The sequence below is a fragment of the Leuresthes tenuis genome, unplaced genomic scaffold (genome assembly GCF_036924035.1).
Source record: "Leuresthes tenuis unplaced genomic scaffold, fLeuTen1.0.hap1 SCAF_24, whole genome shotgun sequence".
Lineage (NCBI taxonomy): Eukaryota > Metazoa > Chordata > Actinopteri > Atheriniformes > Atherinopsidae > Leuresthes > Leuresthes tenuis.
The window spans coordinates 24041054-24185232 of record NW_027325378.1 but is presented as its reverse complement, the minus strand read 5'-3'; the positions used below and the strand labels follow the sequence as shown (position 1 = coordinate 24185232).

Below are 144179 nucleotides of genomic sequence, written 5' to 3'. Positions count from 1 at the left end.
CCTAGACTTGTGATAAGGAGAAAGGAAGAGAGAGCTGAACAGATAGTACTACTGAAGAGCGATTATCTTTGTAATAAAGAACTCAGGCAAAAAAAAAAAAACCTCCCTTTCCTCTACACTCTTCTCTTGTCATCCTCCTCTTCTCAGTCCACAATTTCTGTTTCCCTATCAGGTTCAAGGACACCGCGTGCAATAAAGACCGTCCTACAAGTGTTAGTCTGTCTAAAACTAAACATGGAAAGATGTGAAAACCAGCCAAAATATCAGTGTTTTTGTCTTAAACCACCCCATTCTGATGGTGTTTTCTACAATCAGCTTATCTGAAAACATTTGCAGAGGAGAATTAACATTTATTATCAACAAACTTACTCATTTTAAGTAGCACAATGAAACAATGAAAACTGAAAAGCCTTCCTAAGTATATTATAAGATCTTCTTAGAGTCATTTGGGGGCAGTTTGAGCTCATTTAATAGTGGCTATAGTTATTTTACTAACCTTAACCCCAGTGCAAATAATACTGATGCAGTCAGTGCAACGTGGTGGGGACTGTATGTGGAACGGTGGAAAGATTCCACTTGCTGCAGATCCTGGCACCTCCATCCATAGACTAGTGTTGAAATGCAAAAATAAAACTGTGAGTCTGAGGTATGCACTGTCATTCCAGCTATCCACAGCCATTCATCACGTATCCCACTCTCAGACTCACCCACACACACACAGACACACTCGTTGTTATTGTTTCAGCTTTATTAATGCAGGTTTCCTGCTGCTCTCCACAGACCGATCCATCACAGTTGGCCTGGGTTCTGAATATTTGGCTCCCAGGCTGCTGGGTTTGCAATTTAAAATTGAACTTTGTAAGGTTTTGTTTATGAAGCAGAAACTTTGATTAAAGCCAAGATCCAGATACACCTGTGCCTATTGCTGTGGTGAGGAAATGTCAACACACCATAATGAGGCTCTCTGGTTTGCATTAAATATGTTTTAGCAACTGGAGATTGCTTCTGTTTCTCTGGCTGAGTACAGAAGGTAGAGAGTGAAAGTGGGGCTTAAACTCAAGCTTTGGTCATGAACAGAGTTTCACATAGTTTCTGTTTGCTTGATGGTCCTGTGTGGGCTAAACGTGACTTTGAAAAAGTACTACCTGATCTGTTAAAGATGCTCTTTAAGTTAAAGTGGTGCCGAAAGGTAATAAAGATTGTTCATCCAATCTGAAGAAGCCTGAATGGATCTGCCAGAGAGAATGATAAACCGGCCCAAACCAGATGAGAAAAACAGTGAGATGAGACCATGATACGAATGACCTAATTGATAACTACTAAAGGGCTAATATAATAGACGTTTTAATACGAGAAGAATATTCAGACGAGGAAATACAATTTTTTGCATCTGTTCTGGGGAAATACTGTTAGCTCCTGAGGTCCTTCCTCACAGATTTTTTTATAAAAAGATGTTTAGGTCAGAGGTCTGTGAGGACCACAGTGAAACCTCCATTGTGTTCCTCCTTACAGACATTTGAGATATCTGCCTTTAGAGACAGATACCACAGCAGATGGCATAATTATTGATGAGTGACATTCCTTCGTGTTCGGTGAGGTAGAGTTACAGTTTTCTGTCTGGTCACTTTAAAGAGGTTGATACCAACCAAAGTAATTAGGCTCCAAAGCTCATGAATGTCCTTTAAACAATGAGCCTACTTCATACAACAGAAACTGACAAGAGAGTTTATGCTTTCAGTTCCTTATTCTTCAGTTTCTCCTTTTCCAAACTGTTGATCTCAGCAAATATAATCCTGAAAAAAAATCCATAACCTTCAGTCAAAATCACCATCCACGACAGTTAAACCAACCGCTGTGCTGTGCTTGCAACTACATCCACATGTAAATGATGAGTCAGAGAAAGTTAGAAGAAACAGAATGTGTCGCCGACCCCCGTGACGTCTGATTGGTGTGTGTTTGCTTCCTGACTGCATACACTCTGCGGTGTGTCTTTCTGTTGCAGATGCCGCTCCTATGAGGACTGCTGTGGAACTCGCTGCTGTGTTAGAGCCCTGTCCATCCAGAGACTATGGTACTTCTGGTGAGTTACTGTTTGGACTGAAGAATTACAGCAACGGTGGACTGACATGAAAACATTACGTATTCGTTACTTTGAAATGCTCTGAAGAAAGTATAAATGTGGTCAGTGATTAAAAGCTTTTGAACTAAAATTAACAAAGTTAACTTTGATTAGCAGAGTAATGACCTAACCAGCACTCACCCTGTGTTTCCTGTGTAGTCCTCCTGGTATTTTGTCCATTGATACATTTGAAGAGGTGTCATTATGAAAAGAATTGGGACTGGTGATCCATTATCATACAATAATCCTTTCATTTTGTGATGATCAAATGTGACTCATTTATCTATTTATGAATGTATTTATGCATTTGGTGGGCTGCATGGTGGTGTGGTAGTTAGCACCGTCACCTCACAGCAAGAGGGTTTGCTGTTTGAATCTCAGCTGGGGCTTTTCTGTGTAGAGATTGTTCATTCTCCTCGTGCATGAGTGGGTCCTTCCTAAGTGCTCTAGGTTTCCTCCCATCACCCAACAACATGCATGTTAAGTTAAGATTAAGACTTTATTGTCATGTAGATGCACAAAATTACTCCTTTGCACCTGTTGAATACACACATGTACATGGACACACTCATGGAGACAGATGCCATAAATGGGTGGTGGGAAGCCATTCACAGAGCCCGAGGAGCATGGGGGTACGGTGCCTTGCTATGGCAAGGAGGTGGACCATCCTTCCAGCTGTCAGATCACCAATCTTTGAGTGAGAGTGGGAATCGAACATCTGTATTAAAACAATCTACTCCACCCCCCCTCCCTTTTAAGTCAGTGTCAGTGGCTCAGGATGCATCAATCCATACTGTGACGTACAGTACTGCTATTGAACAGAAAAGCCCTTGAACAAGTTCCCATAATAACCTTCAACATATCTACCACATACAGCCCCGTGCTGTTTGTAGCTATCAGTTCTGAGTTGTTAGTGTTTTCCAGAGCAGTGCCCTTAATCTCTGTCCTGTCTATGTTTGGGGCAGGCAGCTGGCACAGTGTTGCCAGTGTGTTGAACAGTGGGAGCCAGAGTGTGCCTGATATCGCTGAAACAAGTACGATGTGTGAGTGAAAGCCACAGGCACAGGGAGAACATGCAAACAGCTCACAGAAAGGCTCCGGATTTCGATTGGAGCTGAGAACCTTCCTGCTGTGACGTTGCACCGCACCACCCTGCTGCAGGACATGATCATTGGTATTAATACAGGATAGAAATACACTGGATGGCACTGTAATGTGCCCAGGTCCTGCGGCTTGAGTTGGGCTGTATGTTTTTGTTGTGATTATGTTAATAATACTGAACTGAATTTAATTAGTTTTATTAGTAACACAGTTACTATCAGCACTGAGATATCGTCCTCAACTAAAATGTCTAATTATTCATTCAAAATACAACTCTTGTGGTTTAAAACCTTTTCTCCTGACAGGAGACTGGCAGCAGCTCGATCAGCACTTCACATGCAACAGCACGCACATGGTTTACGTCGTTCACAAACAACAGTATTTATATACATTGTGTTCACACTGTATTGATAAACTAAAGAGACAGCAACAAAATATACATGGAAACTAAAAAATATCATCTGTCATTGTCAGTGTCAGTGTCAGTGTCAGTGTCGCCTGAGATTATTTTCCCCTACAAAGGAGTAACTTAGTTTTGTCACTGTTGCTGTCCTCTGGCCACAACAACCCTAAACTGCAGTTTTACATATGAAGGTAAAATGTCTGAGGAGCAGCTGAACCCTGCACTGAAACTGCATGTGCTGACATTAGCTGTACACACCGATACGATGAGCTGCCTCACAGCTCTAACATCAGCATTGTAACACAGACATGAGCATGCGGAGAACAAAGAGCTGGCTTTCATTTTTGGAGGGATTACCACGTGATGGACTTCCACCAGGTGCATTCTCTCAAATACAGCCACGAGATTGGTCATGATGGTAATCAACTTTATCTGTGCAGTAAATGTGTTTATGTACAAAGTCACCCAGGTAATAGTGGTGTATTGGACCTCTTCCTTTGGTACATAAACCAAGTTAGTAGAATTCAGAAAAATAGTTCTAAAGTGTTTTACTTTAGAGGAAGAGTCAGAATACATGTCAGAATAGGAAAGCTGTGTCTGATGTTGTTCCTGGGAGCTGTCACTCTGCTCCTGTTACCACTGCTGCCTTCAGTTCCCACATCTTTTAAACTTCCTCCCTCAGTCTTTGTTTTTTTTTTCCCTCTTCTTGATGTTGCTGTCACTTGGAATTGCTACATCCATCACTACTTCTGTAGTTTGTCAACGACCACATTATCACCAAAGACTGCTTATCAGTCTGGATCTGGAAGTCTGGAAGGTATAGATGTTCCTGTGTTGTATTCCTGCCACCTGGTTATGGCATTCCATCTATACCGTACCTGCCTGCATCTCACACCCCGCTACTATGTGCTGGACTGCTTCAGAGGCCTCTTTGCACAGCCTACACCTGGGGTCCTGTCTGATGTGGTAGAACCTGGTCTCCTTTGCCCTATTACACGGGTCTGTTTTTGAGCTGCTATTATTAGTGCCTTAATCTTTCAGACCAGCCTTTTCCAGCTATTTGATAGGACTCCTCAATATCAGCCATATTCGGCCATATTCCTGATGTATTCCTGGATCTTTGTTGTTTCATCTCTCTCTATATATGTATTGATAACAGAATTATTATCAGTAGCAAAAACGTAAGTGATAGGTGCCGCCAAAAGCCTGCTCCTCAACTAAGTAACTAGTATAAACAGTAGTGTGCATATGAAAAAAGGGAAAATATGGTGTCGCTGTTTCTTAGCTCTCCAGCAGTGTGTTCTCAAATTAGTTTGTAGCTTAATGTGAAAACCCAGCTTGACTCTGCACCACCATCTGCTAAACTTGTGATGCTGCAACATCTGCTGCTGACATTGCTGTGACTTCAAAATGACTCCAAAATCTCTTCTATAATCCGCAAAAACACTCTGAAACTAAAGTGATGCAGTTCTACCTTTACTTAAGTAAAGGGAAATATCAGTTTCCAGAACTGGTGCTGAGTAATATTTCTGGTGACTAAATTACCCAGAGTAGTACACCCTTTGACTGGATTTCACACTATACTGTAATAACTGCAAGCCAAAAACATCTCTTGGGTTTACTCACTAACATTTTCAGTACAGCTCTTGATGGCTGGAGGAAACTTAGCCTGGTTGATTAGTGGTTATGTGGCATTTTGTCTTTATCAACATAGGTTATTGATTACTTCACTATGATGGAAAATTAAAAGTGAAAGCAGGCACATCTACAGTCATGTGAAATCTTTGGAATTTCAAGGTTTTACATATCCAGAAATAAAAAAAAGCCGCGATTCATTTACCAAAAATCTTTAAGACCCCCTTCATCAACAATAACTCTAAGTATTCATTTTATGGATGACGTTATCACTCTCTCACACGGGAGTGGAGCAATTCTTCTTTCCAATGTTGCTTCAGTTCATTGAGGTGTGCAGCATTTTCTAATTGAACTATAAAGTTCCCCCCCGATTGAAAAAAAATCTATTTTTAACAGAAGAAAGAGGATTTCTAATTGCAGGAGTTTAAACATTGAACATGCTAACTGAGGCCTGTAGAGTCTGAGATGTAGCTCCTGGGTTTCTGACCTTGGACTGAACTCACTGGGACGTCCACTCCTGGGAAGATTGACAGCTGTCTGGGAAATGTTCCACTTTTGAAAAATGTTTTCAGTTAAAAAAATTTCTACTTTCTCTCCGTAAAATGACGGACTCCTTCCCAGATTGATGGGCAGCAACAATTGCTTCTCTAAGCTGATGTCTTTCTTCCTTGGCATTGTGCTATGAATGAATCAACTGCATTTAATCAGCAGCACCTGGCTGCTTAGTTGCTATGGAAGCAGTAAGGATGGACGTCGCTCGTGCGAATTTAATGTGGGGTCATCAGATGTTAGATTAAGACCTGATAAGATTTAGACGAGAACAGAGAACTCTTACAACTGAAAGAGGGTTTTATTTTTTCTACAGCTGAACAGCGAGCGTGGCTCACAGCAATGGTGCAGCTATACTGTCCACAAAACCTTTGTTCCTCACCTTCTGAGGAAACTATGAATATGAAATATAGATTATTCTTTAGGCCCTTTTGCCCTTCTGTGTATCAATATTTAGATTTTAAGCATCCAAATGTCGTTTCGGAGGCAGTTCACACATAATAATGTCAAACTGGTAACAACAGTAAGATATCTGCATATCTACATATCTGCGTCACCCGCCTTGCTGTCTGAGTGCTTGCCGTCTGCCATCTGAGAACCCCTTTATGCCACTGATGGACTGCAGATACTCAGATCATGTGATGACAGAGAAAACTTTATCTAACTGTGTCATGTGGCGGAGAGTATCGGTGAAGTCATTTTAACCATTATAAAAGCTTGTTTTCTGGAATTATCCATCCATTGCACGATTGATTTAAAAACATCTATTTCAACATTACTTGGACCTGGATAAGCAGCAGATATATACATTAATGAGTTAACTTGTGTAACACCTTGACTTCAGATTATGATATTATGACTCTCAGTTGTTGTATGCAAGTAGAGTAAAGTTAGATTTTTAAGGCAGGAAAAATCGACTGAGGGCCAGCAAATCCTCTCAGGGAACACAGTTATTGTCGAGCTGCGTGTTCCAGATTCACAGATGAGGAGAACATCTTTCATCCCAGACAACTATCATTCTGTTATGCTGCTATATGCACTAAGCTGGTACTTTGTTTTGATTGGTCGCTCTGAGTCTGCTTCTTGTGTTTGTTAGTAATACAAATGAGATGCAGACTCAGGTCTGAGCTTTTCCTCCCTCCACCCTCCAGCTTCTGCTCCACAGCCACTGATGATTGGGAGACATATGAGCTGTGCTCTGTTTTTTCTCCTAGGGTGCTGCTAATGATGGGCGTGTTGTTCTGCTGCGGCGCTGGCTTCTTCATTCGCAGAAGGATGTATCCATCCCCTCTCAGAGACGAGCCAGCCTTCAACGTCTCCTTCACCAGGCACCCTGTCAACTCACCAGGTAAAGCAGGACTCAGACAGATATGCTGCAGAGCTGCAGCTCCAACCACCTGCACTTAGCTTACATTCAGATTTGAGAGTCTAGTTGGTGATAAGATACATCACCCGTGCTCTCTACTGACGTTCCTTCGACTTAATCCTGGTCAAATATGATTTGGTGTGACAAGATAAGCAACTTTACCTTTATTTTAGTTTTTATACCAGATATGTGTCTGTTTATGAGATGTTTTTAGTCTGATGTTTCTAAGTTAGCGTGGTTGAAATTTACCAATGCTAAGTGCATTAGTAGCATATCATTGGTAAATTATACCAATCCAGCCTAAGGACTACCGTCATACCGTTACACCCATTTTTTAATTGATTGATGCACATGATGTGAAAGATGCAGAATCTTTCATTACTCCAGTTTAACTCTCACATCCTCACCGTAGCCGCTTTCAGCCATAGATAGGGGGTCATCCAGGATGCTCTGACTGCTACACAGTAAGATGCAGTTCACTGTGGGTCCTGATACCTCTGATCATAGCCGACAAGATATTTTAACTGTCTCTAAGTTTGCAGTGGAATCTGACCACAAAGATTAAACTTTCCCCCCTATAATCATCAATGAGCCGTGAGTCATCTTCATCCAGTCACTGGTTCACCATTTAGTCTTGGACCATTCATAGCAGGTTTTCATCACTACATATCCAGAACAGACCCCATCGAAAGGTCGCCCCAGAGACTTGTCAGATATATCAGATCCTCACACAAGCCCTGTTCTTGAGAGACCTTAGAATTATAGATGAGGTTATTCATATTCCCCTGTTCATGTCTGTTAATTCATCGCAATCTTTTGCCACTCAAAAGGCTCTAAGGCCCTGGCTGACTGTGTAATCTTTAACAATGAGCGACCAGTAAAATAGTTTCAATTATATCTTGATAACACGAGGAGTCAACTGTACAGTTGGGAATGTTGACACAAAGTTTGTTAATGTTGCTGTCTGTTGAATTACATGTCCATACATAGTTATTAAAGCAGCTTGTGCAGTGATACAGCAGTGGGTTGTTTTGTACCTGCAGTCATTAGAGCAGGTTCTGGGAAAACTAATCTGACAGGAACAGCCTCTGCTGAAGAACTGAACATATTCAGATGAGACAGACTTACACAAAGATGATTTTCCTTTTATGAATGGCACAAAGAGAGCATACAGAGCACTGTCTGAGAGCAAGGCAGTCTGATGAAAAGAGCTAATCAAAACTTACTGAAACATGAAATTTGCATCTCCTCTTGAAAGTACTTTAGCAGCATCTTCCTGACCTCCAGTGTTACTTTGGTTATTTTCTACTTACTTTAAATTCTAATTTTCAAACTGGATTTTAGACAAACTGGTCTAACTCTGCTCTCTGTGACCAACACTGTGAAACTCAACGATGCTTCATTTTAAACTTGACATATCTGGGGGAAAATGGGTCAGCAGATAAAACTGTGTCATAATTACATGAAAGATTTTCTTGCTTTGTCATTCAGCCAAGCAGAAAATGGAATAGAGAGCTCCAAGAATAACCAGAGTACAAAAGACTTTTCTGCAGGCTGAGTAGATAGTGGGAAGGTGACCCAGAGGAGGGCGTTATTACGAGTTGTCCCCCTCTGATGAACTCTACAGCAAAGTCATCATAACAGGCTGCTGTTTTAATCACTTTCTGACAATCCAAAAGGACTGCTTAAGAATTGGTTTGGACTTTTTAGATCGGAACAGAATAAACAATTATATTTAAATTATTCTATAAAGTAGTTTGGTTAAAAAAAAAGGGCCAGAAAGGCCAAATCTAATCTTTTGTTCAACCCTGGTATTTTCAGACCGCAACTTCAATTTAGTTAGGCAGTTCTTAACTAATAAACATTCATCGTACGGACACTCGGAACAATGGACCTAATTAAGACATCCACTATACTGTTTTTCAGTGTGCACACTTTGGTTTGTTCAGTGGGATGCAGATCTGGTTCTGTCACTGCATGAAAGGGCTGGGCGACCAGTTCAATGACTTCTCACGTGTATTTCCCTTTACGTTAGTCTGATTTCAGAACAAAAGACAGAATATTGGGTGTAGGTTAAAAAAAATCAATAGATCAAAGTTGAAGGCAGTCTCAATGGATGAAATAGTAAACAGAAATATTTACACAGGAACTGCATCTGAGAGCACAAACACCCACAACATTCACTGCATTGAGAGTGCACGATGATAACAGCGTGCATCTTCACCTCTGAGCTTCATGTCACTTTCCACTCGTTTGACTATTGAACTCATAATTATTGTAAGCTTCATGTCCAGCCTCCTGTCCACACCTGCACACATCCTCCAGGCCATAACCGGAGTGCCTGTGTGAAGACAGTTTGTGTGAGTTGCTGAGTAATAGTGTCATTTTGTCTCAGAGCTCCAACTGCTGTTTTTTTTGGATGTATCCAACTAAAAGCTCAGTCAACAGACAACAATTTGCCAGCTGTTTTGATCATTTGATCATTTCTAAGCACAAATATATACTTTTCTCCTATTCTGCCCTCACCAGTATGAAACTGTGCTCAGTTTTAACTCACTGTAAATTCATCATACAGTGAAGGAAACTGAAACTGCATCAGAAAAGACGTTGTTTCAATTGTAGATTAAAAACTGTAACAAATTGCAAATTGCTTACATCTCTATTTAATTAAAAATGGAACAACCAGCTGACGGGCAATAGACCAGTGAAAAATCCCTTTGTAATTTCTCTGTCTCATGTTGAATCACACGATCCCGCTTTGGGTGCGTTGTTAGTGAGGTTATGGACCACTGAACCCTTTCACACTCACTTACATCCACTGCCAAAGAGCAAAGACTAAACTTAGAAAACATTGTTGAATAGTAGAATTGTTCTGCGTTTTGTCATGTCATGTTTGTTCAGCACAGTGCTTCCACTGTGGACAGAATCCACTCAGGACCGGCTGTTCTTCATGGCAGCATGTGTGACACGACAACAAAGAGATCATTACCCTTTGTTTGTTTTTATCACATTACAGGGGTTTAACCGAAGCGACTGGTCATTGGGGAGTTCTCTTAGTGACTTTGTCCTACAGAACTCAACTCCAGTCAACAGGGAAACAGTTTGTATTGAGTTTGTATCAGTTAAAAAGATGAAAATAAAAGCTAACCATGTCATGGAAAAGTATCATCCTGTGACCTGACGATATGGTTTGGTAATGCAACAGACAATCACCCCAAAACAGAAGAAGAAGAAAAATCATGTTTGGGAATCACCGTGTTGCCCAAATGCTGAAGCATGACATGAAGAAGGCTGTTCATCCGAATGCAGATGAACCAGGACAGTTTTCCAGAGAGAAATTGTCCAGATTTTCCCATTGTCGTTTCCCATCTAATGGAGATTGCTGCTGAAGTTTTTATCAGTGTTGACTCACATTTGTAATTGATAACTAACCACCTGTAACTTATGTACACATGCTGTGACCATGCGCAACCACAAGTATCACGAAATCAAACAGGACTGATTCTTTAAGCCAACAACAAAGTCATTTTGGCCTCCTCCTCTACTGGCCCATTATAGAACATTATAGCTCATATTGTAAAAGCAAGTCATTTGACAGTAAATGGTAATTGCTTCTCTCCCTTTTGTATTTGCAGTCTCCCAGCAGCCAGGGAGCATGCAGGGCTTTGGGGTCAATGGGATGACGGTAGGCGAGCCAGGGGTTACCATGACACACCCTGCTTACCCTGCACAGCCTGGCTCCACCCATATGATGATGAGTTCCTACCCCCCGCCTCCATCCTACTGCAACCACCCACCGCCATCCTACGAACAAATATTTCAAAGTAGCGACAAGAAGTAGCGTCCTCAAGGAACCGAGGAGATTGGAACTTGATTTAAAAAAGGAGGAAGGGAGTGGATTGCCATGAAGTGCAGATGGAGCTGAGGAAGAGGAGCATCTGTCAGTTATTTGCAACATAATGATGACTGTCTGTGGATGTAAGAATTATAAGACAGAGTACTGTCCTAAATGGAAGAGAGGCAGAGTTACCAGAGACTCACTCATTTACACACTCTCCATCTCACCCATTCATGCAGGGCCTCGTGTGGAACCCGACACTTTCTTTTGCTCCATGTGGATCTATGTACAATGACCCTGCCACCATCATTCAGATGAGGGCAAGTCAAGATGGACCTGGACAGGTCCAAGTTCTGAGTTCAGTCACCGTCACGTCTCTCCTCCACCTTACGAGTGCAGCTGCAGTTAAACCTGTGCAGGCCAACACTGGGAATGCCATACAAACTTACTGAGCATCGAAGTGCTGGATGCACTGCTAATGGCTGCTAATCATAAAATAATTGAGTATTAGGAAATAGTTTAAATTGAATATCTGAAAGTATTTCTAGGAAAAAGACAATTAGCCATTAATACATTTTTAAGAATGACATTGGCTTTCCAGTATTTTAATGCGACACTGGCTCTTCTCTTGATGAGTCACTGATGCTTTTTTTAAACCACACAATGTATAGTTCAGTTATGTAATGACACAATGACAAAGGACAAATGACAGCCTCACTGTTTTTCTAGCATCACACACCAGCTCTTTAAGAGACGTATGCTGCTGTTGTTTAACCTGTGGGACAGAATTATTCCAAGTTTTCTGGCAAATTTAGATGACGGGTTCCTGCCAAAGACCTCTAACTGCGATATGACAACAACTGTCATCCGGTGGCACTGACAGAGTTCAGATGAGATGATAAGGGAGTTGAAATCAAACAACTACGGTAGGTTTGTTGACAGTGCAATACTGTTCACATTTAACATCCACAAGGCAAACGGTAACTTAAATGTTTTGGTTTCTGAAGCACATTAAATTGGGTTTTTATTCATTTCAGCATTCTAACATAATGTGTCCACTTAGAATACCTTTGACATAAAGTGGACTACCACAGGTAAGGTATTTTCATATGATGGTAAATACCAATTCTAAATTTTAAAGCTCTGCAACCTAAACATGGGGCTGAAGGGTAAAATTATCGTATATGGTTGGTGAAAAGGGTAATATCTCAGTAACGAGCTTACTTGAATAAGGTGCTGTAGATTTGGACCTGTGTTCACTGGTCAATGGAGAGGAAGGGTTAGAATCTGTTAACAAACTTTCTTCTGATTTGCTTTTAGCTTGGCACACTGAGAGGTCTGTCCTCAAGCACAAATATTGCTCCGTTTCAGATGTCTTGTTCCATACGTTGTGGAGATAAAGTCGAGTCACATCGAGTTAACTGCAGTGGAATGAGATGTGATTTTGGTTAGTTGAGCCCCATTTTTTAAACTTTATGTAGACGTTTGTCCCTGGGGCTCCGGGAACTTGTTGGGTTAATATGAACCTTTTAATCTCAGGCTTTACTAGATTCAGACTGCCGTTTACATGGCGGAACCTCTGACCTTACATTGTGGTATTTGAAGTGGACTGTGAAGTACATAATTAATGAAAGTGCATCGAAACACATCATTTTGTACTTTTGAATTATTGCAACAGAGAAATAAGATGGAATAATCATTCACACCTTACCTGTATCTACGGACGTGTGCACATATTTCTACGAAAAATATTTAGATAAAATCCCATCATTTTTCACACATATTGTATTTGGCCGTTAGACTTTGGTATGAACATACATGGGTCACTAAAGACTTATTTTAATAAGAGATGTTGATTTTACTCTTCAGTCCCCTGCCAGTCCCACTGCTACCTTTTTGACTGTCGCATGCTCTGTTTATTTAAGCTGTCCAGCCGGCTCACTTTACAGTCAGAGCCGGTGAATGCAGGTGCAGATCAGCACATGAGAGGGAGTGTTAACAAGCCTCTGGTTCTTGGCTCGTGTTCTTGCAATGTGGCATATAAAACCAGAGCCAGAGTGTAGACTTACAAACACCATGTGGCGCCGCACATTAGAACTACTGAGGTCAATGTTAAATACAGTGAGTGAGTGCATGGTTGAAGGAACGTGTTGCTGTAACTATGTCATATTTATCCATTTACCGGGAGTTTAGAGGAAGGGCACAGTGCTCTGTGACTGTGCTCTGTAGGAGCTGGAGGTGAGTGTGTCGGTTCAGATCAGCCATGTTCTCTACTGAATCTACACCCCACTGGATGGAACCATTACTTTACCCTTATGATTTTATTTTATTTTCATTTTCAGTTGTATTTAAAAAGAAAATGATTGCCTTGTTTGATATCACAAATGTACCAAGAAATTAAATTAAATGAAAATTAAATAAATTGTAAATTAGCTTAAATAACTTAAGATTTACTTACTACGTCGTTATTTTAAACACATTTAGAGTTTGTCGTGCACCTCTTTGCGTATGTTAAAATAATGCATTAAAATCATTTGTTCTTGTACTAAGTGGGTGTTCCTGTGAACATACGTCCACTGCTGCGTGATGGTGGATTACAGAATGATGATCAAAGCCAGGTGAATTATACACACATGCACCTTTGATGAGTCAGAGGAAAATCTGTCTCAGATTGTCTGCAGCCCATCGTACCTGCAGCAGGGATCACAGCAAAGGCATTTAGCCACCGGACAGAAACCCAAACTCCTGCAAATGCCTGTGTGCAGATATTCTGTTTTAAAGGATGTTTAGTTTAGCTTTTAAATCAAGAAAGATTTTCCTCTAAAAACAAACGGAGACAAAGTATGATCCAAATAAAAGCACCAGAGGGTCGACATATGAGGACTTTTACATCAAAGCAGAACAGAATGACTGCTCCAGTGGAAGAAGTTGTGCTTTTGTTTTTTTTCTTTTGGTCTCTTGCGCTCTGGTAATAACTATATCAATGGAGACCATAGACTGTGTGTATAAGAGATGGAAAGAGCCTACATTTCAGCATTTGGCTGTTGGCATTTTAGTGTTGAGTGATACTGGAGACCTGATTAGACAAAAGTACATTTGTTTGAGGCCTGATATTTATTTTCAAATTGAATCATATTGAAGCAACCACCAGCACACTGACAGGAGGAGTAAATGTAATTAATGACACCATATTGTGGGCAGAATTTATTGAAGCTGACATTCTGAAGGGGACTTTATTGGAGCTGGAGCATCTGTGGCCATCAGTGGTATTGCACTTTTACAGGGCCAATCCTTAATGTGGGCTGAGGACTACACACTAGATTGATTCTACTGTCTTTTGGAGTGTTAAAAAGCGCCACAGCTGTCTGAAAAGACCATGGGCACAGACAAACAAAGCGAGGGAATAACCTGAAGAAATGCAGAAACACTGCATGTTCCAGTTGAGCAGCATCCCATCACATCATCACTTAGATTACTGAGCAGGTCCAGTTGATTCGGATTTGTATCTGGATTTAAGTCATTTTGAAAGAAGAGTCATTGTTGATTTACGAATGGCCTCAAGAGCAACAACGAGGTCTGGGAGTACCTTATCTTCCTGTAGGGGTAATTTGTCAAACAGAGTCATGCAGTAAAGTTGTAGTGTGGAGAACCCTCTTTACAAAGATGAATGAATGTTGGAGGAAAGAGAACGGGCACCGGCCTACAGAGATGTGGGAAAAAAAGAGCAATGAGTGGATGAGTCATAGTTTATATTCTTGTCACAGGGATGAGAGCGTGAGTGGCATTCACAGTAGGCCTGACCCCTACCGTGGCTCTCTAATGCAGGATGTTGGTGCATTCTTCCTTTTAGGAGTAAGGATCACAGCAAATCAAAACACTTTTGTTCTGATTGACCACTTTTATCTGACAATGAAACAGTCCATCCATTTTCTATACCCGCTTAATCCATCGGTCGGGTCGCGGGGGGCTGGAACCCAGCGGTGATTGGCCGAGAGGCGATGTACACCCTGCACATGTTGCCAGTCCATCACAGTGCCACACAGAGACAAACGAGACAAACAACCACACACACGCTCACACTCACTCCTAAGACACCAATTAACCTAACCTGCATGTTTTTGAACGGTGGGAGGAAGCCGGAGCACCCGGAGAGAACCCACGCATACACAGGAAGAACATGCAAACTCCACACAGAAAGGCCCCAGGGAGTATGAACCCAGATGATGCTAACCACCGTGCAGCCCCCAGTTCGATTCAATTTATTCATATAGTCCCAAATCACTGTCATCTCAAGGCACTTCAGTGATACAGCCCAGTTCAAGCTAATTAGAGTCCAATTTAAGCCAAATCCAATCAAATCCAGTTCCGTCCTGATGGGTGCGGTCTGTCCCAGAATTGCATCAAAAGAGCATCACTTGATATTATATTCACAGTCAGCAGATCTCAGTGCAACTGAGCTCCTGAAGGAGACTTTGGGCCTGTGTTAGTTAGAGGTCTCCCCTACAATCACTGAGAGACCAAATGAAGAAGAGTCAATCACTGCACTGGAGCTGTTCTGGTGGCATGTGATGGCCCAATGCCTTTCAAGGCAACTTTGTATTTCATTTTTTTTTTAAATAGTCATCCACCTGAAATTGTCATAAATTCAAAAATCTCTTTTTTTTATTATGATCCAAGTATGTTTCCAACATTTTTGGCATAGTTTGAAGCTCAGTTCCTTCTCATTATAATTAGTGTTTTATATGTTTTAAGTCTACTTCATAATGAACTTATTGAGTATTTTAAGATTTTGGCATAGAAGATGGTGTTTTTTTTAAATCTAGAAGTCATTTTGTTGAAAAGGATTTGGGAATTTCCTCTTCCTAAACCACAAAAGATGGGAGCAGACAAGTAAACACAAGGAAAGTGACATCCAGTATTTCCTTTAAGAATTTCCCTGCTTTTGTGAGCTTCTCTTTTCCTGCCCTCTTCATTCAGTGAACTGCCAGATTACTTTGTGATGAACAGTGAACATCTGCAGCGCACACAACTGCAGAGTTAAGAGATGGCCACATGAGAGACTGATCCAATTGCTGGGTTCCTAAGAGGAACCAGTCTTTGGTATTAGAATGAGACCGGGTTTGTTTTGCTCTCAGGCGTTTGGATCGGGGGTTCACGGCACAATATAAAAGGTGCTGTTTATTGTTATCAAAACTATGCAAAAAGTAATTGATGAACCATCTTCACCCTGTGTTCCTTGTGTTGTTTTTATCCTCTCCAGTAAATCTCTTCTTTTTTTCTTGTTTTTTCCATCTGCTTTGACGCTTTAAACATAAATAATGATTATACGTTGTGAAATATGTAAATAAACTTCACTTCTGACAACACTGGATACTGACTAATGATTTTTTTTAAGCTTTCAGGATCTCCATTGTGACTACTGTCGAGAAGCATTTTCCTTTTAAACACCATCTCTGGCATACATTAAAATCTATTAAATTCAGGTTCAGAGGAACTCAACTCTGTTTAGTAAGTACAAGAATGAACTGACCAAGATCAGCTGATTTATACTGATTATTTATTGAAGATCTTAATTTAAATGTATTGAATTGAATTATACTTTATTAAACCCAAAATGGGAGATATTCACTTTTCCAGCATTAATCAAATCAAAACCATTTGTAGTCATTGTGCAGAGTTATTGTTGAGGCAGGAATGGCCACCTGTAACAATCATTTATTCAGCAGGGCTGTGGAAGCCTCTGACTGAACACACTTCATTGCTATGTAGAGGGTGGGCAGTGTTGTTCATTATGTTCATTGATCTGTGCAGCATTCCTCTTTGCATAATCAGCTCCAGGGACCCTCGAGCAGTCCCCAGCACAGAGCCAGCCTTCTTTATCAATTTGTTCTGGGTTTTTTTTTGTTTGTTTTGAGTCATTGGCTCAGATGCTATGGCCCAAGCTGATGGCTTCAAAGCAGATTGCACTTTCCACCACAGACTTGGAGAAGACAGGCACCATCCTGCTCTAAATATAAAGGACTGAAACTTATTCAAGTCATCTTTGTCCGTTACTATAGACAGCCTCTGGCTTTCATTTCCAGTTGATCTGGTGAACACCTTGGTATCTGTAGTCCTCCACCACCCCCACCTCTTCTCCCTACATAAAGATTCTGTTTGGCTTATGTCCGATCCGCTTAAAATCATCTCCTTTGTCTCGTTCACATTAAAGATGAGCTCATCGTTCCCACACAGAGTCATCTAGTTCTGGAACAGTTAAAGGGGAACTCTGGTATTTTTAAACCTAGACCTTATTTCTGGCATGAAATACGTTCATCTACTCACCGAGAACAGTTTGGTGAAAGTCTGCGTCCTTCAGAAGCTATTTAGATAACTTGCGATCCATATAACGGAGTGAACGGGGCAAAGACGATGCCGCCTCTAAATAAGGCATTATCTGTCTTTATTTCACCAAAACTTTAAGACGAATGAATGAACGAACATGTACTATTGCTCCGTTAGCTCATAGGGGCTGTTATATGGTTACATCCTCCTGGATTTTCTGCAGTGAAGGCTGAACTGTATTAAAAACATCGGAGAAAGCAAAGAACATAATCCTGACCCTGCTGCCTACTTTGTCCAGATGAGAGTAATGAAAATAGATGGCATCTTCAACACCAACACCAGGACAATAAGCAAACTGCAGTGGTCCCTCAATTTCTCATGGTTTTTCCTGATGTGGGTGTCTCCCACATTACTGGAACTTCCTCCTGGCTCAGGCTAAAGTTGAAGAGGTTCTGTACAATCCCACATAGCTGTTCAGTGCAGGCCTTCAGGTGTACTTACCTTAGAGCTGGATGGACTTAAAAATCTGTTGCAGTCTCCACAGCGTGTTAACCCCCAGTGACCAAAATTAAGATGACCAGAAACAACAGAATCAGTCAAGCTGGTAGTTCTTCTGAGCAACTGAGAGTTATAAAAAACAAAACGGAAGTTCACACTCCATAGCAAGAAGAGACCATCACGATTGAGTTCTTCAATCAGAAATAATATCCATGTCATGACGAGTTATGGTTTCTCATTACGGATGTAAAAATCTGCTGCAGGCATCTGTAACTGAATTACAAGTTGTCATATTTCCAGTTCAAGATTCATTCCCAACAGTTGAAGAGATCTACAATGACCTCATAAGAGATATTTTAAGATCTATGCAGAACGACATTATGACATGTCAAAAATTATGTTGCGGACAACTTTAACTGTCATTCTCCCAAGTCAAACATCTGATCTGAGTTTAAAATATAAGCAAGTATATGTAGTTACATCAGGATCAACAGCAAGTAGGAAGCATGGCCAGTTGCTTGCATGATCTAGACTATTCTTAATATTTAGTTGTTCTTACTGTGTGCAACAGCATGCACATCTGAAAGTGCTGACGTGGGCTGTTTTGATTAGTTGTTTTTATCTACAGTAGATAAATGGTACGGGTTGTGGCTGTCTGAAATTCCCTGCCTGGATAAAAAGATATTTGAGAGCTTATGTGAATAATGGACACTGCGCTCAAGTTCAGAGCAGTCATGTGACAACACATCCAAATAAACATGGGACAAAAGAAACTATTTCATGAGTTGGCTTTTATTTTGTTCAGCTTTATTTTGATCAAGATCAGACTTTGCATGAATTCAGTCCCTTTGAAAGCACCGACTTAAAGCAGGTTTCAGAACACTGAAGACATCTTACTCATCTGTGCTTTGTCGTCGAACCTCAGGATGTCACAAGGGAAAAACAAACACACACACACACAATATCAGCCTGAAGGCAAATCAAACACACAGACATGAACAATGGACAAACACATCACATGTTACCTGTAATGTCCACGATCAGCAGGACACAAACCACCACCAAACACTGTGGTACAAAGCAGGCCTGGCAACACACTGACAGACGAGCACAAACATTTTTCGATAAGACGATTTCCTCATGCAATGATATTCATCGCAAAAAATCTCTACTGGAGAGTTAGGCATTAAATACGCATTCAGGTGCTGTCTGCATAAGTGGAGGGAGCGTACAGGCAGGCCTTTAACGCCATGTTTGCACAACACTGACTGAGAACTGAACCACATCAATGTTTTGGCTTTTTTTAAAAATTTAATTTAAAATATTTTTTAAAAAATCTGTGAAATTAACAGAAAATAAAAGAATAAAGAAATTACGGTTAATCGTGTGCGCTGGTAATCTTTAGCTCAAATTCATGATCTTACAGCTGGGAGATCAGCCATAACATTAACAGGCATGTAAAACAGATGCTCTGCTGGGAAAACCTGCATCCTGGCATTTACTTTCACTCTTGCCTTCTACTTGACGACCCACTCAATGTTTGGCAGGTCGTCATTGGAGGAGGTTTACTGTGGAGTTTACAAATTTCCACTTTTGTGGAATGGCACAGCATGTTAGCCAACTTGTTGTAATTCAGTCTCACCAAAATCCACTGTGAAGACTTCTTAGCATCATCGATGCAAGTACCACACCAATGGAAGGAGTTTCAGACGGACGGTTCTCGGTTCCTCATACACACAGAGCTGTGTGAGAAAGTGGAAGGGCACCACCAACGGCTTTTTTCCCCCCATAGCGTTGTCTGAAGTACTGCTACTTGTGCCTGTAGTGGACAGCGGTCAGAGTGCTCTCAGTTTGGAGGATCGGAATTGAATCCCAATAGGTGCGCAAAGCTAAAAGCTACTCAGAAAAGGACCATGAGAAGAGCACATTTTTGGCTTCTAGTAAAGTGACTCATTTATTCTTACACCACATCTGCATTTATTCAGTACATTTTCTCAACAGTAGAACGTCTGCGTAGCTACACACGAGCAAAAATAGGTTGTTCTCATGGCCAACATCTGAGTAGCTTTAAACTAGGTTTTTCTTATAAATGTGACTCTAAATGAGCATCATTTATGATTTCAGCACTTCCTGCCCCACTGATCCGACATAAATCAACATTTAATGGATCTACTGCTGACGAGCCACTGCTGGGAGTTATTTCTGTGGACGCATTAACAAGGAAGGTGTTGGTGCCAGATATGAAACCTTTTGTTAAAGACAGCTAAGGAGTGGGCTACATGAAAGGATAAGTAACTGTGGTCAGCAGCACAACGTGGAGCCTCCTGTTCACACTGCAGTGGGAAACAACTTTACAGCATGCATTTCACAGGGGGAATGATTCACATTCACTTGACGGCGGATATATTCAGCATGACAAAAGTAGCTGGATTATTAAATCAAAGACGACAGAGACATTTCTTCACTCTGTGACAAACATCTGGAGAACCAACACCTCAATACAGGAAGTTATTACACTGATGGGAAAAGAGGCACCAAGAGTCAATAACAGAGAGCATGCAGAAGCATAGAAATAAAGAAATAACTCTTCTTATGCTCTGTTTCACACGCGCGTTCACACACACACACCCTTTTTTTTGGCCTAAGTGTAGCGCTTTTAAAGGCTGAGGACTAAGGGTGTGGTTCCTCCTTGCCCTTGCCAGCAAGCACATCAGTGGGTGAGGAGGGCACATAAGTTCCATTCTTTCACCCCAACACACTGGAGGATGTCAGGAGCACAAAGATGCACAATTTGCGATGGTGTTTCCATCACAGAGACCCACGGAATAAATGTCCGCCTTCGTCAACAGAATCCTCCATCCAGATCATTCCCTGCAGCCTACCTGCTGCTTTTCATTTTCACTGGATTAACAACATTCACTCTGTTGTTTTGTCCATCACTTATTCAAACAGTTTGTTTTTAATCTCAAGAACCAGAGCAGATGTTCACTCCATTTCCAGTCTGATCATCCCCAAAGTCACTGAGACTGATTGTTATATGAAAATACATCCAGCCCAGAGTACAAGTAAAGATTTGCATTGACTCCCAGATAGAGTTTGTCTCCGTCATCCTCCTTCATTATCCTCAGTCCTAACAACTGGCAGGTCAAAATTCAAAGGCAGGGAAGCAGGAAGCCTCAGGCTTTGCCATCTCGGACAGGTAGTGGATGGCCCCTGCCATACCTGGAAAGAGAAACATCTGTTACAGCCAGCTCCATATTTTAGCGTCACTTTGTGGTTTGTCCTCCTCAAGGTACCAGACTATGTGTGAGAAAAAGCACTGCTGACACATTTTTATACAGTCTCATGCACTGAACATACAGGAAACTCAACAGGATTAAGGACATATTGGTGTGAACACACACTTCTCTTATGTTTCCAGCATACAATACCATATCATAGAAAGAGAATAGCTGGAAAGAGAAACTGACAGTTTCTTCTTAAAAGCAGGTGAGCAGAACAGACTGAATAACCAGAAGCTGCTTGTATGGTGCGAATTGTAGCGTTAATTAAGACACCGTTAGAATCACACAGGTTGGCTTTGTAGAGTGAACAATTCTACAACCTGACTACACAACAATCAGAGGAAAACCTTGGAAACCTGGCCTGAGTCGCCGAATAAGTCTGTGTTCAGCAAACATGACATGCATGTGCACGGGAAACCCCTGCGCGTAAATGAGAGCATGAAACATTACGTTTGTTAGGTGTAACTACACCTCAGGCCGGCTCCGTCAAATCCCACGTGCATACAGATGTTAAACAAAGAATCTTGAAGGATATTTGCATCTAATTCCAACTTGTTATCAAGCATTACTCACATCTGTGTGGACAAGTAAAGAATCACTGAAGACAGATCAAGTTAAAAAGTAACTGGGTGTAATAAACATGATGCTACGGCTGAGCTGGCAGCCGACGAAGGAGCCTCCGACAATGAAGCATGAACTAAGAAGCTGACACTAATGAAAATTAATTTGTCTACTAATGTGCCTCATTAGTAGACAAATGAGTGGCAGTGCCTCAGTGTTCAGCAGGACGAAAACCAACTGTCTGTCAGAGTTTTAATGGCAGTGGTTCGCCTCTTTGGTGGAGTCAGGGTCATCGCTTCTGCTGCCCCATCAGGCCCACATGTGGTCGTCACAGCTAAGAAAAAGGCCACTTATCACAGCGACAGAGTTACTGAGGCTGCTGTATAATTTACCAGGAGGCAGGAGCAGGCCGACTGTTCACTTATACAAATTAAACACACGTGGTTCTGCCAGAGAGAAACGACACCAAAGCAGCATTTCAGTCCATGTGGCGAAGAGTTCTAAATACATAAATACGCTACCTTCAAAAAGAGAGTAGGGTCTGTCTGGGATGCGACAGCCGTGAGTCCCGTAGTCCAAACACCACTCAGCAAACTGGAGGAAAGCAATAACAATGTTACGTTATGTACAAGCTTCTATGCTCCCATTAGCAACGTATAATCAGCATATTCAGAGCGTATGGAAAGATCTTTATCTTTTTTCCAAAAATAATCACTCGTTTCTTTATTGTGCCTCTTTACTCTGCAGCCTTCTGCCGCCTCAGTGTAACACTGATATATTAATCCCATCTGTTGGGAGGAGTGCTGACCCAAACTAGTCTCAAAGCAAAGGGAGCCAATTATTTAGTCATAAAAAGAGGAAGCCCCTCTTAGAGCAGAAACATTTCTTTTATCATTTTTGCTAACCAATGGTCTTACCTTGTGGGCGCGATACAAGTATTTCTTCTCCTGGGTGAGCTTGTAAAGGGACAAGAAGGCATAACCATTTCCAGCGGTGCCGTGGCAGATACCGTAACCCTTCCTGAGCAGGCCCCGCTGCCAGATCACCTCAGCACATTCTGCAGCCTCCTTCAAATATTTATCCTCTTTAAACACCTGAAACACAGATGAAGCCACGTGGACAGTGAGACAAAGGAGCTTCCAAAAGCCACTTTTACATGAAATGATCCAATCAGCATAAAACATGACCTAAGAACTAAACAACGTGCAGGAATTCCTTGTGTCATTCAAGCTGAGGAATACCCAAACAAACATCTTCCTAACAGGCTGAGTTCCACCTCTCTCTGGAGAACAGATAAGAATGTTCCCACATACTCAGCATTCATTAGTCAAACAAATCTAATTCAATAACTGAGCTGACGGATGACCTATCACACACAGTGAGGGCACAGTGGAAACCTGACAGTTGGTCTGATTAGATGCGATTTTATTAGCCATCTGCCTACAGCTGTGTGAGACGCCCACGGTTTCAAACAGGAAACCCGTACGGAGCCTGTATTCATGCTCCTCCAGAGCATGAAAGCAAAGAGACAGGCGATCCTCTTCTCTCCATCATCTCCCTCTTGGATGACGGCATTAAAACAGTAAAATGCAGTGATAGCAGTAAAACGAGTTGCTGCTGCTCCTCTGCTTCGATCCGTGTTGTCTTCATGGTCGCCCGCAACTGTTTTAGGCAGTGACTGAAAACTAAAGTTTCTATGAAAAGGCTGTTACATTTCCTGAGATTTCCACAGATTATGTTACCCTGCACTGGTGAGTCCAACTGAGCAGTGACAGCAGAATGCATCAGAACTGCACCGACCTTTGAATTTAGAACATTTATCATACATATAATCACTAGTGATACCACCACAGATCACCCCATTGTGCTCACCGAGTAAAACGATCTCATCAAATTACTGAACTCTACCATTAAAAAAACAAACAAAAAAAAAACCAGTTTGAACTCAACAGAAGTTTTTAAATCTTCCACCGACAAAACATGAAGCTGTTTTCGCTCCACCTGCAACAACAAACTGCAGTTCTGTTGTGTGCTCTGGTAACAGTAAGACGGTGATAAGCAACCTCCCATTGTGCTTTGTTCTCTGTGCCGTGACTCTCTGCATTAGTGAGAGGAATGAAAACACCAGAATGGTAGCACACGAGCTGCCAAGTGTCTCCCTAATGGAATGAGAAAAGAAGAAACGAGCTGCTACAGCGGGCTGCTGCAGTGAGTGTGTGTATGTGTGCACCCACAGGCAGACTGATGAAACCAGTATGCAGGTTTGACATAAATCAGTGGAATGTGTTCAGTAAATTACATTGAATCTACCACATAGTGAGGTGCCGGGCAGCCAGAGACAGAACCAGTGCAGAGACCTGAGCTCCTCAATGCAGTCAACTCAAGTTTGAGTCCTTGCTGGAACCCTTGCTACAGGTCTCCGTCTGCCCCCATTCCAGGTCAGGCAACTTTTGAATAAAACTGGAGAGGGGGGCGCATAAATATACCACAACAGTGCTCATAAAAATAGCAAAACATCCCACTCAGCCATGCAGTGCAGAGCCCTGCCACCAGGGGTCAGTGTTGTGTTCAAGATGAGCAGGGTGTGTGTGTGCTGTAATGTCGGCTCACTTCACACACACATGCTGACATTCACTGCACAGAGAACAGATCAGTCTCACCTTATGTGCCATGATGAGCATGTGGATGACGCCAGGCGCTCCGTGGCACCAGTGCAACAGACGGTCGCTCTCATTGCTGAGTGACGACGGGAAGTTCCCCGATCGAAACCTCTTGTGGCGGACGTAGTCGATACTGGGACGCAACAGCTCTGACAGCATGTCTGGGTGGACCTTTGCTCCAGGCTGAAGAGACACATAGAAAGCTTCATTTCACCTCTACACTTAATACAGGGAGGGGATCTGAGGAGCTATTGCCCACTCTGACCACCGGGACCACTAGATTAGTTTCACTGGCTCTTATTATGCTCCATTTATCATATCCACTTTGTTGAGCTGCTGTATCACTCTGATTGGCTAAATATTGCAGAGTTTTGAGACCAGTGACGTAAGATCGATTGATCACCAGACCAACTGATTAGCATTCCGTTTCAACTCCAGTGTGCACAGCTGACATGGTGCTTTTCTCCGTTGGTTTGTTCTACTTTTTTTTTTTTTTCCCAGATAACAGATCAGCATCTGTCTCTTTTTAATCACTAAAAAAAAATCCCTTGATTGTCCAGTAACATGTATTCTGTGTTTCTCACATCATCCCAACACCCAGACAGGCTGTCCAAGTATATTAATGGTTGCCAAACTCGCACATTTTAATTTTTTGTGAGCTGCACTTGGATTCAGCCTCCCGTCAACGAGGTTAAGCAACTTTTAGACCTCTTCTCTGCACCAGATAGATCAACCTATTAAACAAACCTTAATCACTTTCTGTGCACGACCATCTGTCCCTCCCTGCTTCAGGCACAGAGAGGGAATGAAAGGCATTACTAGAACTGGGCATCTGGGGCCCCAAATGTTTATTGAATAGCCACGGATCACAGAACAAAATGGGAGGAAAAAAAGAAAGAAAAAAAAAGATGTGCATCAGCGCACATAAGCCGGAACCATTTGTCTCTGTTACTACCTCCCTTTGTCAGTGGCAGACCAGCTTTGACCTCCTCTTCCACTTCTGTACTTTCATATATGTATCTAAAAATAAATAAATAAAAAACGCAATAAGACAAGATAGCTCACATTAAATAAAGAAGAAGCTTAAAAGGATAACAGTTGGAAGTGCACAGTGTGCTGAAAACATCCTGAATGAAATTTATTTGAAGGCACTTCTGTGGTTGCCTTTAAAAAGTTGGAAAAGTCTGAGTACATATGTAATAAATTACTTTAAAAATGTGTTTTCACGATCTGGCTTATGGGCCGAGGATGGATTTCACCATTAGATTAGATGTTATAGCATTCTGAGGCCACTTGGGAGCAGTCTCATGAATATGTGGAACAGTGAGGTATGGGCTGCTCATAGTTGTGTTAGTGCTGTTGTTGGTCCTTTAGCTTTGCTCTGCTGTAAAAGACAGAAGTGGTCAAAAAACTGCTTTTTAGAAGTGAAACTACTACTGCTTGCAGTAGTGTTTGGCCCGACTCTTTGTTCAGTTTACTGGACATGTTGCATCTGTCATTCCAAGTTTCAGTTCCAAAGGAGTCATCCAGTTTTCTTCTGTTGATTAGTGGAAAAACACATTCCAAAAGCACATTAGAAACATATTCTTTTGGAAACCAATTGGTTTTCGTTATTGTATAAGATCTCCATTGTAAGAAATCTTGGAGAAAATTTCACGTCCTTCAATTAAATACGGCTGAGATCCATCCAATCACACCTCTGTGGCAGATGCTAAAATGTTTGTTTGTGCATTCGTCTCAACAAAACTGGAATCTCTACTGTAACAACATGCCCATTACCCATTACCCAAATCCCGTTTTCAAAATGCCTCAACCAAGAAAGAGGAGAGAGTTTGATCACATCCCCCTCGTAATATGTCTGAGGGTCAACAAGAAGACCGAGATCCGCTTCAAAGTCATTCGTAGGTCACAGTTTATTATAGCATCTCACAGAAGAACGGCTATAAGGAGCCAGTCACATTTGTGTGATGTGTGGTTGTAGGAGTTTGAAGCTCCTCCACCACCTCTCAGCCCAACACAGTAAGATGCTCCAAACATCAGACATGCCAAGATTCAAATGCTTAGAATTCTTAATGCACTGTACCCAGTTATTCAAAAGAGGGCTCTCTGACCAAATACTGAAGCTAAATCATTGGGAAGTTTTAGGTTGACCGTTTGCCCAAAAATGAGACAAAATTAAACCCATGTTGACAAATTATAAAGGAGTCTTTTGCCAAAAGATTTTCTCAAGGTGTACTTTAACATATTCATTTATGTCTGCCAAGTTGAAACAGCAGTAATATGAAGAAATAAAACTCTGACTTATCAGTGGGAAATTAATGCTGCATTACCTTCAGTCAGAGCAGTTTGCAGGCTCAGACTGTCAAACAAGTCATAGCTTCATTCCCTGCTCACCATTTTAGTGTTGAAATGGAGTTCTTAGAATGAGGCAGGCAAACACTAGAAGAAAAGACTATCATGGACGATAACACAGATAATGTACGGCTGCTACATTGGCCTGTAATTGCATCAAATACCCAATTATATCCTGAAATGTAGACCCATACCTCCACAAACCCAACCAATTGAGTGTTTTGAACCCCCCTACCTGCATCAGCATGTAATAGATGCCAGCCAGACCGTGGGCAGCTCCGATGTACTGCTTTTTGTGCCATTCATAAAGGAGAGGGCAGCGATCGGTCTTCTTCTGCTCTGCTGACAAGTTCTTCCCAGATTCCACGATGGCCGTCACCACCTGTGGTTTAGAGAGTTGGGAAAAGGTAAACAGGAGGTCAGGTCTTAGTCCACTTCTGAGAGGCTCAACATTGTACATTTTTTATTGAAAAAACATGCTTAGTCAAAGTCGGTTCTGGTTGGACAGATACAATCATTTGTTTTTTTCTAGTGTCCCGTAAACATGCTTTTACCTGTTTTATGCTTTAAAACCGAGGATGAGACCATGGCCAACAATTGTGCTGCTAGTCATTCCTCTGCTCCATTAAGCTCATTAAATATTAGCAATATTCTGTTTTGTACAAAGTCAGTGGTAAAAGTTGGGGTCACACAAGAGATGTGAGCTCTAAAAGCTTTTACAAAGGTCTCTGGGTTTTATTTGGACTATAGCTACTCTGATTCCATAATAATAAGCAGCCACGAGCTACATTAAACAGCTGGAAATTGCCCAGAAAACAGGAAAAAGGGCTCATAATAAGATGAAAGCTTTCCATGGAGCAGTGCCTTCAGTTTATTAAGTTTATGGTGACATATGACTACACAAGTGATGAGTCAACTTTAATGAAGCTTAGCAAAAGTTCAATAAGGAAGACGTGTCACCTAAATGTAGCTAAGTTTGGTTATATTTCACCAAAAAGGACAATACTAGGGCCAGTTGCAACAGGTGCAGAGCTTTGATCACATCAAAGGGGGGAAATACCTCCAACATGCTAAAACATTTGACCACACAGCATTCAATTACTTTGCATGAATGTAAAGTCTTTGACACGCTGCTTGGCGATGGCGGCGACTCATGCGGGGGAGCTTGTGGCACAGCGTCTTCCGCTTTTCGGTCTTTTGTCACACACTCCCGCCACACATTGTATTAAAAAAATTCCGCCCCCTCAGCAAACCTCCAAGAATCAGAGGACAGTTTAGGCAGATCCTCTCATTCTGAAGCAGAGGCTTCACCCAAAAGAAAGCTCTCTCTCATTCTAAAAACTATTGGGATTTATGAAGTGTGCAAAGCTCATAGAGGAACCCAAGATTAAGAATTAAATTGTTGGAAAAGATTACGTCCACTTTAAACTCCTCCATGAGGCAAAGACTTAACCCTGACCAAGAAAGAGCACCCTTTTCAAGTTGAGAATTATGACCTCTGATTTGGAGAAGGAGAATGTCACATCAGCGCGTTTAGACGCGGTTGGAAACCGTTTCGGTGAGCTCTGATGGTCATGGCTTGAAGAGCGAGACCAAGTAACAAGCAGAAGTTTGTAGTAAGTCCTGCTTTCACCAAGCAGTCTCCAAAGCATCTCTGAATTCCTTCCAAGTCCAAAATGTAACTTGCACAGCCTCCATCTGTGCAACAGTTTTCGGGGGGGGGGGGGGGGGGGGGGGGGGGGGGGGGGGGTGTTCAGATCCTCTCATTGTTGTAACCAGAAATTAGCCACTGGACTTTATTTAATCTGTGATGTTCAATTACATACACACACACACAATATACATACATATATCTAATCTTATGTGGTCTCTGAGGAAAACCACATTATCTGAAAATGACTTCTATCTGATATGGCCCCCTAAATAACAGTCAGCTCATTCATTCATTCATTCATTCATTCATTCATTCAGCACAGTGTGGGTAGGACTTGGACTAATCTAATCTTGCAGGATTTTCTATTAATTTTAGAAACAAAAGCAAAACATTCCAAACAGAGCTGATCACAGCAGAAGAGTTGACAGCTGGGTCAGCATTTGCTGTGAAACACACACACACACTCTTTGTTTGTTCTCGTGCTTTTCGGAGCTGTCACAGTTGACATTCTGCTGGTAGAAAAACAAACTTCAGAAACTCAACCTTTCGGCTGGAAGGTCTCAGCACAGAGCTTCTATACAACAAACTGTCAGAGAAAAGGGATGCGAAGAACTTGTGAACAATGTGAATATGACAATGAAAACAGAGGAAATCCAGTCAACAAGTCTAACAACGCTTCCACTTAAGAGTTTAAAGACATCCTGACAAAAAAAAAAAAAACTAGCATCCTTTTGGCTTCTGCTTGGTGAAGCGTGCAGATTGCTGCTGGGCTGTGTTCTGGTGACAGAAATGCTACAGCTTTAAAGTCTCCAATTTCTATTCTGCCATAAGTCATAGTACTACTTATATTTAGCAGCCATATAAGCCCACAAATGGCTGTATCAGAGACACCGTATGTGCTATTTTTCCAAGGAAGACAGCTGGTCCTGCAGCTTCTGCACTGGGTGTTTGCATGCTTCAATAAACACAAAATAAAGTGTGTGGAGTGATTATCTGTGATTGGTGCTTTGTCCTCCGTGCCCTGGTGAGGATCTACCAGTGCTCTTGCTCTGCATGTAACAGATGGCAACTGAAGCGGCACTGGGTTGGGCTTACGGATGATACCATCATCCGTCCTTCTTTAAGGCTTTCAGCATCTGATTCTCAGTTCAGTTCTGGCAATCTGACAGTCAGTACTTAGTAGCAGCCTTTTAGCGAGGATAAACTTTTGTAACTGCTCGAGAGACTCTCCATTTGCCTTAAAAGTATTTTATTTTTTTTTTTAGATTATGGAGCCTTAAAGCATACACTGCTATCCACACACTATGAGGATTGCTTCAGGGGATTATGAGGGCTGTCAAAATGTTGACAGCCTGTTACTGATATCAAATTACTTGTATTTACAATGAGAACAGTCAGATGGCTTCAGTCATGAGCTCTGTCAGACTGAAAGAAATGCTGCTGAAACATGCTGAGACAGCTCTTTATAGTGTCAACTCAATAAAGGAAAGATGAGATTCAAAACGCTTTGTCAGTGAAATAGTTTTAATCAAAGTCAAAATAAGACCCCCAGGCTCCTGAACGCAGCTGGGCCAGGTTCCAGTCCTGGCATTAGGCTGTTTGCTGCATGTCTTCCCTCACTTTCTTGGCCCCATTTCCTGCCATCTACTTTCATATGAAGGCCATTAGTGCCCCCAAAAATGTAAAAGATTAGATTTTTTAACACTAGGATAAATGGTTAATGGTGTTTGATCATGGGCCAACTGTAAAAACAGGAGTAACGGGTCAGATGTAACGGCCTATGGAATTAGAGAGTGTGGCTCACCTTTGTAATCGTGCACTCGTCCACAGTATCGGCTCCAATCTCTTTGTTAATGTAGAGCAGAGCGTAAAGGTAGCCGGCCCGGCCATACAGCAGCTCATCTGGCATCTCGGTGTCTGGACTCAGAACTGAGCGCTGCAGCTGGAGAAGCCTGACAGAGACACACGGGCTGGTTAAAAAAAGGACTGTGTTTCCCACAGACAGGACTGCCCTGGGATATTCTGCATTTAACTCATCAACAAACGAAAAATCTCACAAAAAGATGCAAACAAAAATGATAACATTGAAGCCTCGTAAATCCCCCCCCCCCCCCATTGTTGACCTAAAAAGTATTTATAGAATGAGATTTAAGCAATCCAACAAGTCTACTGCAGGCAACACTGTGCAACATGGATCTTGCAAACTTGGGTAGAATATCATGTGCATTCAGTACAATAACACCTTGAAAAAAATCATGGCTGCTATTTTTTTCATGCTCCTTGGCAGAGTCATGATCATTTCTTAAGGACAAATGATCAAAACAACTGAGGTTTCCTATGTTTTTCTTTGTTTGCCTTTGGTTTTCAGTGTTGTATTGCTCAGCATGTTGTCTGGATGTGGGCTGTAGTTACAGTCACATTGCAAGATGTCCACCCCGACTCTCTAACAACATCAGAATCTTCACAAGGCTATATTTGTTCTCAGCATCATTACAGTGGTCGTCTTGAACCTCCCTCACAGTGCAGCACAGGACCCCCCCCCCCAACAGAGATGTCAGCCATTAGTCTCCTGAAACAACCCACAAAGTCACAGTGTATATTCAGCTTAAAAGTATCAAAAACACGTCGGTGATGAGTAACACGTTCCTTCATTACTATGAGGATGAAAATGTACAAAAGAAGATATGCACCTATGTCACCGTTCCATCTAGATGACTGAAAGTGCTGTAAGTGATGACGCCTGACTCGCAGGATAGGATCACTCAAACTAAAGACAGCTGACTGGGATCTTTGCGACCTTCCAAAGAATTTCTGAGCCACAAACATGAACATATGTACAGAAATCTGGTTTTTGTTTCTCATTTCTACACCAGGAAACTTCCCAAAGCAAAGCCCGAGAGCGTATTAAAGCCTGTGTGCCGAGCCGTACTTCAAAGAGGGCAGCGTCACCATAAATAAGGCGGCTTCGGCCCAAACTGACTGTATGTGGGTGGGTTCGTACAAACAGCTTTGACTTTTTCAAAATTTTAAACTGTAATCTCTAAATTTGAATGTTTTGTGGGTGCTCGTTTGGCTGCTTTAGCGTAGTCTTTGGTTAGTTTTTCCCGTTACCTCTCTGATTGGGAAAACATTTGATGTGTGACCCAGAGATCAAGATTCCAAAGCAGGTCACCGGTGAGATTTAACAAGTCATCAAAATGTCATCACTAAACTTGATTTGAACATATTTGGAGCCAACTTTAATAATTCTACATGCAGACTAAACTTGGTGTTGTTCCTCTGAGGTTGGTTTACCTCAGACACCCGACACCTACCCCTCATCCAAAATGCTGTGTTGTTATACAAGTATAACGCAAAATACTTTGATACAGATTCACCGGCCACAAATGGAAGATGCTAAATAGCTTATCTCTATCATTTGTCAAAATACAGGAAAATAAAATAAAAATGTTTGCTCAGAAATATAACACAGGTGTTCCATTCCATTCATCTCTGAATGGAGACTTCTTCCTGATTCTGCTGATAAAGTCGATTACACAACTTTTTTTTTACCGTTTCAGATGTGTTTTCTGCGTTTCCCAGACTCTCAAACACTTCATGACCATTAAGCCAGCTGACTTTTTGCCACTGAGTTACAAAAAAGTGGGCGTAAACCAAGTACAATCACGTCAGACGACTTCACAAGAAGTACATCAAACATAGACAATTATAATAATACAATTGATAAATTTGCACATCCTTTTTGGGGGTTGCAGAGCACACAGCTATCATTAAATATACAAGTGGCCTGAAAAAGTCTGCAAATCATTAAGACAGTAAAAATAAATAAATAAATGAAGACGGTAGGGACGGGCAATGATTTGCAACTTCATTAAGTCATTAAAGTCATTAAACAGTAAGAAATCGAGCATTTTATACAGATATCGTTCTAATATGGAGCTAGTTTGTTTTAACCAGCAGCTCGTAGCAATGCATTACTCCCACCACAAGGTGGCAATATTGCACAGAAACTTTTCTACAATGCTACACATCTGGCAGCGTGAGCTTCGATGGCAGTCCGCAGCCATCCGACGCTTCTGTGTGGAATTCAAACACAAACGAGAGCGTCGTCCAGTACAAACTCTTCCAGGTAAAGCTAACATGTCAAAAGTTTACCCCAATTATTTCATGTCATTAAACAGCAAAGCTCCCAGAAACAGCTTGTGCCATGTCTGCCAATGTTAGCTACATTCATTTCCTGACTAAAGAATGTGACGGCAAAATTAGCAAAGTGTAGCAGGGGAGGGGCTATTATTAGTTGGAAAATGGCGAGTACTGCCCCTGTGATTGTGAACAGTTTTTTCATTTGAAATGCACATCCTTGTTAGACACACAGCAGCATTCCCAGTTCCTCACCTGGACAGACATTCTTTGCTGTCAGCAGTGTTGTTCAGTTTGTGGTGGACAACTGCTCCGACAGCCAGCGGCCCCGCGTCGCCGCACAGAAAAGTAACTTTGCGGCCGTTCAGGATCCTCATGGCCCTCTTCACATAGTCCAGCGCCCTCTGCAGGTGGGAGGCCTCCTGGGACACCCGGTGCAGCTGCAGGTACAGCAAGGCGATGCCTGTAATGAGCGGAGCACATATGCAGAAATGCAACAATTAGAACAGCTACGTTGATTACATTCAAGGTGACAATTAATGCTGACAAACATAAATATAGTTAACAGTTTAATTTAGTTTAATGGTATTAGTGCTTCTGAGCCCTGCTTTTTTTTTGGCTCAATCCCCAATTATACCCACAGTGATGGAGTGGCTTTTGGATAAACCAAACCCATGAAGCCAATAGATGCTCACTGACAAGCAGACATTAAGTGACAAGCGATAAAAAGTCTGTATCTTTAAACCGCATCTTAAATCAAAAAGCAGATGCAAACGGTGAAAAACAGTCAGGATACAATAAGGGAAAAGACCTTTCCGTCTGCCAACAGGTAAATGTCGCAACTATTGCTTCTGTGCGATGGTTGCGGTCGGCTCAGATAAGTTAGTTGTCAATTCTTGACAGTTTTACAGTGACTGGGACAGACCTGTCCACCCGGTGTAGGTGGAGAAGTCATGGGGGTCGGCTGTCTTCAGGCCCTCCTCCATCTGCTGGAGGAGATCTTTAATCTTACTCTGGACCTTCCTCTGGAATGCTGCACTAACCTGAGGACAAATGAGAAAACATTCAACAACTGTGAGCACGAAGGATTCAGTGATTGTCAAGTAGTATCGTTTCAACTTTTTCTATCATAGAATGTTTGGGGAAAAACATGGTTTTGAGTATTTGTAATTACCAAAAAACATTAGAAAATAAAGTTAAGATGACACTGAAAGAAAAGGAAAGAAACCTGTGAAGAAGAAGCCTGCATTCAGTTTTTTCCCTCGACAAACAGGCTTATTGGTCGTATACAGGAGAAAATGGATGAGATTTTAATGGTACTCCTTCTCTTAAATATACTGCCAAGTAATATACATAAATATATATATATATATATATATACTTTCTGCTGGAGACGGGCTGCTGGCTCTGTGTACCAGGAGTTGCTTTTCCATTTAAGCAGATAAAACAATACTTAAAGGTCACATGGTATGCTGCTCTGAAGCTGCCTGGCTGATCTGCAGTATTATAATGATGCATCATCATCTTAAACACCATCACCATCGTTACTCAGAACTTTAAATAAAAGATTAAAAAGATGTGATACGTATGCTTTAGTGTTTTCATGCAGAGGGAACTTGTTTTATTCAGCGTGCTCAAACTCAAACTTTCCACTCACACCTAACAAAGAGTGAAAAGGGTTTTTCTTCTGGTGAAACTCTTCATGCAAAGCGCGCTAGAGCATGGAACACATTTCCACCCTTTTACTGCTGGCACCATGCTACGACGAATGTTGCAATCTGATGAGTGAAAGAAAATGTTGTAATCTAATTAGACTGAGGGAAACAAAGAGCTGCAGGTCTACATAAGCTTTGCCATTTTCAGAGCTCATAAAGCCCCTCAAAGTGTATCCTGTTAATCTGCCTTCTGTGGTTGTTCTAACTGCTCAGACATCACCCAAAACATTACGACAAGGTCCTCATCAGGATTGAGCTCAGCAAACATGGTGCATTTGATCATTTTCCAGTTTCCCTTTGCAAATTCAACGTCACTGGTCAGACCGAGCCTTTAATGCTGGTTTAATGGTTGAGATAAGAGCTCATTCATTCTCTGTAGACTCCATCCACACGCAGCCTACAGTATGAAGCATATGAAAGGAAGAGCTCGGGCAGCTTCCTTAAAGCCACAGCACACATTTTAACGAGTGTCTTTTACCGGAACCGATGGGAGTTCTCAAGAAATGCAGGAGCCATTATTACCTTCACCTCACCATCAAAATGAACCGGACTCTGGTGGAGGAAAGACTTCTGGCCAATCACTGCTGCCACTGCAAGTCAGTTATCGTCAGTCTGCTATTGGAGGTGCGTTTGCATTTTTTAAAATAAAAAACAATAAATCAACAAAACAACATATAGACCTGAGGTTCTAATGGTGTGTTCAGACCAAACATGCTGTGAACTGTCTGGACAGCGTGATTACACAAAGTTCATGGATCCTAAGAGTTTGAATAACTGGACTTCTTCTTCACCTCTCATCCGAAAGGCAGAATTCAGGAGATTTCTTCATGAATGAATGACAGCGATCTACTATATGATGGAGGACAAACTTAACGGAACTGTCAGAGGGATCCTGGAGACCTACGATTATTAGAGCTTGTCAAAGAGCAGCATGGAGAAAAGTGAGAGGTCATTTATAAAGATGTGTATCTGCCACTAGATTCCAGTTGCATGTGTCAATATGCGACTATCCTCTGGTCTCTACGTCCGAGTTTTTGCTGTTTGGTTAATTTTTACAGAAATATCAGTTTTAACAACAGATAATTGTGTCACTGTATGGTCCAACAGCTGCCTGACAAATAACCCATTGTTGCTCTGCTCCTCACACAGCATCAGAGTGGTGGCTGGATACCGTCATGTCCCGAGCCTCTCACTGTCCGTATGTTCTGGTTTTTAGGCACTGGTTGGCAGCTCAACCAGTAAACACACAGTACATGCTTGAACAGTGTAGTTTGCATGGTTTACATTAGGATGGCAATTGATATTAAGACAGTAAATCTCTATTTTTGTTTGGTATAAACCAACAGCTCTGAAGCCCTTTGTCCTCAGACATTGTTTGGTCTAACAAAACATTTTACTTTTCTTCAAGGCCCGGTGTTCTTAAACATGGAAAAGGTGAGGTAACATGGTCTTAAAAAGATAACAGTCGTGTTTATTACAACGGGACATTATGCAGAATACAACTAAAAGAGTTACAGGGACACGCAGCCCTGACTGCATCTCCTCACACGTGTCTGAGCTGCTGCTCACAATCTGAAAATGAAAGAAGCTGAAAAGCTTTCAGAAGGAAACCACCATCTGAAAGCAGTTTATAGAAACATCTTTAAAACTGTTCATACATTTGCAAATAATCCTCCAGACTATAACCCCTGTGAGACTACTCTGGTGGAAAGAAACCAGTGTCTTAAAGGAATCCCAACTACCGAGACTTATGGACCTTTGGGCCGAACTGTACAACACGCTTCAGCTTTTAAACTCATCCATCGCTGTTGACAGAGTTTCACTGTGATGCTAAAACACTGTTTTTTTTAAAGCAACTTTCTCTTTGTTGGGAGGCTCACAGCGATCAGTTTTTGCAAATAAAAACGTTTGCTTTGCAAACTGATCGGGAAATACGGAGCGAGTACTGCAAAGTCAATCAAATAAAAACAGCGGGTCATGGTCGCCGACTTCATTTCGACCCGAGAATACACAGGGACCAGGATACGTGCCTGAGGTGGGAAATCGGTAACAATACAGATCTGTAAGTGACCAACTGTAATTTCAAATCCATTCATAGTTTTCTGTGTTACTGTTCTACATGTTTAATGTCATCAGTATTGGAACTTTCTGCTGCTGTTCCCTCGACCTGTGCAGCTCACTCTTTTTAACATTTTGTATTATTATATTAATGCTGTGAAGAGGAAAAGAAAATTAAACCGGTTTAGAGAACATCAGGAGCATTACATTAAGTGCATCTAACTGACTAACCTCTCGTTCTGTATCTTTTCTCCTCCATCAGATCTTTTGATATTCTTCTTATTAGTTACTGCATGTAGGTTTGTTGTGAAAGCCAAAGTCAGCTGGAACATCTGGAATGTGGTCGAGGGTTGAGTTCTTTCAACTGCTTTTTCTGCAATTTAGTTTGGTTTCTGTATGAAGGTTCATCCAATCTTCTACTAACTTTTATCTGTGAACTGGTTTGTTTGCTGAATAATGTGTTATCGGTATGCAGTCCTCCATAATTCCCTTAAACATATTACGGGCGTCACGAAACTACAATTTCAAACTTGAAGCCAATACCAAGGAAAACACTTTCTGACACCACAGAGGGGGAAAAAGGCAAAGGATTCAAATGGACTTTTTCGAGCTGTTTCTTGGTGTGCAGGAGCACCACAACAAGGAGTACCGTGAAATGATTTGGTCACGTAATGCAAAAAAAAAAAAAAGCCTAATTTCTTTTTTATTTTAAAGAGGAAAAGTAAAGTATTGCTTTACAGAAAAAAAACATTAAATTAAAAGTTTTTGGTTTATTTTTTTGTTCTACTAAAGGCCTGATAAATAACTAATCCCCATAACATGACTTCCTTGCTTTAAGTTGGTGTTTCTCTAGGCTAAACTGACTGCCCATCACCAAAACATTTATCATTAACATATCAACATAAAAATACACACCAAGGGGATGAGTTTCATGTTTGAGTTATCAGGTTGACACATTAGTTTAATGCACACGTTCTCCACAAAGGAAAATTATTCACGTGTGGTGGAGGTCAGTCCTTGTTTTGAAACATGGTTGGATGAGCTACATTTCGTCACCCCTGCAACTGATTCCTGCCTTTAAAACGCTGCAGACACACTTGCTGCACTTCAGTGCGTCTCTTTCTGCAGAGTTCACATAAGTCTGTGGGCGAGTCAGCAAACTAGTTATATTCTCAAATGTAGGACCTGAGTGATAGCAGGACACGGAGCCCTCAATGCTCCCTTCTTTGCAGGAACTGGACCCTATAAACTGACCATTTAATGCCAGCAGATATAGAGCCTCGTCTGCAGATTCAAAATCTTACCCCTCCATCGGTAACTCGGAGCCGACATGTCACAGGTCTGAAAACTGGTTCGTTTTAAAGTACACTGCTCAAAAAAAAACTAATGAAACCCCTAAACAACACATAGTAACTCCAAGTCAGTCACACTTCTGTGAAGTCAACCTGTCCGGTTAGGAAGCAACACTGATTGTGAATCAATTCAACCTGCTACTGTGCAAAATGGAACAGACAACAGGTGGAAATGAGAGGCAAGACAACCCCTAAAAAGGAGTGCAGGTGGTGGCCACAGAACATTTCTCTGTTTTCATCCTTTTTGGCTGATGTTTTCGGTCACTTTTGCATTTTGTCAGTGCTCTCACCCCTCGAGGTAGCATGAGACGGTGTCTACAACCCACAGAAGTTGCATCCAGGATGTCACATCAATGCGAGGTGTGTCCAGAGCATGGAGGAGATACCAGGAGACAGCAGCAGATGTGGAGGGGGCCGGAAAAAGGGCAACAACCCAGCAGCAGGACCGCTACCTCCTCTGCTAAAATTACCTCCAGCAAGCCACTAATATGCATGTTTCTGCTCAAACTATCAGAAACAGACTCCATGAGGGTGGTATGAGGGCCTGACGTCCACAAGTGGGGCTTGTGTTTACAGACCAACACCATGCAGGGCAACTGGCATTTGCCAGAGAACACCAAAATTGGCAGATTCGCCATTGGCGCCTTGTGTTCTTCACGGATGAGAGCAGGTTCATACTGAGCAAAATGTGACAGACGTGACAGAGTCTGGAGATGCCGTGGAGAACGTACGCTGGCTGCAAATTCCTCCAGCATGACCGCTTTGGTGTGGGGAGGCATTCTTTAGAGGGCCCTCCATGTGCTAGCCAGAGTTACCCTGACTGCCATTTGGTAACGGGATGAGATTGAAAGCATTGATGCTATGGACCTGAATCCAATCGAGCACATAGAGGACATCATGACTTGTTTCATCCACCAACACGTTGCACCACAGACTGTCCAGGAGTTGACTGATGCTTTAATCCAGGTCTGGGAGGAGAACATTCCTCGCCTCATCAGGAGCATGCCCAGGCATTGTAGGGAGGTCACACACACTTACTGAGCCTCATTTTAACTTGAGGAATTTCCATTGAAGTTGGATCAGCCTGTAATGTGATTTTTTATTTTGATTCCAAATCCAGTCTTCTATGGGATAATAATTTTGATTTACATTGATCATTTTTATGTTATTTTGTTCTCAATGCATTCTACTATGTAATGAATAATGATTTTCAACTGTAATATTTCATTCATTGAGATCTAGGAAGTGTTATTTTAGTGTTCCCTTTATTTTTTTAAGCAGTGTATAATTAATGGTCCAGACAGGTAGATGACGCTAGTTTATGACCAAGAGGCAGGCTCTCACTCAGAGAAGGCAAAGTTCAACAAACACACACAAATAACACCCCCACCTATCGTTTCCATGTCTTTAAAAAAAAAAAAAGACTGCACATGTGTCAAAGTCAAGCTGGTGCACCTTGTCGTCATACTGTCTCCAAAACTGGTTGAAGTCTGGAGCTCTTAAAATAAGTTACATCATAATCTGCAACAGCTCAGTGTTGAGCTTCTGGACTTTCAGTATCGATACCCCTGCAAATGTCATCAGAAATCCATGAGTGTCGGCACGTTTTAAAACCTTACATACGTGTGATTTTATTTACCCAAAGTCAAACTGAGCTATGACTTAGACCTGACGGGAGGTTGCAAACGGAATTATTAACAATAATTATGGGTGCCAATGCCAAAGGCAGGGCACACATATTACTATTGTTATTATTGTGAGATTGCTTTAAGGCATTCTCACTATTGTTTTCCTGTTTCTCTTTATTGTGAGAATGCTTTAAGGCATTCTCACTATTGTTTTCCTGTTTCTCTTTATTGTGAGAATGCTTTAAGGCATTCTCACTATTGTTTTCCTGTTTCTCTTTATTGTGAGAATGCTTTAAGGCATTCTCACTATTGTTTTCCTGTTTCTCTTTATTGTGAGAATGCTTTAAGGCATTCTCACTATTGTTTTCCTGTTTCTCTTTATTGTGAGAATGCATTAAGGATAAATTATATATCAAAACGTAGGTATTTTAGTTCTCTTTCACCCAATATGACTGTCATTGAGCTGGGCCTCACAGATTTCTCACAAATCCCCTCTGAGCGCAGAGAGGGAACATTCCATCCCATTATAAAACGGCCGAGCCCTGAAATCAGTCAGAAAACTCATTTTAAAACTGCCATAATAAAGGAGCCACGGGGGGTAGAAGAATAAAAATTACACCGCTGGCTTCCCCCGTCCCTTCTGGCGCTCACGGTGAAAGAATTATTCGGATCCGACTTCTACTTTTCGAACAGCGACCGTTTGTTCCAGACTTGTGCCTCAATATGAAAACCCCATGATTTTAAGGGGACAAAGTGAGGTGCAGATTTGACAGTTGACAGTTGGCAGTCACAGCTGTTGCCCATAGCAACTAATGCTGACCACACCCAAGATGGCTGCCCTGTTCTATCACAGCTGATGAAGCCAGAGCCAAGATGGCAGATGAGGGCAGAGCCAAGATGGCTGATGAGGGCAGAGCCAAGATGGCTGATGAGGGCAGAGCCAAGATGGCTGATGAGGGCAGAGCCAAGATGGCTGATGAGGGCAGAGTAAACATAGCAGCAGAAGGGCAGCAGCAGGGCAGCAGAAGGGCAGGAACAGGGCAGGAGCAGGGCAGCAGAAGGGCAGCAGACGGGCAGGAGCAGGGCAGGAGCAGGGCAGAAGAAGGGCAGCAGCAGGGCAGGAGCAGGGCAGCAGAGGGGCAGGAGCAGGGCAGCAGAGGGGCAGCAGCAGGGCAGCCAACATGGTTAAACAGCTTCATGCCAGCTGCTCATGAGACAAATGCGCGCGATAGCGCGCATTAAGTCATATGTTCCCATTATTCTGAAGAGATCAACTGGGCCTTATGTGTCTAAAGCAGGCAGATTTCACCAGAACAAGCCAGAATCTCATATTTCAGACTGGATTATGATCATATAATGGTTGACCTTCAACTTGACCTTCAACTCTCAGCACATTAACTGTCTCTGTGTGGACGGGCAGCAGCTTGGCACCCATCAAAATTAGTTAGAATTATTATTTTGAGATTCTGAACAGAGCAAACTGGATATTAGTTTATGATACGGCAGTCAGTTTGGAATCAATACATAGAAATCTTATACAACACATGTAGGCAATCTTTTGTAATAAAAAGTTGATACGGTATAAGGAAGTTTCCCAGTAGTTTTAATTATGAAAACTAATTAATTAATCAATTTTCTACCACAACAAGGTTTGTTGTTGTTGTTTAATCATGATGGAGATAATGTGATGCGTCATGCTGTTGTTGGACTGTATGTCTAAGCTTCAGGGTTCTGGTTTTTAGGCTGTAACCATTTGTTAAATACTTTCATTTCCGTACAACGCAGCAGTCTAGTTGGTTCGTCTGCTGTCGTCTCAGCACGATTAAGAGGAAAGAGAAGGTTTGCAAAGAAGTTCGAGAACACCTCAGCTGTCGACACATTTTCATGTATTCAATACAATTCGATAGGATCACATGTCAAACAGGACGTATTCTGTCAATGGAGAGCAATCAATAACACATAAAAACACATCGGCCCACCGCTTAATATATTCCAGTCACCGCCTATATTGCTTTCCCCTTCACAACAAATTCAGGAACAAGTGTAAAACTTGAAGCTTTCCTAAATTATCTTGTAATGTAATATAGAAGCAGCCATTACGACCAACTGTTTACAGCCTGGTTTTCCTGTGGGCTCATTCAGAATGAAAGGTCCTGCTGTTCGTTTTCGCAAAAACTCAAACTGGACCGCTGAGCTATGGGTCGCGCGAGCGACAAAGTAAGATTAGCACGCCAGGTCCGGCTGTTTCCCCTCGATACGTCCGGTTAAACGTGTTGTTTTTTTCTGTATGTAGCCAGCAGTAAATACAAAACTGGAGTTAGACTGGAGCTAGGCTGGATACCTCCTAACTTTGACAAAAATTGAATTCGAAGCCAAGCTATTCCTAGTTTTCATTAGCATGTCAACACGTAGTTTCACAAAGATGCAGTCGGAGCTAAAACACTCACCTCTCCTTCTGCATCGAATGGCTCACTGACATCCACGTCTGCGTTGGAGGCGAGAACTCCTTGGTCCCAGTCGGGATATGGGTTTGGAAAAGAGCGCTCCTCCATCTCTGCCTCTGTAGCTGAAATCAACTTCAGTCGCTTTGACACGTTATCTCCCATCGCTACGGCGACTCGGCAGGGATAAAAAAATCCTTGGGCACACTGTAGGGCCAATATAGGGAGAAAACGCGTTACAGAAATGTTTAATCTCTGGGCTTTATTTGAAGCAAAGCAAAGTGACAATGACTTTATGACACTAAAATAAAATCCATTGTTGGGACTGCATTTGTTGGAATGCAGAAAGGGTCTAACTATTTATGGGTTGACTCACTTTACACAGAAGAAGTGTGAAAAAAACACTTGAACAAGGATCATGTTTTCATGTGTGGAGTTAGTAATAATAACTTGTGTAGCCTAATGATCAATTGTTTCACCTTACATTAACCACTTTTTCTATGTTGGTTGTTGCCTAAACTTCTGTGGAAACCTTTAAATAAATAACCGACAAATGTAAAACAATGTGACGATTATTGAGGCACTAACTCTAAAAAAAAAATAAAATTCAAAACTTAAGTCACTGAATGTCACCTTGAATAAAGATATACTTCCAATGGGCCTCCACTTGTATTAAATAAGAATAAATGAAAAAAAGAGAACACTTTTAGGCTTTAACATGATAGCCTACTGAATTTCCATCCCCTATTTTGTTTAGGTGTGGTACAAAATGTGGGTAAAGTCAGAACATTATAGAAGTTCAATATTCTTCAGAAGATGACTAGAACAAATGTCGCTGCACAGTGGTCGCTGCTATAGAGGCTACAATAGATAACTGGCAGCCTCAGCATCAGTTCCAACATGCCGCAGGTATGACAGGTGGAGACGGGATCTGCTTACCAATACGCAGTATGATCAGCAGGCTCTCCGCTCAGCAGTCTGTGGTCCTCAGAGCTCGTCTGTTAGGGGTTGCTCCTGGTCGGTGGTTGCAGCAAACAGCACCCGAGCAGCCTCTCTCAGCATCCCATAGTCCAGCCTCCCTGTTTTCCCAGTGAATGGAAAGTGGGAGCCGCAGTCAGCGCGTGCAGGCGGTAAAGGCAGCCATGTGTCGCCGCATCACAGTGTCTCTCCCTCCTCCGCATCCTTCCCACTCCGCTTTGTGCGCACTGAAGCGATGCTGCTTAGTAAACTGAATACACCTACCTCCATCTCACCCCAGGTTTGAAAGAAGGACGCTGTTGTAGGTTCACAGGCTGCAGGAGGTGTCCCGACCACCTAACCAATCCAGCGTGACAAACTAGTGCCCGCCCCTTATAGCCAGTACCCATCAGTACCCGGCAGTCTTGTCACTGCAGCTGACTCCATATGTGAAAGGTGACAGATGGCGTTGGTATGTGATGCTGTGCCGACTGGATTAGGCAATATAACAAACAAATCTCTCCCAGATTTCCCACACCACCATCCTGTGTTTATCCATTCTCCTGTCCCTTTCTCTGCCTGATTCGTGTGTGTGTATGTTTAACTTGACTTAATTATATCACATCTACACTTACCTTGTTTTTAAGTACATGCAGCAGAACCACTAAAACTCATGCTGCCTTCCAGTGAAGCTTTCGTTCTCTTAAAGTTTCTGCTGCCACTCTCAGTTGTGAAAATGGATGAGGCATCAGGGACTATGACGGATAACAGGGATTTATCTGCATAATAATGCTTTCAAGCCAATGATTGTTTCTGACCTTTCTGCTAGTTATACTTGATTTGATCTGTATTTCTTTTGACAATAACATTCTTGAATCAGGGCAGTTTTTCTATCATCAAATGCAGAAGAAAAAGACTACATGACAATTTACAGCATTGTTCAGTCACAGTGCAACTAAGCTCTAGACGCAGCCACTAGAGGCTGCAACTGTGATAGATGACAGTTGTGGTTGATTTTGAAAATTCAAAGAAGTCCCTGGGTTGCATTGAAGAAATGTATAAAGGGCTTCACCTTCTGTTACTTATGAGTCAGACTTATGGGCCAGATACAATGTTTACTGGAGATTCTTTATAAATTCATGAATCATAATAATTGTGTTCTCACCCCTTGGTGAGGGCACCAAAGTCATGTAAATGCCCTTGTAATACCGTGTGTCCATGAGAGTCCCATCAGCTGCAGGAGTCTTCAGTCAGAACTCCACATGGAAGCTGTCTTTCTCCATTGCATCACACTATAAGTAGCTACACGTTGCCGCAAGAGACAGATGAAGGGGTGAAGTGAAATGGGGAAAACTGAAAAAAGCTGCGGAAACTACACCATGTGAAAGCAGCTGGGTGCTCAAGTTCCCAGATGGATGATGGATGGGAGTGAGGTTGTACTGACTGGTCAGTTCATCATCAGCAGAGTCAGCGCAGGGCAGGAACAGCCTGAAGGTTGACAGGAGCAACCTATTCATCATTTTCATGCACGCAAAATGTCCCCCACTGCTGCCTCTTATTTTTTTAATACTTAAAGTTCTAACTCCATAGAGGCCAACAAATAAAAAAGGATTTAATAAGAAGTCTTTTTGTAATGCCATAAAAAGGCAGCTGAATTTGACTGTCACTCCTGATTAGACTGTACATAATCCCCCAGTGCCCTATGACGGACTGTTGACCCAAAAAAATGAAGCCAATGCAAAATATTGTAAGCCTGTGGATGACTCCTGTGCCACAAGTAGAAAATAAATGCTCCTTTCATCAACTGAACAGCAATAAATTAAATCAGATTTAATTATTCAAAACTTTATTAATCCCGATGAGGAAAACTCAGCTGACTCTGTTAAAAAGGCCTCTGAGGGAACACACTTTGTTATTTTAATTAGAATGTTATGTAGATGGTGCACAGTGATGTCCAATATGTTTAGCAATTAGTGCAGCATTCGTCTTTGCACAAATAGATTCAGAGCAGTCTCCAGCACAGAGCCAGCCTTCTTTATCAGTTTGTTCAGTTTCTTCGAGTCACTAGCGCTGCTACTGCTGCACCAACTGATGGCTGAAAGGCAGATTGCACCCTTCGTCACAGACTTGTGGGATATATTCAATATCTTGTTGCTAACACTGAAAGCCCTAAGCTTCCCACAGAAGCAGAGCTTGCTCTGACCACCATTTTCTTTTTTTACACATAAACCTAACCATGTATATTAATTCTAACCATGCACTGTTTACTCTTAAATGTAACCATTAGACAGTAGGATCAAAGTAGAAATGTAGATAATCATGGAAGTAGAAAAGCAAACAGATTACGGAAAAGGTTGGGATTTATATCAGCATCTTGCTTGAAAGGGTTCCCCCTCTAATTAACAAGTGCAGTTGTCAACATCATCATATCGGGAACATCAACATGTGAAAAAGTCATCAGAAGCACGACAAGAGCTGCATTGTAGTAGAGAAAAGCAGAAATAAAATGTACGTATTGTTGAATTTCTTAGCTATTATTGTGAAATTCCTAATATTGTTTTCCATGGACTAACAAACATAGTTTAAGATGTGTCATAAAATTGCAATGAAACATTGTTTTGCTTAATCCCAGTCTCCCTAAAATCCATAATTATCTCTTTTCTCTTGTTTATATCAAGATGAGGTGATTGTCCCCACACCATGCCACAAAGTGATCGACCAGTTCCTATGTTTAACTTCATGTCCATCACTGATACACCAAACTGCAGAGTCATCACTGAGCACTTCTGCAAATGACAGGACTGAGTTCTACTGGAAGTCTGAGGTGTACAAAGTTAAGAGAAACAGTGAGAGTATAGTCCTTTGTGGTGCTCCTGTACAACTGACCACCTTCTCAGACACGCAAAACTTCAGTTTCGCAAACTGTGGTCTACATGTAAGGTCGTCAATAATCCAGGCAGTTGTGAAGGCATTCACCTGTATTTTCTGAGGCCTCTCGCATAGCAATGCAGGCTGAATTGTAATAAAAGCACCGGAGAAATCAAAGAACATGATCCTCACAGTCCTACCTGCTTTGTCCAAATGAAAGTGGGCTCGTTGAAGCAGGTGGATGGTGTTTTTTTCATCCAATAAGCAAACTGCGTTCTGAAAGGTGCTTCACTTGCTTACTGAGGTAAGCCAACAATAGTCTCTCTGGAACTTTCAGGATTTGGGATGTGAGGGTAGTTTATTTGTAATCATTAAAGGCAGTTCAATTCAATTCAATTCAATTCAATTTTATTTATATAGCGCCAGATTACAACAATTGTCATCTCAAGGCACTTAAGTAATATAGTCCAATTCAAGCCAATTGGAATTCAATTCATTGTAATCATAATCCAATTAATTCATATAGAGCCAATTCAAAAAATTAATATCCTAGCTAAGGAAACCAACAGATTGCACCGAAACGTGTCTTCAGTCCAATCTCCCGTCCTGAGCGTGCCTGTGGCGACTGTGGAAAGGAACGACTCCCTTTTAACAGGAAGAAACCTCTGGCAGAACCAGACTCAGGAAGGGTGGCCATCCGCCTCGACCAGCTGGGGTTTGAGAAGACAGAAAAGAGGGAAAAGAGGGGGGAAAAACACCATAACGCCATTCAAAGGATATCTGTTGGAACAGGGAAACATAGGTTAATAATCACAATAATGTCACATGTACATAAAATCAATTTTGAAATTAAACAGGGGGAAAAAGAGAGCAAAGTGAGGAAAGGTGTGACAGATGAGGTCCCCCAGCAGTCTAAGCCTATAGCAGCTTAACTATGGGATGTTTCAGGATTACCTGAGCCATCCCTAACTATAAGCTTTATCGAAAAGAAAAGTTTTAAGCCTAATCTTAAAAGTGGAAAGGGTGTCTGCTTCCCGGACATTTACTGGCAGCTTATTCCACAAGAGAGGGGCCTGATAACTGAAGGCTCTACCTCCCATTCTACCTTTAGAAACTCTGGGAACAACAAGTAAACCTGCAGTTTGGGAGCGAAGTGCTCTGTTAGGAAAATATCTTACAATGAAATCTTTAAGATATGATGGAGCTCGGTCATTAAGAACTTTATATGTGAGAAGAAGAATCTTAAATTCTATTCTGAATTTAACAGGGAGCCAATGAAGAGAAGCTAAAACTGGAGAAACATGATCTCTCCTGTTAGTTCTCATCAGAACTCTGGCTGCAGCATTTTGGATCAGCTGGAGGCTTTTCAGAGAATATGTGGGACAGCCCAATAATAAGGAATTACAGTAGTCCAATCTTGAAGTAACAAATGCATGGACTAGTTTCTCTGCATCACCCTGAGACAGGATGTTCCTGATTTTAGCAATATTACGAAGGTGAAAGAAGGCAGTCCTAGAAACCAGTTTTATATGTGCGTCAAATGATAAATTCTGGTCAAAAATAACTCCAAGGTTCCTCACTGTAGAACTAGAAGCCAAGGAAATACCATCTAGAGTAACTATATAACTAGACAATTTCTCCCTGAAGCGCTCAGGTCCAAAGAGAACAACTTCAGTTTTGTCTGAATTTAAAAGCAGACAGTTCTGAGTCATCCAGGTCTTTATGTCTTTAAGACAGGCTTGTAGTCTGACCAACCTGTAGGTTTCATCTGGTTTCATAGATAAGTACAGCTGAGTATCATCAGCATAACAATGGAAATTTATGCCATGCTGTCTGATAATGTTACCTAATGGAAGCATGTATAAAGTAAAAAGAATCGGTCCAAGCACAGAACCCTGAGGAACTCCATGACTTACTCCAACGTGTGAGGAAGATTCTTCATTTACAAGAACAAACTGGAATCTATCAGATAAATATGACTTAAACCAGCCTAATGCAGTTCCTTTAATCCCAATAACATGTTCAAGTCTCTGTAACAGAATGCTGTGATCGATCGTATCAAATGCAGCACTGAGATCCAACAGGACAAGCACAGAAACAAGTCCGCTATCAGAAGCTAACAGGAGATCATTGGTAACTTTCACCAGTGCTGTTTCTGTGCTATGATGCACTCTGAATCCTGACTGAAACTCTTCAAACAGATTATTTCTATGTAAATGATCACAAAGTTGAACTGCAACTATTTTTTCAAGAACTTTGGACAAAAAAGGGAGATTGGATATAGGTCGATAATTAGCCAACACTTCTGAATCAAGAGTAGGTTTTTTAAGTAAAGGTTTAATTACAGCAACCTTAAAAGTCTGAGGTACATATCCTATCAACAAAGACCGATTGATCAAATCCAATATGGAAGTGTCAATTAAGGGGAAAACCTCCTTGAACAGTCTGGTTGGGATTGGGTCTAACATACAAGTTGATGGTTTAGAAGAGACTATTGCTGTTGTTAGCTCAGAAAGATCAACTGGACAGAAGCTGTCTAAATACAATTCAGGTTCGAAAGATACTTCTAAAGCTGCTCTACTTGATGATACATCAGTGATAATAATGGGAAGGATTCCATTAATCTTCTCTCTGATAGAAACAATTTTATTGATGAAGAATCTCATGAAATCATCACTGCTGAGAGTTAAAGGAATACATGGCTCAACAGAGCTCGGACTCTTTGTCAGCCTGGCAACAGTGCTGAAAAGAAACCTGGGATTATTCTTATTCTCTTCTATCAATAATGAATAATAAGCAGTTCTAGCTTTACGAAGTGCTTTCTTATACGTTATTAAACTATCTTTCCAGACTAATTGAGACTCTTCTAAATTAGAGGAACGCCACTGTCTCTCCAGCTTTCTTGCAGTCTGCTTTAACGCACGCAGCTGTGAATTATACCAAGGAGCCAACCTCTTCTGACTGATTACCTTCCTTTTCAGAGGGGCAACATTGTCCAGTGTTGTACGCATTGAAGCTGTAGTGCTGTCAACAAGAGAGTCAAGTTCTACTGGAGTAAAATTTAGGTAGCCGTCCTCTGTCATATTTGCACATGGCAGTGAAGAAAAGGATGATGAAATCAACTCTTTAAATCTGGTTACAGCATTCTCTGACAGATACCTTCTATATGTAGAATTCTTCTCAGAAACCGTGTAGTCAAGTAATGTAAATTCAAAAGTTATTAAAAAATGGTCAGACAAGACAGGGTTATGAGGGAACACTGTTAACTGTTCGCTCTCAATGCCATAAGTCAGCACAAGGTCAAGGGTATGATTAAGGCAGTGAGTAGGTCTGTGAACACTTTGAGAAAATCCAATAGAGTCTAATATAGAATTAAAGTTAATATTTAGGCTGTCATTTTCAACATCTACATGAATATTAAAGTCACCCACTACAATGACTTTATCTGTACTCAGCACTAACTGGGATAAAAACTCTGAGAATTCAGATAGAAACTCAGAATAAGGGCCAGGTGGACGATACACAACAACAAACACAAGAGGTTTTTGTGATTTCCACTTTGGGTGGGAAAAACTTAGAATCAGAGATTCAAAAGAGCTAAAACTAATCTTGGGTCTAGGACTGATTAGTAACCCTGATCTGAAGATAGCTGCCACTCCTCCTCCTCTGCCTGTGGTTCTAGGAACATGAACATTTAAATAGTCAGAGGGAGTTGATTCATTAATGCTAACATGATCCTCCTGCTGCAGCCAGGTTTCTGTAAAACAAAACATATCAATATGATGATCACAAATCAAATCATTCACTAACAGAGACTTCAAAGGGAGAGATCTAATATTCAGCAAACCACATTTAATAGTTTGATGTTTTTGTTCAGTTAAAGTTTTTGTTTTAAATTTTTTTTGCACAAGAGGATTTGCTCCTTTTGTGTTTTTTGATTGAGGGGGGGGCAGCATCAGGTGGGAAGCCGCAGAGAAGTGTGTAAGACTACAACTCTGCATCCTGGTCTCAACCCTGGGATGTCATGTTTTTGGATGACTAATAAATTCGTCCATATTTCTAGAAAGAGCTCCTTCCAAAGTGGGATGGATGCCGTCTCTCCTCATCAGACCAGGTTTTCTCCAGAAAGATTGCCAATTATCTATGTAGCCCACGTTGTTTGCTGGACACCATCTAGACAACCAGCGATTGAATGAGGACATGCGGCTAAACATGTCATCACTGGTCAGATTTGGCAGGGGTGAGCTTTTCTAGATACAGGAGCAAGACAGGATGCCTACCACAGCACTGGAACTCCTGATTCTCCTGATTCAAGCTCAGGCTGAAGAGGTGCTGTAGAAAACTGCATAGCTGTTTCCTCACAGGCCTTCAGGACTGTGAGCTGACACCTTCTGGACCTGCAGCTTTGCTTCAGTTCAGTCTCTTCAGCTGTCTCTTCATCCTCTGCTGTTCCTACAAAGAACTAAGTTTGAGTCTTCCAAGTAGCTTCTCTTTGCCTCCTCTTTCACGTTAAATGTCACTGTTTCACTCTGTATTAAGACCTGTCAGTGGAACACTGACAGCCCCCCCCTGTGGGGGATAACCTGGCTTATGTAAGTGGAAGGTATCCTCAAGGCATCCCAGCGGATGGGGCACAGATGTTCCACTGAGTTGATGAAGTTAATTTGGCGTAATGCTGCAGACCTGAGAATGAAAAGTTTATAGGATAACCATGATCATTCTCTTTTAGAGTTTGAAATATCTCCTTTGGATTTCATCACAGTATCCCACTGTCAGACTTGTAACACATCACACCAACACTGTGTACAAGAAGGGGATGAGCAGACTGTATTTCCTGCGTAAGCTCAGATCCTTCAATGTGTGCAGCAAGATGCTGGAGATGCTACCAGTCTGTGATGGCACGTGCCATCTACTTTGCTGTAGTCTGCTGGGGGAGCAGTATCAGTGCCAGGGATGGCAGCAGGATCAACAAACTGAAAGGAAAGGCTGGCACAGTTATTGGACTGAAAATGGAGACGTTTGAGTCATTGATGAGCAAGAGATCTCTGAACAAACTGCTCTCCATCGTGGACAATCCTTCCCACCCTCTCCATAAAACACTGCAGAAACAGAGGAGCTCATTCTCCAACAGACTGATTCAGCTCCGCTGTCACGAAGAACGGTTCAAGAAGTCTTTCTTACCGTTCACCACCATTCACGCTTTAACAGTTCTCCTTTGGGCAACAGATGAAACAGTTTGCACATTCATTACTCTGTTTGCATCTATCCATTTTGGTTCATCATTGATTTGCACACAAAATAAAACAGCTTCATAACTACTTTATTCTGTGAATAGATATTTATTCTTATACTATGTATATATCTCTTTGGCTTATCCTCTATTTTGTTGTCTATAATATATCTTATTATGTGTACAGTTTGCTCCTGCATCAAGAGAATTACCCCTTGTGGGATTAATAAAGTACTATGGTACTAAGGTAACATGCTGTGAGACCTCCCATTTTCTGCATTGGTTTCTTCCAGTTTCTTCGAACAGCTTACAAATGCTTCAGCAAAGTGTAAAATCAAAATGCATCAGCAGATCCATGGTACATAAAAATTTAAAATGGCACTAACTACAATGTGATTACTGATCAGAAGATGCCTAAAGCAAACCAAACAGCAGATGATTGATACTTTTTTTTGTTATTTATTTTTAAACTTAAAATCTTAGAATCTCAAGTCTATACCGCATGTAAGCAGACAAACTGGCACCAACTGGAGAACAGACCCAGGCAGACCCAATCATACCATCACAGGTGAGTTGCATCAATAAATCAGCCACTCCAGGAGTCACGCCTGTGGAAACCAGTAGCAGGAGGAAAGCCAACAGATCTTCACAAAAAAATAATTCAAGATAAGGGGGGGTTGCTGTAACCTATCCCAGGTACCATCATGAGAGAGGCAGGGTAGACCCTGGACAAGCGAGTCAAACAGCCTCCCCTGCTGTCAGTTCAGAATCACCAGTTTACTCAATGTGTGTATGTTTTTGGATGTTGGGAAGAAAACAGAGAGAAGATGCAAACTCCACACAGAAAGGCACCTGCTGAGAATCAAACAGGGAACTTTCTTGCTGTAAGGCAATAGTGCTCAATAGAATAAAATATACTAAATAAATAAAATAAAAAAAATGTATGATAACCCTGTAAGCCTCCACAGGTAGCTTTCTTTTCTGAGTGTTCCAGTTTGAACCATTACTGCAACTGGAAACAGTTCTAGTTGATCACTAATGTCTTCAAATTCTGCTTCAAGCGACTCTTAAAGTAAAGCATTTCAGTAGGACGTCTTGATCATGTGTTCAACATATTGTGTTAAGCCAAGGAGGAAGAAACTCAGCATACAACTATCATAAGTGTCATAAGTTTCCCCACCCCCTTCACTCACACCTCTCAGTAAACTCAATGTTTTAACATTTTTCTAAAGCAGGAGTTAGGCTCAGGACTGGGGTTGAAGTTATAATTTGATCTTTTTGCTCTTAGGATAGAGCTGGTACACCACTGCACCAAAAGCGATGTCATAGTGGGTTTACCAAGACCGTTCGGTACAGTTTAGCTCTGAGCTAACCGTTTCCACCTTTACTAACTTTAACATATGGGCTAAAAGCACCTTTGGCTGACACTAGAAGCAGAGATCTTATCTGTCAAATTTATGGTGATGTTTGAGTTGTTATTCAGTCACCTCCACATTTCTATTTTAGCACTAAAGACAGGAGATCCATTCTCACCCGTTCTCCTCTGTCATTAATAAACACTTGTTTTTTCATATCCATGACAATAATAACTTTAGCACTGTAAAGGGCCAGAAGCTCACAGCTCAGCCATTTTTCTGTAGAAACCGAGACAATCTGTTTTCCTAATAACCACAGAGATTTCCGGCCTGTCTCAGCTCAGTATTAATGAGCATTAACTCATTTTGCTATGTGTTCTCTGATCCAGCAAAATGTGGATTTGGAGCTCAGACATATGCAGTAATTTGAAAAACTAAAGCTAATGTAGAAATATGGCAGACCTTCAAATTGCTTATTACCTTGCTCTACTGAAGGCTGATTCGTCAGGCTGTCTCACCAAGCGTAGCACACCCAGTCATACATGCCAGGCCAACGTTTACACACAGTAAACAGCACACAGGTTTGTGCGCCATTGCTCTTTTGGATGTATGTGTTTAACAGGACGCTGTTCAGAATGAGCCAAAACTTTTTATTTTCCCTTCTCACAGGGGAGAGGCAGTCTTAGTCTTCAGTCTTAGTCCTTAGTCTTTGATAACATGGCTGCAATGCTCCTTGTTTGTCAGTGTTGGGGGAAAAAAACAGCTTCAGAAAAATTAATAAGTATTTTTTTAGGCAACTAAGCCACAGAGGGCAATAAGAAAGGTGAAACAAGTTAATACATAAAAACACGAGTGCAGTTATCTAGCCTGCTGGGTCAAATGTATTTTGAAGTTTTGTTGAGATATCACCTTTAAGTTTTGCAATATTTTAAGAGATGCGTTAAATTAACCAAAGTCTTTGCCAGAACTGCAGGGTCGGTGTCTAAATGAAAGATTATATTGTAAAATACAGTCTTCTCTTAACACATTTAGCAGATGTGGAGCAACCTTTTGGTTTTGAGCCTGTGCATGCGTCTTGTTTTGTTTTCTAGCAACTCCCCACCAAAAGTCTGGCTCTATACTTGATAAATGCCTCGCCACTTTCACAAGCAAATGAATAAATTAGTTGTTTGGTACTGGGTTAGCATTTATAGTGCATGTAGGCATTAATCCAAGGAATAGTCAATAAAGGACAACAACTGCTCCTATGTGACAACAAAACAAGAATTTTGATAAATACTTGTTGAATTCATTGTGCTTGCTGGATGTATAAGACCTTAATTCCCCAGGTAGTGAATCTGTATGCTGTCTGCAAAATTAGAATTAATTACAGTGTTTTCTATTGGCTAGTCAGACCATGTAAAACCAGAGTGAGTGACAGAGAGCTCCATCTGTCATCGTCACTCTAATGTATAATACAAATTACACATACAGTAACTCCTGTGCTGCAAATAGAACTCAACATAAATCCACAGCACAGTGCTAACATGTATCTTCCCTGGTGTTACACCCTCTACGTCCAGTTGAATGTATTTACTAACCATGAGGACGAGGTCAGTCATTTTCCTTGAGGACTTAGACAATGTCTTAATTCACAGGGTCCATTATTTGTTCAAACCTATGACATAAAGAGAGAAAGAGCACTTTATGTTCTTCAGCCCATCACAGAAGATGACAGGATCTTGATTTATCATCATAATCTCAGAGGATGTGGATTGATCAACTCTCAGATCTTCTCTCACCCCAGACTGACACCTCAGCCTCCATGCAGAGCTCAGGGAGTCTGACGGCTGTCTGAAGGATTTAACCTTTCTGTTTGATTTGTTGCCTCAGAAGCTTTCCACAATAAATATAAAGTATATAAAGAAGCTGTCTTCTCTCAGTTTATTATAATGACCTTTGACAATGTTGAGTTGTGGGTGTTAGACAATTAAAATACGGGCAGCTGATATTAACTGCTCTGGTGGAGGCAGCAATGTAGAGGCTTAATGACTCATTACTGAGAAGAATATAACATAGAAGGAAGGACTAAGTGACTCACAATAAAAAATAAACATTATTCATCCTCTTTCAGAATTGGTAGAAAGTTTAACACTAGGCGTGTCATGCACTGGGTCACTGTGACAGAATTCATATGGGTGCAGTATTGTAACGTGTATCATTACAGTTTCCAAAGCTAATCTGATCCAGGCAAACAGAATATGACACATACAGTGAAGGATAGCACCTCACATCCAAGGTTGTATTTTTGTTAATGTTTAACAATGAAGAGCTTTTTAAGCACTGTCTATAAATACAATATCATGTGATGCATTAAATACCAACCGCTGTATCACTCATGACCTTATAAAGCATCTCACAGTAATGGATAATCTGAACTCAGTTTGTTTAGTTTCCAGCAATGAGCCAGTCCTGCCCCGCCACCTTCTCATCATTGTGATGATGTAAACCGCAAGTACAGGAGATGAAGAAGATTATCACCATGGCAACAGCTCTGGCACCATGATGACATGAGAAGTGATTTTTTTTGCAGTGATGTGTAGCAGCCCTATAAGAAGATAACCCGTCTATTGCTGCTTTTATGCACGCACAGACACACACGCACACACACACACACGGGGGAATTAATCAGAGGAAATATAGATTGCCTGCAAAGCTAAAAGTAAGATAAAGACCTCTGGCCAGCAGTCACTCTCCAGGCCAGGACATTTAAAAACAGGCCTATTGAGGCCTTTCATGACAGCAGCTCAGTCTGTGGTCTCAGGCTCTCCAGTGGTTCTGCAGGGCCACAAAGATGAGATACTTTCAACAAATTCCACGACGAGTTCAAGACTGACAATGTTTGTACGGTACGCTGAGCTCCAACCACACTGAGGATGTTGAGCATCAGAACATAAGATACAGAACTTTACATATACAAGGTACAAAGACGAGATATCTTAGTGTAACTGCCTCCAAAAACAGCTGCTCATAATTGTTTGATCAAATTGAAAAACAAGAGGAAATAATCAAATGTTGATTGAATTTTTGTCACGGGCAAAATCTTTGGCACACGACCTCAAGGGGTTTAGCTGCCCAAAGTCCTGCATGTCATGCGCCCACAATCAGTGGCCAGTTTCTGGTTTCTGTGTCGATTGAACCTGGATGACACATGGCTCCATTCATGTGACAGTTAAGTATTCTTTGGTCTGTTACAAAGACAACTCACATTGCCCCACTCATGCAGAGCTGTAGTGCAAGCTATAGAGAGTATAGCCACTAATTATTTAGTCAGTATTGACATACCAACTTCTAAATTCCCTCATCATATAAATAAACATAAATGTGTGTAATATAGATCTTTGTAGATTTAGAGATATAGAGTCTTTGTAGATATAAAATTTTCTCATAGCAACATCCCTTTATAGTTGATATTAGCGTGCCAAGCATCCAGCATGCACTGGTTGTGTGAAACACAACACAGTCTTCAGAGTGATTCTGAGAAAACATCCCCTTTTCCACCACGTAACATCTGTCAAGATACCGCTAAGTAATCTTATACTCAGAGAATCGATTTAAGTGAACTCATAACATGTCATAACAAGTTATTATGGGGAAAATTTGACTCTACCCCTATATTATACCATACTTCATGAACTATCCAATCTTAAGCAAATCACAAATATCCCACCCACACTGTGGGTCTTTCCATCACTTTCACAGATGTGTCTGAATAAAGAATGAGAAAAGTGAACAGCGTGTGAATGACTGAATGCCATCACTTTAACAGAGTGATGCAGCCATCTATGTGGGATAAAGGCTAAAGAGAAACTACTATGGCAGCAGAAACATGATATTACCAATGTGTAGCCAGTGGTCAGACTTTGTCGTGGACTCTCAGGGAGATGGCCATCATAGTCTATCAGTAACCATCTCAAAGGTAATGAAAACTAAACTACTCTCTGCATTATGAAAACAGAGTTATATTAACTCTTTGGAGCCTACATGCAACACTGCTAGCACAAGCCCACTCAAGATAAACACATGGATACGGAAGATGATTTCCGCCACAGCTTAGCCACAAATCATGGAGGTTAAAAGTAATTACAGCTTTTATTGGGTCTATTATTGCTGAAGATTTACAAGCTCATGTATCTGTTGAGAGAAGCTGTCTTCTTGACATGATACTAAGAAAAAAATACTGGGATTTCCTGGTCTTTTTATAGATATCTCCAGTTTAATTGGTATTTACCACAATGATAGAAAATTAGTTACAACAGAAAAATATTATCTTTGAAAGTGAAGAACTGTATCAGACTGTTTAATAATGAATCATCCCTGAATCACATCTCACCATAAGTACCTGAACATATATTGAAAGATCTTATAAGGGAGAGATTCAAACACCAAAGTGATACGTTTTGTGCACTCTGAGGCACTCTTATTTGGTTCAAGCCTGGAATAGAGCAGGTAAAACATGTGGTCACATAGTGTGTAGCATCCTCCTGTAATCAGTCCACAGTATGACCTATGTTGGTGGGAAATGCAACAGCATTGATAGAGCCTATTGTTTCCTTTCCTTGCCTTTTTTCACTTTGCCCTCCACTGCGCAAAATAAGGGGAAGGAGAGCTGGATGAAAATTCCATAACTCCATAAGATGATGAGCTATTGCTACAAAAAGATCATAAATTGAATTTTAAAAGCCATAAATCATGGCACTTTACAACGTGTAATCACTGAGGCCCTCAAACTGATGAATGATCCCATATAAAACTGTACATTATCAGAGGTAAGGTCTTAAACTCATCACAGGGTCCTTTGAGGCATAACTGAACAGTCGACATCTTCAACCAACACATGCTATTTGCCTGCTTTTTGTATCATATACAAGGCTGCAGGCATATTTCGAGAACAATGTGTTAATTTCATCCATCAGTGATTATAAATCAGTCTAATGCAAAATGTGGTAACAATTTCAAGGCAGAGCTCCACAGGAGAGAGGAGCTTCAATTCAAGTTAATTCAATTCAATTCAATTCAATTCACAATAAAAGCCACCTCAAAGTGCTTTAAAGATACAGTCTAATTCAATCCAATTATAAAAAGGATTAATTGTAATTCAACTATAATCCAATTCAATCAAAATGAGTCAAGTTTATAAAATGCCACTTAAAAAAATTGTCTTGCTGAGAAAACCAACATACCATGAAGAATCTTCTTTTAGCACAAGTTAATTACAACAAAAAATACCCCAGCAGTCTAGGCCTATAGCAGCTTAACTAGTGGATGGTTTCAGGATAATCTGAGCCATCCCTAATTATAAGCTTTGTCAAAAAATAAAGTTTCAAACCTAATCTTAAAGGTAGAGAGGATATCTGCTTCCTGAACCCAAACTGGCAGCTGGTTCCACAAGAGAGGGGCCTGCCTCTCATTCTACTTTTAGAAACTCTAGGAACCAGAATCAGACCTGCAGTCTGAGAGTGAAGTGCTCTGTTGGGAAAATATCCAACTATGAGATATTTAAGATATGATGGAGCATGGTCATTAAGAGCTTTATATGAGGAGAAAAAAATATATATATTTGAATTATTTTCCGAATTTAACAAGGAGCCAATGAAGAGAAGCTAAAACTGGAGAAATCTCTTCTGCTAATTATCAGAAGTGGCTGCAGCATTTTGGATCAGCTGGAGAGTTTTCAGAGCAGCCAAATAAGAATTACAGTAATACAGTCTTGAAGTAACAAACGCATTGACCAGTTTTTCTGCATCACTCTAAGACAGGATGTTCCTAATTTTAGCAATATTACGAATGTGAAAGAAGGCAGTCCTAGAAACCTGTTTTATATGGGAGTCAAATGATAACTTGAACTCCAAGGTTCCTCACTGTAGTACTAGAAGCCAAGGAAATGCCATCAGGAGCAACTACATAGACAGTTTCACCCTGAGGTGCTCAGGTTAGACAACAGTTAGACAGTCTTGAATAAAGGTAAGGCCCATACTAAACAGTTTCAGGTGTTAAATGCCTGTTGTCCTGGCAGGTGAACCTCTGGTACTAAAAAAAGAAGAAGTTAAAGAAGAAAAAGTCAGAGGGACAAAAAGAGAAAATGCAATTCTGACCTCATATCAGAAAAAGGTTATTTCACTGAGCCAAATTTAAGCAGACCCTAAGGCAGATCCCCATCAAGACTGAGTTTTCTGACCATTGCAGGTATTTGACAGGATTGTGAGGAGAGTCACTGGTTGTACTTAGAGAGTGCTGGAGCTGTGGGAGTGTGAGCAGACAGGTTTGTAGTAGAGGTAAAGATTCCACAGGAAACTGTTCGCAGAAACAGACAGAGGAACTGGTAAGTACATGAAGCAACATCACTCAGGAGCTGAAAAGGACTGACCTGATTGCCACGCTAAAAATGTTGACCATCTGGCAGAGGCTGGTTGCTCCTGCAGGTCCTGAAGAGCAGCTCCTTGATGAGGGCTCGCTGACATGCAGGTGTATCAGCGGAGAGTGGAAGGCAGACTCCACCCAGGGGGAAAGATCTCCACCCTGCTCAGGAAAAAACACCCAAAACCACAACCAGTGCATAACCATGACCCCATGTAGCTCTTAAAAAATGACATTTGTTGATACAAAGTAAGATTGGAAAATTCACAAGGTTTAATAGGTTAATTGTTGAAGCTCACATAAAATATAAAAGCTCTGCTCTGATGCTTTGTTCCGGTGATATCAAAGGTCATAAATTTACCAGCAATATGAATACTCTAAATACTGTTCTCAAGGCTGTTCTCATTCCTTTGCTGTGTGCCCATTTGTCTCCTCTGTCCTTCATCTTCCTGCCAGAGTTCAATGTCAGTAAAATATCTTGAAGGATGTTTATATTCCTGAAATGCACCTGGGGGAGAGCAGAGGCTGCTGTCGGAGGGATGAGTGAGGGTGCACACATGTGTCCTCACTTACAGCTAATACAGATAATTTATTGCATCATTTAAGTCAGAACATTTCCAACTTCAACACACCAAATGTCATTTCTCTTCCTCTTGCAGTGTTTTTTTAAAGGTGGATGTCAGAAATTGTGGAGTTGAGCAGGATTCAGCATAAACATGGCCAAGCTAATGCTCCAATTAAAAAGTTTACCTAAAAACGTTGTTTAGAAGCGAGCCATACGTTTCTCGGTTCCACCTTTTCTACTTTTCTTATCTTTGTACTGTTTTTAAAGAGAGTCACCGTCACTGAACATTATCACCTTTCCATTTGCATGATTATTTATCGCAGCGTCCCCCGAAACTTTCCAGAATCAATAAACATAACCAGAAAGAGATTAAGAGCGCAAAATGACTCCGGAGTTCATTCGCCTCGGTTGCTGAACTGATTACAATCCCAAATGCCATATGAAAAGAGATTGGTGAGCCATTTGAGCTGAGAGGATGTTTGAGACGGAACACTGCAATTATGGAAACATTTCCAGTAAGCACGTCTCGGGTCTCAGCAGACAGAATTGGTCTCTCAAATAATAACCAATGACATTTTTGCTTATGCGTCATCACATTCATTCTCATATTGTGCTGATACAGAGCAGCACACACACACAAACACACACACGCAGCCCACATTATATGTATTTAAACAGAGGACAAGTGATAACACAAAATACTAAGAATACCATCAGAAATACTATTAAAATACATATCATGTACTTCCAGACCTTCCCTCAACAGTACCCAGTAATTATTCACCTGTTACCCTCTTACGTGTTATTTATCAAAGCAGTATCTGCAAAGCAATATTTTTATTTTACTGGTACGTGATCGATGAGCGTGAACAGAATGATAGTGGGTTGTTTTGCACACACAGCTTTTTAAAAAATATATGACATGGGGGAATAGAATAAAATAGAAATAGAAAAACACTTATAAATCAATCTAATGCAAAGTGTGGTAACAATTTTGAGGCAGAGCTCCACAGGAGACAGGAGCTTCAATTCAAGTTAATTCAATTCACTTCAATTCACAATAACAGCCACCTCAAAGCGCTTTAAAGATACAGTCTATATTCGATCCAATTATAAAAGGATTAATTGTAATTCAACTATAATGCAATTCAATCAAATAGAAATAGAAAAACACTTTATTCATCCCCCAGAGGGGAAAATACAAATTCGTCGAGTAGCTCAAAAAAATATAAATATTTACAATGATTGCATACTAGACAACAACAACAACAACAACAACAATAATAATAATTATAATAAATGACGAAATAAATAAATTTGAGAAGAACATGTCAGCAGTCACTATTAAAAAGCCTTAAAAAGGACTTAAAAAGGCTGTAGGGACAAAGGACCTCCTGAACCTCTCTGTCCTGCAGGGCAGTGAGATGAGCCTCTCACTGCAGCTGTTCCTCTGACCTGCCAGGATGCTGTGGAGAGGATGTTTATTATTATCCAAAACAGAATATAATTTCCTCCTCATCTGTTGCTCCACCACAGCAGTGAGAGGGTCTAGTCTTCTGCCTACAACAGAACTGGCCTTTTTTACTAGTTTGTCCAGGCGCCTACAGCTTTTGTCTGTGAAGGAGAGAGAAAGGTAGAGGGAGAGGGTAACTCAGTTTCCTTCTCAGGGATCAATGCAGAGCAATCAATTCTAATGTGGTCCTGACCAATCAAATCAAATACCGAGGGGAAGGGAAAGAGGTGAGTGCAAGTGGGGGTTGACAGATGTAGACAAGCAGAGAGGAGCAGAAAAGAAGACCTTCAATACAGATGTAATTACTAACATCAATAACGGTGGTTTGTATGTTCTCCTCGTGCATGTGCGGGTTTTTTCCAATCACTTCGCCTTCCTCCAACCAGCAAAAACATGCATGTTAGCCCTAGAAGTGAATATGATTACGTTTAGTTGTTTGTATCTGCATTGGCCCTGTGATAGACAACCTGTCCAAAGTAAAGCCTGCCTGAGGACACTTGGGATAGGCTGCAGCGCCCCCAAGACTCTGAACTAAATACAGTGGGTATACTGTAAAAACAACATTTTAAATAGTATATTTTCCAGCAACTGAGGTGTCAGAAAAATAGAATAAAATAGCTTAAAAAAAGAAGTAAAAGCTGTACAATTCATTTTTCATAATAAAAAGCTTGTGCTTATTTTAGAAATTAAATATATAATGAAGGGTATTAATACCTGTAAGACAATCAAATTACCTATGAATATCGTCAAAAACAGCTGGAACACAGAAAAAGCTTTGATCATAGATTTGACTTTTTCAGTAACAGGTGACTTTTATATTCAGAGGTAAAACATGGCAGGGAAAGCTGGTGAGCTGAAATATCATTGTATCATCTCAGAAGGGATGGACTCAGATTCCTCTGCAAAAGTATTTTTCTCAGCTGCCAAACCATTAAAAGATAAAAGAAAGAATGCCAGCTGCTGCAGCTGCTGTTCAGTTTCCAAGTGTTCTCTTAGCTGGAAGCAGCTCTTTTACACAAGCACTGAGTTAAATGATGTTGCATGTTTAAAAACCTCCACGCCAGCTGTTAATTAGCCTTAGTAGCCTTACACCCATCTTTCCTGTGCTATAGTGCTCTGCCATTTTCCCCTGTGAAACGAGCCTGCTCTTTCCTTGAAATCCAAAGATTAGAAGTGGAACAGCAGTAGGGAGTTCCTGCAGCACTGCACTACAGCAGTGTGCTCACACTTCATTAACCCAAGTGCTCGTCTTATTTCTCAAATAATTCAACCCACGTCTGGTGGTTGGGAGCTTAAGCAGGAGTAATGTATGCTTCCTTTTTTTGTTGTGATTTAGTTTTTGGGCTCCAGTATAAACTGGTAGTGCTAATGTGATGGGCACCAGTGCCCCCCAGTGGATACTTCCTATAACTGCAGTTAACCGATGAACACGTGCAGACACTGGAAACCCAAAGCTGAACAGTGATGTGGCTTTATGTGCGATGAATTTCAAATTTAACATGCATTATCGAACCTTTACTGGCAGTGAAGCAGGCTTAGTGAGCTCCTCAACGTTGTACTAATGACAGTCTACAGCTACATGGAATAAGAGCACCAATTTTATTCTTGTTTCTGGTTCTTTGGTGGAAAGACAAAAAGGAAAAAAAGGACAGACTGGTGAGAAAGATATCTGCATTCCTTCTAAAAGCAATAGGTGCAGTTAATAGCTTGGTGTTGTTCTATTTTCTGTCTCTGAAAATAACAGCTTAAAAACCTTGTTTACAAAAAACTTTGGAAAATGTTTATAAGAAAGACAGAATGCTGTAAATCGGTTGTACAAAGACAGCATCTTAAATGTCAGATATCATCTGGAATTTGATGGCAGCACCGTGTTTGAAAAATTTGGCGCAGGCTATTAATGACATGAACTGAGGAACTTTGATGCTGAAGTTTGGAAAGTGAAATGTTTCACCTCAGCTGCTCTGGGGCTGACAGCTCTGCACTGCAGGCAGGTCAGTTCAGCACCTGCACTCCTATGGAGCCATGCTGGCCTGCTGCTCTGATCGGGATGTTTGATCATCGATCACCAATCACGTGGTCTTTTTTTATGCATTTGATATAGAATGTAACATGGTTTAGTAATGTAACTATTTCTGACCAAATTCTATCAGAAGTATTAAAGTAAGAGAAGAGAGGACTTAATAATTTCAATGTATTACTCGTCAACATGTGCATCATATCACTCTTAAACCTCAGCAGCCTGTTCTTGGTCATCGGAAACAGTTAAAAACAAATACAGCTCATAACTTTTTTTGCTCTTGTGGCAATTTGTGAAACAGATAAGAAAAGAAGCTACACGAGAACAATGCACCGACATAATAAATTATACTGAGCAGAAATAATGAAAGCAATTTTCTCTGAAGAGTTTTGTCTATGGATGAAGCACATCTCTGATATAATCAGTGACAAACAAACCTCGGCAGCCTCTGTGTTTATTAGACGAAGCTCAGAACGTAACCTTTCAAAGTCTGACTTCAACTCATTGAACTTTTTATCTTTTATACATTCTTAACTTTTGTCATTAGCCGTTTTAGTTTTATTGCTGATTTTCTAAACATTTGACTGTGAGTCACTTCTCTAAGCATGGTCGTCCTTTTACATTTTTTAGATTTTCTTTGCTCGTGTCCCTTTAATTGCTTTATGAAGCAGAGTTTATTTTGTTTGTAACAAACACTTTCCTCTCGTAAGGAACCCCTCGACCTCTTGAAAGTCTTCCTGCCTTCTGCTACCAGTTTTTCATTTTAGAAGCTCTTTTAGGGGGTAAGATGCTACATCAATAACTTTTATATATATACCATTTATTACCATTTATTACTAGGAAAACCTAGACTCCGTCAACCTGTGGTGGGGGGGTGGATTATATTTTATCGAAACATTTTGTAGCCTTATGTGGTTGTTTGCTTCGGGCTCCTAGAAGCAAAGATAATCAGTTTATAGACATGAAATAACTAAACGAGTGATCCATATTATATGATTTGGATCCATATTGTTGAATTTAAGGGGTGCTTTCTCAACATTCATAAGGTCATCTGTGCCATCTAATATATAAACCGAAGTACCTACAGTCTGACAGGGTGACAGGACCTACAACAACTACTACATTTCACAGGTTTCTTTCCACATTTGAGAAGGACAGGATATTAATAGTAAGCCACGCTGTATGAGACCAGAAGAAAATGCGAGGTTGTCACAGTCGGCTATAGAAGTTTATGTTATGTCAGTTTGTTTAATCATGGTTTCAGTTATGTTCTAGTCCTGTTTTTCCCCTGCCACCTCAGTTCACTCAAGTCACCTGGTTAATTGTTCACAGCTGCACCTCATTCACTGATCACTCCCTCCACAGTATTTAGTCTTCTGGTTTCCTTTCAGTCACTGTAGAATCCTTACCTCACTATCCCTTCATGCTTCCACGTCATGCCGAGTCACAGAAAGATAAGTCTGGTTTTGCTTCGTAGTCCTGTTCCTTTGTTTTTTCACAGTCATAGTCTTGTTTCATAGTTAAGTATTTTTGATCCGGCTCTGCCGCGCTTTATGTTTTTGCCTTGTCTTGTTTTTTGGAATAAACCTTGTTTTGGAAGTTAAAGAACTGCATCTGGGTCCCTTCTCGCACCACGCACTGTGACAGAGGTAATGAATGAGGCTGACCTTTTATTTTCCCTAAATTTGGATAGAGATGGATGTTTGTTCGTTCTCCTGCAGAACAATTACCCTTCTTCCTCCATGAAAAAGTAACCTTTTTAGATGGGACCAGTTTTAAAAAAGGGATGAACTGATGCAGAGTAGCCTGACTCCGTTATGAGATCATGTGATAGCGCCTTAACTTAACTGAACGTTCTGTCAGAGTTCCATCACCTGCATCTCCCCGCTGCCGTCCTTGCTGCTCTGCTTAAAGTACGCCTCATGAAAGCAACAGCAGGGAAGTGCGAAAACATTAAAACGTTGTGCTTCTGACTCGTTCCTGGGCTGCTCAGGAACACCAGGAGGCTGAGATAACGGCGGTCGCTGCTGTGGTTTCCAACACAGCACAAGAGTATCACTTCACACACTTTCTTTATAATGAAAAAGGAGGAAAAAAACACTGTTGCAGATGCAGCTATGACTCAAACAAAGATGTCAGAGGAAGAGGGGATAAAGAGATCAAATGTCCGAGTAAGAGACAGAACAAGATTAAACATCAGATTGGATTTCGTTTCTGGAATGGGAGGAGAGAAAAAAAACAGGATGACTGACAGATGCAGTTTGTTGTTGCCGTCTGTAGGAATAACTGCTCTGGTTGTGTTTACTTTGCTTGGCTCCGTTGGTAAAGTTGCAGAGGTGCGAGTCTATAATCATGAAACGATATTTCTGTGTGACGTTACCATGGGGACCATACTTTCAGTCGGTGATGCATAATGTGATATAAAAATTTTGTTGTTTGTTATATCTTGTTCTGATTTGCCAAAAAAGTCAGTTACATGAACACTGACTAGAAAAATTAATCATACATATTGAATACAATCAACAATTCTCGGATGGTATTCAGAAAATAATAAATCAACAACTAATTACTTCAGGTTATTATAAGGCAGTAACCCCTAACTCCATTGGACAACATTAAATGTACTTACTATCAAGTTAAAAGTTTGTGAACCTATTAACCTGCACAACTAACAATTTTCTGGCAGCATTCCTCTCTTTTCTTAACTGCAGCTGCATTTTTAACGATCTTTCTATTTTTCACCCCCTCCATTCATACAACCTACTGGTCTTGGGAATGAAGTGTCAGGTGATCAGCGTATTTTATATTTCAAATACTGAGAAAAAGAACGGCACATGAGCCCACAGAGAGGCTGAAGAGGAACACAAAAGTTAACAAGGAGATATCACTGTTGTAGTGCCCTTTAGCCCTGAGAGAAGATTTAGCTTTTATCATGCAGCCCACACAAAGGAAGTCTGGCTGCGCTGCGCTTGCTTCAAAAATAACTGCTCTGAAATGCAGAAGTGGATTGATATTGACAAATGAATCCGACCAGACAAAACATGACATATCTTGGGTTGATAGTGACATTGAAGTGAAAGTAAATGTAAGAATAACTGCCTTTTAATCTGTTCGCTTTGGGTTTTTTTACATTCCATTTGGTTTTTAGAGTGGTGCCAACTTTTTAAATGAATCTGCTCTTAAACTGAATTTCTAATGCAACCTGTGCTACTGTGTTGGAATATATATGAGCAAGTCTTCTAATGGATTCAGTGCAGAAAGTGGAGAAGATGCAGCATCATTGTAATATTTCTGACTGCCAGCAGCTTTACTCCAGCACACAACTCCATCAAAACAAGAAATGATCATTTTAAATTATTATCAATGTATTAACTGTTGTAACATCAGCAAAACACCTTATCTATTTTGAATGAGTTTTACAGTGAGGCATCTGGCCTCGGCTCCTCAGCTTGCTGACACATGCTGCACACTGTGTGTACAGCGGGAACAGCAGCAGGCCAAAATCCATACATCACTGTCAATCTGCAGAGAGCCTGTTGAGCTATTCTTAGCATCCACATAAACACAAAACGAAGACAAACGTGGACCACTCCCTTCTGCTCAGGCAAATGAGCAAAAATACCAACCCTCCCTGAGGCATTTTAGTGTTGCAGTGCCATGAGAGTGAAAGATCACTGTGGCCAAAAGCTGTCGAGCTCCTGGAGGAGAGTCAGATCTGTACTCAGAACAGCCAGCAGTAGATTATCGCTGGTGCCATTACGGTGCTGTATGAGGCAGTGGGAACAGTCACATGGACTGCACTCATACATATAACACAGGTATGCAGATACATCTGAGTACGAGGTACACTGCGCTGTAGCAGTTTCCAGTCTCTCCTGGGAAATAACTCCAGCATCAGCAACACAACACACGTGCTGTACAGACAACGCTTTATTTATAGCCCCCCTTGGGCTCTTCTGCAGTTTGTACTCTTAATGTGTACTTTGAGAAGTGTTGCTGCTCATTGGGTCCAGCGCAGAGTTTGCACTGCAGCACGGCTGTGCATTGTGTGGGTGTGCAGACAGTAGCTGACTGATTCATTGCATCGATTTCTTCATTTTGCAATTGATCTTCCATTCCCACTGCTTTCTTAAAGCTTCCACTGTTACTCTCAGAAAATAAAGTGAAGAAAGAAAATGGCACAGGATTCAGCGTAAAGTGGGTTAATAGCTTCTGGGATGTTTCCTGTAATAAACGAGTCAACGCCTTTTTAATGAGGATGTTCGTTTGTGTACATTGAGCCTATGGAAACGGTCTAAATGACAATTACAACTGGGAAGTCCTCACATGCTTATGCACTAAATTTAAATGCTCTCTGTCCTTAACCCTAATTCTCAATTAAGATTAGCTGTACCAAACTAGTTTCAGGGTAAACAGCCATCCATGGAGATTACACCTTTAACTGAAATATTCTTAAGTGCGTGAATAAATGCGAATAGTTCTCCAACATATAACAAACTTAAGATGGCTGTATTTCTTAATACAAAGTGAATGCTACAGTAACAGGACCCACTGTAGTTTGCTCATCATCCTGGGGTTGGTGGTGAAGACACCATCATCTACCTGCTTCAGTGAGCCCACGGTCATCTGAACAAAGCAGGCAGCACAGTGAGGATCATGTTTTTTTATTTCACCAGTGCTTTTAATACAATTCAAACTGTAGTGTTATGTGAGAAGCTGCAGAAAGTAATAGTGGATTCCTACCTCCACAACCACCTTGATTATTAATCACCTCACAAGAAGACCAGTTTGCTGAGAATGTGATCAGCAGCACCACGAGCGACTGTACGCTCACTGTTTCTCTTCACTCTGAACACCTCACACTTCCACAACAACTCAAGAGTCCTGTCATCTGCCGAAATACTCAGATTGCATACGTTTTATCAGTCTGTGGTGGAGGGTGCAGTCTGCTTTGCAGCCATCTGTCGGGGCAGCAGCATCAGAGCCAGTGACTCAAAGAAACTGAAGAAAGGCTGGCTCTGTGCTGGGGACTGCTCTGGAGCCCTTGGAGCTGATTGTTAAAAGAAGAATGCTGCACAAGTTGATTAACATAATGGACAATACTGCCCACCCTTTACATAACAGTTTTGAAACGATGATGTGATCAGTAAGAGGCTTCTTCAGCTCTGCTGCATCACAGAATGGTACAGGAAGTAATTTGCTAGCAGTAATAACATATTACACAATGACAGCTTACAATGATTGATGAGAAAAAAAAAAGCATAATTTTTGCTTGGGATGAATACATTTTTATCTAATTTTTCTTTTAATTTCGAAAAAGCTAGGAGCCGTTTGACTTAATTTTCTTTCCTCGGAATTGTTTCGTGCTCTCTCCACCTGATTCAACAGAAAAAGACTGAATTCCAGAGACTGTAACTTTTTTTTGAGAGAAAGCCCCAAAGTCCTTGAACGCACGATTACTCACGAATACGAGTTCTTCTCTTTGCTTCTTTACTTGATCAAACTGAACCAAACCCACTAAATAAAACATTCTGCTGATAAAACATTCAGAGAACATGAAACAGTTCATCACTGTGCTGAATTCCACATGCCATTCATCAAGATTTTCAATCACTGCAAACAAGACAGATCTATTCACTGGAGAATGCATTATTGACTGTACACATAGTATTCACAGCCTGCTTTTTGAAGCCAAAACCAACAACACATTATTGAATATTTTCATTCTCTGACTCGCAGCTCCAAGCGGATTGTCTCCCACCGAAGTCAGACATCTATAAAAGCAGTCAGCAATCCATTTCTTTATTCGTTTTGCTTTTGCTGTATTTTTAGTGAATGCCCAAAAACCCAAAACTTACATTTCTATTACATTGTTCCTTTGTTTGTACCTTGATGTAACAGGCAATTTGTTTCTCTCTGGTTCCTCCTGCGAGCCAAAAACACACATATTGGGTTAACTGGGGACTGTTAGTTGACTTTAGGAGTGAGCATGAGTGTGCGGGGTCACTTAGTCACTTCGTCTCATTAGTCTGTGTTGGACCTGTTTACAGCCCCCCCACCCAAACCCTGAATGGAAATGATTGGATATGGAAAACTGATGGATAAATAATACAACACACTCACAAAAAAGTTTGGAGAGAGGCAGAAAAGGAGAGGACAAGGCTGTGGCTCACTGGTCTGTGCCAAACTGCATCAGAAAATCATTGATTAGCTCAAATTAAACTTCCTCAATGCAGAATTGAAAGCATTTGTGATGTTCCTAAAAGTACTGCGGGAGCCACTCCTTCATTGGTGTCATTTTCATACTCCGTGGTCCCAGTTCCCATCAGTTGATTTAAAATGGCTGCCTGATGTATCCCAGTTTTTAAACCTGAATTGTGAAACTACTACAATGTTGGACACATATTTTGACTGGGCTGTTTAACACGGTTCCATCGATATGAAATTGACAATTAAAAAAAAGTGTATTAGAGACATTTTTCAAACCTATGATGCAAATATCAGTTGTGCTCAGGGTGAAGAGAGTGATTGGAAAAAAAGAGTTCCAAAAACAGAACAGCAGATGTACTGAAATAGCAACAGAAAGGTAAAATTAGAACAGGAGGGGAGCAACACGATTGATCCTCTTCTTTGATGAGGAATGTACGTGGGTGTGGTGGTGGTCCGTCGACCAAAATGCATTAGTGCGCCCTCTTCCAGTTTGTTACTGCTGTCCGCTCGGTGCTGGAATCCGATAAGCTGATGGCTCAGACTGCAGCGCAGGCTCTGTCAGCAACAGGACAACCTACAGTCGATTCCACTTACAAATGAACTATTGGGTTTAAACAATCAATGTTTGAAATAAGTTCCACTTTAATGCTTCTCGCTCTCTGATGAGGCAAAACTTTGGGTCCTGCCACTGCTTCTCCGCCCCGAGAGCTCACTGCACTAAAGAAAACGCATCGAGACAATCGAATGTGGAAAGAGCTTTCAACACACACAAAAAAAACATTTCCATTTGTAAAGAGTTGTTTTCTCAGATTTCAGTATCCATTTAAAATGCAGCATGTGGTCAAAACAGTAAAGACGTTTTCTTATATTTCTGTGGTGCAGATTTACCTGGGATGACCATCCCCCAGCCATCACTGATTTCTGCACCGAGCAGGTGCCTCGAGGCTCAGATTGTGCTCTTCCCCTTTCTGTCAAAGTCTTTCAGCTGTTTTGCATGTAAAACACTTCCTGAACCATCTAAAACACCTCATTTCAAGTCCTGGCTTCTTCAGACACCACCATCCTACAGGGCAACTCTGTGTCTGCCTTACTTATTCATACATTTAGCATTTCTTAAAGTTAAGAGCAGCCGTCTCAGGCTCGGCGTGATGAACCATATCGTCTAATCTGCAGACAGCTGCCATAATCATTCTGATGAGACCTTTATAATCACCAAAGGGTCTTCGTAAGGGCCCTTTTTCACTCTCACCCCTCAGCAATCGCCTGCAGGTCTGATTTCCAGCATCCTCCATGAGAGACCTGTAGTGATCACAGAGCCTGCCCCCACTGGTTGTTCCGACTGCCTTGAAAACAAAAATACTCTGCATTAAGCTGTTCTCCGCAGACATGAGGTACCTTTGTCTGTTCATTTGTTAATTGAGGCTTCCGGAAACTCTAAAACCCAGATTTGAACCCCACTGAACTGTTGAGAAGTGGCTCGAAACCCATTGTGGACGTCTGATATTCGTGAAGGACTTAATCAAAGGTGGATACATTTTTTAAAGGGTGATGTCGGAGACCAGCAGATTGTTATGTGAAACACTTTGAACATGCAGGAAAGAAATGAAGCAGCCAAACAGCACGTCTAGTGAAACTTTCTTTATTCACACCATTTTCTACTCCAGCTATGTTAGAAGTTAACATAAGTGTCAATCCTCTAGTTCCTATGTTGATCTCAATCATCTGTACACACTATAAAAAAAAAAAAGTCAAGATAATATGTTTAGAAATCCAAGAGGGTTGTGGGGTGAGGAGGGCTGGCAGTTGTTGAGGGGTTTCTGCTTCACAGTCCCTTCCCCTCACTCCCAGCCTCCCCACTCTTTTTTTTTTCTTTTTCTCTTCATTAAACAAAAGAACATACGGAACGAGGCATTTGTACCCGGAGCTCAGAACAGGGGATGGGGGGGTGGGGTTGGACATTTGTAAAGCGCGTCGACTGTACAGCTCACGTAGAACACGACTAACAGGTCATATACAGAGCATGTCAAAGGAGGAATAGTATACTGCCCGGGCACAACACAAACACGATACAATGCCATCTGACAAAAGGTAACACTGAAAAGAAACGTTTGAAGCATTTCATAGAAACAAAAGAGAAAGAAATTGCAAACTTGGAGTAAACAAATCAAGAATATATACAGTGAGGTAAAACACATTGGTCTTCAATAGGAGGTATTTTCTTTTTGATTAAGTGACCTTTTTTAATATGTTAATTACCGTTTTCTTTTTAAGATACTTCTCAGCTTTTGGATGACATCTATAAAGCAGATAATGCAGACACATAATCACATGCAGTCTTGTCATTCGACGTGAAAAAGGAAAAGAAGTCTCGTCAAACTTAGGCACCAAATAAAACATGATAAAGCTTTCGGCTGCGCTTGTTGCTACGAAGGCCTCACTGCAGCCCAGCGCCGCCCAGACCCCTCCAGGACCTGCGGCTGCCCGCCTCAGAGCACGTGCTTCCTGCTGATGACGGAGGGCAGAACGTGAATATCCTCTGACCTGAGCGCGGTCTTCGTCACAGTGTGTGGATCGTGCCAGCATAGATGGGCCGCTCACCCCGTCTGACCCGGTGGGGCACGATCTACCCGGACTTTGCATAACAAGAGAAAGACCCGTGTGGCAGATTTTTGCATGATCACATACTCGCCGCCACGACCTCTGAGCCGAGATGCGCAGGTTGTGCTTGGACTGGTCGCTGGCTCTGAGAGGGCTGATACATTCACAACTGTGGGAGTTAGTCAGTGCTTTGAAGCTTTGGCGCTGCTGGCATAGTTCACGTTACCTCCCCGTTTGGGCCCTCCATCAAAGCACAGAGAACCGAGGCAAAATGCTCAAATGTGGGTCTCGTTTGTCCGACATGAAGAGGCAGCAGATTTGACTGGACCTCCAAGTGCATCTGCTTCATTGGGTTTGAGCAGCGTAACAGCTCAACCAAACTGCTCCTTCCATGTGGCGGCTACAGGAAAGCTTCACATCGTGTTGGGGAAGCGGCCGCAGCGTGGGGGAGGGCGGCTTCGGCCAACATTCACACATCTTACCAGCACTTCGGAGAACTCTACTGATGTCACAGCTGTGTTTCCAGCTGTTGGAGAGCAATAAAACCTGCCTGATCACCGCTGAGTCGGCGTGTAACGGGCCTAAAGACTTGTACTCAGAGTGCAGTGTTGAACATCAACTAAGCATTACAGACACTGGTCTCTTAAACCAACGTGTCCTGATCCATTTGCATTTCCACTGATCAAATCAATAAACCTATTTTTGCTTCAAGCCTACCCAAACCATAAAGTGTGTACGGACGCATGGAATGAGCAAGCTGGCAGGGGTGGACGTGAGCTGGTTCCCCCAGCTGAGGGGCTGCAGTGAGGGCCTGCCTTGTAGCTCGCAGGTGTTCAGTCAATTTGAGAACATGGAATGACAAGATAGAAGGCAGATAGAATCAAAGACAGAAAGATTCCTGTATAAAGACCACAAGAGAAAAACAGCTGGGTGCAAACATGTATTTTTTTTTCTTCTTTTTTTTTTTTTTTACAGTTAAGTCATCTTGGGTTTGAAAAAGAAAAAGTACAAGGCTGCTGGTGACTTTAAGACAGAATGAAGGTTGTCCTAGTAGAGGCATACCAGAGGTGCTGTTGAGTTGAGCTTTGTGTTGTTGTTAATGTCCCAGAGAATGACTTTGTTAATTAAATACACCTCCAATAAAGTCTCAATCCCACCCAGAGGTCTAGCGGGGCAAGCCAGGGCTTTTTAAAGGGATACTCTGAAATCTTGAAATTTAGACTTTCCCACAGCACCACCATCAATCCTCTGAGAAAGATGAATCCATGGCCCTGGTCTTCCCTGTTAAGCTCTAGTCGGTCGGACTACTTTGATCACTTTTGTATACATTAAACATTTAATTCAGCATAGTTTGTCCCCCTTCTTGTATTAAAAATAGCAGCAATAACCACATCACTTTCTTCAAATATCAGGATAGCTTCCTTTTTTCTTTTCCCCGTTTACTCCACAACACATTTACACATCTTAACATGCCACTTCTGCCAATGCTGACCACTTCTACATAATTAAGAATATTCTGTTCAGAGGGACAACTCATGCGAGTGGATCTACACCGGTGGGAGCATCACGACCTGTTCAACTTCTGTGGAAATCTCAACTTTCTTAAAGGATGACGAGGACTCCACTGTCAAAATTCTCTAGCAACTGATTATGGACTCGTCCCAGTCACACTGAGTGTATTCATAAACCCGAGGGATTTAGTGGTGAAATCCAATCCCAACGCAGACTTAGTCTCGTTTTGCAGAACTGTAGCGTCATTACAAATCAGAGGACGGGCCAAATCCAAGTCCTCATGCAGGGTCCCATTATCCAAACATCAACAGCACACACAGTTATCTGTGGACACAAAACGAGCCATTTCACTGCAAGAAGCCCTCAACATAAATTCGTTTCTTAAAAAAAACAGCTGGAAATAGGCTCCACTGTCATTTCCTCTGAGATGCATCAGTACACGACTCTGTTCCATTTTCTGTGAATCAGAGGGACGACAATCTTTCATGATCAGTTGGCAGAGTTTTGACAGCGAGTTTTCAGCAGAGAATCAACTATTCGTCTCTACACTCGGGCTTTTAGGCGGCCAGAGAAACTTCTCGCTGCGTTTCCATCCGCGTTTCGTGTGCAAGCGTCAAAGCCGAGGGAACGAGCTAATCTGACGCCCATCAACAGGCTGCTGGAGTAGTTTTCCACCACAGTCCACAGAAGCTACAGCTTTCCGCTGTGAGCAAACAGCGAGCCCCCCCGTGCTTCCACAGACAGTGGCTGACAACTCTAACGCATGCTTGTGTTTTTTTGTTTTTTTTGGAAGGACTGCTTAGTAAATGATGATGAAGGGTGGATCTGCATCAGAAAAAATATTAAATAAAATGGCACAGACTGATCAGATTCAGGAAATCTGAGGAATAATACATCCAACGGCAGCTCTCACCTCCACTCAGAAAGCAAGGTGGACAACTAAGTAGCAGCACGTCAATACATCATGTATCCATAAAGAACAACGATGGAGATAGAACTAATCAACATCCAAATTGCCATACAGGTAAACTGTAGTGGAACAGAAGTGCATTTATTGCTGAACAATCAAGAGTTTGTTTGTGCAAATCATTGTGTGGCACGTCCAATTTCTTGGATGTCTTTTAAAAGACTGTTAATCACGTTTAAACCATCCGTCTGTGGACTTGTTTTTAGACCCTTCACATAAGCCAAGTTCCTCGGATGAAACTGTCAGATAAGATCAAATGGGTTTAGATGTATGGCAATGTTGGCAACAGGACAAACACGACTGAAACAAACCATTAAATCAGGTGCTACATATATATCTTTTGTCCTCTACATAGAATAACGACACTACCTTTATCATAGTAATCAATTGTATGCGTGTATATATATATATATATATATATGTCAATATATATATGTATCTTCTTTTCTTAAAAACAACAAACAAAAATAATAAGAGCAGATCCTGACTCTTATACGTTGGTCCCTTAAGGCTTGCTAAAATGAATTGACAAAATTGTCCATTTTTTCATTTTCTGTTTATCGCAAATGTACATTCTGATAGAAAAAGAGCTTGCAAAAAGAAAGAAAAAAAAAAGAAAAAAAAAGGGGGAAAACGGGGGGAAGGAGCAAAATCATAATATACGACCTGCAAACCTATGGCTTAGTAAATATCCATTTGCTATATTTAAAAGAATGTACTTCACTGCTTTTTGTCGATTCTACAGAGAACGCTCGCAGAGTCGATGTGAAAGACGTGAAAGAAACAAAATCTGAAATCCAATAGTTTTACATTTATAGGGCAACATCAGCAATGCTTACGAGTCTTGTTTTGTTTCTTCTTCTTCTTTTTTTTTTTTAAAGCCACTGAACTTTTGTGGCAACATTTTTCCAGATACAGACAAGCTGGAAGTGCTGGAGCACAGCTTCAGACTCAGTCCACTGGGAGGAGAAGCAGGATGAGGAGATGTCGCTGAGGTGGTCGAGTCTTCAGGAGAGGGTCGGGGAGGAGGAATCTGACAAAATGGCACCAGAGTGTCGGCTGGGCTGTGGGTGCTGTGACCTGCGCTGTGTGTGTTCCCTTTTTCTAGCTGTCCCTATATCTCGGGTGTGCATAGTACAAAGCTTGCAGGCTCCCACAGGCTTCTTCTGGCACACACACACACACACACACACACACAGAGCTGCATACATGCAAGATCAAACACACTCCACAGCAGCCAACATGAGAGGAGTTGGGTTTTAAAGCACTGGCACTTTCCGGTAACAGCTGGCTTGGAAGGCATGGTGGCAGCTGATTGTTGTTGGTCTTGCTGTTTGTGGTTTAGCAGAGTATAGAAAATAGACACATTTTTCTACTGTATATTGCATATGTTGCAGCATGTTCGCCAGAAATGAATGAGGTCACCATATCCAGTTTAGTTTAGCAAAACAGGAACAAAGAAAAAAAAAAAAAAAAAATCCCCTGCCACCAGAAAAAAAAAACCATAATAAATTAAAAAAGACCGGTCCGGCTCCCTGACAGCATGACGACGGAACAGGAAGAGAAACTACACGGCTCCAGAAACACAAAATTCTGCTTTAAATTGACAAGATGAACAACAGATGAGACCAGCTGACCCGACAGGGCAGCCTACACTGTCCCTGAACCTCAGGTCCTCATCTAATGTAACAAAGCTCAACAGTAGGGCTGCAAACAACTTCCCATGTGGAATAATATTTACACACTTCATCACTGCTTCCGCTGGCTGCTGAGCCAACAGCAGAAGATTTTAAACATGACAACGTAACACCAACCAAGAACGGAACCTGTCAGAAACACCATGCAGTAGTCCTGTTCATCAAACACCTAAAAAAGCTTCGCTGGCACTGGAACAGCAGATATAAGTGGCTGTTCAGACTGCCGGCTAATTGGATTTGCCTCCAAAAATCAGATTTTTCGTGATCAACTGTCCAAATTGAAAATGAGCAAGTGATCAGGTCAGATTTGTGCCCACTGACCTATGAATATGGGTCGGCAGGACAACGACGTAGCCATCAGTGCTCGGAACCATGCAGCTACATGAGGCTTTCAATGCTGAAAGTCATCTTCTGATGACGAGTCTTGTGCCTGTGTGCAGGCCAGCAGACGATCGATTCAGGCACGGCTCCAGAAACTGAATTCCGCTGCGTTATCCTGCGGCTTCCTGCTGACTCGGCTCTGCGCTGCTGGATTTGAATTCTTGTAATGCAGGTTATGAAGAAGCGACGTTGAGAAGGTGTTGCACTGGCATAGTGCCATCAGACTTCCTGTTAACGGTTGTTTAGAAGGTTCAGAGAAGCTGGAATCCCCTGCTGAGCCACCCAAATCAAACAGCTCATCTCTGTGTAAGATTTTTCCTTCAAAGCCAATCGTTCAATCATCACTCAGACATGATGGGATAAGTTTGAACTTTATACTAACAAGCGTTCTTCGGGTTTGATATGTAGGCCTGCTCTCACTTCTCTGGCAGGTTTATGAGTTTGTGTAAAGTTGTCGTAACACAGGATTTTCATACAATGGCAACTTTGCATTAAGAGTAACACGAATGAATCATTAACACTCACATGTCATGTTAAAGATGGCATAATGTTTCAAATAAAGTGTCCTTGCATTTTACAGGCAATTTGGGAAGTCTCAAATATACAGTCTGATAACTTGCAGCCCCACTGATGAGAAGCTTTACTCACTGAGTTGAAGAATGTACCACTAATATACAGGGAGGGTGGGTGGGTGGGTGATGAAGAAGATGAGAATGAAAAGGCCTCCTGGGTGATTCCCAGCTGTCGGTCTGCAGACCTGACACAGCTGTGCGTGTGACGAGAGGCGGAGCTGAGAGACCTCAGGTGATGAATGCTGTTGAATAAGGTTCAGAACAACGTGAAGAGGCCGCCTTTAATGCCGCGCTCTTTAATTCTCCTCTTCAGGCACAACCATCCTCCATTAGATCCATCCATCCAGCCACTGCATGTCAGCTCAGTGCAACGCACACAGAGAACATGCACGACTCCTCAGTCAGTGAATGAAATGAAAAAAAAACACGAGGGGGGAAATGCCTTCCCTTCAAAATAAAGGAAAGGAACATCCGATGAATAACCATGACTACAATGAAGTTTTAATGCTAACAATATGGTTGTCAGTCCGAAGTGTGTCTGTGTGTGTTTGGTAGTTTGTCTACATCTTGATTCCCTCCTGTTGGCTGAGCTGAGACAACGTTTTCTTGATGCGGAGAGCAGTCAGTCGCGCAGCCCCGTTGGCATACCAACACTCCCTCATAATCTTTGCCATCACCCGTAAGGCCTGCACAGGGGACACAAAACAAAGAATAAGACAAGCTTCTACACCATGTTTCCAACACGTCTGATATCTGGATAACTCGTAACATGCCCACCAAGCCCCTCATGCTCTACACTTTCATCTGCAGATGGCTGCACATTTTGAGATGTCATGTGATCAGTGGTCATATATGGTCTTGTTATGGCAACAGAACAGTCTCCATGACAACCAGGAATCCCTTCTTTAACAGACCTTGAATCGATCGAGTCATTGTAAGCAGCATCTGAGATTGAATTAGTCCCAACGGTTTTTGAGGCCACCATTTCCAGTTCAAAGCTTCATATTTTTAGAAAGCTGATCAAGAAAATTACTCTCAAGACCGTTTCATCGTATGATTGTAGTTTTTCTTTTGTTTTTAAACAGAACAGAAATGACCTCACAATTATCTGTGGGTCCCCTCCAGACTGAACACTGGTCCAGTTTATGTGCAGCCTCTCAAAGTTCCATTCATTGTTTAGCATCTTTAATCTTTGTACAATCAACTTTTTTGATTGTCTAGAAATTAACCCCCCGTTTTCTAAAGACTTTTTACACTTCCAGAAATGTAGCATTTAATCTTTCCCATTTTAGGTCCCTGGGAGTAAGACACAGGTTAATGGCTTCTACATTATATCCCACTCTAATGACAGAACTCTATTCTGGTGTGAGGACCTCGTTTTACATCCCATAGTTGTTCAGACTTACTGGGATGTGGCTGAGTAAGCAGCAAATGTGCAGCGGTTTGTCTGAGCCACGTTTGATGGCTCTTCTTCACTTATTTTGTTCCTTAATGCTTGAGGATTAAACTGAGCAGAGACGTCTGATGACACTCAGAAAGAAGTTTATCAAAGCAGACCCGACTGAAGAGGAACTCAAGTTCATGCTTACACCACCTGCATTGGAAAAGGAAACCAGTTGCACCTGTGATGTTCGTGAACTACCGGCTGCTTTGGAAAGTGTGTGTGCATCTCAGTGTGTAGCAGCAGCAGAACAGGAAAGTGTGTTGTTGTTGTGACATGTAACGAGGCGGGCCTGAGGCTTTATTACAGGCATTAAAGTGACTATCTACAGTGTGCAGAGCTGTTTTTCTTCACATTTCACTGCTTCTAAATGATTATTGCCTCGTCTAAAACCTTCAGTCTGGGTCTATAGTCAGCAGAGGTGCACTGACACTCATCTCCACATCATCTAGAATCTACATTTTGCTTGTTTCAGGCCAGTCCTACAGGTTGGCAAGTCTGAATCTCTTACGGTGTTCAGGTCTCTAAACTTGTATGGGATTTTGACCGATTGACGTCTTGCCTGTGGGCTGCAGCCGACTGTAATTTATCCCGTGATGCGTTTATCTGAATATGGTGAAGAAGTGACGTCCGAGCACAGAGGGTCACAGACGAGTAGGGATACACAATAACAACAGACGTTGCGAATTCAGAGATAATCAGACAGAGAGAAATAATTAAATATGTGACACATTGAGCGGGAGGGAGAGGACGGCAGCAGAGGGAGCTAACTGTTAGGCAGGGCTTAAGTTGAGGAAGAACATGTTACAAATATAGCTGCAAGCAGCGATGGCGGGGTCTAGCAGATTAGCAGATAAACCTATGGCTGCTCAGGAAGGCATCATGAGTCCATACACCAAGTTTGGTGTTTGCGATTAACTCGTATTAATCCAGGGATTCCAACGGTACCTCATTTGTGCAATTTGAACCAAAGGCTCCAAAGTTATGAGCAAAATGCATTTTTGCTACTTATAGCGCCCCCTCTGGGTGGAAGATCACCAGAATTCTTGGGCCTCTTAAAGGCTTGGTCATGAGTCTGTGTTAGAAGTTTGACATCTAAACATCAAATGGTTGCTGAGATATGGCCTCACGTCCTATTTGGCGTGTCAGCGCTGAGTTTGATTGGCTGCTACGGGCAAACGGAAGCAAACTTAAAAATTCCACATGGTAGCTTCTATGAGGCTTGGTCTGAAGATTCTATATGTCAAGTCCCGTGGAAATCAGACAATGTGGGTGACCTGTAATGCTTTTTGAAGATTTTTGACATAATTCAAAATGGCAGAAATGGCAGAATGACGTCATAGCGTGTGTTGACCTCGTATACATCCAGGCATTCCAAGGGTTTGTGAAATTTGAAACATTTGAAATTTGGACAAACGGGTCCAAAGATATGAGCAAAAATGCATTTTTGCTAAATATGGCGCCCCCTAAATGTCAAAGGTCACCAAAATTCTTGGGCCTCGTAAAGAAGCAGTCATGAGTCTGTGTTAGAAGTTTGATGTCAAAAGACCAACTGGTTGCTGAGATATGGCCTCACGTCCTGTTTGGCGTTGTCCCCGCCAACTTTGATTGGTTGTAGTTGGTGAACAAAGTCAAAATTGAAGAATAAAACGAGCAACTTTTGTGCGGATTGGTCCAAAGATACTATGTGCCAATTTTCATGAATTTTCATGAATAAAGCTGTTCCCCCTCTACACCGTGACATCAGGTTTTGAAGGTCTTCCAAAAAGACTCGTTTATTTGATTTGATGCCACATGTCCTGAAAATCTGAGAATCTGAAAAAAAACTAAACAAAAAAACAGGTCTGAGAACAACTTCAGACATAACGTAACAAGTATTTGCTGGAAACGGTTGAGGCCTCCAGACCAGTTGTTTCCTGTCTGAATGGGCGGGGATGTAAACAGCATCTGGTATGCATGAGTCAACATGTCTGTGTGTGTCTCAGACTGCGTCTGCTGAGAGGATACTACTCCATCTCAACTTCCTACAGTGCTCATTAAGACGGACGACACATTCCAGTCTTCCTTCCATCAGGTGGATTAGAGGAGACTCTAATCATCCACTAACAAGCAGTTTGCCACGCACACATATTCCTCCCGTCGAATGAAGCAGCAGACACTTAGTTTTTCTGGTAAGGGCATTCAAACTCAAATCCCTTCAGAAACTGCTCCGTTTACTTTAATCTGCCAGTCTAATTAATGGGCTGAACGGTAGAAGGATGAGGTTCAACTCTGCTACTCCTCTCCTTCAACAGCAGCGCAGAATCACAGCTGATCAACTGTTCTCTTGAAGCATAAAAACTGTCTCTTGGGTCCGATAAGAAGCTGACCTGTTAGACCAACTGAATCACGAGGCTTCGGACTCAAAATGTCCCGATCAAATGTGTTGAAGACGGCAGCGAGGTCCAGCAGAGCTAAAACTGAAACTCTGATCATAGGTTAAGTGATCATTAAAAGCAGATTCTCTGCTATGGTTCTCTCCGATTGGAGAGTATCATAAATGCTCCCATTCACAAGAGGTTCATTCGGTTGTTTATCAACATTTTTTTCTTTACTATGAAAACAGGAGGCTGAAAAATGGATTGATCACAGACGGACAGTGCTTTGGATTCTTCAGAAGAGGTGTGATCACAGCACGCCTGAGAGACATTTTAGTCTAATATTAGAAACTTTTCTCTTGAAAGAAAAGATGTGTGCAGGTGTGGATCCGGAAGGTATCATTTGCTTTTGTAGAAGACAATAAGGCAGAAATGTACTGATTATCAATGAGCCACTGGGAGATGCGAGGTCTAATCCTCTTTCTTTGTTGTATGATCTAAAGCGCATTTCTTTAGATGTCAGAATCAATTAGTCGTTTGCTTTTTTCTTTCTCCCCTGCGGCAGATTGGTTTTTGCTGGTTGACGCAGATTGGTTTCTCCATCGGTGGTCCACATATGTTGACAATGTTTTACAGAAGCAATTTGAGCAATGATTTAAAAGAAACCATCAGAGAAATGGTCCATCATCACTTCACAGATGGCAGCGTCTGTAATGGGAACTTAAACCAGCCGTATTTGCTTTACTGTGGGACTTGCTGATGAATCGTTGGTACTGGCGTTGACAGGAAAGCACATTATTTCAGAAAATATGCAGTAATGGTCTGAGACTGCAAAGCCAACGTTTGTTACTGTGACATGAAGAACTTTTGTTGTTTGAAATCAAACGAGTCGGTGAGCTGATGACCTAAGCTGTAGTTCTTACCCTCCTCTTTGTAGAGTGCAGTGTTAGCAGGTGACATTTCAGTCACCTCTGTGTTACCCGTGTTATAAAGCCGGGTCTCAGTCAGACGCATAGTGTCCACTTTATTGCTAAGATCACACAAGGAATCTAGTGGATCTATGAGATTAGCTTTCTGGAACCACAGAGTGGTGTGGGATGTCCTGAGGTTAAGGTTTGCAGAGTAATAACATGAAGAAGGAGAAGCTTTACACCGGAACTGTGCCGACAACAGGATGGATTTTATCAAAGGACGTGCTAGGATATTGTTTTTGAATTGGCTCTATATGAATGAATTTGATTATTTTGAAATTAATTCATTGGATTTCATTGGATTATGATTACAATGAATTGAATTCCAATTGGCTTGAATTGCACTATATTATTTAAGTGCCTTGAGATAACAATTGTTGTAATTTGGCGCTATATAAATAAAAATGAATTGAATTGAATAAACTGAATTAATCATGTTAATGATTAATCATCAACACTAATCGTCAAACACATTGCACAGTTAGGGAAACGTGCACAGAGCAGGTCAAATCATAACCCAGCTCCCAGAGGAAATGTGAACAATTTGGAAAAATTGCCTGTACTAAATAGAATAAAGCTGGTGCGTGAAGGATTATTTCACAGCTTTCCCAAACAGATGACGGCCACCAAGGTGCATCAACAGCCTCAGAAGGAGTCATTTTCAGAGGATGATGCAATCCCAAATCCATTACAGCGTTTTCCATATGCATAGATTCATTTATTGGCCACAGCCACCGCGGTTTCAAAGCTCAGTGGAAGCCAACCTGCCAGCTCGGGCCCGTTTCATCTTGCGTCTCCCTTCCTGCACGCTGACGGCACCTCGCAGCCAATCAGCTGCTTCTCCAGTGAGGATGAGAGCCACAGTGGAGGGGGAGCTGAAACTAATAAATGAATAAAATAATGAATAAAATGTTGTGCACCTTGTGCACGCCGTTATTCAGTGGATTTCTTTTCAGAAAGTACCGATGTGCAGCTCCCACCCAGCCACAACATGAAAGCATTTGACACAACATCTTTTTCAGTAAAGGTATTTCTAATGGGTCTATCGACACAATATTTTCACCATATGTGAATATCAACTCAACTACTCCATTCATACAAAGACACCTAAACATTTTAATCCATAAACTGAGTCATGTGTAATAAAGTGAAATGACACAGGGAAAAGATATTGAACAAATGAAGATAATAAGGTGCAAAATGTTATAGAAAGCCAGGAAATCACCTGAAATCTGTCAGTGTGGGGAGAGAAATCTTGCCCCCTATCAATGCTAACTGGTATCAGCTGGTTTAGTCCTAATAGATGGCCTATAAAGGCTTCTCATTATCCAGGAACTGGTTCCTCCACACAGGAGCCGTCTAGAAGCTGTAATTACCCACAAAGGCTTCTCTACAAAGTATTAAAATAAAGTGTGTTTAATATTCAATCCCCGTATCAATTCACTTTATTTCTTATAACTCAACTTGTATATCAAAACGTTCTTTGTATGAATTCAATACTTGGCTTGATGGCAACATCTGGAGCATCTGTCATTCTGTGTCGATAGCCCACTCAGAAATACCTTTACTGAAAAAAAATAAAATGTTGACGTGTCAAATACTTCTTCTCCCTGCTGTAAGTGTCATGTGTGAAAGTACTGAGGTGGCGACTGGTGGAGGAGGGGGTGGTGGTTGAACACTTTGGCTGGATGTGTGGCACCAGTGTAGGACTGAGCCACCTCTGTCAGGTATGTGTGAATAACCAAAGAAGAAAAGTGGCGGATTAACTTTTCACGGTACCTGTCACAGATTTCAGCGGTATTGTAAACCATTGTATGTACATTACATGTACACATAGGCTATGTGTGGAGGAAAGTGCTAGTTCACGATTTCAAAAGGTTATACTGTTGGCAACCAAGGAAATGTCTCAATCTTGCACTACGAAAGCAAACAAACGGACCAAGACTGGTTTTCCAAGCACCCGAGTCTGCATCTGAAGCTCTGCTTCAGTTCCAACTTGCTGGACCCGTCTACGCAGACGGATTCTGTCTGCTGTCTATTTAAACCTGCGTGCATCAGGCGCAGAGCGATGCATGCGGGTGCATCTAGACATTCCTGTGTTCACCTTCAGACACAACAGTGAAACCAGATCCCAACTGCAAATACCATCAGAGTTTTGATGTTTGGGGTGTGGTGAAGGAGCATGCACAATGCTCACTTTGAGTCACTTAGACGGTTGGTTCATCCAGGTTTTCCCTGATGACGGTGTCAACATGCACAGACGAGCAACACGGAAAGGCTTTTGTATTTGTTCAGTCTGTGCTAAATCAAATCATTTTGACCTCAAGTCAGCAGCAACAAAGCGATGGGAACAGCATACGGAATGGAAAAAAAGATGCTTTACAAGTGGGGCTTGGAGTGGAGTCAGAGCACACTTTCAGATGGTAAATCATGACCGTGGCGTGAGGCTTCATCCTTTTCCTAACTGCCAGACACGGGATGCTAACAGAAGTGCAACTGAATCCTTTTTAAAATCAGCTGCGGATATCTTGTAAACATTTTCAGCCCTCGGTTGCATTTCATGAAGACCATGAAGAAATCTTACCTTTTATTTCACTTATAAACCTCTGCGTATGGGAGGATCTCAGTTTGAAAAGCTCCACCTCAGTGGTATGAAGCTACAAGTGTCATTTTTAAACAGGGAGTTGGAATCTAGTGTTCATAGGTAAAGTCAGATCAATGAGGAAAGCTTACACCATCACCTTCAATTCCCCCGGCTCAACAGGCAAGCATTTGAATTTAGCCTGTGTGTTGTTTCAGCTCTGATTCTGAAATTAATTCTTCTCAGATGCGGAGGACTCGGTCTTACCTCGCAGCTCTGCCAGCGGTTGGGAATGTTGGGCCGAAGCTTCTGCTCACAAACCACCTTCCTCATCTCCTCTACTGATGGATCTGACTGAACCAGGTCATAGTAGGGCAGCTGGTAGTCCTCATGAATGCCTGACAATGAAAAAATTAAAAGGTTAAAACACTTTACATAGTCTAGTCTTATCGAGCAAATTCCATCCATCAACACAGATACTGTTATGTTAATGATGTACCATCAACTTTGTCTAATCACTTCCATTATTGGCATGATAATTCCCTGCATGCTGCTGCTTCCTGTTTGAGCCTCACCTCCCATAGAGCAGCGGCTGGCGATCTCCCAGAAGACCAGGCCCATGGCGTAGATGTCGGCTCGCTTAAACGACTCAAAGTGTTTCATGTTTATGGAGTCGTCCAGAACCTCTGGTGCCATATACCTGAGAAGGAACACGACGGACTGTCACAAACCAAGTTATGGCATCAGATGTGCTTTGTTGCTCTAAATGAGCACACAGGAAATAGTCACGTTTTTGTCCTGGTATCCAAGGTTCCAGTGACCATCTAAAAGCAATTAATTACTTTCGAAAGCTGTTCCCAAAACAGTTGATATGAGTCACAGTATATACATGGAACTGTTAGTGTGTTTTCATGTGCAACACGATGATCACAGGAAGGTGAGGAGTGTGTTAGTTTGTTCCATTTTGGCACCATGTTTAATGACCCGTACCGCTCTCAGGTGACTTTTGGGGGGTTATTTCCATAAATGCATTGTTATCCCCAACCATAATTAGCACACAGATTGTATTTATATAGCGCTAGTTGACCACTCAAAGCGTTTTTATATGACAAGCCAAATTCACCCAGAAACACTTTATGATCTACACAGTATTACAGTGTGTCTGCCTTCATCCAGCCAGAAGATTTCACAGCACTGACTTCCACAGCTTTATTGAGATTAGTGGGGCTGAAATCCAAGTAAAAATATATTTTTCTGTTGTGGCCTGATTTATTCAATCCCTCTGACTCAAAAAGTGCCTTTCAGGGTTTCTTTCACTCCGCATCCTACTGTTGAGACCAGGGTTTGTATTTCTGGATAGAACACAGCCTGAGGCTGACCAATTCAAGGATGAGATTTTTTTTTAGTTCAGCAGATGTCATCTCGACAATACTCTAGATGTGTGAATTACATAACAAGGCAGAGCTCTATGGTGCCTTGCACAGCCTACAGTGGCATGCTTTGCACTGCTTCAGTTGAATGTGCTGCATGTAGAACAGGAGTCCATCAGTATCAGAATCATGATGTTTTGAAAATGTGTGCTTTGTACAGCAGATACATGGATAAAAGTCAGTATATTCAGCATGATCTTTAGGTTTAACGGGAATTAGCATGGATTTGTTTTTTCCATTATACATCATCTCAGCTGCTTCACTCATAGGGAAATGCCAGCAGCCGGCAAGACAGATGTGAATGATAACTCTACATGAACCAATTAGAAAACTGCTGCAGAGCCGTTAAATACTGTGATCCAGAGTGGGTCGAATGATTAAATCAAGTGCAGCCAACATCAGAATGCCACAGAATAACTGCAACATTCCTGCCTCTGAGCACTGCTCCTCTGACGCCCAGTCAAGTGGAAGATGGTTTGCTAACACAACGCTGGAATAACGGCAGCAAAAAAAGCTTCCAATATGGATGTTGCCAAAAGAAAGCAACAGTCTCGAACACTGACGCTTTAAAAACACGGCAAGCCCGGTAGAATAGAGGGGAGGAACCCAAGATTACAGCCACCGACACAGGATCTGACCAGAGAGGAAGAATGATCACAACACGCAGCATCCCACCCCCCTGAGCTTCGGCTGGACAGAATATCAATGGGACGATTGTACACAAAGTGTCACATCTGATGTGCCAAAACAGCTGATGACTGCAACGAGATGGATCTGTGATTATAAAAGAAAAATACCCCCCATCATTATGACATCATTATCAACGCTACAAGGATCCTCAAAGGAAAACTGGATTTTGCAAACCGATTCAGTCTCTCAGAACATTCAAGAGACATCAATCATATAACGGTAGCTCATGATTGGCTGCAATTTGTCATTCACTGAAATAAGCAACACTTGTTTCAGAGGAAGACGTTTTGAAGCAAGAATCCTTCTTCTCAGCAAAACCCTGTGGTTGGTCCACTCTACTTTCTCACAATAAACAAACTCTCTCAGACAGACTCTTTTTTTAAGAGGTGGTTTGAACACTCAATCTTCCGCGTTTGACAGCTTTCACACCAGCCTTGCTGAACAAAGATTAACTAATTATACAACCGATGAGGTTGAGACTTAATTCTCAACATGAGAAACAGCAGGTGAGGGAAAGCCCTGCGGTTTGTCCACTTTAGTATCGCACCGTAAACAAACCACCTGTAGACCGAGAATCTTTTCAAAGAGGTGAACAAAATTAGAGAAAAAATAGAGAGAAGCTCCAAAACTTGAATGTCAGACTTTGATCAGTCTCTTTGTGACTGGTGGTATGTACATATGAGCGCTGACACGTCACATCACATCTAGTTTGGCGCATAAGACATGTATGAAGTATGGGCAAAGAAGAGATGAGATTAAATGACAACAACATGACAAGAGAATTGGACAAAATAGGATCAGAAACTAAGTTATATGCCCAACAAAGTGTATTTATATACACTATAGTTTTTAAAGTGAGTGTATTTGAGAAGCTGGATTTGCCCCCCTCAGCCTCGCCTTACCTTACCTTTCCCTCTGTGTTAGTCAGCAACAAGCTGAGCTGCACTTTCTTATTTCACGTCATTGTTTAAAAAAAAAAAAAAAAAAAAAGCAACTGGTCTTTTTTTTTGGACTAAATTTAGTGGAAGTGTTTTGGCTGACCGGCCCGAGGAGGGTGCACATGTGAACTTACACTTTAAGTCATTTTACATGCAAGTACCACCAATAGTTCATGAATAGATGGCATTGTATGCTGACATCACATCTATAAAATCAGTGATGGTACAGCCAGCCAGCATGTAGTCTAAATGAGAGTCATTTCACTTTGAGCAGGGGAGGCTGGAGGTTTCTTTCAACCTCGGGATGAGGGACTGAATCGAGAGATATTTTAATGCAATCTGTTGGTCTACATAGTGAAGAAACTTGCTTTGCATGCATTTGATTTGATTAAGATTAGAGTACAACAAATATGATTGCAGTTGGCTTGAGCTGGACTGTATCTTTGAAGTGCCTTGAGATGACATTTGTTGTGATTTGCTGCTATATAAATAAAAGGAATGAAATCAATTCAAATTGAACTAATCCTGTTTGAACCCGGAGGGTTTGTTTTTTGACTTTAACCTTGTGCTTGTGACACCGTGCATGTGTGTGGTACCGAGTTAAAACGGAACATTTCACCCAATTCCTGTGAAATACGGGTATATATGCTCTACTAACATTAGGCTTCGGCATACCAAGATATTATTTTTCATATCACAGAGGAGCTTTCCTGCGAGGAGGTAAGTTATTACTAAGTTATGTCTAGAGTTAAGTGAAAATATAAAGGAAGGCCGCAACCAAGTCATGCAACTTTTTGAAGGAAATACGCTTATTACAAAGTGTAACTTTTGAGTTGGAGTTACTTCATTTGTGCAGTCGAATCATTAATATTTAAGGTGGATTTAAACAAAAAGGCCAGAGAGCTCGCCTCCACTGACCCAAGGCTTGCTGAATCATTTAGTGGCACAGTAATATGCCTGCAGCATCAACACACCAGAAAGAGAAGGAGGCTGGCAGAGGACATGTGTACGACCAAAGAAAAAGGCAAAGCGGGATGAAAGCGACACCTCTGTGATATCTCTGTGGGAGCAAAGGAAGGGATTGCTTGACAGAAGCTGTAGTTCACTTTTTAACCCTGTGGCTAGACAAGTCTTTGCAAGAGGACAAAGGATGTGTGGACGGAACCTGACAGTTAAAGTAAAAGTGAGAAGTCACCTATCGGCTAAGCGTTTCCCTGGGGGACATGTTCCTTCATTACCATCAACACGCACGGTGCCATTTCTTTTGTACTTTCTCACACACATCATCCTGCTTATAGAAATGCTCACTAGTGCAGTAACTCCAGATTAATCTGCAGCTGAAAATAGTTCCTAACAAATGTTCCATTTTCTCCTGCTCTCCTCCAGTTTAATAAAAGCCACAGCGAGCCGATTTTTACTGAGCCTTTTAAAAAGCAAAGCAATGAGCTGGAAAGTTCTTCAAGATTTCTGAGCCTTCAAAGAGTTACTTTGAATCAATTAACCAAATGCAACAACGCAACTTATCTGAATGCACTTATTGATGGTTTAAGTGAAATTTCTGAACTTGAGAAAAGCTTAACTGAGCAGAACTCGCAGAAAACCAGCACATTCTAATCTTGTGCTTGAACGTGGACTTAGAAGGCAAAGGTTAGCAGAGGTCTGACTTTCTGAGGCTCTGAGGTGAAAACACCAGCAGCTGAAGAAATGATTGATGGGAAGCAGAAGTCAAACCCTGCTGAAGAAGAAGATCTAAGTTTTTTCCTTTCTTTATTTAGCAGAGTAGAGGAGAATTTATCCCAACAGCATCAAATAAAAATGAGGACTGCTAGTCCCGCTTCCACAGAAATCTGATAACTGATGCACTGTATTCCATGCGCTCACCTTTTGGTTCCCACTCTATGGTTTGGAGCAATGTCGATGGTGTCGGTGGCGGAATCATGGCGGACAGCCAGACCCAGGTCAGCGATGCAGCAGGTCCCGTTCTTCTTCACCAGAATGTTCTTTGACTTCAGGTCTCTGTGAGCAATAGCTGGCTTTCCTGCAGAGACAGTGGCTCTGTTCAGACGTGGTCCAAGCCCGATATTTTGCTCATATGGGACTCTGATCTAACTTTTTTCATGACAGTGTGAACAGCCCGATCGACATGGAATCTGATTTTTGGGGCCACTTAAGAATGTGGTCACTAATCGGATCATTTGCATTGCCACCTCAGTCTGTACGGTCAAATCGGAATTAATGGTGACATCACGTCACACTGATGCGCCTTCGTCTCCTTTCTCTGAAATCATACACTAATCCCAAACGTGTCTTTGTTTCAGTTAAAACCACTCAGAGCGAATCATCTCCAACTGGGTCTTTCTAAATGAGTTTATTAAGGTGTCTGTTGAGTGTGACCACGTTTCGACATTAGTCTTTTATTCCTTGTTCAGCTTTTCAAATCAGGCGATTTGGTTTTTCTATCTGGAAGCTGAATCTTGTCCACAATTTAGAAAATATATGGAAGATAAGTAATAATCAGAAATAAAAAAATGTATTGACTTCGATTTTATGCATTTATGAAAATCCTTCCCAGCAGGACATGCAGTGTACTGGCTTGAGATTGTGTGTGTGTGTGTGTGTTTGTCTCACCTTGTGTGCCCACTATCTCCATGTGGAGGTGGGCGAGGCCGCTGGCTGTGGACAGGGACAGTTTGATCATGCCCTCCACGGTGACGGTGTAGCGGTTCAGGTAGTCGAACAAGGAGCCGTGTTCGTGGTAGTCTGACACCAGCCACAGCTGAGTCCACGTCCCGTTATCTACACACCGACAACGAGACGAGCAAAGAGATGAAGGAGCAAAGGTTTTGGGTTGTGATCAGAATATGTAACGTGTCCTGCTGACATACAGTACGGCTCACTGTGAGCTAATATTCTTACCAGGACACAAACTAGATGTTTGATTCCACTGTTCAAATGTTACAAAGCAAGCCATGTGTTGCAACTATGAGAATAATTTATGTACTTTCAGTCAGTGTTTACATGTGCTGACTCATCTGCCGTGTAAAATAGGTGAAATCCATCTTTCACACCTCCATCGTATTTGTATGCATTTATGTGCGTGTGTGTGTGCTGCTGAAACTTTTAAATTATCTAAAACTCTCTCACGCTGTCCACCAGCCTGTCTGTTCACAGTGACCGCTGCTCAACATCTTCACTTTCAGAGCTGATTTCCTGCTTTGAGAGCTTGAGGTTCACTAAAGCCATTGTAGAGATGAACCACCCAGAAGAGCATTTGATCTGCACCATTTTATATTCATATGCTTTAAATGACTTCTTTGATGGCACTTTAAATACTGCCATGCATCTGAGGATTGGATTTTCCCCACAGGGCTCTGTGAGCATGACCATAATCCCTCTTCTCTGAGCTCTTTCAGATCCTTTCTAACCTTTGTTGTCTGCAGCAATGAAGCCCAGAATATTCTCGTGTCTCAGCATCACGGTCTGATAGATCTCAGCCTCACGGAACCAGGAGCGCTCTTCTCGGGAGGAGAAAATCTTCACCGCCACCTCCTCGCCACGCCATTTACCCCGCCACACCTCGCCAAAACGGCCCTTTCCAATGCTCTCCTGGAGGATGATGGTTCTGGCAATGGTCCTCTGGACCAGCAGGGGCAGACCTGAGGAGAAACGGAGAGAAATTCCACATTTAAAAAGGAAAGGAGAAGGAAATGCCACAGTTTTGCTGGAAAGAGCTGAGAGTTTACACTGAATTTAAAGCTAATGTGTAGTGGGGAACGAGACAGTAAAGCCCAACAATCAGCTGATTGTTCCACTGTCAAAAAATAGCCAGCAACTACTCTGGTATCAGCTTTCTTGTTTCAGTAATTGTCAAACTTTCCCCCAACAGAAACAAAACGGATCAAACAAATACAAAAAGAAAGAAAAAAGCAAACCCAGAACAAGAAAATAAACTCAATCTCATCAAAACACAGAAAGAAGAAACGCACTGTGGTCAATCTTTTTTCAGTAAAAGGGATGAAGGAATCTGAGGACCTGACTTCCTCTGGCAGCTTCTCTCCCCCTTAACTCCAGTATTCTGCACAGATAGCCTGGGAAGCGTCATGTAGAAAGGTCAACAGTTTAAAATCCATTGTAAGATTGCTTTTCTACACTCTGGAGCCACTGAATTGGGTTTTGGTTAAGACAAGTGAGACTGTTGCAGTGGCCAGGTTGTATAGATTTGAGCTCATGCTCACGTTTTCATTCATTAAAGTAGAAATACAGGCATGCAAAGTACTTCGTGACAATTAGATCCTTGACTTAGCTTTTAATCCAGCTGCTGTTTTCTATGCAACTAAGCAGGCAAATACTATGGTTTGGTGTTTAAAGCTCTGAGCGTGCAGGACAATCCTTTAATACTTTTGATGAGATACTAACAGCCGGGTTACTTGCCACTTAAACCTCAGCTGACATCATGACAGACAAAAAGAGTAGCCAGTGGATGGAGGACTGAAACATTTCAAACTAAAGTCTCTCTGCTCCCTGACCCCCCGCAGCTCCTAAAAGGACTCCTGCAATGACTCCCGAGGCTCCTCCTCCTCCGAAACCTGACCTCCCAAAAAGAGAAGAGGTCATTAGAAGACATCTGTGGACTCAGACTCCCCTCAATAGAGACAATAAGAACCGGGAGCAACGAGAACAGCAGCTGCCGTCGGACCCTGCAGACAGACTGTGTCAGCTTCACTAATGGCCTTGTGCTTATGACAGGATAACAGGGAGTTCCCTGCTGTGCTGAGTCATCTTGACAGGCTGTCAAGCATGTTGTTCCACAAGTTTCAATGGACCTTCCCATCACAGTATTTGTTAACAAACGGATGCACTGACGGTTAACGTGAGGTAGCGGAGTAAGAGTAGCTCATTTCTCAGCAGTTCATAATGCCGTTGACTGAAAACCCGCGGAGCAGCACACCGGGAGCTGATAAGTCCACGCACAAGTGCGTGCACGTTCGGTGCTGCTTAAACACCAGCTGCGATGTTGAATTCCACCGGGGCTGCACGGCCTGGATGTGCCGAGAAGATGAGCTCCGCTGACATTGCTCTCAGGACTTTGTGTGGAGCCAAAATGACCTTCAGAGCTCGTCAATGTGGAAACAATTTCCTGCAGAGCTCTCTGAAAAGGCCATCGGTGATCACATGCTGCAGCGCGAGCAGAACGGCTTCAGTCTGGAAAGCCTCGTGTTTTACACAACGAGGCCAAGTTTCTGTTCATATAGAAATTAATTTTCACCATAAAGCTACCATAAAGTCTCTCATCATGAAACGCTTTGTATTCCGTGAATGTGTATCGTGTGAATGTTGCACGTAAAGCTGAGTGAGATCATCTGTCTGAGAATTTCTCTTTTATGCATTTTTCTAATTTTTTTTTATTTGACTTGTCCATCCTTTGCCTGCAGTAATTACCGCTGGAAATATTCTGAAAGACCCCGATCAAACATGTGCTCAGTTGCAATAAACTGAATGATACCTCATCGATCCCAAGAGGGAAATAACAGTATTTTAATTACTTTAAAAAAAAAAAAAAAACTAATGTCCTCTGAGAATGAGGCTTTTGTGGTGCTCCGTCCCTGCTTTATCACAGCTATCAGTCTTCACCTTTGTCATAAACTCAGCATGTTTCATTAAGGTAGAATTTTCCTCCCGAACGCTGTAACAGGGCTCCTGAAGCTTCATAAGCTGTTAAACCCTGTTACAATATAACAGGACTCGTGTGTAGAGCTACTTCAACTGAATGGTACCACATAGAGCTGAGAAATAACTTGTTAAAAGAGCAAATATCATATAAATGTCACTTAGCAGCCTTGTTGTATCAAATAAACTTTATCTAACCAGAAATAACATCGAACTGAGAACGAGCTACACATACAGACTTTTGATAAATGCAAAGAAAAGTTTAAATAGAAGTAAATGTGAAATGAAAATGCACAAATAAATCTTTAAATTCCAAGATAAATATCACAAATCATCAGCATCAGATCAATTTCAGGAAAAAAAAAAGTCAGACAAAAAGAGCTATTTTTAAAAGTATCTAAGTCGCTTTTGATTTATTCTGTGACATCAGCGTTTTTCATCTGAAGTGGTTTTGAAGCTGCAAAGCGAGCAGCATATGCAAATGGATATTTTCCCCACTTTCAGTACAGCTTCTGGGAAGAGACAGCTGGAATAACAGCTGAGTACGAGGACATCTTTTTTAAAAACGCTACATAGATAAAAAAAAAAACAAGAAAAAAAACCACACATATCCATGTCTGGGTCAGCGTGGAAACGATGCCGACCAGCAGACACAAGCATACAACAAGTGCTGGTGAGGAAGAGGTTTAGAACTGGTGATAAAGCTCAGAGCTCTGTGATAATGAGCAGCTCAAAGTTTTACCTGAACCACGCAAGTTTAAACTCCATTTTCTAACCCATCCCCAGAACAATGCAGTGAGGGATATATCATGGTGGACTACCGATGGAGGAGGCTTTTTTAAATTCACACTGCAACAAACAGCTAATGAGGAAACAGACAATACAAGTCTTCTTCATTTAAGCAGGCAGAAAATCGTTTCTGAGCATGTTCACACAGTTGAGTGTTTACACGGTGTCGCTTAAACTTGGTTAACAACTTCTGCTCTAAAGCTAAACTACATTTGTTTCATGTTGCGCTCATTTGACGACATTTTTGTTGACGGCATTTCCAAACTCTGTGTCGTGATCAAGATTAAGATGGATCAATACAGAAAATAATATTGTAAGAATATTTCTTGCCACATTGCCCAGCTTGAACTGATAGGTGGTCAACACCTCATAGAACAGTTGATCCAATGACACACGGGCCTGAGAACAGCATGTGATAGGCCTGCCTGAACACAATTACACAATAACAAGGACCCAAATAATGTCAGCCTTACCAACTAAAAACCAAGTCCTGATACACCTGCTGTATGTGGGTCACACTCTGCAAACTGAGAGCTATGGCCCACACGGCAGTACTTATTCTTCTAAGACATAAGCTGATCAGCACAATCGCACATAATCACTTGTCCCCTGAATGTGTAACATACAGTATTTATGCAAGTGGACCATAAAAAAAAGCAAAATGGTGTTCTTCGCAGATTTAACGCTGTATAACAAACCAGGCTTATGTAGAGTATCGCTAACGTAAAGTCTCCTCATCACTGCGAGGTTGCCAGGAAACCGCTTAAAACTCCAAACCAACGGTTCAGTGCATTGACTCTAATAACAGCTTCATTTCAACCTTTTACATCATCTGTATCTCCATCCATTTTCTACACCCGCTTAATCCAATTTAAGGAGCTGTCTCAATCTGAATATCTCAGTGATAATGAACAAAGCTATTAGATTAGATTTCCCAAACTATTCACCCAGGCAGATATGGGTAAAGTCTACGATGCGGAACTGTACCTGATCCAGAGCCTGAGGTGGTCATGTCGTAGATGAGGTCTTTCAGTGTTGTTCCAACAGTGATAAAAGGGTGGTCCATGGAGGGGTCTTCTTCGTTGGGCACGCGGTGGTGGAGGGCTCCGGCACCTCCAGCTCCCAGACCTCGGTGGCTGTGGCAAATATAGAACGCCAGAACCAGCAGCAGACAGAGCACACACACCGGGCAAGCAATCACAGCCGCAAGCGCCACAGGGCCCAGAGGAGGGGTCTTTACACTGGGCTCTGCAGGACACAAAAGGAGACAGGAAATGAAAAACAAAGCACATATATGTCATTAATAGGTGACATATGTCATGGTTTATCTCTGACTCTTCGATCAACCTGTAAGAAAACACACAGGAGAGAAAAACTGTTAACCTTCAGCATCTTGACTGATGGAAAGTGGCAAGTCCAGGAACTAACCAATCCAAGTGATGAGGGTGCACACTCCCTCCGAGATGCTGACGGGAGATTTGGCCTGTGGCTAACACACTCACGTCCGTCATTGTGTTTTTGTGAGGACCCATCACAACTAACACCAACCTTTCCTTAACCTAAACCCAAGTACCGATGAACTCAAATCATTCAGCGAGTCGCATGCTGCAGTGTCTTCATCCACACATGACATCACTGCTGCGCTCAATCCGGTCACCTGACAGCCTTCATTCTTCCACCCGTGTTCCTAAAGAACGCACCCATCACAGTGAACGTCACACACACCAATGACATGGCACCGGACAGTTTAATATAGTACAACATGTCCGGGAGCCGAGTGCTACCAGGGCCACGGGGAAAGGAAGGGAAAAGAAATGAATACGCAAAATTATTGTGTCGGTTGTGTGTGGTGCTGGAGTAAAAAGGGACATTCGGCTTATTTGAAGGGGTTAGATGAATAATTGAAGCATACAAACACAATCTACGCGAATGCCTTCTCCTCTGATCAAACTGTTTACTTCAGCATTCTTCAGACCGTGAGAAGCAAAGCAAAGAAGAGGCAATGAGGATCACCGTGAACAAAAGGCACCGTTTCATGGTGCTTCATCAGTGTGATAGCTGGGCTCCATCAGGCTTCACAATATTTACAGTAACCGAGGGTGCCATAAGTAACTGCAGCTATGTGCCGTGGCAGAGGAAGACCTCTGAAATGAGAATGAAAGTAAAGGAATATTAAGCAACTGCTGTGATTTGTACATCTCTGTCCTCCCTGAAATCATTTACAACCGAGTACAATCTTATAGGTTGTGGTTCATCAGCTGCAGACAAAGCGGGATCCGCTGGCCCTGGTCCTAACGTGATGTGTGTTTTGGCCGCTGGTTTACGATCCGACCATTTTTTTTCTGGCTGTGCAGGGCCGTCTCCCTTCTTTTCTGCAGTTTTGAGTCCATTGGAGATCATAGGACAGAGTTTATTTTTCTTTGCTTCATTGATGAGTGTCTCAGTTTTCTGTTTAGTGAAACTGCACTTCTTTTCTGATTCTTTCATCATCGCGCCTGTTCAGTTGGGCCGACAATGTGTCGATGTGCAGAGGACCAGTTCTGGGAGCTGGTGGATTTCACGAGTGAAAATGGGAGAGGAACTCAGGTTTGTGCAGTTTCGCAGTGACTGAAAAACCCAAAGGTACACGTCTCTAATATTCCTCTGGGGAGAAGAATGCATATTCATTTCTCTGCCTTTGTGTGTGTACAGTTCAGTGCAATCTACTGGTTTCCTTGGTTAGGCAACTTTTTTTTTGAGTGATGAATTGGACCAAATTGGTATTCAATTCATTTGATAGAACTGTGCTTGTATATCAATGAATTGGACTCTAGTTGGCTTGAACTGGACTGTATCTTTGAAGTGTCTTGAGATGACATTTGTTGGGATTTAGCGCTTTACAAATAAAACTGAACTGAATTGAAACTGAATGCAGTTTTATGCATCTGGCCCAAGAAGCTGTTCTGAGCCTCCTGAACCTTTCCACATTACCATCTGCACGCCCGTTCCTGAAGCCAAGAGAGAATCTGTCCGGTTCTTGTTCGTACATAGGTTCTCTTCGGAAACAACTGAACCGAATCGCTTTATAGCAGAACCTCACGTCCACAGCCTCAGTCAGTGGGGTTCCACGGCACTGTAAATCGAATTAATGGCTAAATTACAGTTTAGTCTTAGTCTGACTAAAAATTGGACTGGATCGGGTTCCTCGCAGTCGGATTAAGATTGGATTTTGCGTTGTGCATTCCAGATATTTTTCCCAGGGTCGTGACCCGGAAGTCGAAGGAGACGATCGGCGGCGTCTTTCCTCCATTATCATCGCACCCAAGAACGCCGTAGTGCATCGCGTTTGAGCCTTAACCATGCTCCTCACAAAGGAAATGTAGAGAGACATAGCTTGCTCTTTGTTTGCCATCTTTCTCAAAAGCCAGAGTTTGTTGATGCTGTTGTTGGTGGTGAAGAAGTGGCTCTATTAGCGATAGTTGACATGGTTACAGCGCCACCTATGGTACCGGGGTATGACATGCTTTGTACCAGTGATTCGATTTATTCCCGGCCATATAAACTTGGATAATTGCCCTTGCCCAAATAAGGAGCATAATCCAACTATAGCTATCATCAAATTAATCTCATATAGACCCACTGAGTGAGGCAGGTTGTTTGTTTTCATCCAGTCTCCCTGGTTACAGTGTGAGGATTGCTGCTTGAATCCTGCTGGGATGCGATTCTCGCTGAGACATGAGAACACACACACAGCGAGTAACTGTCCTGCTGCTTACTAAACGCAGGTAACGACTGATAGTCGGTTAGAAATAAAGGTACACTGCAACAGGGGTTACAGGTTAGGGGTTAAGTAACATTTTTGTGGGAGGGTCAGATGTGAGTGCCACTAATCACGAGACAGGTCAAAAAACATTTTGAGCACTTCTAGCAATGCAGACAGTGACAATCAAGTAGAGAAAGGAAGGAAATAAAGAATGCAGCATTTGGCTGCAGGGGGGGAACAGAGGTGGAGGGACAGAGCGACTGCAATAAAAACAAAGCAAATGCTCAGAGAGATTAAAACAACATCTTTGGACTCTTTCTTATTAGTTTATTCCTAAATCATAGAAAAGGCGTGTGCAGTGTCAAAGCAGGATTTCACAGGCTGGCCTCCAGCCAAAAAAAGTCTTGCTGAGGGATGAAAAGAATCTGAATGGTCTTTGGATATGGCTCTTTGTTTGGGTCCCGCATGCTTTCAGGTCTTTCTACGTCTGCCTGAGAATACATGAGAACAGCAACTTGTTTTTACTGCCAGACAGTCAATACAGAGCAGCATCCCTATGCAGCAAACATCATAGAAATGTAGTTTTAAATTTCCCTCTGGTGCATTCTGACTTTCTGAGATGCCAGCTGACAGACTCCCTACACGGATAATTTTAGTTGGTTTGGTTGATCTCCATCACGCTGACATCAGCCCTTTGCTTTTCACCAGCTTTTTCATTTTCCAGGTCTGGAGAAAGAACTTAGAAGCAATTCTTTTAAGACCACCTAAGTTAAGCACTGGCCTCAAGCCAGCAATGGTTCCTCTTTGTTGGAAAAGGCCCTGATGTTATCTAACAAAAGCTCTTTTTACAGAACGGCACTGTTAACACAGCTGGGCTCATTTACAGACTCAGTTAAAAGTAATGGCTTCAGGCATTCAAACAAAGGCTTTTTGATTAAAGTCACTGAAATGGTTGGTGTATTTGTGATGCTTAGCTTTTGGTATACAGGAAGGGGTGACTGCCTGTTTGAAGAGATGTGCTGGAAAGCGACCTCATCAAATGATGCAATAAAACCAGAATTTACTGCTGTGCGTTCCTCACAGTGACCAAGTATTAATGTCATCAAAATTAAGTTGGAAAATGAAAGTGTAACGTATCAAGGATACAGTATCACTTCATGATGTGTAAAAAGTCTAAACGATTCAAACACAAACTTAAGATAGGTCATTCAGGGATTCTGACAGATCCAACTTGTGATGGATGGCCTCTTAGCTTCAGGTTAGTGATACTGACTGCTGTCAGTTGCTTCTGTGTGCATCATTGGATTTTCTAACACGCAGCACCGTCTTTGAGCATCATATAGAGGCATGGTGTTCACTGGAGAAACCTGCCAGAGTTGTCTCTAACTTCTCACTACCTGTGACATTTCACCAGCAGAGTGCGCTCATCTCCATACGGCGCCAAAATGTCACTGTACGCTGGTTTCTGTTGTGTGCGACAGGTTTTTCAAAGTCAGGATTAAACTATCCAGGTTTCTGAAAGCACAATAAGATGTTTACATCTTTTCTTACACCTATAAGTATGGCGGTGGCAGCCCCGTGCTCTGGAGCCAGTGGAACAGGCGGGTTTCACTAAGTGGGTGGAATAGTGAAGGCAGCGGACAACCGACAAAATATTTAGCATAACCTCAAAATGTATTATTGGGCAAGTGGGTGGAATGGAAGTAGAGGGGTATCATTAAGCTTTAGGAAGGCTTGAACTTTTCAAAGTTTAAACTCACTATCCAACTAAACTAACTTTAGCTGCCTGGGTGCAGGTGGGCGTGTTTTACCTGGGAAAATGGTCGGGTCTGCATCCTTGTTGCAATAATCCGTCTGGCAGCACTTCGGGTAAATGCCGGTGTCGTCTTTGGAGGAGGGGGCACAGATGAAGGGCCGGTCTCGTGGAATCAGTTCATTTTCGTGCACACACTGCCGCTGCTCTATGATCATCTGACTACCTGACTTCCGGACGGCGACGAAGCAGACGCCATCTGTTGAGCAGCTGAAGTTGCCACTGCAGCGGTCACAGTGACACTGGAGGGCTGGAGGAACAACAGGGGGACAGAGGGTTTGTTGTTAAAGAGTGCAACAAACATAATCCAACATCAGGCTGTGGGGCAGCTCTTGAATATTCTTTTCCCAACACTTTCGTTCCATTTAGAGGAAAAAGACAAGTTTAAAATCTTCCAGTGAGACTTCAACCCACACAGTCTGCAGCTACTCCACAGAGAGTGAGCCGACTGGTGAAGGAACTCAGATGAGGAAATGCCAGACGTTACATCACTCCAGCCTCACTTACAAGAACTAACTCAGTTCTGAAAGACATACACACAGCTGTTGCACAGCTGAGGAGCACATGGCTCATTTCAGAAAAGTCCAGAAAATCAGATCAGACTCGGATGTGGAACTCTTGGAGAGCTCCACGGGATACATACTGCCCAAGTCTTTGCTCATGTCTGGATGAGCTTTAATTTAAACCACTCATGGGTTTAAATTAACATCCAAGTGTTACATCATGTGCTGCTATCGGTGAAACGCATCTTAGAAATATGTTTCTCTTTAATCTTCTTCCGGTTAAAGTTACACACTGAAAGATCCAAATTGGCAATACATATATTGTGCTGTTCTGAGTCGAGTTCTCTTATTACCATGAACACACGCTGAGAATGAACCGGCATCTAAAAATAATGCACATCATCTTCTCGTCTATTCAATACAAGATAATACTCTTTACTTCTGTGAGGTAACCTGCAGATTTGGAGCCGAGTGACATGGAGTTTAGGTAAGCCAGGAGGCATCGATATGTTGTTTCTCATACTGTTGGCTTGGGCTTTTTTCACAGGTTTTGGGTAAAATATCTAAAAGGATGCCTTCAACTTTTTAACCAGTCAGTTATTGCTGTATCTCTGAGTTGAACAAAAATGACAGCAGAGAAGTCAGATTCTGTGATGTATCTATTCCAGTATAAATGATCAAAGGGAAATGTGATCCTGTGGATAGCTAAAGAACACCGTGGTCACTCTGAACTCTCCAACCACCACAAGCTGCTTACACATTCGACTAAACATGGTTAAACTCATATCGTCTTGAATTCCTCCTCATTCTTGTGCACGTTGCATAAAAAGATTCAGAAATGCAGGATGAATGATGAAACTCTAAGTTATTACATTCCTCAAGAGTGCAATTCCCTTTTTGCAGACTGCGCTGAGTAATTAACACAGACAAAGTGTGAACGTGCCAGTACAAACCACATTTTCACAAGAAAACGAAGCTGCTTGTTAAAAAGGATGTGCATTTCAAGCAAAAAAAACATTTTTAAGGAACTGAAAACGACCCACTTCCCAGCATCTGCAGTCAAATCAATTTCCCAGGCAGCAGACAGCAGAGCAGGACTAACATCAGATGTCCAAACCTGACCCGCCTTTACATTCTCCATTCAGAAATGAGAGCAAATCTTACAGATTTCACTTTTCCTCGCGACCTTAGTTCTCACAATGCGTTTTAAACTTTGGGTTTGCTTGATAAAGAACTTTAAAAGGAACTTTCCGCTTCATAGTGTTGAATCCAAACAAACAGGAAACCCTTTATGTTGCGCCCGCAGCAGCAAAGCTAACGACAGCCTCCCACAGTCTAGGAAATGGAGCCAACCCCTGACAGCGTTTCGTGTTTGAAATGAAAGTCATTTGTTGCACATATTGTTGTTGTGGCTGGTTTGTGTGTGAAATGTGCTGGAGCCACAGGTCAGGGCATCTTTAATTACCACGGCGCAGTGAGAAACTGCAGGTCAGACACGAACCGAGAACGGAATGTGCTTAATGTAAGGGCGTCTGCTAGCAATCCCTCAGGCTTCGGGCTATTAGCAGTGATGTTATGGAGTGCTATGAATAAAACAGGGCTTTCCTTCCCTCTCTAGTACTCTTGCCCCCTGCAGAGGGCACACAGAGAGCTCAGTCCCTGGTATCATTATGCAGCTCAGAATCTCATCATGTTCAGCCTGCCAGGTTAAAGCAACACAACACATCTCCCCAGATAAGACCTTTAAATAATTAAAAGTGCAGGCGCACTTGGTATAAAGGCATCTGACCTGAACAGACAGACGAGTGCTTGTAACAACATGATCGGTACACCACTGAACTCTTCTCTTTGGTACAACATCAGGCCAGTGGTTGTGTGAGGATTTGAAGCATCAATAATAAAGAAAAATGTGAGTCTGAGAATGTTACAGCGAGAGATGGAATCTGAGAACCAGTTGCACATTTACAAACCATGATAACTGGACACCTGTGCTCAACAGTTACTCCATCTCCATCCAAACTCTCCATCGATGCAGCCTATTCAATTCAATTCCATTTCAACCCACATCTTAAAATGTGTAAACTGTCACCAGTCTTGAAGCATGTGAAAAACTCCATGAGTTTCATGCCCAGTAAAGCCCCCAAATAAGCCATTTATTTGCAGAATAATAATAATGATATATATTTGCTTTTCAGTAGGTCTGTGGACCACCTTTGGTACTTGGGCCTAAATAACACAGTGGAAAGCACATTCTTCTTTGTACTAAGGAAAAAAAATCATCTAATTTCTTCCTTTTTAGGTGAAGAAATGAAGAGGACAACTCAGTGAACGCTGTTCATGGCAGCTGCTCGGGCAGGTAAAGTGACAGTGATGAAAGACACTGAGTGTTAACGTTCCATCACTAAATGAGTTGTGAAATGCCTGTTGCACTTTTTCTCAACCCACATGCGCTCGGTCAGGTAGTCTTTGATAGTTGCTTCAGTATTTGGTTCATTATGTCTGTATGGAGTTGACAAAGACACAAAACCCCAAAGTTTCTCTCTGTTTGGGATTTTAGATACTTAGTTGTGTTGATCCTGAAAACCTGAGTAGCGAAACCTGTTTCCTCATTGGGTCAAGAATCGATAAGGAATTGATGAAGAACCAGATCAATAAGAGGAGTCAATAATGACATCGACTTGACAAAATCATATCAATTTCCATCCCTAGTAACTAAGCAGCTATGCCAACTTAAGCTTTCTCCCTCATGAAATTCACAGACAAATCTGGACAACAGACAAAATGAAAAAAAAAAAATCTGTGTGTGTGTGTTTAGGTATAATGGAAAAAGAAGATCAAACAGTTACAGACCAGACACGGCTAAATAAAAGCCAGCTGACGCTGGTCTGCTCTGACTCAGCCTCAGAAGAGATAATTCAGATAAGTTCTGTCTGTTAAACAAACTCACTGCACCATTTTAACCGGGCATTTCAGAGATGTCTAGACAAAACAGCTGATAAGTTCCACATGCCTGCGACTTCAGAGTACCTACTTGACTGCCTTAAAACAAACAAATATAGGAATGTGTGGACGCTGATATTGGGGGACAGAGCAGTTATTTTCTGGTCTAACAGTAGAGACTAATATCATCGGTCAGCCTCCAACCACCAGATTAGTTCACATAGAGGAGAAAAACATGATTACACAACTCCGACATCATCAGGACTTCTCAAGAAACTTGATTTTCTCAAGAAATAACTGCTCTTTATTGGAAAAGTGCTACTTTTTAAAGCTGCTGCATTTATGCTAAAATGACTAATCAATGAGCAATAACAGGAATGTGATGCAGAACAACATTTAAAAAGCATTTAATCTAAACAAATAGCACGTTGAACTGCATTCAGCTCCTGCCAGTTTGTGGTGGGGGCAGACCTGAACAAATTAAATAATATGAAAACATTTTTGTTTAATTAATAAGTCCATCAGATGCAGATCAGATGGTATTCTAAAAAAGATGTCACCAAAGAAGAGGGGATCCGTAGTTTTTCTACTCGTGGCTGATCCAGCAACAGTTGGAGTGAAACGAGCATCGGGTCACCTACAAACTGTGTGCGACATGACACACTGGGACACGAGGCCAGCCATTTACCGAGTGGTCAGACAGGATGTGTTGGATTTATGGAAGATGCTTCTGAGAGTGATGCCAGCCAGGCAGTCAGACTTAACACACACACAAACACAACATGGACCAACAGCCAGCCCAGCGGCTCCATAAGCCACTCTGGTCTGTTTGCGTGCCTCAGACATAACACTTTCTGCTCAATCAATCTCGCTTGTGAGTGACGCTGATTGTGCAGCATTATCACTTTCAATAGTTTCATGGGGTGGTAGCAAGAAGGAAAAACAGATGATTGCGTGGAGCAGCTCCACATTGTCAGCAGACTATCACATTCATTTCTCAGGCAACAAACACAGGGTGTCAGCAGTTATGAGCAGAGTCTGGACCGTTTCGAGTCCCACTTTGGCAGCGGGGACTCTCACACCTTTAAAACTGCTTTGGATCGTCACATTTTCAGTTATGTTTTGTCTTGTTTTCAGGTCTTGGGTCATTCTAATCACGTTAAGTTTCACTCACGTCACCCGTTTCTGTTCCACAGCTGCACGTCATCACTAATCTCCCCCCCCCCCAACAGTACTTAGCTTCCACGTTCACTAAACTCACGTCAGATTCCTCACCTTACCTTTCATGATCACGCCATGTTTTTCCACAGTCTTGTCAGGTCAGGTTTCTGCCTCTTGTTTATTCATAGTCTTGTTTATTTATTCTTAGCCTCAGTCTTGTTTGGTTTTCTCACAGTTAAGAATTTTGATAAACGGCTCAGCCGCGTCCTTTGTTCTTGCCTTGTGCTTTTTGTTAATAAATCCAAGTTTACTTTGAAAGTTCTGCATCTGGGTCCTACAACACCTTCCTCATTCGGTGAAGGGGATCTCTGAATATGTTCATCTGACCCTGCCTGTATCTCTGCCCACCAGCACCAGCCTTTCCCATTTCTGACAACCAAGCAGATTTTCTTATTTTGGTGAAATTCAGCCGTACATACAGTACATTTACTGTGTTATAAATGCAAGTTAAAAAAAATCCAGCCATACCCGTTTGAACCAGATACGAGTTCATGTCAGAACGGCAATTTCTTCACTTCACTGGTGACTAACTCCCAGAGGTGGTCGGGTTCCTGAGAGTAGCAGCACACAGCAGAGGCGAGGCCCAGCGAGGAGCATTTTCAGTATTATATTATTTTTACATAGTCTATTAATACAAGCCAACGAAGCCCTGTTTTCTACCCATAACACACATAATGCTTGTTGGCCAGGGAGCAGAGGAAAAGGACTCAACAAAGCCACCTGTCAGCAGTCAGTGGCATTTATTCACCCCTCCATCCACCTTTTTTTCTCTCGCCCTCGCCTAGTGCTCCCTCCTTAATTACATCCCTCACTTGTGAGACTCCCTCCACGATCCCTTGTTTTTAACTATTCCTCCAATCTCCGTCCTCTCATTCTCACAAAAAACAGACTGGGGGAAAAAAAAGCTGATACAAGGCTGTAGAACAAATACAAACTAAGAACAGTCCACTTATTCTGTATCATCTGACTGACACGGATACGTTTCCTTCTGAGCCCGGTGTGGCGTTCAAACACTCCAGAGGCTGTGCCGGCGTCACCTTCATTCAGCGCTGACTGAGGCTTTGCATCTTCAGGGCACTGCTGACTGAAATTATTGGTAAAGGATATACTGGGGCTTACAAGTATGTTATGAGGAATTCAATTGCAGTGCGTCATGACTGGGGCCTGCTACAACCTCAGGATTGTAATGAGCTGATTAATGCTGTTCACCTGCGTTCTACATAGAAACCTCAGGGTCTGGCACCACAAAACAAAGCTACTCAACCCCTAGCGCTTACACCAATTTAAACGACCGAAGAGCTCAACATTGTCTTAAAAGGGCAACTTTGAAGAGGCATTCTATTGATTTCAGCGGTAATCACGTCCTCACTTCATACATGGCAGAGCTGTATGAAACTGCCAGAGGCCAAGGAATTTTAACAAGTCGTGTGAGCAACATTACTGTGCTGGATAAATGTCTCTAAGGAACTTATCATTAATTTTTATCCACTGGATTATGTCTTGAAGCAGAAAACACCGACATTCAAAAGCCTCCCTGATACACTTTACATTCCTCACTCTATTTCAGGAGATCTGGTGGACAACAACAAGATGGTGACCCGTTGGCCTGAACACCAGCTGCATACGTCAGAGCCTCAGATTCGTGCTTCATGTCACCTCAGAGGACTCACAAACTGTTGTTTGAAGCGGTATCGATTAACTAGAACGGAGATATGTAGACATCAGTTTGTTGGGAAAATGAGAAACGCTGCGATCTGTTGTTGTTCTTGTCAGGATTAACGTTCACGCTGCACTGTGGCACTCTGCCCAGAGCCATGTAGTAAAGAGATGCTTGAAGTGATAACGTGGCTTCTCTGGCTGTGCAGAACCGTCTAAGTTCCAACCCATCCATCAACGTCGCAGCGCAAATCGTTCTCTGGACCTTTTGTTCTGATAACAAAGGTGGAAGTCTAATAAGAAAATTAATTTAGTATTCAAAGAAAACTAAATTTGAGCCACAGATTTTTTAATACAGTTTGACATTTGGGTTAGTTGGCTTTAACTGCTTGATTATGCACATGTACCACACAATACTTTTTATTGTTAAATTCTAACAATGATGAAAAGAAATCCTTTCAAATTTATTTTAAAAGCTTTTAAGTGCAGGTAAAGCAAAGATGACACTAAGCTTCTATCCCAACAATGCCTGCTTTCCATTCCATTTGTCTCCAGGCAGCAACTAAAGGGCCATCTGTTGGGGGGGGGGGGGGGGGGGGGGGGGGGGTTTTTTTTTTTACAGGTGCACTACCGAGTAAAGATGTCCACTGTTCCTGAGATAGTTATCCAGTGAAGCAGGGAAACATGTCACCAAACAGCGCACCCAATGTAAAAGAAACCGAAACAGGCTGAACCACCTCCAATAGATGGAGGTTCCATTGTTCTTCCACTAATAGCACATTATTCCACTAATAACGGCACTCCCTTATGACAACCTTAGGAGCACCTGCACAAAAGTCAGAAGTAAATCTAAAACGTCTAAAATCAGGATGCATCACGGCACATAAAAATAATAATCACATCCATAACAAAAGCAACTGAATGGAAAACTGTTCTCCCAAAACACATGCAGAGCAGAAAATTACTTTAAATTATTTTATTTTTTTAAAAACAGGCAATGCAAGAATCAGTAATGCATGATTCAGACTATTTTTTCAATGGTAAATAGAACGTACCACAATGTGTGTGTGTGTGTGGGGTTCAAAAAAACAACATAATTATAAAATAGTCAAGCTCTGGCAGTCCACTCAAGTATCTCAAGTCTGATTTGCTTAAAAAGAAATGCACACATTTGTTACCCAAACACCAATTTATTTCTGTGAAAGAGTGTGAACATCTGTAACTCCTCTAAAGACGCCGACTCCACTCTGGTCAACCTGATTAAGGCCAAACAGGCCAGCCGTTGAACATTGTTTGGGAAAAAGACGAGGGAGTTGAAAGAGTGAAGGAAATGAAAGATGGATCGTCATGACAGAGCTGCAAGGGGCTTCAGCGCAGCGAGCAGGAAGCCCCAGGAGACGGTGCAAATGAAAAGACGGGATCATGTCTAATCTAATGCATCGACTCTCAGTAGAGGGCAGGAGGGAAAGAGAAATGGCAAAACACAAAGGCTTGATGGGCCACAAATCAATGGCAATTTAATTCCATTACTCCTCCGTAAGAGAAAGGGGGAAAAAATGATAAAGTCATACACAACTGGGTAAACACACACAGACATGAAATACCAAAGGCAGTATAATGGAGGGGAGAGGAAAAAACTACATGAAATCCTCCATATGTCCTAACCTGTTGTTCTTGCTTGAAAATAAGTCTGCAGTGTTTCATGATGCAATGCCTGCATGATACTGACTTAGCATGCAACAGCATGACTTGACATTACAGACATGGAACACAAGTGATGAAAAAAAACAAACCTGGACCTGAATGTGAAGCTACTCTAACTTTAAACATTTGACAGATCTGTTTTCAATTTAGGATCCATCCATTTTCTATACCCGCTCAGTCCAATTCAGGGTTGAGGGGGGGGGGGGGGGGGCTGGAGCCTATCCCAGCTGTCATAGGGCGAGAGGCAGGTGGGTCCATCACAGGGCCACACAGTGACAAACAGCCATGAGAGGTCCTCTGAACCACATACAGCTCTCCCTCTCAGTTCCATTGTTACGTCTTTGAAAATTGATTGGTACGTCTTTTTCTCTCATTCTCATGACATTATGCAATTAACCAGCTACTTGAACACACCGTGAAATAAGTCTTCAGATGGGAATGTACTTGCTTGGCTACGTCGCCTGTCCTGCTTTTGTTTGGAGCGTTGCGTGTGCACCTTCTTAAGAAATTAACGTGACACAAGAGGTTACGGTGGAGCCGGTGTAGTGGCAAAATGTGGGCGTATATCCACCTTCTTCTACGACCGATAAAGAAACTTTTCTGCTGTCATCTGAACATAATCAAAACACAAATCTTTGAAATCAAATTCGTCATCCACATCCTGAAGCTCTGTATAGCCTCGAGCTCTGTGCTTCATTCACGAGCACAGAGCTAGAAGGCAAAAATATTCTCAGCCTTATTAATAAATCTGCCAGCTCAGCTTTCATTATTTAACTTCGTACATCAATTTGAACTTCTCTATGAGCCATTATATCTTACTTTTATTTGGCCAACTTTTGGCTCAAGGAGAATTTAGCAACTTTTTATACTCTTTAAGTGGCTTTACAAAAAAAAAAAAAAACAGTTTGAAAGCAGGAGTGGTTATTAACGGCGATGGTGTCGGAACCCTGAAACAAACAAAAAAAACAATCACCAATTACTAAAACAAGCACATCTTTAGTTTGTGTTTGACTCAGAAATAGGATTTTTGTCTATAATAATGTTATTAACACTCACAGTGAAATATGAGCAACTAATAGAAATGTACAACACACACCCGAAAAGGCTTATTAACAATGATGCTTCCCTGCCCCCACTCCCGTTCTCAGATCATTCCATGTGTGTGTGTGTGTGTGTGTGTGTTTGAGTGAGAGAGAGCGAGTAAAGTTTCCCCTCTTTCGTGGTACATTTAAGCCCCAGAGTCATTTCCATAGGTCACAACCCCATCCACACCCTCCACCCTACCCCCATCCACCCAGTCAGCTCCACTATGGCCAGCCCTTTGTCCACACCAGATGTGGTCTGTGCGAGTTGGGAAAGGGGACCCAGCGCCCCCAAACCCACATGACCCCCCCCCACCTCACCGCAGAAAGGCTGCTATCTGCCCTCATGAATGGTTTGTCCTTGCAGGTCAAGCTGGAGCTTTAGATGGGCACCGTGGTGGAAAGCAAATGGTGACTCACACTAACAATTCAAATCCTGTGTGTTTGACTCACAAACAGGAGATATAGCATCAGTTTTTCCAAAGGAACCCTTGGTGGGAGACCAACATGGAAGCAGAGCAACAACATACATATTTACTTCAGGTTTTCAGCGAGGGAAGACAGAAAAACAAGCGCCTCTTAGACACTGGCTGCACTTAATGACATAAGGACTATATCATTATGCATCTGTGACATCTTCTAGTTCCCACACAACTCAGAAAGGTAGGGGTGGCCAAACAGACTGAGAAAGGGAGTGGTAGGGGGAGGGCAGTACATCTATCTGATCTTATAAATATGTAAATATGTAGTGGCTTCATATAATAGACGAACAGCTTGCATCCTGGCAGCTGCTGCAACTCAGACACACACACACACACACACAGGTTCTCTGTTGCCTCTGATGGAAGGCACTCCGTAGAGCAGGTCAACTCTGCCATGAGCATGGAACTTGCTCCTAATATTCTGACGTTGGATGTGGAATCTAGAAAAAAATATCCTACATACATAAACAAAAGTAAATCCAAACAAGTACCACCTCACAGTTAACTCAAATGTAAACAGAATGATTATGAAACCAAGCTACTTATTACAACATCCTCAAGCCACCAACCTGGCATGTAAACACGTGTCAATATCAAGGAGAGCAAACATGATGGCAGCCATGTCCGTGCATTGTAGAGCTACCCCTAAAACTGCTTGGAGGATTCTATGTATGCCTATTTCACTTCCTACTGAAACCGTAACAAATGCACACACGCATCCCAGCAACACCATGATTTAAGACGGGATAAGGGAGGAGGTGGGGGTGAGGAGTACCAGAGGTTGTTAATAGATGCCAGAGAAGGCAATGCTGTTTGGGGAGGATGACTCACTGCTCAGACTGACTGTCAGTTGGACGGATACAGTAAACTTACCATTACAGTGCTCGTACATTTGGAAAGAAGCTGCAAGATTAGTGTGGGCACGCACACACACTGGGGGCGAAGCCTGTGTGCTTGCATTCTGGTAGTTTAACAAAGAGCACTTCTCCCCCTGCTCCTCATGGTACAATTTCTGAATTAGTTTGTTTTTTAGATCCACTAAAAGCACCAAAATTAGAATATGGTCAGAGAGACATACTGGTCTGTACTTTTTGTTCCCAACATCCTAACAAACTCTGGCCTTTCCAGCGAAGCGATGCTCCCGTTTCCTCCCACCAGCTCCCCGCCTTGTCATTGGTGGCGGCGCGGCATGACGAGGCAGCTGAAGACACAAACTGGCCTTTGTGCTTTAGTTTCAGGAGACGCGACGTTTTCCTCGTGCTCATCTTCACACAACTGAACCATGACCATGAAACGGGTGATATTACCGTTGCAGCTTGTGTAAACTCATCATTCCAAGAACTCATTTCAAAGTAAGAATTTCTTAAAACCAATCAAATTCATATGTACGCAGATTAAAACGTCAGTAATGTTGGCAGTTTTTAAAATAACCTTTGAGAGGTTAGTTCAGTCGAAACAGTTTTCCTGGAATAGGGACATTAAAATGAGAGCCGTTTTAGGAGTAAATGGTTTGATCAAAGCTTTGGTAAAAGGGAAACAGTTTCATATTTTCCCCTAAAATCTCAGAATAAAGAAAAATGAGCTTGGACATTTCTTCTTTGACTGTGGTTAGGACTACATGACATAAACCTGCTCAACAAAGCACAGCTGTGCACCTTCCCAGCTCTTCCCACTTTGCAAACATACAGCTGCATAGTATACATATTAACATGGAATGTTAAAAATACAGCGTGGTCTGATAAAAACATCCTTTGACATCAGGGGCGGCTGCTGCAAAGCGACTCGTGCACATGCTCATGGGGCCCTTTACACGGCATTTAGCCATGGTTTGGTCCGAGATGCTTCCACATTTAGAGCCGGTTGCTTTATTTTAAAAGCAAAGTTGCTAAATTGGCAACAAATAGGAGAAGCTCTGAGCTAGCGCAGCGCAGCTTGTTAGCAAATTCAAAGGGTGGGACTGCACAAAGAACACATCCTTATTGTCTTATTGCCTTATTTTTGGGGTAAAGGGGATGCAATCACAAGAAGACAGCACTAAATAGATGGGTTCACAACTGGCATTAAAATGCATCTCCATGAGCGTTTCTGGTTACCACTTGGAATTGGATCTCAGTTGCTCAGTCTGTTTGTCTATCGACAACTCTGTAAAATCACAAATATATTCAGTGACAAACTATACAATTCACACGTTTGAGAATCCGCCCTTGATGCGTTTAGGCCATTTCAAAGATTCCCCGCACGCAGAGCATGAAATAATTGATCAGTGATCTTAGTGTCGGCTCACTGAAGACACACAGACTGCAGCTTTTAATCATTCTGCACTTTTCATTATTATTCGTCTTAAGAAAAGCGTGAAAACAAATGCTCATAGTGCAGGTAAAAGACTTCATCCTGAGGCAGTGTCATTAAGAACAAAGCATTATTTTCTCAAGTTCTGCTATGTGACATTAAAACACCACTTAGAGGAAGATTATCATTTATTTGCAGCTCCAAACATATGGGCCAATGTCCATTTGAACAGCAGCTTCCAGGACCGAGCAGTCGCAATAACCACAGATCTGTAACATCATGGGTCCTGAAAGCGGATGTTGTGCCACCACCACTGACCCAATATGGTTTTCTTCATTTTTCATGATTAGAAAATGTCAAATATACACTGTTTATTTAAACTGGTCTGTAAGATTTAAAAGGTAAAAAAAATAAATAATTAAATTAAAAAAAACTATTTGGATTTGCAAGTCAACACTATTCTTCTTCGTGTCTGACTTACTGACTCTCTCCTCTATGATTCCCTGGGCCCATCTATGACTGAGAACAGCGTGTGTGTGTGTGTGTGTGTGTGTGTGTGTGTGTGTGTGGGGGGGGGGGGGGGGGGGGGGGGCATTTCATTAATGCATTTGTGCTTTTGAATCCAGTGGCCACTGCTAAACGGCTAAAACCTCACAAATTAGTTGTGGTTCCTTGCACCGGGACAACAGACATCCAGGGTCACCCAAATGCCTGGCATTCCTCCACTGTTAACAACATGCAGCCCCCAGAAAAACAACACTACACAAGCATTTTGTAGAAACACACGAGAAATGGAAAAATGACATCCTACAACCAAGGCGGAGAAAACAGCTCACATGGAAGAGCATAATATTTACTGATGTCAGCGTCTGCAGTCTTATGGTAACAGAGCAGGAGGACATCCACTGTGGCCGTGATGAAGAATCCTGTGACTTGTGCCTGGCTAAAATGTTTCTTCATGGTTGTTGGAGCTCTATAAAGACACAGGTTACTGCTACACCCGGGCTACACCTGGGCTTTAGACCACTTCTAATTAAACAGAAATTCAAGTGCAATTTAAAGTAGAAACTATTTTAGACATTAGTGGACCTGGAGTCACTATGTGAAGAAGAAAAAAAAGGGATTTTTTAAGAGCTAAAAACCGTATCCAAGTGATATATCTCTCATGTCAGACTAAATAGGCTAATAGCTTGAGAAAACATTGATCTGGCCTTTTGTAACATGCACATTACAGAACAGAAACCATAAGCAGCAACAGTTTTTCTGATATCTGTCTGCAACTTCTTTCACTTACTTCCTGTTATTTTCTACAAGTCATGCATCATGACAGCTTCCTTTGCAAATACTTCATGCTCCCCTGTCTGTATGAAAGGGGGACTCAATATAGGATATAGGCCTCGAAATCTCAAGATAGTTTGAGAATTTCGTTACCAGTACAAACCCTGGAGCAAAATGTAATGAGATAAAAGATCAGAATCTGATCGTCACATCCTCTGTCATGAAGGACTGATTTTGGGTCCCTTAAATGCATTGAAACCACTCCTTAAATATGAGCTGTTTACTTACATTATCTAATGCTTGTTTACTTGCACAGTCTAACGGGGAGAAGCACAGGAGAAAGGCTACATGCATGCATTTCATTTTCAAACAGCATTCTCAGTCCATACAGATATTTCTGCAATTATCTCCATACCACCAGGCCTAAAACACATTTGACTATTAATGAATGATACTAAAAAAAACAAAAAAACGGAATTGAGCAACAGCTGCTGGCCTTGCTTCTAAAAAAAGTAACCCCAGTAACAAAGAGAACGCGGACGGCTGCGTCACCATTTCTAAAAGTTTTCCTCCATACAGCCTTTAACAGAAACAGGAAGATTTCAAACTAAAAAAATGAGCCCCAATTCTTTTTCTTTTGGCATCCTAAAACACGAGAGGAGCGTCGACACGAGGTGAACAGAAACTGTGTGAGCTGAGGAAAGAAAAGACTTATGGAGCAGGTGGGCAGGGTCCATTAAGCTGGAGGAATGCAGAGGGTACTACTCCCGCCACCTAAATGAGCCCACTCCCGATGATCTGTGGATGCTGCTGAGGCACGAGCTGCAGGGGTGTGGTGTGGTGCTGTACAGAAACGTGACGAGGTGTCGGTGAAGATGCTCTCTGCTCCAATTCTGTCTGCTCTCTTGTGTGGGTGGAAAATCTATAGCCTGGATATTTGTCACTTACGTTCGAGCTGCTCCCCCCCACCCACCCGGTCTGTGAATAAGACGATGTGCATCTAGGATATTGGATTCTCCTCCTATATAAAATACCCAGCTCTGAGCATGGACCCCTGCCATGACAATCCTATTGCTGGACAAAGAAAGCGGAATTCCCTCCCTTAATCGTGTGTCCCAGAGCCAACATATCAATTTAATATCACAGTCCGCATGTGAAGCAGGGGTGGGGTATTCGAGGATAACCATGGTTTTGGGATGGGGAGGTACTCAAATGAGATCTTTAAGCGTGCTCTTTGAAAATCCTGCCCGTCCACCCATAATGAAGCTCTCTTGCTCTCTCTCTCCACACACACACAAAGGAATGTCACACAAAGGAAACGCGTGAGTCTGCGAATCATGAGGGGAAAAACACCAATACTGTTTGCACTCAACAATATATATATATATATATATATATATATATCCACATACACATTTATATTTGTCAGGACCACAGTACCGTTTGAAAGTAAAAATAAAAACGCCAAAGAAACTGAGAACAGGAGAGAGTGGCCGCGCTGCTGACTCGTGTATCAGTGCAGTTCTCTGAAAAAATGCTATAAATGCTGGACCCAATTCACTTCAAGCGTGGAAATTCAATCCTGCTCACGTGTGGCCACAGTTACCCCCATTAAATGCAGCCCCCACCTATACGAGAACGAATGAAAGACGACTGGTCTTTCAAGTGTTTAAAACGCAGTTTTCTCCGTCGAAGTGAACTTCTGCTTCACTGCAAAGACTATTTATTTACTAAATCCGAGTTTTAAATGAATTAACCAACGAGCTACTGCAGGGATGAATTGCTTTCGCGTCCTTTTGACAACATCTCAACGGCGGTGTCAACGAAACAAACACAAAAGTACATCTGCATGGGTCATCACTTCTAACGACACCGGAAAACTATCACCTTTAATAAAATACGAGATAACTCTGAGCTCGACCGAAACACAGAACTAACCGAAGGCTTCAAGTCTCATGTGAACGTAGTTTTAGTCTCTCAGTCAATACACAACAAGTTACAGCGTCATTTACAACAGGTAACTGTTTAGGTAACTGAGTGACAGACTCTGAATTTTAGTTACAAGACCGAAAAACGTCGCTAGAGGGATTTCGCTGAGAACTCCATCACCACAACAAACATCTACACAAAACGCTGTGACAACACTGAGCAGAAATAGTTACAAACTATAAGGAAACCGATTCGCCAGTGAACCAGTCATAGGTATTTAGATCCTCGGGACACTTATTTCCACCTGGTGAATCGCTCTATCCACACAAGGTAAATGAACAACTAATTCTTGACAAAACGCAAACATCGAATGAGTATTACTGCCAACTTTCTGTTAGGAAAACGGGGGACTATTACTCCAAGACAGACCCTGCGCTCTTTGTTCGCAAAGCGGAGTCCAAAAGCTGCAATTAAAACCTGGCCAGCCCCGAAACTGAGCAAACGACAATAAGCCCTTTTAAACCCTATGTGACTTATAGCTCCCAGCTCTTTTTTTTTTTTAAACCAAGACAATAAACATTCCTCAGACAGGCAGGAGCAGGCTGGCCGCAGACCCTGCGCCATCTTAGTTAGACACACACTGCTTTTTCGGGCTTCTTGAACAAAGAGCTCCACCGACCCGTGAGTGTAACTTCCGAGAAACACCTCCGTCACACAACACACATCACAACTGTTTTCACTGCAGGGCACTTACCAGTATTTTCTTGTATCCTTGTCCCGAACAAGAGGACGAGCAGAAAGCATGGTATTGCATCCATCGTGGCTACGGACCAGACTGGCACCGGATTGCTAACTTCTCAAAGCGCAGAGGAAGGTAGATGCTGATTGGCTAACAGAGCATGAAGTCCCACCTATCTACCGCCTGTTCAAGGAAATACCAATGCTGATTGGTGGATGGACGTGCCCCCGCCCCGCCCCACTAGAGAAACTCTTCCATCTCTGTAAACAAACACTTTGCCCTCACTATGATGACAAAATATTGTTTTAAATTAATCAATTGGTTCATTATTTAATCAATTGATTCATTATCAATCAATTGATGAATCAACTGATTATTTAAATCGTATAACTTTACTAATATAAAACACAATCAAATGCAGTCACTATTGTAATTGTGAGAATGCTGTTACTATTATATATATATATTATAGTTTTTAAAATATTAAGGTTTTTGTGCAAATCATTTTCCCTTTAAAAGTAATGGTAAATCCTTTCAAATCATTAAAAACTTCAGCATAGTTTTAGCTAGAGACACCATTCAAACTTTAAAATGTTCACAATACATTCAGCTATTACTTTTTAAGATATTCAGCCAATATTGAACTATCACACCTTCAAAATTTTGTAAAATCCTTGCTGAATTCTGAGTTTATAATGCATTCCAATGACGCCAAATGTTCATGTGTAGAGTGGAGGCTCCAACTGACAGAATGGAAGAATACAGAAGGATTCTTCAGAATTTTTTTTAATCTGTCACTGTTTCCAAAATCTTTAAGCCACAGAAATAGTTTTAGCATCAAAACGTAGGTACATTTATCCTCTTTCAGCCACTAGGACTTTCATAGCCTCCAGGACTTCACTTTTTGAATTAGAAGCCTCTGAATCACAGCAGTACCTTCCAGCTGCCAGTCCTTTTTGCATTTTCTTTTTTTTTTCTGTAGTTTTCTGCCTTCATCTAACTCCAGGTCCTTTCAAAAATAGATTTCAGGTCTTTTGAAACTCCAGCAAATAATTTTCTGCTAAATTTTCACATTCTTCTGCAGTGTTTCTCATCTTTCTGAATTTTTTCCCTTTTTGTTTTGAATTTTCCTTCTCTTTTCTGTAGTTTTCTGCCTTCATCCAGCTCCAGCTCCTTTCAAAAATACCTGTCACAGCTGTACCTTCCAACTGCCAATCCTTTTTGCATTTTCTTCTCTTTTCTGTAGTTTTCTGCCTTCATCCAGCTCCAGTTCCTTTCAGAAATACTTTCCTGCTAAATTTAAATTTTTTTCTCTCATTGTTTAAAATTTTTTTCACTTTTTGTTTTGCATTTTTCTTCTCTTTTCTGCATTTTTCTGCCTTCATCCAGTTCCAGGTCCTTTCAAAAATACCTTTCAGGCCTGTTGGAACTTTGGCAAATACCTTTCTGCCAAATTTTCACTATTTTCAGCTTTTTTAGCATGGTCAGCTATCCCCATTCAGCTCATCAGCATTTTCACTGCTGTTTCGCAGGAACACCCTTTTCTAGTAGTAGATGTTTTGATTAACAAGAAATAATGAATTCCACAAACAATGTTTGTCTGTTTAATTGCATTTCAAGCTGAAAAGAGTCTGGCATATTCAAGGGAAAAGCATTAGATGTGTATGATTTCTTGATGCAAATCAAATACAGCCTGGGTTGGAGCTGAAACCTCCACGAATACGTTGTGACTGTGAAAGACAGATGGGATGATGTCACAGTGGCTCTGAACTGAAGCAACATATTGTAATAACACAGACAACTAACATTCTTGTGGCTGCAACTCTTTCCTGATAAGATGTGGTCAATGACATGCTGTGGCTCGACCTCATGCCAGAATTACACACGCACTTGTGCTTTATACAGTCACAGCAGCTGACACATATACCATCACCGTCCTCGATTGCTCTTAGTTATATATTACTTTCTTAGTGTAAACTGTGTTTATCTCCCCTAACCCCCTCCTTCAAATGCGCTAACTCTAGCCTACCCCATCTTTCCTTTTCACACTCACAAAGACACACACTCACACATGCTCGCTTAGTCCCTGGGAACTGTGACAAAGACTGACGATGGCTTATCATTTAATAAACTGAGCCCTGCCCTAAATGCCCAGTCATACTCTCACACAAATAGGATGGTCACTGCAATGCATATTAATCTCATAAAGATAATGACAATTATACAGTTGGTCAGTAGAAAAAGAGCAGTATATAAAAGGAAAGACAAAAGAAAAGTCTTCAGTGCTATTTTGTGAAATAGAGACATCTCTGACACCCCCATGCTCTGACACACAGGCACACACAAAAGCTCCACCTGCCCTCAGCAGTAATCAAATGCTGTTGATGAATTAGTGTCAAATTAATTACTTCTATTTCTTTTTGTTGTGCGACAACGTTTTCAACCCTGAAACATGAAAGATTTCTTTAGATTTTTTTGTGATCTCTAGAAGGTGCAAATAAAGACACAATTTGACCAGAGCAACAGCAACAGGATTCTAATTTGCAGAGGTCACTGAGACATTAACAAAAAGACATAAAAGTCCTTTTCACATTTCACAGCAGGATATTAGTTAGACATATTCACACTGTCCGCTGGTTCTTCGCAAATACACATTTAGATGTCATAATGTTTTGCTGCCACTTTAGGGCAGTGTAATGAATATCAAACGAGTGGAGCTTTCTGTGTTCTTAGTTGTGTTGGTGTTGTTGTTGGTCTTTTAGCTTTGCTCTGCTTCAGGAAAGACCTAAGTTAATGTAGTCAAAGGTCTGCTGCATTGTGATAGTGTAGAACTACATACTAAGTTAATGAAGACTTCCCAAAGCAGCTGATGTCTTTGCTTTTCACCCGTAATTCTTTGTTTTTTTCTGATTTTTTTTTGCACTCTGTCCTTGTTTTGAAATAGTTTTTTATTGACTCCTCCCTGCTCTCGCAGGCTCAAGCTAACTTTCAACCAATCAGTATTCAACCAACAGAAATTGTGTCCTCTGGGGCCTAAATGTAGCGTTTTTGAGGACTGCACATCTGCCTATTTGCAATGAAAAAATGTCCAGCTGAGAGTGCAGCATAAGTATAGCACCATGAAGGTACAAAACTTGTACAAATCAAGTTGGCATTGTATAATCAGCTGGGTCACCAAAATGCCAGTGGTTAGACTGGCGTGTACTTCCATTACACTCATAGCCCTCGTCACCTCATGAATCACATCATGAATCTACTTTAACCCCCCCATGCCACTTTTGCACTTTCACATATGACACCAATACACAATGACGGCAGATCAGTTCGAGCTTGGAACTAATATCTGACAGGGTCTTAACTAATATGTAGTGTCAGACCTGCTGACTTATCGCAGAGGAAACCTTTTTGTGATGGAGTCACTGTGTTACTGGGTTGCAAGGAATGTTTTTTTTGCTTATTGCTTTTGTTTAAGATTAAAATCAAAATATTAGAGATAGAAAAGAAAAGAATAAACAGACAATGATTAAAAAAAAAGACATTCAGTTGTTGTTAGACTAATGTTATGGAGAGCATGTGTGAAAGGGGCTGTAGAGAAATGGGCACAGTTTTCTTAGCTTAAAAGTGATCTATATCAGCTTTCTTTGCATGCACACTTGTTTGCTGCAGATTTTGATAGAACAGAACGTGTATGAGACAATTTAAGTGATGAATAATTTCAAAGAAACCTTTAGAGCTTTAGTGGCATGTGCAGATATTATAAGCATGCTCTTGAGGCCCAACACATCAAAAGCAACATCCTTTGACATCAAAGTTGAATTCTAAATGTTTTAGTTAAATGTTTTAGTGTCTTTTTCATAGAAACTACACTACATTTCACATTAATGTTAAACTCAGTGATTCACAACTTTATTCTAGTTTTTCTTTCAATCAAGTACATTTCAGTGCACATTCCACTGAACTTTCTTATGTGTGTTTTTTGTTTCTTGTATGTATTCTATTTATTAAAGTGTGAGGGAGGTTATTCTAGAGCAGAGTTGATTGATTTTGATTATTTTTTAAATTAAAAGATTATTAAGGAGCAATATTGATTTTGCTTTGCTCTGGCTGTTATCTCTAAGCTGTGTTAACGTCTGTTGAAGAGAACGTGGTTTTGCCTTGGTCTATGTGCCGTTTTAACAAAATTTTAACTTTATTCACAAGTTTTCCTGAACTTTTAGATGACCCCATATATCACAATATCAAAAGTTGATCTTACACATGTGGACAAAATGGTTGGTACCCCTCAGTTAAAGAAGGAAAAACCCACTGATTCTCACTGAAAGCACTTGAAACCTACAAAAGTAACAATAAATAAAAATTCATTAAAAATTAAATAATCAAAATCAGCCATTACTTTTGAAATGTTGATTAACATAATTATTTAAAAAAAACAAACTAATGAAATAGGGCTGGACAAAAATGATGGTACCTCTATAAAAGATTGAAAACTATTTGACCAGAGTGACATGATTAACTCAGGTGTGTCCTTTAATTGACATCACAGGTGTTTCCAAACTCATAATCAGTCAGTCTGCCTATTTAAAGGGAGACAAGTAGTTACTCTGTGGTTTGGTGAAAAGGTATGTACCACACTGTACATGGACAACAGAAAGCGGAGGAGAGAATTGTCCCAGGACATCTGAAAAAAAAAAATTATAGACAAACATCTTAAAGGTGCAGGCTATAAGACCATCTCTAAACAGCTTGAAGTTCCTGTGACAACAGTGGCTCATATTATTCAGAAGTTCAAGACCCACGGGACAGTAGCCAACCTCCCTGGACGTGGCCGCAAGAGGAAAATTGATGACAGATTGAAGAGACAGATCGTTCGAATTGTATCCAAAGAGCCCAGGACAACCTCCAAAGAAATTAAAGGTGAACTCCAAGGCCAAGGTACATCAGTGTCAGATCGCACCATTCGTCGTTGTTTGAGCCAAAGTGGACTTCATGGGAGACGAGCAAGGATGACACCACTGCTGAAAAAAAAAATCATAAAAAAGCGAGACTGGAATTTACAAAAATCCATGTTGACAAGCCACAAAGCTTCTAGGAGAATGTCCTTTGGACAAATGAGACCAAACTGGAGCTTTTTGGTAAGGCACATCAACTCTATGTTCATAGACTCAAAAACCAAGCATACGAAGAAAAGAACACTGTCCCTATGGTGAAACATGGAGGAGGCTCAGCAATGTTTTGGGGCTGCTTTGCTGCATCTGGCACAGGGTGTCTTGAATATGTGCAAGGTCAAATGAAATCTGACGACTATCAAGGCATTCTGGAGAGAAATGTGCTGCCTAGTGTCAGAAAGCTTGGTCTCAGTCGCAGGTCATGGGTCTTCCAACAGGACAACAATCCAAAACACACAACCAAAAACACCCAAGACTGGCTGAGAGAAAAGCGTTGGACTATTCTAAAGTGGCCTTCCATGAGCCCAGATCTGAATCCCATTGAACATCTGTGGAAGGAGCTGAAACATGCCATTTGGAGAAGACACCCATCAAACCTGAGACAACTGGAGCAGTTTGCTCATGAGGAGTGGGCCAAAATACCTGCTGACAGCTGCAGAACGCTCATTGACAAATACAGAAATCGTTTAATTGCAATGATTGCCTCCAAAAGTTTGTGCAACAAAATATTAAGTTATGGGTACCATCATTTTTGTCCAGCCCTATTTCATTAGTTTTTAAAAAAAATATATTAATCAACATTTCAAAAGTAATGGCTGATTTTGATTATTTAATTTGCGATGAATTTTTATTTATTGTTACTTTTGTAGGTTTCAAGTGCTTTCAGTGAGAATTGTGGGTTTTCTAAAATACTTTGAGACTGCAAATTCAGGTATAGTATCACATAAGTCGAATTTGAGATTTTGGATTATTTTGTTTTCCTTAACATGTCTATTCAATATAATATTGGATTGAACTGATGATTTCTGTTAGATTTTCATGCGTGCCACGGTTTTGTAAATGGGGATCTTGTATTACAAACTATTTGTGTATCATCTCCCTCTCTTTCTGTCCACCTGCACACACTCACATTGGCTACCAGTGTAGTGTTTAACTAAGGGAACAGACTGTGCCCTGTCCAGGGATCATTCTGGGACTCCACCCTGATATCTGGTAGTGTGGATGGCGCCCTGCCAATCAGACTACTCCTGCTTTTAATTTAGACCCAGCCCGTCCCTACAAAGGACTGTAATGGCTGTAATGTTTTCACCACTGTAAGAAATACATGACATTTCCTTCAAACCAAGTCTTCTTTCCTGACTAAGTCATACATATTCATTCAAAGTCCAGACAAATCCAAATAAGGAAATCTCCATTTTAAAAAAAAAAAAAAAAAAAAAAAGTTATTTTAAGCTTTGAAACATATAATAATTTTTGGGTGCAATAAGTAAAACATATAGATTGCCTGAGCTTAGGCTGACTTGCATAATAACATTTCAAAGACTGTAACAGAGGGAACTCTCAGAGAGGACTCAGATGCAGAGTACAGGTGTCAGCTGACAAACTTAATTTTTCAACCAAAAACAGGGAAATCCCAGGGAACAAAAAACACCTCAAAAGAGGGATGATCTAGAAAAGCTCCAACTATACTAAAGGAGTTATGAAAATACAAAACGACGAATGGCCAACCAAAAATCTCTCTTAACGAGGACTTAGAAAATACAACAAAACTAGAAAAGCTCTGACATAACTCAAAGAGCTATAAAATACAAAACGGCAAAAGGCCAACCAAAAATCTCTCTTACGAGGAACTAGACAGACTTGACTGTGACTAAAGGCTTGACTATGGACAAAGGGCTTGTGTGCAGGATGATCAGACATGACACACTGGCACAGGACAAAGGGAGACACAGACTATAAGTACACATGAGGGAATGGGGAACAGGTGGACACAAACAGGAAAGTCAATCAGACTGGTGACACATAAGGAAGGGCAAGGAATAAAACAGGAAGTCACAAAACAAATGTGCAGACAGGACAAAAACTCAACTTGACATATCGGTGTGACAAAGACAGTAGTAGGGTTTTGTTGGATGGCATAAATCTGTGGACTTTCATTTGACAGACTGCTTGTTTGACTTTAGTCCTGTGTAATCTTTCCAGCTGTCCTTTCACCTTTTTACTGGCCCCTCCCACTTATGAATCATTACTTTTCTAAGTCGTTCTTGTTCCAATATAGCTAAAGTTAAAATTCATGTATATATTATATATATATATATATTATATATAGAAGGTTAGGGTTGGAAATTTTACACATTTTTACATCTTACACATTTCTATTATGCGCATGTGTTGCAGTTTGTGAGAGCAAAGGGATACACAAGTGATATCACTCATAGCTCCTCAAATACATTAATCTGAAGACACATCACATGATGCTGTTTCAAAACATCAGATGTCAATGCATTGCCATCTCACAAATTTCATCCTGAACTGTGTCACTTCTCACTTTTTACACATGGACAAATTTTGAGGGGACACATTTTCTTTTAAGAAAACGTGTAGAGTTGGAATAACATCATGCTTTTTGTTAAACTAATTATTCTTTAAAGATTAGGGATGTAGGAATACTCACTTGTAGTCTGCGGACATTGTTGCCCCTGTCACAGTAATAAACATTTGGGCAAGAAAATATCCATGTCATAATATTGTGTTGGGAAAGCCACTTAGAAATGCTTTGTGAATTAAAAAAGAAAAAGAAAATTCTATATATATATACGAAAAATAAAGCATGGTATCACACTAAGTAGGATTGCTCCATAGGCTCAGTAACTTTTAAAGCAGCAGACACAATCTTCTCTGAACAGTACCACAAATCAAGTTTCAAAAGATAAAAAGCTTTAGGCAAATACAAATTTCTCAGAAACTGTTAGTCAATGAAAAAATGTCCAAGAATGAAATGAATAGCCCGAACTACAATGCAAACAGGCAACTTTTGAATTGATTCAGATGGTTTGATTACACATAGTTCACCATTCCCCAACACTTACCATTCCCCCATCCTTACTTACCCGTCCATTAGACTTGATCTCGTGCCTATGTCACTTCTGACTCACATTTGTCAAATTATGATGGCCAGTAGAGCAGAGTGTCATCTCAAATATTCAACAATCAGCTGTAGCCTTAAAACTGCCTGCCTCATATTGTGCAAGTCTCTTTCTTGCCACCTCAATAGCTCTAACTGGTTCCTGTGGGTAAAGAGAGGGGTCTCCATGGGTCAAACTTGCCCTGATTTAATGACAAACTTATCAAAAACTGTCCACGTCTTACTTAGGGTTTGTTTCTTCTCAATCCGAACAGTTTTCTCATCCATCACAGAAAAAGTCTTGGGGGAAGTGGAATTTGAAAAACAACACTTTGGTATCCTTCTTCCACCTTCACAGTAATTATTTATTTTGTTGTGACAGCCCTAGTGGAATGTAGAGGCCCTGGCCGTATTTACTCCACACAGTTGTGTAATCATCAGAGAGCGAAGAGGTCCTGTATCAAAGTAGACTTCAGGCGAAGCATTAACACCTTTTCATGGCATGACATTAATTCCCTGGCAAGGCTCTTGCCCATCAGATCATATCCCCTGAGCTGTTACTTGCTTTAAAGAGCAACTGATATATGGCATCACCTTCATGCTTCTTCCCATGACTAATAGACTCGCTGGAAGATAGGAGCTTAAAAAGCCTCTGAAACCTGTTGGGTGAGGAAAACTTTTTGCTAAATGACTTACAGAAGATTCTCGGAGGTGATTTTGAAGACGAATATAAAAGTTCTGCTGACAGAAGAAAAAGAAAAGAGAAAAGAAGCAAGGCGAAAGCACCATTATGCTCTCTGGAACTGGTAAAGGAGTTACAGGAGCTAAAGGAGCTACATTATACCAGACATCTCTTTTAGCTGATTAGCCTGCAGCTGTGTTGTTCTGTCTGCCTTAGATTGTGCATAATTTACAGATGCTGTAATGCTAAATATGCTTACCAGTTAGAAAGGCAGAGGAAAATATGTTAACTAAGGGGAGCTGCTCAGTGAGTTGCATGGTTGGACATGAATATCATACTGTTTCTGCTGAATCCAGAAAACAGATAGACATCACCTGTTAAAGCAATGGAACATTTGTAACCTGACTGGGTTGGGCTCTTTGTACTACTGTAAAGGGAATTGGAACCGATCAGTAGGGACGGGAATCGAGAACCAGTTCTTGAGGAGAATAGATCGTTAATTCGCCTGCCTAACGATCCCGTTTATAAGTGCTGCTAACGTCTGACGTATTTGCACGATGAAGTCGTGTGCACGCTTCATATTTTGGCTCAGAATGTTTCCAACATGGCATTGAGGCAGAAGCACTCCAAACTTTGGCTATATTTCACCAAAAAGGACAATACTAGGGCCAGTTGCAATACATGCAGAGCTTTGATCACATCAAAGGGGGAAATGCCTTCAACATGCTGAAACATTTGACCACACAGCATGCAATTACTTTGTACGAATGTAAAGTCTTTGCCACGCTGCTAAGCAATGACGCCAACTCTCGCGGGGGAGCTTGTGGTACAGCGTCTTCCATCTCAAAAGTCCCTGGTAATGCAGGGCTCTCAAGTCTCACGCATTGAGCTTGACAACCACGCTTTTGTCTTTTGTCACGCACTCCCGTCACGCATTGTATTTCTCACATTGGAAAAAAAATATAATCTAAATTTCTCTGGTGTGCCGCTATCGCTATGGAAATAGCAGGAAACAAGCACGTCTCCCATGAGTCTGAGCAGAGCAGTTATTAATAACAACAACACTAATGATAATACTATTAATGGAAGACCCCCATTCCTGCGACCTGTCCAAGACTGCCGGACAAACCTCATATAATTTTTCTCATATACCAGGGGAAGCTGGGGATATAGAATCTGAATGGACCGCGTTCAGGACCTCAATTGCGGATGCAGCTTCCAAGACCAGTGGCCTCAAGGTTTTTTTTTTTTTTTTTTTGGCAGTTGTGGCCTTTTTGGAAAGTTTTGAGCGTAGAGAGGGGGGGAGGACATGCAGCAAAGGGTGCTCTGTATATGGGACACCTGCTCCACCAGTTGAGCTAATTGGCGCCTGTTTGGCCTGAAGGTTGGGGGTGCCTGTCGTGGCAGTTACTGGAAGACCTTCTGGTGGACCCTAGTGGTTTTGTAAGTCGCCCAGCGGAAGAAGGAGGCCTTTTGGGCTTGGTTGTCCCAAGTTTACCGGAAGCAGCTGACAGGTACCAAGTGGCTAAAAGGGCTGCAGCATTGCTAAAGCTCAGGTGTGGGAGGAATTCATTGAGGCTATGGAAAAGGACTTTCGGTTGGCCTCAAGGATGTTATGGCAACCCATTCGATGACTCAGAAAGGGTCCGTCCGAGGTGGTTGGCCTAGGAAGGAAACCGCTAACCTGAACTCAGGATGTTGTTGGGTGGTGGAAGGAGCACTTTGAGGATCTCAGCATCCTCCATTGAGGAGGTAGAGTCTGAGGACTTGGGGCAAGACTCCTCCCTCACCTTGGCAGAAGATGCAAGGGTAGTGAAAGAGCTTCCCAGTGGTGAAGTGATGCTCTCCCTAAGATGCTAAATGCTCTGAACATGTCATGGGTATTCTCTCACTCTCCAAAATTGTGTTAAACAATCCCCACTGCCCATTTACCCTCTACACCCTCACCCTTCTCAAATAAGCTACCACAATACCAAAACTTTGAAAAACAGAAGAAGTGTAATAGCCATACAACAGCTCTGGGGGTTCCTTTGAAATTATTCATCGCTTTAATTTTCTCATATATGTTCTGTTCTATCAAAATCTGCAGCAAACAAGTGTACATGCAAAGAGGGCTGATGTAGATCACATTTAAGTTAAGAAAACTGTCCGATTCCTCCGTAGCCCCTTTAACTCACGCACTTCACAACGCTGATCTGACAGCTGAATGTGGTCTGCGTCATGATGACAATGGTACATTTGTCTAAGCAATATCAGTAGTGTGGCAACATGTCTTTGCTGCTGAAACTCTGGGTCCTCTTCAAGGAATCTGATAGATCATGCAACCAAACAATTAGATTACAGTGGTGTCCAGATTTGCCTCCTATGTGGTTTTCTTTACTATTATCTGACACAATCTCAAAGCCAAATAAACTGTGGGAACTCCCATTCATTGTTCGTTACAGTTTCGGGGTTCAGCTGTAGCCACTGCAAAGATGGGGGCTTAAGGAAACACTATAAGTGTTTTAAGGTGTCACATGACCCTCGAGAGGTCATGTTAACACTCCTATTTGTACCTTTGGTGGGTGGTTTAGTATAGTCTCACAGTATTGAGAAACTGCCACCAAATGTCACATATAAATATAAATACATAAAATGGGTTTGTATAAGAATACAGTCTCACAGATATCCTTTGAAGCTGTATATGGAGGGATCATCAGTTTTTACAGTATTTTTGACTGTACGGTTTTAAGCACTACAAACAACTGGCACTAAAACTAGATGGTCTGGTTTTGAAAAACATCATGGTTTGCCTCCTCCAATACTACAACCAGTCTACCACTTATTACAGACAGAATTTTTTTCAGTCGCAGTTGATTATAAGTCGCGTCCATACTGCAAACGACTATAACACAGTGCAGCTAAGAGAAATATCCCAGTGATTTACATCATGCTGTGCGAGAGAAAAAGCACTTTCTTGGCAATCAGCTTGATTTTTCTTCCCATGCTATTACACATTTAACAGTGAGACTGGTTTACGTGGTTCACCTGTAAAATTGGTCACAAAATGCTGTCATTCTAGAGAATTGGAAAGAAAAAAGCGACTCATGATTACAGGTGAAAAGGTACTTTTAAAATTAAGGCATCTTTTTTTAGAAATTCTGTGAAAGATACATGTTCAAATCCCAAGATCTTGATGTAACACCATTCTTTTATAATTTCCAGGGTGATATTATTTTATGTTGTATTTTTTGTTTTCATTGTGTTAACAATTTTATTTATGTCTTTATAGAATAACCTAAATAGGCCTGATAATGGTTAGGTCTGATAACAGTTCAGACAGTAGCATTGCATACAGTACTATTAGTATATAGTTATATATATGTATATAGTATATAAGTATATATACTTGTTATGTATCAAAAGAAGATTGTGAGTTTTATGAGTGAGAATGATTGCTGAATTTCACTTATTTTACATTAAGTCAAAGTAGTAAAAAAAAGAAAAGAAACAAATAATTTTAAAGAACATAAAAATAGAGTGAAATTAAAGTAATCTTTAAAGATGTTAATAACCAGGAGTTGTGATTGTTCAAAGCTCATATTGTGGCATGAAAGGAACAAGGTGAACTCTTAAAGTCTGCTTTTGGATAATCAAGAAGCTGAAAAGCCGTTGAAGGAAAGGTTAAAAGAAAATTTGTAATTCTCTCACACACTATTCAGCTTTACCTTGATTTATTTAAAAAGTACGACCGTTCTCAAAACACATCCGTCAGAAGGAACCAACAAGCATCAAATCAAACATAGACCAGAACAGGAAAGGAATATGAAATTCAGAGCACAATTCCCTACACAAACCCTTGAGTCATCAATCTCATTAATAGTGTTTGTTGTAAAATGCATGTTGGAACGACAACTAGTTCTGTGATGATAAGAATAACAATTCTAACACTACAAACGCACTGTGGTGGCTCATCTTTTGCTTGTACGAACCAACCTATGATTTCCTTTTGGTACATTTGGACTGAGTAGGTTCAGATTTCTTGAAGAGGAGGAAACTTAAAACAAGCATTTTGGAAAATTGAATTAGATACCCTCATTCTTTAAGAATGGATGATTATATAATTCATAATGTTTTTATATTGGATCACTGAAAACTTGTAACTTATGGATAAAGGTACTACTTTTAATATATAGGCAAATACTATAGAACATTTAAAAAATACATTTTACTGTAAGGTGTATTTTTTTTGGTATTTTTGTCATTTCAAATGGATAGTGTTTAGATGATGTTTGGAAGTACTACGTGAATCTATCTTCAATACAGTGTTGAAGTATTTTGTTATGGTGGGATTAGGCTTCATATTTAAGCACTGAGCTTTTTTCTTACTGATATGTGCGTAGAAAGGCCTTTGTGACCGAAACGTGACCATTTTTTAAAAGATCAGCTCAAAGCGTGAAAAGTGGAATGAGCTATGTTCTTCTAACGTGACCGTTTGTTCGGGAGATCTGATTCCATGAATAATGAAAGAGTAGATGCATGTTATTCCTTATTAATCTGAAAATCTTTTTTAAAATCTTAAGCATTGCAAGCATTAAACAGCTGAATTTTTCAACAAGCAGCCTGCCAGATAATGTAATCCTTCAGATGGAAAGCAACACATTCTAAACGGTTGTGACAGGAGGGCAGTAATGAAAAGGGCAGGAGGAGGTTCTTAATATAAATGTGAGTGAATTACTTGAAAATAAGGAAATGATGTAAACTGAAAATGATTGGGAACGAAGATCTGGGTTTGGAGGTGACTTGGTCATTTGATAACATGGGAAAATACATAATGATAAGATCTGACAAGTGTTGTACAGAGATCAACCAGATGAGCCAGAATAAAGGAAAGTTTGATTCTTCATAACTGTCATTTCAGTGAAAACAAAGACTATATGAGCAGGTTAAATGGGACATATGAAACAAATTAATACTCTTTTAGACCACTGAGCAGTGCTGGCCAACATGTCATTGGGGTCATCAGGTGGGAACATCCTTTCATCAGCATTTCGTCTAGTTGGGCCCACAACACCTCCAGGAGGCTAGACAGTGATCACCGGTGTCCCAGAGTCGCTACCCTAATGCCAGCCATTACTGCTCCTCACACCACAGCAACCATCTTTTCTTCCACAAGCTACCCCAGCCTCTCACCAACTGTACACTAGTAATAGCGGGGCGGGGATACAAACCCTGGTTCGGGTAGGGGGTAATATAAGTATAGAGGGTGCCAGAGGTGGAGGCAGGACACAACACACCAGCAGATTCAGCAGACAAACTCACATAAACAGTCCTACAATCTCTAAAAATGCCAGCAAAAACAAGGTCATGCAGGCCAGCTCACCTATAATGACCATCTCATTTCAAAAGGCTCACATGGGCCACACCCTACAACCTGACAAAATATGCCTTAGAGTTGCAGTACCTGACCATTACAAACATAACAGGTCTACATTTACCCAGAGTTTTAGGTTCTGGGGAGTTGGAAATATATCATATGTTGCCCCTATCAAAAATCTTATACTCCTTTCCTCCATACTCCACAGCTCTTTCCAGCCAAGGTTTTTCTTCTCTACACTTTCCCAATTCAACCATCGTCCCTGCTTAGTCTGAGCCACTGCCTTTGTGCCCCTTAACATTTCCTCCTGTTTACGAACCTGCTCAACAACTAGCTTTCTCTTCTCCTTGGGACCTTACTGAAACAATCCAAACTGCAGACACCACTGCTTCAACTTTCCTGGGAGTCCTGATTTATCTATTCTATCCAGTCCCTCAGCAACATCCGAAACTGCACTGCCTGCTCTCCATCATTCATGTCTGCCTGGATTTTCATCATCTATTATAAACTTTCTATCACTTAATTTCCCTCTACTTATTGAGATACTTCTAGACTTAGTAGGTTTGATTTTCATACCAGCCCACTTTATATTTTCATTAAGTCTCTCAAGTGTTCTCTTCATACATGGTACTTTTGTAGTCACCAACGTCATATCATCCAGGGCCCTAATTAGTGTAAGGCACATGCCATCCTGACGTCTCTCTCCACCTACAACACACTTGGAAACTCTAATAGTTATCTCCATCGCCATTGTAAATGCTAATGGGAAAAATTGTACACCCTTCCATAATGTCTATTTTTAGCCTCTGCCAACCTGTTGTGAAACCTGCTGTACTTAGGCACAGTCTAATATCCTGGAAATATGCTCTTACTAAGTTAACAACTACTACAGGCACTCTAAAATAATTAAACACTTTCCAAATAAGGCTGTGTGGCACTGAACCAAATGCATTTGCTAGATCCAGAAATATAACATGCAAGTCTTTTTTCTCAATGTTGGCTGTCTGAATCTGATGCCAAATCATGCCAGTGTGCTGTAAACACCCTGCGAAATCTAGTACTCCTGCCTTCTGCACAGTAGTATCTATTAAGCTATTATTTTCTAAATAACTAGCTAATCTCTGTGTAACTACACAAAATAAAATCTTCCCCTCTACATTCAGGAGAGAGATCAACCGGAACTGACTCAGGTCCGAGGACTCTTTCCCCTTTGGAATAAGAACGCCTCCTGCCCTACGCCATGCTCTACGAATAAACTGTTTCTCCCAAACTATTCTTAATTGCCTCCACAAAAACTTTAGGATATCAGGAGGGGACTCCATTTGGCCCTGGGCTGGCGAAGCGTTTGCACGCCTGACTACCTCCTCAACCTCTTTCCACCTAAGTGGTCTAACATCCATCTTATGAGCTGTCTCTCCTAATGGTAGCATGTCAGGTGGAAGGCCTACTACTCTACACCGCTCAAGATCTGAACATGTATTTCTTAGATACTCTTCCACCTCTGACTTTGTTGCTTTAAGCTGCCCTCCCTTTTCCTGGTTAAACAACCCTTTAACAAACTTGAACGGGTCCCTGTAAAATGCTGCCAGAACATATTCTTTCTTCTTTCTCTCTTACCTAAGACATTCAACCCTTCTGAATATTGCTAGTCTGGTTCTCAATTCTTTCTGCAAAACATTAATTCCCTCCCTCTCTTCTTTTGGAGCTCTTTTCCATTGCTTTCTTAAATTTCTTCTTTTCTTAACCAATTTCTCCATCTCTCTTTGCCGTCTAGACTTAACTAAATGTACTCTTTCAACCCTATTTCTATCTTGCACCCCAAATCTTTCTACACCATAGGAGTAAATTATATCTCCCAGCTTTTCTAGCCTATCACTTGCATTTCCTCCTAACCTACGTAATATTGTGTTTTAAGCCAAGTCATCTTTTGACCAACACCAGTGTCATATGTTTCAAAAAGACCTCAGAAAATTATGCCAAAGGCTTAATAAAGCCATAATGTGTCTCCTTTAAGCTGACACTTCCTCAGTGACATCAACATAACCTAGAAGTAAGAGTTCAGCAGCTATAAAACGAAGCTCTGATATCCACAGTGAATGAATGCTTGTGTGTTCAGAGTGGAGGATAACAGTATGAGTGCCTTCGGAATCTGAAAGCAATTAAACCAAGATCAATATGATCACTCTTGCTGATGATACTATCCAGCAGGGAGGTTTTGTTTTTCTATCCACAGTGACAAGACTTGTGAAAGGCTGATAAGAGGATTGCCTTCCACTCTTGTCCCTGTAACCAGGTACAGAATTCATAACGTGCTACTCACTTGACATTTTGGGATTTCAGCCTTACCTTCATTAATCCTTGCTTTTATTTATTTATTTTATTAAAAAGAGTGACATGAAAAAATGTACATGGTGGCTATAAAACATAGCGCCAAAACCCTTCAGCTGTAGATTGTACGACTCCATTTGTCCTCATAACATCAAAAGCTTGACAGGTAAGACACCTGGAGATTTGAGTCACTGTGACATATAATCTTAAAATTCACTTAATTCGAGGACAGTGTAATATCTGGCAACTGTTTTGTAATAATACAATACTAATATGCCTCGACAGATGGCTGCAAAGCAGATTGAACTCCCAGCTACATATATAGTTGATATGCAATATCTTGTGGCAAACATCAAAAGACCTAAGCATTATCAAGAAGTAAAGTCTGTTCTGTCCCTTCTTGTAAATAGCCTCAGTATTTAATTTCTAGTCTAACCTGTTGTCAAGGTGAACATCCATGTATCCATAGTACTTTACCTATTTGCTCGGGACAGAAAAAACGTTTGCCTTATTCCTTGTCGTCCTAAAATCCTCAGTCATCTCTTTTGTTTTTTTGCTTACCTGATGAGCTGATTGTTCCCACACAGACTGGTCGACCAGGTTGGTACTCAGCCTTTTGTCCATCAATGCAGACTGGACTGAAAACTGGTCTGTAGGAGTTGACTGAGAGGTAGGATAACACTGTGGAGGCGTGGCAGAGAGACTGTGGGCCCAGGGAGGATGTGAGGTCTTTGTAGCTGCAGGCTGGTAGAGAGAATTCTGAGTGTTTTTCTGAATGGTGCCTACTGAAAAATAGGTTTGGTTCATAGGCTCTGTCCAGACTTTCATCAGTCCATACCCCCTTTACCTGGAAGCTTCTGCTCTCTCTCACATTCTTTTTCAGTTGTTTTTGAACAGTTCTCAATGACTCACGACACAAAACTGGTAGTATGACTTTCATTAAGACATTAAGATTTTTTTTTAGTTGAAGTTTGGGAAGGTTTAGGTGCCAAAACATTTGGTTTTGGTGGGTGAAATATGAAAATACATGATTTTGGCAGCTCGGTGTTCCATAAAATAATGTTAGTGTTTGTTCTCTGATGTAATGAATGTCTGAGCCTTGCACATCAGTGGTGACGTCTCTATCTGTGGGCTTATCCCCCTGTAGTAGATTTGTCATACATGAAAACAACATGACACTATAGTATCAATGAGGGATAATTGTGTTGTATTGTCATGTTCCTCCACCACATCATGTGGTGTAACAGAGTTATGATCATGTCATGAATTTCAGAGAGACCAGCCCAATCAGGCAGGTATCTCACCTGCTCAAAATTCGTTCTGCAGCAGGAAAAGAAGACAGACAAAGTAATGCGGGACTATTTTCAGCCGTCAGAAGAAAAAATAGTTCTGTAACAGGTGCTCTGACCCCACAGAGTCCTTGTTGCAACATGAGCAACACAACAAAGGAAAGTAACATAAGAATGAATGAATAAAGAAAATGATGAAAAATATTTAGACATCTTGTTTTTATTGTGCATCATGTAATGAGTCACATTTTAGCAGCAGTGTCTGTTTTAGTGTCTCTGGAGAAAGCATCTAAGTGTTCAGCCATATTGCTTAATACTCAATATTTCATTACTTCCATGGTCCGTATTGGCTTATAACACTTTTATTATTTCCTTGAGCCTTCTATTTTTTTCTTCTGGTCTTTTTTCTACATTTTACATCTTGATGTCATTGTAGCTTCTAAATTAAACTTAAAATAAGGGGCACAAGGTTTTTCTTTCTAGAAACATTTGCCATATTTCATTGGTCTTCAGAAAGTGAAAACCAGACAGAGATGTTGCATGAATACACTAAATGTATGAGTCAACATGTTTAGCTTTCAGCATGTTGCAAGGAGCTGAAGGGCAATTACATTAGCCATTATGTGGATGTGCTGGCAGTGTTCAGCCCCTAACCTTTACCTGTATGAATTAATTTTCCATTCCTTCCATCTCAGAAGCAAACATGGTGCTTTCTGTCTGGATAGACTATTGTATGCACTGTATCTGCAGCTTGTCGGCAATGTCTTCTCTGATACCTGCCTGCTGTTCATCAGCTTTCTACCACCTTGCTCTCGGGCAAATAGATTGCATCTAGGTCAAAAGCAGCTCTGTGAAGCTCATAGTCTCGTAACTATTTGAGATAGGAGTTAAATGGTTTTTCATCCTCCAGAGATTGTAAACCACTGTGGAACTGTGTCCATTCTAAAACTATACTTTATACTGCTGGTCCAGTGACTGAAACAATTCTGCTCCTAACTTTAAATCTACTGGTGTTCCAGCTATCATTGTGGAAGATTAGTGATCTCTATTATCCCTTTGTGGCAGATATTACAGTTTCATTCATCTAAACAATGTGCTACTGCAAACAGCACCTTAAAGTTCCTATTTTTGGACTCAAATATGCTGAATGTCTTTATCCAATGGATTTTTGGCAGGTGTAATTTGCCATGAGTAAGTCCATGTCAGCATTTTAAGTTCCTCCATTCTATAATATGCTGTTTTATACTGTATTGCACTAACTGGCTTTGTTATTGCACATACACACACTCATATATATGTTACACAGTTTCTTGTACCTCTGTGTTTTACTTTGAAACCATTTCTTCCTTGTGTCTCTTTCAGATCCCTCGTTTTTCTGGTTAAAGTGCTTTTTTTAAATTTCTATCCATTTATTTGCATTTGTTTTGGACTGTTTTTGAATCTTGCCTGTTTATTGGTTCCTTGTCTAATTAGTTTGTTCTACTGACTGACCATCTGTGCCCGACATCAGCTTGGACAAATAAACCTGGCCTTTTGATTTTGCCTGTCTGCATCTTGCGTCTGGATCCTTCATCCTGGTCTTATCATCGCAATATGATTGGAAAACAAGAAGAGAAAATTCAAAATTTGTGTAGCTGTCCCTTCAAACATTCGCTTTTGGGGTCGATCTTGACTTGTTTGATTTGATTTAGGGTGGTACAGCGTTACAGCGGTTTACCAACAGTAAGAACTTACTGAAATGGCTTGTAATCTGAATTTTCTGGTTGGGTTTGCATTTTCTCGCTGTGCTTGCAAATGTTTTCCTTGGGTTCTCTGATTTGCTCCCACAGTCCAAAGCCCTGCATGTTGGTGTAATTGCTGACACCGAATGAACTGTCTGGATGCCAGCATGAATGACTCTCCCTCTTTTTGTGTTAGCCCTGTGATGGATTGCTGACTTCTTCAGAGTGCCTGGCGTTAGGTGGGAGAAACCCTATTTTGTCTATGTTTGACAGACCTTCAAACCTCTTTAAATTCCAACTCTCAAATCAGTTCCAAGCCACAAGTGAACTCTAGGAAATATCTACTGGCCAAGCGTCTATTGACTTTTTAACCCTTGCAGTTTGGTCACTATGATTTGAAGGGGCTGTATCTCGTCCTGTACTTTTTCAGTACTTAAGAAAAACTAACTTAAAGTAGAGCAAAGATCTGTTTATTACTTCAGACTGAAGGAGCTAAAGCAGGAAGCTCCTTTCCTTTTGGGTCCTTCCTCCCTCTATCCTTCTTGCCTCAGTGATGATGAATGTGTTGACAACAGATGGCAGCAAGGTGGCTCCTTGCTAGACAGATGAGGATGCTGGTCTCATTAACATTCACAATAGGGCAGACTGTCGACTCACTCGCTCATCTGCATTAGTGGAGAACAAACAGGTGGAAAGAAGAGTTATCGTGATGGAGAAAGAAAAGGGGAAGATAGACTTATAAAGTTGAAATGATCAAAAGGATGTTTAGTTATGGCAGTGGCATGATGGAAGGAATTTGCCCTGGCATGTACTGGTCTGCTCCTGTCCCATTATGTGTCTGAACGGCATCGCCTAGATGGCAAAGTGAGCAATATGTTTTCTTCCAAATAAAAAGGCCTGTACTCTCCCAAAATCCACAATAATCCATGGTTTGGTGATGGCAGTATGTACATAAATAGATTTAATTCACTTGAAAATTACACCTCGTCTCTTTCGATATACTTCATTTTAAAATTTAAATCAAAATTTAAGCTTACTGACATCTGTGTATGAAACTTTTGTATGAAAGCATATGCGACCTCAAACCAGTTCCTGTGAACGTACTTGTGCAGAGATGAGATACATAGCTTTACTTCCACACCTGATAAATGTCTCCCGTCAAAGTTACTTCTGAACAGTTTAACATATCCTTACCATCGTGTGGCTGAAACCTAAGTTTGTGTGATGCATTTCTTCTGCTGATAACCTATATTGCTTATACAAAAACATCCAGTTTTTACAGCTGATTTTATCTGAAACTGAACATATACTATTATGTTGATCTAGCCAGGTTAATAGAAAGCAGTCTCCGTGACACTTTTGGCTCAATATGCCCCACTAACTCATAAATTTTGCTTTGTCGGACACCCATAAGGATACTTATTGAAATAAATATTTTCAACACTTCATGTGCATTTGAACATAGTAAATTGTGTGATGTTTTTCTTGAATTTTGTGACAAATGTACTTAGTAAATAGTTTTGTAAAAACAATGTCCGCAATTCCTCTAAGGGAAGAGATGAAATGGATGATGTGTACGAACATTCCTGGCAGCTACAGAGACCGTCCACGTTCAAGTCTAAATGAAGGAAATGAATAGTCTTATTATATATACCCTTATACCCTTGCTGCTATCCCACGGAGCTGGTCTTTAATTTTGGGATAAAGGAGGACACAGATACACACGCCTGTCTACATCAGAGCAACTGATGCGTAGCAGCTAAACTGTTTTAGGATGAATGTCACAGAGGACCTGTCATATTCTGCTTTCATCTACACTGGTGCTTCCTGAAAAAACAAAGAAAGGAAAAACTCCTTGTAAATTTCGCATTAGCGAGCATCGCAACTGGAATTCTAAACAGACATGTAACATGCACCGCAGCGTACAAGAAGATCTTATAAAAAAAAAAAACTTAATTCCAGCCAAAACTACACTTCACTCTGCTCTGGAGACCCTTTCAGGGCAGAAGAGATGTGTGCTGATTTTCTGAACTAAAAGGAAACAAGGCTTTAATGATTCCTTAATGCTATTTGGTCACCTTTCAAAATGCATGGCTTACAAAACATTCTCGCAATAGACGAACAGGGAGGATAGATGAGTATTTCACATTGGTCAATAAAGAAACTGTGGAAGGACATACCATGTCCTTGTAAGCCTGAAAAATACAAAGCAATGCCTACAGTTTGATATCTGAATGATAAAACTCATTAAATTCAATGTAAAACTAATGACCTTCAAACAGCAAAAGTGGAAGAGAAGTTGACCCAGTAAAGCGCGGCTCCACTGGTCTTTGTGTTATTTGTGTGCTCACACAGTAAACAGATATGTGACGCAGACAGTTTATGTTTGCCTGCAGATTACCAATGAAAGCTGTAACAGAGTGAGAGCCAAGGCCAGTGTCAAGGCTACCACCAAGCAACACATGAGCAGTTCTGTCCCCGAGCTGCCGATTAGACATACAGCAACAAACCTCCTAAATCCTCTTGTTGTATCCTTTAAAAAAATTGCTTTTGTCTCATGTCTTCCACAAATCTGACACTGACGCCTGACTGTATTAATTATCACGCCCCTCTGCATCCCCATTAGTCTTGCACTTATAGTGTAAAACGCTTTGCATAGACTTTGCTGTCTAAACTGGTTGGGTTGTGTAGTCCACATCGTTAGGTCAGAAACAGGACTTTGATTAGATTCAACCTTGATCGAGAGCTTGTTTTGGAAGCAATTTTGCAAGCGTCAGAAAGTAGCATATTGTTCCTCTGCTTTACTAACAAATGGCAGTTTTATGATTGTGTTCATCTGTCAGTGACAATCTGTTCCTGTTGACCTATTTACTTCTTGCCTGATACATTCTTTCAACATTAAGTCAGGGCTAAAACAAAAAAAATGTAGTCCTCCGTCAATTTGTATACCTGGCTAGATGATCAAATTTAGAAGCATTCAAGATTACAATTCGAAACTCAAATAATGCGATCAAAGGTCTGTCCTTTAGGAAATACAAAAATAAAAATAAATCATTTATCCTTTAAAAAGTGAGAATCAACATTAGGGGATAACCAAACAACTCCTTAAAAATGACCCACAATGGCGTCCTCTAAGCTATTGCCCCAACATAAGGAGAATATGACTCATATAAGAATGAACAAATCAGAATGAACCTCATTCTCCTCATAAGGAATTAAATGAAAACTGAAACTTTTTTTCTTCTTGGTTTGCATAAGAAGGCAAAATTACATTGTTGTGGTTTAAACAAAATAAACCCCATCATGGTTAAGATACATCTTTTCCACTACTAAAATGTGGGTGCCACTTTTACACTTCACATGAGGTTTCATATTCTTTGAATCTCTTTTGCTGTGGGAACGTTTGCCCCATTGGGATGTTTCTGGGAAAATAAACCTGTATGTATGCTATCATTTTGAATTAAATTGAATAGTGTAGCTAATTCAGACTCAATGTATAAAATGACAAATAATCCTTACGACTGTATCCTATTTAGTGTGACACAACAGAATGACAGACAAGACTAAACAAGCAAAAAAGTGAGAAGAAAGCGGAAGCCGAAGCACTGGTATCTTCAAATCTTTCACTTTCTAACCATTAGCCTGTTGGAGCACTAACTTTGGCAACTAGAAGCTAGAGAAGTGATACCAAGGAAAAGGGTTTGTCTGTGACAGTCTGCTGAAAGTGAGCCACCTGCACAATCACCTGCAGTTGTTGCTGCAGTCATGGTAATAAGTTCCAAAAACAGCAACCAAAGCTGCAAGCCCTGCAGGGGATTAATGCTGATTCATTGTATTTGCTTGTGCTGCAGATTGTTCCACTTTCTCTGACAGAAAAAAAATCCAGCTTCACCAGTATTTGTTGTAAAAAGTTAGATCATGTATTCGCTTCCTTTGGCATTCCTCTCTTCACCTGAATTCCAATCAAGTGGCTGTAGCACAGGAGGAAGAGCACTTTTTTAAAAAAAAATTCTCAAAGTGTAGCTTTAACATAGGTTTTATTGTTCTAATGGCCCCTCAAGTTGTACGAGCAGCTGCATGTGAAGTGCAAAATCGTCATCCATGATGGTAACAGTTGCATTGTTCTGTCAAGTACTCTCGGAACTCAGGACACAAAATGCAGGGTCAGTTCGGATTCAATGATGTTTATTGAAATAAACACAGAGCACAGAAAGGCAGGGCGAGGATCTCCAAGCAGAGCAAAGTAATGGGCTATGAAAATCCTCTCCTCTCCTCAGTAACTATGGCGGAGGATGAGCGCAGCTATGAAAGTTACAGACATAAAACTCTCCACGCTGGGAGGAAAACAGAAAAGCTATGAACAGTTTTGCCAAACAAAGACATGCTCTCCTTACGAGGCGGATTTAAACAAAGGACGCACTCGAAAAACAGAGGCACTATAAAACTTTGACTATAAACTTGAAGCTCTCCTTTGACGGAGGCGACTATGAAAGGTTGCAACGAAAAATCTCTCTTTGAAAACGGAGGAACAAACAAGGCTATGAAGCTTACCGTACTGAATAAATAAACTAAGACTATGAACAAGAATAAATTACAAAACAAGATAGCGCTACAGGAGGATCTTACTACTAGTACTAGACTAGTACTCCTGGCATTACTTGGGCTTTGGAGCTAATTTATCTACTTTCACATACAAAACAAACTTTCCCTTTGCCATGGTTAAATATAGTTTCGATTGGTGATCTTCGAAAATGTTTTCCCTTTTTTCTTAACATCATCATCATATATTTTATGAAACACCAAAAAAGGAGCAAGAATCTGCGTGCATGCACATGAGTGAGTAAGAGAGACCAGAGAGTTAACTTGATCTCATCATGTCATCTAAATTATATCCTTTGGGGACAAATAAGACCAAGTGTTGTCATCTATTTCCTCTTCAGTTGGCTGCCTTTCACAATGATTTCACCCAGCCCTTTGAACTCTGGTCTGTTTTTTTTTTCTATTCCTACAAGTGGTATGACAGTCCTGAATTAATTATGAGGGGAGTCAATAGGCAAAGACCTCCTCCTTCCAACAAAAAACAGTCCCACAGATTAAAAGATATAGATACTGCAAGAAAGAAAATATTTCATTTGCCACCATCGCTGTGGCCCAACATTTGCAGCAGGTCAACCTGCAGCATTTTAGGACTGTAATAATGTTGAGAACAATAAAATTCAGTTCATCTAACCACGCTGTAAAGGAGGAGCTGCCATTCACCACATTTAATTATAACCAAGCGGACATTGCAAGCTAACATTTGCCGCACTTTGACAAAAGTGGTAAGGTATATTTTATCTGTAACAAGTGGACATTGTTAACTGGCTCTTTCAAAGCCACTTATCATAATTTTTTGTGATATATTTTATATATTGTATATATATATTATATATATAATCCTATCCAGCACCATGGCAAGCAGAATTATGGTCTTAATGTGGCAAAGCACATTTGCTTTATCAAGGGACGCTATATGGATATAAAGCTGTCGTGACAAGTGTTGATGAACTAAATATTTATTAATTTACTTATTCTTGTTGAAATTATATATCAATGCAGAACCTGATAAGGGGAACAAAGAAAAGAGAAAGGAGACAAAGATACAAAAGAAGAGAACAACAACAATACATGTATAGGAAAAACAAGACAAAACCAGACAGACAGCAACTACATCTGTTGAAACTTGATAGAAAACACCCCTTGACCTCTGCTGGAAAACCAGGCAGAGAACCATCAGGAGCACATACAGGAAGACCATGGTGAAATGGTGAAACATTAATGAATGGATAATATCAAATATGTGACAAAAGGGAATTTGATTGTCAAAAGTATTTGGTTGACAAAGGCTATTGTAATGTAAATTACTGCAATGAGACACCCAACAGACAGTCATCACATGAACCATTTCAGGAATGTTTGTATGCGAACAGGGAATTATTGAAATGTATGACAGAAAGTTCAGAGAAAGAAAAGGGATGAGATGTTAATCAGGAGATTATCTGAAAATAAAATTCTTGTCAAATTGTCACAACCATCATGACCACTGTGGAAAAAGGCCTCACCTGGAAAAGGCATTTTCCTGCTGAAAATGTGCGCTGGAACAAGCACAGCTTGAACTCTGACATACACCTGGTTGCTTGATCAAGGTGCTCTGGAATTGTTTTTTAGTTCCACTTCCATAGGACAGGAGAGGGAACACAGAGATGAGTTGTTTGACCATGGGGGAGACAAGGGAATGCACGGGGGGGTTTGAGCCCCCTTCTTGGTTTTATGATATGCTTCAATGTCCTTTGATCGACTTTGGTTACTTTGGTGTGCCTCGGCTCAGCTCTCCTGAAAGGGAGAAAGACCTAGTGCACGGTTATGAATATGATGATATATATTTCTAGAAAGGTGCCACACTAGTGGCAGCCTGCTTCAGTAGCTCTACAAGTGTTTTTGTTTACATCTTTTTAAGATTTTCCACTGATCTCTTTTTAGTGAAAATATGCTTTTAGAATATTCACCTGTGATGGGTTGGATACTGTGTTGCTGGAATCATTTCTGTCATTATTTTGTGCACTTTTTACATCTGTTACCTAGCATAGCAACAGGAAAGCTATCTGCATGTGGGAGCAGCTAACTGAGTTGTCCAAAGCCCAATTAATGCCTGATGTAAGCCCCCAAATCCAATTGAGTTGAACAGGAGATGTCCAGGATGCAAGGCAAGAATAAAATGGTATAAAAAAAGGAGGAGGAAGTTAAAACCATTTCTTGCCTTGATCATCACAGGAAGTGGGAGATCACTGGAAGATAGAATGAAGAACTTGAACCCCTGACAAGGACACAAGATTTCTGCCACACCTCTCTCTGAGACACTTCAGCTTTGTAAATATCTATCTATAAAAACAGCACGTCTTTTTATTTATTTTGCAGCAATATCATTTCTCTTTGGGGATTCATAAGTTATTATTGAATTTAATTTAGCTCTCTGTTGATCTATGCTTGTTTCATTACATATGCAAGTTGCCTTCTGGATTCCACTCTTCTGAAAGTATTTGGCTTTAACATATAAGAAGACCAATCTGTTAGGGTTTGTGAATCTTCTCTGTTAAACCACTCTGTTTTTAGTCTATCCTTGAGTTTGCCTTTGCTGTTGTTCTTGCCTTTGTTTGTATTCTTAGTTTTGTCTTTCCTAATTTCTGTACTTGTGAGTTTAGTTTTTTAGTTTACTCGGTTCCAGATTCTCTCCAGTAGATGTCCTCAGTTTCCCTGTTTGGTCTTCAGTTCCACAGTCACCTGATTTTCATCTGTCACAGCTGCAGTCAGTCAATTCAATTCAATTTAATTCATAAATTCAGTTCAGTTCAGTTCAGTTGTATTTATATAGCGCCAATTTACAACAATTGTCATCTCAAGGCACTTAAATAATATAGTCCAATTCAAGTCAATTGGAGTTCAATTAATTGTAATCATAATCTAATCAAATCCAATTAATCAATTTGAAAATTAATCCAATTCATTCATACAGAGCCAATTCAAAAACAATTTTTCTGGCTAAGGAAATCAACAGATTGCACCGAAACTTCTCTTAAATCCAATCTCCCGTCCTGAGCATGCATGAGGCGATTGTGGAAAGGAACGACTCCCTTTTAACAGGAAGAAACCTCTGGCAGAACCAGACTCAGGAAGTGTGGCCATCCACCTCGACCAGCTGGGGTTTGAGAAGACAGAAAAGAGGGGACAACAAACACCGTAACACCATTCAAAGGATATCTGTTGGAACAGGGAAACACAAGTTAATAACCACAAAAATGTCACATGTACATAGTATAATTTGTGAAATTAAACAGGGGGACAAAGAGAGCGTCTCCCAGCAGTCTAAGCCTATAGCAGCTTAACTATGGGATGTTTCAGGATTACCTGAGCCATCCCTAACTATAAGCTTTATCAAAAAGGAAAGTTTTAAGCCTAATCTTAAAAGTGGAAAGGGTGTCTTTTTCCATTTACTGGCAGCTTGTTGTTCCACAAGAGATGCGCCTGATAACTGAAGGTTCTGCCTCCCATTCTACTTTTAGAAACTCTGGGAACAACAAGTAAACCTGGGCTTTGGGAGTGCTTTGTATACATATATATATAATTTTGTATTTTCTTATTACTGGCGATCCATCTACCTTCTCTCTCTCACAATAACAGCTGGGATAGGCTCCAGCCCCTGATTTATCTTCTTATTTTGTATATAAGAAGTGGGTGTAGCCACTTTGGCATAAATTAGATCAATCTGTCTTTTTTAAACAGGAAGTGACCATGTTTGGAAAAAATAAGGCACGATGTCTATCTAGTTATGGACTTACCAGGAATAAGGACACCGTCATGATTTCTGAGAAAAAGCTCTTGAGTTGGTATTTTATGAGACATTCATGTTTTTCGGAAAGAGGGTTTTTTTTGTTGTTGTTTTTTTTTGCTTTTATATTGAAACCAGATGTGTTCTGGAGCCAGTGCCCAAAAGACATTAGTCAGATTTCTTTGTTGTTTGGGCTTTGACACAGGCAGAGTTAAAGAAGAGGGCTACCATTTTTAACCTGCTGAGACAATGACCAGAATCTGAATAGGACATTAATAATGGAGAGTAATTATAATTTACTGGGAGATACTCCTATTCAGCCTGGAATTCCATGCACTCGCAAAGAGCATGTTCAGTCCATGCAGGTAGGTGCATGAAGTTGATGCTGTCAGAGCATGAGTGTGTGCATCCTGCTTTTTGACACAAAGGCCAACAGCAGCCATAAGTGAAAAGGAATGAGATCGTCAGCAAATAGCCTGTCAATATTGGTCGATATATTCTGTTCATTAGCTAGAGACAGACTTTTGGTTAAAATAACAGCAAACACATTCAAGAAACAGGTCATCTGATGCACTTTACCCCAATTCTCATTTTGACTGTTTGAATCTAACTGTTTTATCTTTAAAGCTGGCTTGCAACACAATGAACAAACATGCAACAGGGTTTAAATGTAAACCTTGAACAGACATTTTAAACAGGGATGTCTGATATACAGCCGAGGAACCAGACTTTGTCACCAAATACTGAAAGAAATGTATGTTGGTTATCTCTGTAAACACGGACTGTGCTCTGTTTGCACAATTGAAGTTTTTGCAGTGTATTAAAACTCTTAAAAGCAAAGCTTCTAAATATTTCTTTGTAATGTTTGGGACATGTGATTTGTTCACTTGACATAATTTGACCTACAACGAAGCTACACTTTGGAAATTAATGGTTTTAAATTTCAAAATGGAATTTCGTAGTTTTGAATACTTTTCTCTGGTTCTATTAAGAACAAAGTCAACAACTTGAAGGTATGATTGAATCCGTCTGTATCATTCTGTTATATACACAATAGGGCCAGCTCCAATGTGCTCATTGTGTTCATATCTTAAAAGAATCATTGTTTGATACAACAAAACAGAATATTTTCAGTCAAAGTGTAGTCTTAGATGGTTTCAGACTAAATCTAGAGTCCAAAAATCTTTGGTATGTTTACATAAAAGGGATTAAATGGAGTACGTTGGCAGCAAGACAACCAAAGCTGAAAGGTTACCATAGGGCAGCAAGGCGAAAAGCACAATTACGCAGTTATCATGCCCAAAAACAGTGTGGAGAAAAAGATGGAGAGCTAAACCATAGAGAATACTTTGACGATCTGGCAACTGAAAGCAGTGAAAGAAACATTTAGTCCATGCTCATTATTTATTATTTACTGTGACTGATTGAATGCAGGTGTGTGTGTGGCAGGAACAGAGCAAAGGGAGGAAGTAAAATTAATCAAAATGAGCACTAAATGAATAATGCATTTTTCTATTCTATTCTATTTGATTATTTTCTATTCTATTCTATAACAATCACAATGCAAACAGGATGGCCCAGCCCACAGTTTACAATTATTTTTGTGGATTTTG

General features: G+C 41.2%; 3 protein-coding genes across 5 annotated transcripts in view; 1 reads left to right on the top strand and 2 right to left on the bottom strand.

Annotated features, from left to right (window-relative positions):
• The window catches only part of vopp1b (VOPP1 WW domain binding protein b), a 34809-nt gene extending 18427 nt beyond the window's left edge, over positions 1–16382 (top strand). Inside the window, exons 3-5 of the mRNA XM_072378884.1 lie at positions 2003–2080; positions 7022–7155; positions 10809–16382. Of these exons, the coding sequence (XP_072234985.1) occupies positions 2003–2080; positions 7022–7155; positions 10809–11014 (418 nt within the window). The 3' untranslated portion in view covers positions 11015–16382. The remainder of the gene's footprint in view (positions 1–2002; positions 2081–7021; positions 7156–10808) is intronic.
• Positions 16383–18623: 2241 nt separating this feature from the next.
• lancl2 (LanC lantibiotic synthetase component C-like 2 (bacterial)) lies at positions 18624–43161 on the bottom strand. 2 transcript variants are annotated; one of them, XM_072378608.1, is made up of 11 exons: positions 42921–43161; positions 42618–42757; positions 41685–41885; positions 33410–33527; positions 32740–32947; positions 30149–30296; positions 26926–27072; positions 24339–24521; positions 22596–22772; positions 22200–22272; positions 18624–21055 (listed from the first exon to the last, which is right to left on the bottom strand). In XM_072378608.1, the coding sequence occupies exons 3-11, from the start codon at positions 41841–41843 to the stop codon at positions 20979–20981; spliced, it is 1290 nt and encodes a 429-aa protein (XP_072234709.1). In that variant the 5' UTR covers positions 41844–41885; positions 42618–42757; positions 42921–43161; the 3' UTR covers positions 18624–20978. The 2 variants fall into 2 exon arrangements, with proteins under 2 accessions (XP_072234709.1, XP_072234708.1); XM_072378607.1 differs by having other exon boundaries at positions 42618–43161.
• A 27251-nt stretch (positions 43162–70412) lies between these two features.
• tgfbr1b (transforming growth factor, beta receptor 1 b) lies at positions 70413–122974 on the bottom strand. 2 transcript variants are annotated; one of them, XM_072378946.1, is made up of 9 exons: positions 122815–122974; positions 98934–99185; positions 94368–94628; positions 90350–90580; positions 89553–89720; positions 88806–88962; positions 84442–84566; positions 84134–84264; positions 70413–77202 (listed from the first exon to the last, which is right to left on the bottom strand). In XM_072378946.1, the coding sequence occupies exons 2-9, from the start codon at positions 99091–99093 to the stop codon at positions 77077–77079; spliced, it is 1359 nt and encodes a 452-aa protein (XP_072235047.1). In that variant the 5' UTR covers positions 99094–99185; positions 122815–122974; the 3' UTR covers positions 70413–77076. The 2 variants fall into 2 exon arrangements, with proteins under 2 accessions (XP_072235047.1, XP_072235046.1); XM_072378945.1 differs by lacking the exon at positions 122815–122974 and adding an exon at positions 114774–114964.
• Positions 122975–144179: the final 21205 nt, after the last annotated feature.

Coding starts and splice junctions, on each gene's coding strand:
- lancl2 (XM_072378607.1), bottom strand. CDS start 41,843: ATGGGAGATAACGTGTCAAAGCGACTGAAGTTGATTTCAGCTACAGAG. Junction 32,948..33,409: donor CACCTACACCGGGTGGACAG/GTCTGTCCCAGT, acceptor CGCTCATTACAG/GCATCGCCTTGCTGTACCTG. Junction 30,297..32,739: donor AGCAAAGAATGTCTGTCCAG/GTGAGGAACTGG, acceptor TGTCTCTGTCAG/GCTTCTCCAGCTGCAGCGCT.
- tgfbr1b (XM_072378945.1), bottom strand. CDS start 114,837: ATGGATGCAATACCATGCTTTCTGCTCGTCCTCTTGTTCGGGACAAGG. Junction 94,629..98,933: donor AGACCCGACCATTTTCCCAG/GTAAAACACGCC, acceptor TGTGTCCTGCAG/AGCCCAGTGTAAAGACCCCT. Junction 89,721..90,349: donor CATTGCTGCAGACAACAAAG/GTTAGAAAGGAT, acceptor GTCGGTGTGTAG/ATAACGGGACGTGGACTCAG.